This window comes from Aethalodelphis obliquidens, unplaced genomic scaffold, assembly GCF_003676395.1.
Source record: "Aethalodelphis obliquidens isolate GAN/ISIS:26980383/991018 unplaced genomic scaffold, ASM367639v1 scaffold20, whole genome shotgun sequence".
NCBI lineage: Eukaryota > Metazoa > Chordata > Mammalia > Artiodactyla > Delphinidae > Aethalodelphis > Aethalodelphis obliquidens.
In genome coordinates, this window is record NW_020837964.1 from 26,620,273 (window position 1) to 26,760,225 (window position 139,953).

At 42.8% G+C, this 139,953-nt stretch overlaps 3 protein-coding genes, 1 long non-coding RNA gene and 1 other non-coding gene across 7 annotated transcripts; 2 read left to right on the forward strand and 3 right to left on the reverse strand.

Annotated features, from left to right (window-relative positions):
* Positions 1-6,169: 6,169 nt before the first annotated feature.
* On the reverse strand, positions 6,170-15,143 carry GINS3 (GINS complex subunit 3). Its single transcript, XM_027119738.1, has 3 exons — positions 14,715-15,143; positions 7,432-7,665; positions 6,170-7,062 (listed from the first exon to the last, which is right to left on the reverse strand). The coding sequence occupies exons 1-3, from the start codon at positions 14,898-14,900 to the stop codon at positions 6,832-6,834; spliced, it is 651 nt and encodes a 216-aa protein (XP_026975539.1). The 5' UTR covers positions 14,901-15,143; the 3' UTR covers positions 6,170-6,831.
* A 7,676-nt stretch (positions 15,144-22,819) lies between these two features.
* LOC113627413 (U6 spliceosomal RNA) lies at positions 22,820-22,921 on the forward strand. The gene has a single exon (XR_003435534.1). It is a non-coding gene; the product is annotated as a U6 spliceosomal RNA (small nuclear RNA).
* A 32,431-nt stretch (positions 22,922-55,352) lies between these two features.
* Positions 55,353-61,792, reverse strand: LOC113627263 (uncharacterized). Its single transcript, XR_003435492.1, has 3 exons — positions 61,694-61,792; positions 60,243-60,307; positions 55,353-57,183 (listed from the first exon to the last, which is right to left on the reverse strand). It is a non-coding gene; the product is annotated as an uncharacterized LOC113627263 (long non-coding RNA).
* On the forward strand, positions 58,830-71,208 carry PRSS54 (serine protease 54). The gene is given in 6 exon segments (XM_027119742.1): positions 58,830-59,179; positions 59,181-59,229; positions 61,587-61,758; positions 66,157-66,415; positions 67,008-67,139; positions 70,508-71,208. Coding segments are annotated over 6 exon segments (1,227 nt in total). The 5' UTR covers positions 58,830-59,110; the 3' UTR covers positions 71,054-71,208.
* CFAP263 (cilia and flagella associated protein 263) lies at positions 67,514-101,715 on the reverse strand. Of its 3 annotated transcripts, none has more exons than XM_027119739.1 (9): positions 101,511-101,694; positions 99,222-99,348; positions 98,078-98,239; positions 95,327-95,482; positions 94,274-94,354; positions 91,741-91,896; positions 87,193-87,300; positions 72,916-73,071; positions 67,518-68,878 (listed from the first exon to the last, which is right to left on the reverse strand). In XM_027119739.1, exons 1-9 carry the CDS (start codon positions 101,609-101,611, stop codon positions 68,738-68,740), a joined length of 1,188 nt encoding a protein of 395 aa, XP_026975540.1. In that variant the 5' UTR covers positions 101,612-101,694; the 3' UTR covers positions 67,518-68,737. The 3 variants fall into 3 exon arrangements, with proteins under 3 accessions (XP_026975542.1, XP_026975540.1, XP_026975541.1); XM_027119740.1 differs by lacking the exon at positions 67,518-68,878 and adding an exon at positions 71,420-71,584 and having other exon boundaries at positions 101,511-101,715; XM_027119741.1 differs by lacking the exon at positions 91,741-91,896 and having other exon boundaries at positions 67,514-68,878.
* Positions 101,716-139,953: the final 38,238 nt, after the last annotated feature.

The window sequence follows — 139,953 nt, forward strand, 5'->3', positions numbered from 1 at the left end:
AAATGTAACATGATAAAGAGTTATTTTACCAGCCTGGAAAACAGTTAATTCTTACGGGCCCTTTCAGCTCTAAGCTACTGGGTAGCAGCTACCAATTGAGGGAGATTTGATAAGAAACTCTCCACTCCTCTACCATCTGTTTATTTTGGGAAGAATTTGGAAGGGGCAGGCGTGGCACTGCCTTTGAGGCCTCCAAAACAAATTCTGGGCACAAAACCCAGAGTAGAGGCTGGAGGTTTGTGAGAAGAGGCACAAAGAACGATCCTGTGGACAGGAGGGAGCGAGCTGGGTGAACTGGGGCTGACCCGGCTCCCAGGCCATCCTCAAACTGGGAAAACCGTTTGGCTTGCACCTTCCGACACTGTGGCCCAAATCTGACAGGGAATGAGTGGGCCATCAGGCAGACACCTACCGTCCATTACACTTCTAGAAGGGAACAGGTGTGGAATCACTGAACAAAGGGGTCCCACAGAGAATATTACTAAGAAGTCACCCCTACACTATTTCTCTGTCTTTGGCTTCCCTGGGTTAAAGGCCATCTTGGGGGCCTGAAGACATAAGCTCTTTCCTGAGAGATTTATTTCACAGTGTGGGTCCCCAAGGGAACTTGCCACATGGTGTGGATGACATGGAAGGAGGTGGGTATGCTTGAGCCGTAATTAAGCAAGGCAATCCGTCCACCTCCGTGTAACTCAGCTAAGCAAACGCTATTCTCTCGACAGGTGCATCTACAATAAGCCAAGATATTTTTTCCTATGGTTTCTTTGTTTCACTTGCAGCAGCAGAAAAGCCTTTTTAAATCACAATAGTCTATGGATATAACAGTCTTTCGAAATGGAGTGAGGTTTTTCAAATTTTATTGATTTCTTTTAAAAATGCCTTAAAAAGTAGAGAGCTTGATTATCACTGCTGACTACACACAAACATGATGTATCATGTTATATGGTGAGCTCTCCCTAAAAATCTTTAAAACGATCTAGAAATTCAGCCAGTAGAATCCTCTGAAATGTTGATCAAGGGCTGAGCTGCCTCAAAACCTGAGAAAACACCTCCTGGACTGCTCAGTGACAGGAAGAGAAGTACTTTACTTAATTCTTATCTGGTCTCTTGGATGAAGAAATGCGTGAACATAAAATGCTAAATTAGAAAATGACAGTGTCTTTTGCAAAGTTTTTTAAATGTTTTCCTCTTGAACCTAAGAGATAGCCAAGCGCCAAGGCCTCTTGTTCCCATTAAGATAAAGCCACTCTCCCGGAACACCCTTTGTCATCTCTCCCTCCAGTGACCCCGCCAATGGTGGCTTTTAACACTGGTTTCTGTCTTTCTTCAAGCATCAAAATGCCTCCTCACCACACCTGAATCTATTCATTGCCCCTGAATCTATACTTTTTAGCTCCTCATCTGCTTTCCTGCATCCAAAGAAACTGTCTTCAGGGAAGAATTTTAGTTGCCAAAAGGGAGCCACGCAAATCATGTGAGAATCCAAGAAACTTCTCTCTCAAGGGTGATACAGGAGCAGAGAATGTCATAAAGATACAAACCTCTGGGCTTTTTTCTTTTTTTTTAATTGGCCATAGGTGGGAGACGTTTGCAAAGATTAGCTGGTTCTCTGTGCTCCCTTTATGGATTCTGAAACAGTAGCAGTTCCCAGGCACTATTTTCAGAGCTGCGCTGACATTTGTTAATAATGTTAGGGTAGAAAGCCCTGCTCATTTTAAACTCATTTAGATACAGAGAAAATTAGCTAGTATGTGCCAGAAGTGAAAGGGGAGAATATCAAGTTACCGCCCTCAGGGAGAGAAAGGAGAAGTTTTAAGTAAAATGAAAGAGGCCTTTTCCCATCAGATGCAAGTACTGGGGAAAAAGTGAAAATTTCAGGTGAAAAGCAAATACTCTGTCCCTTCTTAACTAGCTCACCAGCAGCTTGCTCCTGTGCAAGCCCTACTAGGCCCCTAGTTGGCCCCAGTTATGCAGCCCAATGCAACGACGCCTTTCCAATAAGCCTACCTTCTGAAACGAATATAGGGAAGAATCTAATACTGTTTTGCTTCCCCAAATTGCTCTAAAAAATTATTGCTCCCTAAATGCAACGTAGAACTTTGGATTGGATTCTGGAACAATAAAAGGACATTAGTGGAAAATCTGGTGAAATCTGACTAAAGCCTGTGGCTCAGTTAGTAATACTTGATAAACGTACCATGATTACGTAAGACATCAGGGAAAGCTGGGTGAAGGATATAGGGGAACTCTGTACTATCTTTACAACTATTCTATAAATCTGAAATTATTTCCAAATAAAAAAGTTTAACGAAATGATGCCCCTTGAGTGGACTTCACTCTGATCTCTGACAGATAGGAGGCCTCTGGCTTCTGGGCGTGGCCTCCTCGCTTTGACCAGGGGTCCCCAACCCCTGGGCAGACCGGTACTGGTCCTGTTAGGAAGCGGGCCGCACAGCAGGAGGTGAGCGGTGGGCAAGAGAGCGAAGCTTCATCTGTATTTACAGCTGCTACCCATCGCTCGCATTACCGCCTGCAACCCTACCTCCACCCCGTCTGTGGAAAAATGGTCTTCCGTGAAACCGGTCCCTGGTGCCAAAAAGGTTGAGGACCGCTGCTTTAGACCACAACGCAGGCAACAGGAGAGCACACCCAGGAAGGAGAATGCTTGTCTCGTGTCCTAGAGGAAGGCTGCTTGGAAAGCAAGCCGCGTCTGACTGTGTCTGATTGTACTGTGTCTCCTTTGATTAGCGAGGCAGAAAGGCAGAAGCCTGGAAAAATCAACAAAACGATCTCAAACAAAAGCACGCTGGGCCTGTCACATGTGTTAATCATTTGCTCTCGGAAGAGGGTAACTTTGTATTTTCTCAGACTTGCCCTTGATTCACTATACATTTTATTCACTATTCATTAATGACGGGAGATTTATTGTTCATTCAAAATGCCACTATCAAGAGTCAGCAAGAGAATTCCAAATTTTAGGCACTTTTCTTTAGGTTCAGGGCATTTAGTTGTCTTTTAAAAATTGTTTCTATGGTAAGACAGAAATAAAGAAACAGATCTACTAGAGAATGGACTTGAGGATATGGGGAGGGGGAAGGGTAAGCTGTGACGAGGCGAGAGAGTGGCATGGACATATATACACTACCAAGCGTAAGACAGATAGCTAGTGGGAAGCAGCCGCATAGCACAGGGAGGGCAGCTCAGTGCTTTGTGACCACCTAGAGGGGTGGGATAGGGAGGGTGGGAGGGAGGGAGACGCAAGAGGGACGGGATTTGGGAACATATGTATATGTATAACTGATTCACTTTGTTATAAAGCAGAAACTAACACACCATTGTAAAGCAATTATACTCCAATAAAGATGTAAAAATAAATAAATGTTTCTATGTGTAATCAATATTAAGATTTTCATTTTACCTATATTAGATAAGGACTGTTGAAATTAAGGTTCTTGGAGTAATTCTTATAGTTTAAGCATCTATCCTATATTTTGTGCCACAAGTTACTTCAAGTATAGATTTTTCTCTTGAACACAAAGATACCTACTTTCAGAAATGTACGTACAGCCTCTGCAATTATTTTCTTTTGCCAAGATCAGTGTAAAATATTATATTTTCACTTAAACACCATTGTCCCAGATGGTGTAAAGATGAAAAGCTCTCCTGGAATTTCTTGAAGGCTGGTGGAACAGAAAGACTCAGAACAGGACTTGACTTCTGTATGAACCTGAGTGAGCTGCTCAATAATTCTGCATTCCAATTTCACTACCTCAGACACAGTAGTCCAGAAACTTCTCAGGTCCAGTGGTGCTCAGAGATTAACAAGCTCTATAAAATGTTCAGAAATCTCTTAGGCAGAAGGTGAAATTTTTGCTTAAAATAGGAACAAATTACTTCTGCTGTGGAAGCAGTAAGAAAATTCAATGCCAAATCACTGGGGTAAGGATGGACTTTTTAACAAATGGTGCTGGTATGGCAGAGGGGCCTTTTTCTGACAAGGGAGGGTTTTAAGCAGAGAAGTAATAAGATCTGATTTATTTTTGAACAAGACCACTGTGGCCGCTCTGGCGAGAAGAGTCTAAAGGCGGGGAAGGGTGAATGAATGCAGGGAAGGAGTTGGGAGGTGACCTCAACCATCCCGGCAGGAGTGGAGGTGGGCAAGAGGCAGGCAGGTTCTGCCAATGACTTGAAGGTTGACCCAAAAGATATGAGAAAGACAGCCAAGGAGGACTCCTACGTTTCTGTCCTGAGCAGTAGGGAAGGATGTAGTTGTCAAAAACAGAGATGAGAAAGATGATAGGAGGAGACTGTGAGAGTAAGATTAGGGCCTCAGTTTCAGCCCTGTGGGGTCAGATGTTGAAGTGGAATGTCAAGCAGGTGGCTGGCTGCAAGTCTGGAGTTGAAGGGAGGTCTGGCTGGAGATGGAATTTGGGAGTCATCAACGTATAGATGGTGGTATTTAAAACTTGACACTGGAGGGAGTCAGAATGGCTAGAAGAGATCCAAGGACTGACCATGGAGCCATCCAAAACGCAGAGGTCAGGAGAGCGGGAGGAAATGACTTGGGAAGGCAAAGCCTTGGCCCTTCCTCTCGGCAGCCCAACTTGTACCACAGGGAAAAAGCCTGAAGACAGTGAGGTCTTTTGTATGTAATTAAGACCAGAGTTACCTGGGAACAGAGCCTTTAAGGGGAAAGAGCACACATTCCCCCTTGTTTTTAAGACTGATATGGTAGCTGAGCCAATTTGTTGACTTATTTTGAAAAATTCACTTCTTTGAAGGGACCAAGAGACTGATTTGGGGGAAGGTTGCTGGGGAAAGGGTTAGTAACAGACAGCCTTGAAGGCAAATCTGTAATTGGAGATGGGCTTCGGAAGCTCCCTGTAATATAATTTGTTCAAAATTTAAAATGAAATAAATTCTACACGTGCATACCCACATATTCTTGGTATGTGCCTCTGAGCCAAATTTTTTTTAATAAGAAAAAAAACCGGCAGCAGCCTTAGGATTGACTTTAAAAACAAAGCTGTCTGTGAATCCAAAAATTAAAAAATATGTTTTTCTCACTGACTATGAATTATCTCTGGGCCCCTGACTATATGTTAATGCTGTGACAGCAATGGAAGTCCCTCTTTTCAAGGACACAGCTCATCCCTATGGAGAATGTCCCCCATATTTATGAGTATTGTGCAAACAAAAGAGCAGTTGCTAAAACATGGATTTATTGGGGCATTATTGTCAAATACTATCAAAGACAAAATTTTCTGTTAGCTTTGCCTGATCATCTGTAGTACTCGAGTTACAGAAATAGTACATGTACAGAACGTATTCATGTGCAAAGTGGATCATTTATTTAGCACCAAAATCAAATTATAAAAACATCAGTTCCATCTTAAAACAGGCATTTAAAAAATATTTCTGACATTCTAAGTTTGCATCAAGACGTCTGTACAATCTGGAGACCCAAATCCCACTGTAATTTCCAGTGACAAAGGCAATTTTCACTAGTTGTGGGAAGTTGGAAGGGGACCCATGGTGTGGTGATAACTGCCCTTCAAAAAGTCCAGTGGGTCCCAGGGATGCTGTTTCCTACTCTGCCTGAGGTTTCCTCCTTGATCTCCAGGGAAAGAGTTTTGTGGTTGCTTAAACAGAGTCTCAGTAACTGGTCAGGAATCTGTTATATAATAATATTGCAAAACTTACTGAAGAGTAAAAAACCATGACCGAGGTCTCTTGCCCACTCACATCTGCCATGCTAAGCTTCTCAAACAGGGCTCTTCATAACCAGCAACGCTGAAGCCCTGATTTCAATGTAATAAGGGCTTTAACAACTGCTTTGCGATTCCAAACAACTCCCTGACAGCTTTCCTAGGGAGAGCATGGAATAACTGTGCGGGGGCAATAAAGATCTAGAGGCAAAAACAAGCTCAGTTTAACCATTTCCGCCTAGGCGTGAAGTCCAGTTCATGAAGCCCTCCTCACAGAAGAGGAAAGCAATGTCTTCTCTTTAGTAAAAGCCTTGCCACTCACGGGGCTTTCCATTTTCCTTCCTTATTCTTTTTTTTTTTTTTTGCGGTATGCGGGCCTCTCACTGTTGTGGCCTCTCCCGCTGCAGAGCACAGGCTCCGGACGCGCAGGCTCAGCGGCCATGGCTCACAGGCCTAGCCGCTCCGGGGCTTGTGGGATCTTCCCGGACTGGGGCACGAACCTGCGTCCCCTGCATCAGCAGGCGGACTCTCAGCCACTGTGCCACCAGGGAAGCCCTCCTTCCTTATTCTTGGCAACTGTTTTTTGAAACTGGGTAACTCCCCATAGGCAGGTGGCAGGAGATATTTACAAGTAGAGCCAGCATCCTGGGGTTACTGTCCTTTGTGCAACCATGAGGAAGATGAGGCAATTAAGCTCAAGAGGACATTTTGTGAACAGGTTAGGAAGGCCCATTTGTACCCGTCCTTTGGAGCTAGTGAAACTGGATATCTAAGGCTGTCCAAACTCCCAGGCACGAGGAATCCCAGTTCCAACTCTACTGCGATATATGCATTCATGATCCTTATTTATGAAGGACTTTGGTTTCTCCTTGGCTGTGGGTTCCTGGGCTAAGTAGGTCTGGTCTGTGGGTCAGCAGGTGGGACAGTCCTGGAAGACTTATAGGGCCAGGGACATCCTCCAGCATGTTGTTTCCCCACCAGATGGTAGCACTCCTGACAGTGCTGCTGGGAATAAGTCACAAGATGGGACATGATTCTGGCCCTATACAAGGTCAACTAGGCTCCTATCAAGGACACACAGAGGGATAAGTCTACAGGGAGCAATTCCGTGTTCTTCTGGCCTTCAGTATTCCATGTCAGTGAATTTTCTCTTCGTGTAGTTCTGAACCAGGTTGGAAGCTGTGATCTGAGAGGCCTGCCCCTTCTCCCAATACTGAAAGTCATTCAGTCCTTTCTGCCCTGTTTGAAACAAGCCTCTCTCCATCTCATCTAGCCTGGCTACCAGCGCCGAAGTGTCTTCGTTGTAAGCATTCTGGGAGGAGTCCATGATGCGGCGGAAACGTCCAACAAACGTCTGAAGAAGCGAGAGACAGAAATCAGATACATTTTAATCCCTGAACATTTAAATGGCACGAAAGGCAAGAATATGGTTTAGGACTTAGAAGGAGGTCTGCGTCTCCTCTGCCACCTGTAATCAAGTATCTTATTTCCAGGACTTCCTGTTGGTCCCAACTCTTAGCAAGCAAATATGAAGAGCGACAGACAAGCCATATTTACATGTGTATATAATCAGCAAACACAGTCTAATTGTAGGCTGACCCGGAATAACAAGAAACTGATTGTATAAATCATACACTCTCTGGGTAAGAGTAACATCTGGTGGCTGCCACGGCTGGCTCCTGAGACATGTGCAATGCCATAGGTTTTCACGTCAATAACTTGCCTGCAGGAGAGACTGGGAGATGTCTGTGTTCTCTGGACTGTCAAAATGCAGGAGTTGGGAGCCGAACCCGTAGAAATGTGGTCCCATTTTGTGGAGGTCCACCACGTTGGCATCTGCACTGAACACGGTCCTCCAACCCTCCTGGTAGATTTTGGGAAGTTCCACAGAAAGGATCCGGCGCTTGTTGTCAAAAAGTCCTTTTGCCAGCCACAAGGGGAGTTCAAGCTTTGAGCCCTGTATCGCACAGGATTGTAGGTTTTAAAAACAAGTAACATAGTAGGAAATGTGTGTGACAAAAAGGAAATGCACGTGGCCTGAGGGAATATCAATACCGCCTGTTCTCTTTAGGGGCATAACTGTCAAATACAGAAGCTATAGCTGTGAGTTGAAATGAACTGTGTGGGCTGAAGTTTTATGTCATGATGGAATGGAGAGAGAAAAAGGATTTATATACCAAAAACAAAGTCGAGAACAAAAATGTGGCACAAAGGGAAAGTTTTCTAACTAACATAAATAAAAACTGTCCAATTGCAGATAATTCAGAGATATAGTAAACATTTCTACTTTCTTTGAAGATTCAACATCTATTCCACATATGCACTGTCTGACTACCTACTGTGTGCCAAGCACCTCTCTAGGTGCTGGGGAATATAAAGAAAAATAGAGTCAGCCTGAGCTCAGGCTACAGCCCCTCCCCAGCCCAATACGCAGCTTTAAAGATGACAGAAAAGGTAAATGTCTCTATTTTTTAAAGCCTTAACAGAATTAGTAAATAGATGAGGTGGCCACGATGCAAGCAGTTTCTGCAGTCCAAGCTGCAGAAACATTAAAATGAACAGACAAGAATAGCATATGCAAGGGCCTGTTTTTACCTCAAAGGTCTGCAAAAAAGTAACATTTATACTCCTAAAAACAGGCAGTTAAAAATTTGCAGAAGCTACAAATTGAAGCAATCAGCTCTATATAAAACAGCTAGAGATTCAGCCAGCATTTTAATATCCCAATGAGAATCTGAAAAACGTTCTCCATTAAGATCATATGGACTCCACTTTTTAAAAAAAAAACACTTTATCCCTGTGCCTCATTTATTCTGTAATTAAGTTTGTACCTTTTAATCTCCCTCACCTATTTCACTCCTCCTGCCCCTCCCTCCCCTCTAACAACCATCTACTGGTTTGTTCTCTGTATCTGCGAGGCTGTTTCCATTTTGTTATGTTTGTTCACCTGTTTTGTTTTTTAGACTCCACATATAAGTAAAATCATACAGTATTTGCCTTTCTCTGACATTTTTTTTTAGAGGTTTTCTTTTTATATATACAAGACACATTAATCCATTAAATTTGAGGACACAGTACAAAAAAAAAAACTTCAACTAACTCATCTGACAGTGTTGTTCACACTCATGATGACACTTTTTGTTGGTGTTGTTTTGTTTCCTAATAATAAAGGAGGAGACTTAGGGCTGTTGGGCTGATATATATTTGTGGGTCCCCCCTCGCACCTCACCCACACACCACCAGGGTGAACAGGAGGAGGAGAAGGGAGGGCAGGGCCCACAGCAAAGTTTCATAATCTTGAATGCAAGAAGTTAAAGAGAAACATCCAAAAATAAAAGGCAAGCGTAACTGGGTTAAGGAGGCAACAAAGGCACAAACTCTCACAGAGGAGAATTGCTGTTAAAGGTGGGGGTGGCTTTGAGGGGTGGGTGAGCAGAGCTTTTGGTAAACCTCACAGGACTGGGGAGAAAAATATTTGGTTCAAAGTTGCCCAAGCAGCCAGGACATGAGGGGTCAAGATCCAAGAAAGAAGAGAAAAAAGCAAAGTCCAATATTTGGCACTAAATATCAACAGTAATTAGGCTCTGACTTTAAAATAAATAAAAAATCAAATGGAAATTCCAGAGCTGAAAAATGCAATCATTGAGCTTAAGAACTCACTAGATTAAGTCAAATTTAACAGTTTTACCAGATATAACATAGACGAAGTGAGGATCATGAATTGGAAAAAAAAACAGTAGAAAATAACCAGACTAAAGCATGGAGAGAAAATACAGAAAAGAGCCTAAGAGGCATATGGAATATGGTTAAAAAAAAAAAAAAGTCTAACATACGTGTAATTTGAATCCCAGAAGGAGAGGAGGGATAGATTGAAGCAAAAGAAATAGCTGGAGATAATGGCCACGAATTTTCCAAAATTAAAAGGAATATAAAATCACAGATTCAAGGAACATTATGAATACCAAGAAGAATAAATATTAATAAGACTTCAACGAGGCACATCTTACTCAAACTGCTGAAAAACAAAGACAGAGACAAAAGCAGCTATTAGTGGAGGTGAGGAATATATTGCCTTTAAAGAAGAAACAATAAGAGTTAAAGCCGACTACAAAGTGCTGGCAGAAAATAACTGCTTACTAAAATTCTATACCGAGTGAAAATATCCTTTAAAAGCAAAGGTGAAAAAAAGGCATTTCCAGACAGAAAGTATGCACTAAAAAGTTAACACAGCAGCCTGAGGCTGCTCTCCTTAGAAAGGCCTGCTTGTAAGGATGACCTTGGTTGGTATCTGGGAATTTGGGTTTCAGGAGAGTTCCCACCATTCCTGGGACTGATAAGAGTGCCTCAATAGGCCTACACTGCTTTTGTTTTTTGTTTGTTTGTTTTTGTTTTTGCAGTACGTGGGCCTCTCACTGTTGTGGCCTCTCCCGTTGTGGAGCACAGGCTCTGGACGCGCAGGCTCAGCGGCCATGGCTCACGGGCCCAGCCGCTCCGTGGCACATGGGATCTTCCCGGACCGGGGCACGAATCCGTGTCCCCTGCATCGGCAGGTGGACTCTCAACCACTGCGCCACTAGGGAAGCCCGCACCTACACTGTTTGTACAAACAATGTGGCTTATGCTGAACCCCTGCTTTCCTTCTTGGAGTCTGGAATCTTGGTATGTGCTAGGTAGAGAGTGCCTATGTTAAACTTCCCCCAGTAAAAACTTGGGTACTGAGTCTCTAATGAGCTTCCCTGGTAGACAATATTTCACACATGTTGTCACAGTTCAATTTTGGAATTAAGTGTGTCCTACATGACTCCACTGGGACAGGACTCTTGGAAACCCGTGTCTAGTTTCCTGCAAACTTCATCTCATGCACCTTTTCCCTTTGCTGATTTTGCTCTTATCTTTTTACTGTATTAAAATTTAAACACAAGCATAACTATCTGATGAGTCCTGTGGGTCCTCTTAGTGAATCATCGAACCCAACGTTGGTCTTTAGGACCCCTTGTACAGACAGAAATGGAGAATCTATCACTAGAAGACCCAGAGTAAAGAAATCAAGAAGGGAGAATGAAAATGACCCCAGCAAGAAATATGGAAATGTAGGAAGAAAAAAAAAAAAGAGTAATGGAAAGAGTAAATAAGTGTGTAAATATAAAAATAACAATAAATGACAATAATGTTTTATAGGATTTAAAACGAGTCAAATTACAATATAACAATAACATAAAAGAAAGGAGGGAGAAAATGGAGTTAAAATGTTCTTAGGGCTTCCCTGGTGGCACAGTGGTTGAGAGTCTGCCTGCCGATGCAGGGACATGGGTTCATGCCCTGGTCTGGGAGGATCCCACATGCCGCGGAGCAGCTAGGCCTGTGAGCCATGGTCGCCGAGCCTGTGTATCCGGAGCCTGTGCTCCGCAACGGGAGAGGCCACAACAGTGAGAGGCCCGCGTACTGAAAAAAAAATGTTCTTAGATTCTAGCACTGACTGTGAAGTGATGAAAGTAGTAATTCATATAACATTTTTGGTAGTCAGAAATGATTGTGTAATATTTAAGGTAGCCACTAAAATAACAGAAGAATAAATAATAAAAAGGAAAATGGATAACAAAAATTTGATTAATACACAAGAAGTCAAAAAAGAAAAAGGAAACTAAAACAGATGGAACACAAAGAAAATAGTAGGAAGGTAAAAATAAACACAAATAAATCAATAATTAAATAAATGTAAATACATTAAATATACCAATAAAAAAATTGTCAAACCAAACCAAAAAACCCCAACTATATGCCGCTTAAAAGAGTCATACCGTAAATATAAAGACATATAGAGGTTGAAAATAGAAGGATGGAAAAAAGTTATGCAAACAGTAATCAAAAGAAAGAAGCATTACTAGAGATAGAGGGACATGTGACAATAATAAAAGGGTCATTAAACCCACAAGAAGAATATAAATACTATTTAATTAACAGAATTAAAAAGAGCAACTGACAAACCTATAATCATTGTGGGAGACATTAACATTTCTCTTTAGATAAATGAGAAGTAGCAAACACAAAAAAACTGTAAGAATATAGACGATCTCAACAAAACAAATAACAAACTTGACCTAATTTACAGATATAAATTATGTATTGCAGACCATTACTTCACAATATAGAGCTTTTCAAGCATATATAGAAGGGTTAAATTGATCTTATGCTGGGGTTTAAAGCAAGCATTAACCTTCAAAAAACTGAAATCATTCAGACTATATTCTCTGCCACTGTGTAACTAAGCCAGAAATCAAAACCCAAAAGTGTACATAGTAAAATCCCCAAATGTTTGCACCTAAGCACCAGTCTTACAAATAATCCATGAGTCAAAGAAGAATTCACAATGGAAATCAGAAAATCAAATTAGAACTTGTGAAATCTAGTTAAAGCTAGAGGAAATGCACAGCTAAAAATGTAAGAAGGAAAGCTGAAAAATCAGTGACCTAGGTTCCCACCTCAGAATGTGACTGGGTGGAAGAGAACAAAGAAAACCAAGTCTGAAGAAAGTAGAAGGAAAGAACCAATTAAGATAAGAATTTAACGACCTAAAAATAAAAGTACAAATGAGAAAGTTGACAGAGCCATTACTTAGTTCTTTGAAAAGACTAACACAAGTGATAAACTCCTAGTAAGACTAATTAAGAAAGACATCATAATTTCTCCATATCAAGAATAAAAATCAGGGGACTTCCCTGGTGGCACAGTGGTTAAGAATCTGCCTGCCAATGCAGGGGGACATCGGATCGAGTCCTGGTCCGGTAAGATCCCACATGCCGCGAAGCAGCTAAACCCGTATGCCACAATTACGGAGCCTGCACACCACAACCACTGAAGCCTACGCACCTAGAGCCTGTGCTCCTCAACAAGAGAAGCCACCGCAATAAGAAGCCCACGCACCGCAATGAAGAGTAGCCTCCACACGCCACAACTAGAGAAAGCTGGCGCGCAGCAACAAAAACCCGACACTGCCAAAATAAATAAATAAATTTATTTTTTTTAAAAAGAATAAAAATCAGGACACAGCTATAATTGCACAGATGTTTAAAAGATAGTAAAAGGATATTTGAACATTATAACACTATATTTGAAAATTTAGATGAAATAGTCAAATTCCTAGGGGAAAAAAACAAGGTACCAAGAGTAAAACAAGAAAAGAAAATCTGATAGTCCTGTGTCTATGAATGATATTAAATGTCATTAAAAACTTTCCGACACAAGTCTCCCATGCAGAAGAATCCCAAATAATTTATGCAGACACTGTGCCCTCAAAGAAGTGGGGCACAACTCACCACTCCTTAAGTATGGCTGCACATAATGACTTCCTTCCAGAGAGAAAAAAGGTGGGAAAAAAGAGTAACTTTACAGAGAAGAATCCTGACAAACCCCACCTCGATCAAGTGATCAAGGTATCTATCAACATAAGTCATGCTGATGGCATGTACCCTTGATACGATGTGGTAAAAACGGCACTTTTACCTCTGTGGTCTTCCTCCTCCAAACACAGTCTAATCATAAAGAAAACCATCAGACAAATCCCAAATGAGGAACATTCTCAACAAAATACCTGGCCAGCACTCCACAAAATTCATGGCCATTAAAAACAAGGAAAGTCTGATAAACTGTCAAAGCCAAGAGGAGCCTAAGGACACATGATTACTAAATGCAATGTGGTGTCCTGGATGGGATCCTGGAACAGAAAAAGGACATTAAGTAAAAACGAAGGAAATATGAATAAAATATGGACGATAGATCTGTATATCAGTGTGTAAGAGAACTAAATCCTTAACTACTATAATGGAAAGTCAATAAATAATGTCTAAATTTTTTTTAAAAATCAAGATAAATTTAAGGGACTTCCCTGGTGGCGCAGTGGTTGGGGGTCCGCCTGCCGATGCAGGGGACACGGGTTCGTGCCCATGTCCGGGAGGATCCCACATGCCGCGGAGCGGCTGGGCCCGTGAGCCATGGCCGCTGAGCCTGCGCGTCCGGAGCCTGTGCTCCGCGGCGGGAGAGGCCACAGTGGTGAGAGGCCCGCGTACCGCAAAAAAAAAAAAAAAAAAATCCAAAAGAATGTAAGAACATTACTTAGAAATACGGAGGTGAATTTTGAAGAAACTGTGAAAAAAGTAGACAGATCCTGTGGAAATAGAAAGGGGCATGAGGGAAGCAAGGCAGAACCTGCTACTTTTTGTTATAAATCTTTCGGTACCATTTAACTTTTTAAACTCTGCATATGCCTTACTTTGATAAAAATTAACTCAAAACAGACCAAACAAAAGCACCCTTCTAAACAAAACTTAGGTTAAATAGGAAATCAAAAATAACCATTACAAGCCATGTTCCTGGGACAAACTCGAATTTGAAGTCCTGCAGTCCTAGGTTCGAATCCCTTACAATGAGACCCTGGCCCAAACTTTATGGGCTTCAATTTCCTTATATGTAACAACACCTAACTATAGGGTTGTTGAAGGACTAAAGGGGTAATAGATGGAAAAGTATACTCCCCCCACCCCATCCATGCCTACACTAAAGCCCTCAGGAAATGGTTGCTGATACCGTCTTCATTACGCAGGAATGAATCTAGCAATCTGCGGTTCCCAGACATCATCTACTCTATACAACCCCAAACTGTTGTGTTCTAAGGCAAAAGTGATCAGAACCCTGGTCCTCAAGTATTCCGTAGGCGCCAATCCTTAAGCATCAACACACGTAGGGGTGTAAAGACATTGCTGAATATGGATAGTTTCAAAAATGAAATCCGTGTTGCAGGGAGCCTGACGACGCAGTATAAATTTAGTTTCCGTAGGGGTGTTGAAGGCTAGGTCGGCGGGGGACCAGCGGACAAGACTCCTTAACTCACGGCCCTGCCTCCCCGTAAAACTACAGATCCCAGAGGCAGCGCGCCCAGCGACGCGGGCCGCCCCCCCCCCAAGCTCGCAAGGCCTATCGGGAGTTGTAGTCTTTCCAGGCTGGATCGCTTACCTGAGGGATTGCGTTGTCAGCCTCGGACCCTCCGCTCCGGTCTAGGAAGAAAGTGCCGAGGCGCGGCATAAGGATCTCTGTGCGCACCGGGAGCTTCTCGTGGGACATCAGGATGTCGTCCAAGGAAAGAAAGTTCTCCTCAGGCCCCAGCGCACCCGACTCCACCCGGAAATAAGCCTCGGACATGGCGGCGGCTTGAGCTTCTCCGTTTCCACTCTTGGTGATTCGGGAGAGTCAGGGATGTAAAAGAAAGAGGAGGCGGCTGAGGCCGGTCAGGACTGTGAGGGTTGAGGATGTCGCTGCGGCCACCAGGCTGGATTCAAACGCTTTTACCGCGCCCGGGGACGGGCCAGACAAGAGCAGTTGATCCAGGCGGATCTGCCCAGGCAGAAGCAATCGACAAAGTCTGCGGATTTGGTTCAGCGCTACCCAAGGGAGGGGGAGCAGTAGGTGGATCCGCCTGGAGATTTTTTGCAGCTCTGTAGCCCAGTGTGAGAACTTTAAAAAGCAGCTGGAAATGCCTTTGAAACTGCAAGATGCATTTGCACTGGATTGTCTTTATGTGGTCCTTTAAACGTTTATATGAAATTTAAAACACTTTGCAACACGTTTGGGGGCTTAAAAAAGGATATCATTGCACCCTCTCTCCCAGGCTTGATCCGTTCTGACCTGTTTACTACAGTTTGTCAATCTCTGTGAATATCTGTTAATCTTGGTACTTGAAAGAAACATTCAAAACAAAACAAAACTCTAGCACTAGCTCCAGATAGTTATTATGGACTATTTGTAGTATTTTGGAGGAGGTGTAGAGTGGCAGGAAGGGTGGAGCACAGCACACGTGGCTTGCAAAGGCCCTGAGTCTACTTCAGGGCCCCCCCGGTTCACCTTAACATCAAGTGGCCATCTCCTTTTGTGGCTTTTATTTTAAATCCTTAAGAGAGGAAATCTGATCGGCCCAGTTCATCTCTTTGAGGCAGGCACATTGGTCATAGGTGGCCAGCCACTCTGTAGATTGGGTGCCTGTGTCAGTGCCACAGGGACAGGGAAGGGGTCATGTTACAGGTACCAGACTTGGGGGCTCAGGGGCATGGGTGGTGGCAGAGTGTTGAGAGAGGCACTACAGAACTTATTTCATAAAGAAGGACATTTTCTGGGGCGACTAGAGCTGTGAGCAGAGGGTTCCTAGGAAAGGAATGTGTGTTAACCATGTTTTTTATGTTGTGTATTTTATGATGCTTTGACATCTTGGGGCCTTGCAGCCCCGAGGGAACTGTTCCTCCCAGGGTGAGCTAATTCCTAGAGTAACAAACAACTTGCCTATGAACCTGCCTGCCATGTACAAAGCAACTGATCCAAAGCCCACATCCCAACCACTTCCTTTATCTAACTCCCACATGCCAAGCCAATATTTCCCCTGCCCTAAATCACCCCAGGGCCAAGAACTGGACAACTAAGAGACCAACCTTATTCAAACTATGCACTCCTAGGTTTGTTCAGACTTGCCTACTCTGCCTCACCCATTTCTTCCCACAGAAACCGCAGTAAAGGTTCTGGGCCATATTCTCCCCTTGCTCCTTGTGCCTCCTGACTGACCCTGGTACTTCCCTGTGTGGCCCTGCATGGCATGATGTGCCCCCTTCCCTTGGGAGTAATAAAACTACTTTCAGTGGCACTGACCACTCTGTGTCATCACTCAGTGACCAATATAAGTTAAATCCTGGGCATCGTCAAAACCAGAAGCGGTGGGGTAGTGGGCCACATTATGGAAAGCCTTGGGTGCTATCCTAGGGAGTTAGACTATTCCATAGGAAATGGGAGAAAAAGTGTAAGGTTCTTGAGCAAGTAGTAACATATATCTGAGCTTTAAGAAGAGAATTCTGGCAGTGGGGTGAAGAAGGGAGAGATTAGATGCAGGTAAGTCGGTCTGGAAGCTGTTCCGTGGGCAGTACCTGGCAAGCAGTCGGGTATAGGAAGGAACGGACAGAGAAGGTCAGAGATGACTCAGGTTTTTAACTTGGTTGACTAGGTGGATGGAGGTGTCACTAATTGCTGTACAGAGCACGGGAATATGGGCGGTTTGAGGAAAATACATGTTTGATTTGGCACTCATGGAGTCCAGGAGCCACTGAACAGGCAGGTGTGCAGCCCAGTGGAGAAACCAGCGTTGAACTTTCAGTTATCTATTTTGTGGTAGTTACATGAGAGTCTTTTTCTTTATCTTTTTTTTTCCCTGCGATGCTCGACTGGCGGGATCTTAGTTCCCCGACCAGAAATTGAACCCTCACCCTCGTAGTGAAAGCACAGAGTCCTCAGCACTGGATCGCCAGGGTTATCTATTTGTGGTAGTTACATGGGAGTCCTTTTTCTTTATCATATTTTAAATGCTCAGTTTGCTACACAATCCAATACAAAAATAAACATAATTCATATCCAAAACTTATGATTTCTAGGATGAATGGATGTAGGGTACTGGATATAGTTTAGGATAGAAATATAAGTTAATTTGTCTAATTGAAGGCAATGTAGGTTATTTGCTGACAAAGAGAGTAAGCTATTTTTTATGTTGAAACTGTTGAGATGGATGCTTAATGATCTATCAGTGCCAAAGAAAGGCATTACTTTTGTACAGAGACTAGAACATTGGCTCTAAACTCAAATACCACAGTTATTTTGATACTAAGGTAACAGGCCAGTGTTTAAGATGAAATCAGAGTACCTTGGTTTTCTTATTTAACGTCCTGGCTCATCCATGAAACTATTATTCATTTCGTGTATGTTTTTTCTCTATTTAGTCTGTTTTCTCCTTGAACTAATAAGTGAATAAGCCAGAAAAAGTGAAATGAGTGAAAGTTTGAGCTTATGATGCTAAACAATTACATTAATTCATTGACAAAAGGGGCACATTGTTTATCAAGTATAGATCTGTTTATAGCCTAAAGAGCCAGCCATGCTTCTTTTTTTTAAGAAAGCTTGTGTCTGTTAGTCCCCAGCCAACCAATCTACATACCAGAATTACACTGAACAGAATTTCAGTATATTTATAATATTCAAAGTATATTCAATATATTTACAATATATGGAATTTCTGTCTTCTGAAAGGTATCTGCTGGATCCCTGAAAAATAAAATAATTTTCCCACTGTAATCATTTCAAGATTGCAGAATTGTAGAACTGTGTAGCATATACAGACTTTAGATAAAGCAAAACTACAAGCAGCATTAAATCTGTGTTTTTTTGAATACCCGTGCTTTCTAAATTTCTTCCATTGAGTGGGGAGGCTGTGATGCAAGTGACAGAAATCCAAATCCAGGGGTGGGGGCAGGGGAAGACCTACGGGGGGGCGGGGTAAGGAAAGAAACAAAGAAATATATTGGACACCATCCTTCAAGTTGCTTGCTCAGCCAGAAGTTTTAGGGTGTTCCTTGATCCCTCTTCCCTTACACCCTTAACTGGTCCATCAGCAAATGTTGGCTCTGCCTTCATACTATTTCCAGAATCTGACCATTGCTCATCACTCTGGTCCAGGCCACCATCATCCCTTGCCTGGGTTTTCAGTAGCTTCCTGTTTAGTCTTGCTTCTGCCTATGACCTCCTTATTGTTCCTTGAAAACCCCAGGCACACTCATTCCTCAGGGCTTGGCACTGTCTGTTCCTGCTCCCTAGATTGCCTTTCTATTGGATTTCCACATGGCTGGTCCTGTTTCGTGTTTCCTCCAAAGTCACCTTGAGTAAATGAAGCTTTCTCAATGAGACCTTCCCTAGCCCTTCTATCTACAGTTTTAACTCTCCCCCACTGGCACCAAGTATGCCCTCCCCTTTCCCCCTCAGCCCTGACTATTCTCTAATGTCCTATGTATCTTACTTATTTATCTTGCTGATTATCACCCCTACTGGAACATTAGCTCCGTGAGGGCAGGGATTCTTTTTGGTGTATCTTTCACTGCTGTATCCCCACGGCTTAGTGCATGGTAGGCACTTCATAAATATTTATTGAATGAATTTGTGGTTCTTTATTTATAGTAATTATATTATTTTCCTTTAAAACATGAAGTAAAAACAATGAATCAGTTTTAAGTAAATAATAGTACAAGTGATGTACAGATATTACAACAGGAGCAAAGGGTAGCAGTGAAACATTGAAAACACTGGACTTAAGTGATCAAAAATACTTTGCCAAGGTACAGGTTCCAGTCACATCTAACTTTCTACATCCATAAGCTCCAGTCAATAATAATGCCGTGATGAAAGCTCATCGACTGGACCCTGCTCAGTTAAATGTGTTAAAGTTTGGTGCAACAGTATTGAATTTGACTTTTATACCAACTGTGAAAATGGAATGCTTAAGAGTCGACAAGATTTAAAATGGCTTAGTCTCCTATCTATGAAACATTTCCAGCAGTCATTTATACTCAATTGCCGTGTTACTTCTGGGATCTGACAGGCCTGGGTAGAGTCCAACTTCCAACACTTCAAGTGGCTCTGAGAGCTCGGGTGAGTTATTGATTGGAAACTTCTTTTCTTTTCTTTTTTTAAGTTTGTTTTTGGCTACGTTGGGTCTTCGTTGCTGCATGTGGGCTTTCTCTAGTTGCAGCGAGCGGGGTCTACTCTTTGTTGCGGTGCGTGGGCTTCTCGTTGCGGTGGCTTCTCTTATTGCAGAGCACCGGCTCTAGGCGCACAGGCTTCAGTAGTTGTGGCACACAGGCTCAGTAGTTGTGGCTCACGGGCTTTAGAGCGCAGGCTCAGTAGTTGTGGCACACGGGCTTAGTTGCTCCGTGGCATGTGGGATCTTCGCAGACCAGGGCTTGAACCCGTGTCCCCTGCATTGGCAGGTGGATTCTTAACCAGTGTGCCACCAGGGAAGTCCCAGGAAGCTTATTTTCTGCGTCTGTAAAATGGGAATTATATGATAGTAGCTCAAGAGTTTTGGTGAAAGTGGAATGAATGAACCAGTCTACGCAGAGCGCTTAGCTCAGGGCCTGGCCTATAGTAAGGGCTCAGTAAACATCCTCAGTATCATCAATATTCATACGCATTTGTTCACTGCTGTATCCTTAGCGTTCCAAATGATACTTGGCACGTAGCAAGCACTCAATAAACATTTGTTAAGTAACTATCGTCATTCATTACTGTCATCATTGATAAAGGCTTGGCTACACTTGCCCGCCCCCCCATTCAAGTTTCTAAATGTACTCGAAGATGATAAATGATTATTCTTCAACTTTTCCCTGAAAACATTGTTAGGATTTATCTCTTATGAGTTCAAACTCTTAAAATTTTTTAATTTTGAAATTACAGTACTATGTTTGAAAAGTTATTATGTAAGGTTAATGGATTTAAATCACTGGAGTTCATTTTTACATAATTTAAATGTTCTTTTGGTTGAGCTATTTCTTGAGCACTGCTTCAAAACGCCTTCAATGAGATCAAAATAAACGGATGGGCATAATGCAACCTTATGTGTGGGTACTGCCGATTTTAGATCCTTCCCACAATCTTCAGCAGAAATTGTAAATCCATCTTATATATTCAGAGACTTTGTGTGTCACCCTCATAACTTGGCAAAGGAGCAGATATCGCATCAGTATAACAGAGGTAACTCATTTAATCCAACTTTTCTTTTTCTGTGTTCCCAGCTCCATAAAAATACCCTTTCCTCCCATTCTTATATTTTTATCTTTTTCTGGTAATTTATTATATAATTGAATCCATGTTCTGAGAGCCAGAGTTTTTCTCAGTCCGAAGGAAGAGGAGTGGCAAGTAAATCCATTAGTTTAAGGAGAATATGGGGGAAGAACAAGCTGTCGTTTATTTATCAAGTTATTCAGATGCCTTAGACTTCCCTGGCAGTCCAGGGGTTAAGACTCCATGCTTCCACTGCAGGGGGCACGGGTTCAATCCCTGGTCAGGGAACTAAGATCCCACATGCTACATGGTGTGGCCAAAAAAAAAAAGATGTTCAGACGCCTATTAGACACCCTGGGGCTGCTGATGTGAACGCGTAGAACAATGTGACGTGTTCTGGGCTGTTAAGGATATTGGTGCCCAGTGAAGGAAACAGTAACATGAGCCGTGTCCAAAATGTTGTGGAAGTTCAGGAAGAGTGGGGACTTCTGACCTGGACAGCAGAGGGGTTTACAAGGTCTTTACAGAGGAAGGGGCATCAGAATGGGGCCTTCAAGGGTGAGTAGGACTTTTCCAGCAGGCCCACGAATGCGAGGAGGGGTCATCCCAGACCCAAGGATCAACTTCAAGCAAAGATGTGGGATCATGGAAGTTCAGAACCAAACTTCTTACCTTTCACACCAGTCCCTCCTTTTGCCTTGCATCTGCTGGTTAATGGCTTCACCATCTGCCTGATTACCTGTATCTTCATATGGCAAGTAACAGGAGAATCCAGCTCAAACCAGCTTAAGTGACAAGGGATTCTAGACTCCAAAACCTGAGTCCAAGACTTCATGGTTGGTTAGTGCAACAGCCACCCAAGACTGTCACTAGGAATCTAATCTTTGCTTTGCTCTGTACATAGTCATGTCCAGTTATGGCTCATTCCCCTGGGGGTCACAAGATGTTTGCCAATTAAGTCAGGTCTACAAGCATCTTTATTCTTGTCCAAACAAGGAGATCATCCGGTCCCAATAGAGAGTTCTGACATTCATGCTCACTGACAGGTTTAGTTCACATGCTCACTCCTGAACCCAAAGCTAGAGCCAGAGCAATGGAATGAGCTAATTAGTGTAAGTCACTCAAGGCCCACCTTGAAAGCTGGGATGGGGTCAGTTTCCCTAAAGCACATGGGCTGCACAACAGGGGAGACTGGAAGCCAATTCCTGCGTGACAACCTAGGTGCTTTTAGGAAAGCAGAAGCTGGGTAGAAAAGAAATAAATGTCTACTGCAATCACTATCCAATTCAGGACCCTGGGAAGAATTCAATATTACTTCCTCTCTCACCTCCCCATATCCAACCTTTCAATAGGTTCTGCTAATTCTACCTTTTTTTCATTCTTTTGTCCATAATATTGCCTTTGTTCAAGCCCTCATCACTTCTCACCTGTACTCTCAAAATGCCTCCTGACCGGTTTTTCTCTGCCTCTGCTCTCTCCATCTTCCAAAGCTCCCTTGCACTATTCCCATAGTGATCTTTCTGCCCCAAAGATCTGATCTTATTACTACCCTGCTCACAACCCAAGTGGCTCCCCATGGGTTACAGAATAAATTCTAAACTCCTCGGTAAGTCATACATGTCTTCCATGATCTGTGTATTAGTTTGCTAAGGCCACCATAACAAAATACCACAGACTGGGTGACTTAAACAACAGAAAAGTTCTCACAGTTCTGGAGGCTGAAAGTCCAAGATCAAGGTGTCAGCAGGGGTGGTTTCTCCTGAGGCCTCTCTCCTTGGTTGCAGATGGCGCCTTCTTGCTGTGTTGTCACATGGCCTTTCCTCTGTGCGTGCACATCTCTGGTATTTCTTTCTTATAAGGACACCAGTCATATTGGAGTAGGGTCTCGCCCTTATGAACTCATTTTACCTTACTTACCTTTTTAAAGGCGCTAATTGCAAATATAGTCATGTTGGAGGTTAGGGTTTCAATATATGAATTAGCGGGGGGGGGGCACAATCCAGTCTGTAATAATCTGGTTTCTATCTTCAGCCTCTGATAGTTACTCATTGTTACCCAACAATACGGTTTCCCAAGAGCAAAGATTAGCTAGAGATATCTGATTGAACACAACCACACACACCGCACTTCCTACTTCCTGCCTCACATGTCCTGAAACGAAACCTTCTGTCTCTCTGTAGGTATTTTTGTCTATACGTGAAACCCATAAAAACACAGGAAAGCAATAAAGAGTGCCACCAGAAGAGCAGATTATTCATGAATTCCTGTAAGATAGAAAGCAGGTGGGATCAGATTGACAGAAAAACTGGAGCAAAGAAAAACACAGCTTAAACATGGATAGAAAAAAAAACCAAAAACAAAACTACTACCTAGGAAACTAGAACAGTTCAGGGATATTCTAAGCTCAGCCAACAGACACCTAGAGCAGGAGGAGGTGCTGGGGCAAGAGACGGGATATCTGTACACGTGAGAGCCAGGTCAGGGCTTGCTTCCATAGCACAGGGTAAAACTGGAAGAATGTCAGAAAAATTAGCATGGCCCCTGGCTCAAGGATGATGTGAACTTGTAAAGCATTCCGTATTTTTGATAGTATCGCCCCACAGATTACATGCTAATCACAAAGAAGAAAGTGTACTTTTACAATGCAAGGATCTGATGGTCACCACCCAAAAGAAGTGATCCAACCTAACATATCAATGACGGGAAAACTTGATATTATGTGTCTATAGATGTCAGGCAGTATAATGTATGCTGAATCACCTATGAAGAATTCTTGCCAAAATAGTTAACCTGATTCCAATCAAGCCTCTTGACTCAACTCTATAAGAAATGTGGGAGTGAGTGAGGGGGTTTTAAGAAAACGTTAAACGACACCAAGAAGAAACAAGTAGAAGAAATCAGAACGTGGAGCTTCCTAAGAGGGCACCTAGTAAAATACTCTCTCAGGGAATCTGGTGTGTTGACTGTAAGACAGAAGTTTCTGACCTCAGAATGGCTTAACATGATGCGTCACAACCCTCTCGGGTATACAAAAATCTCTCTAAGAATCAAGGGCCTGCCTCACTGCTCCTCTCAGCTAGGCAGTAATGCTTCTAAGACTTCTAAGGGAGTGGTCTGATAGCAGCATCACAGGGAACTCAAGATAAAAAAAAAGACATCAGCCTGATCCTGATGTCATGAGACTTTGGAGGACTCCTGGAAATGGTGTGTGTATTTTGCATGTGAGAGAAAGGCGAATGCAGACGGTCTTCAACTTGTGATGGTTCTACTTACAACTTTTCAGCTTTACAATGGTGCAAAAGTGATAAGCATTCAACAGAAACCACACTTCAAATTTCGAATTTTGACCTTCTCCTGGGCTGGTGGTATGTGGTACGATACTCTCTTGTGATGCTGGCCAGTGGCAGCAAGCCCGCGGCTCTGATCAGCCAGGTGGTCATGAGGGTAAACCATCAGTACACTTACAAACACCCTGTACCCAGACAACCACTCTGTTTTTCACTTTCAGTACAGTATTCAATAAATTACATGAGACATTCAACACTTTGTTATAAAATAGGCTTTGTGTTAGACCATTGTGTCCAACTGTAGGCTAACGTTAAGTGTCCTGAGCATGTTTAAGGCAGGCAAGGGTAAGCTATGATGTTGGGTAGGTTCGGTGTATTTAATGCATCTTAAACTTGTGATATTTTCACTTTATGATGGTTTATCAGGATGTACCCTCATCATCAATTGAGGAAGATCTGTAATTTGTGGCCAGAATGCAGACCACGGCAGTTTTTAAAACATAGCTTCAAGTTCTCTGAAACTGGGTGGGCTTTGTGACTACTTCAAACAATAGTGTATGATGGAAGGGATGCAGTGTGACTTCTGAGGCTAGGTCATAAAAGGAATGCAAGTCCTATTCACCAAAACATTCATTCTCAGGGCCATGAGCCATTATATAAGAAAACTGACTACTCTGAGGCCACCATGCTAGAGAAGCTACATGGATATGCCCTGGTGGGCATTCCTGGCTGAGCCAGCCTTTCAGCCATCACAACCAAGGTGTCAGACATGAGAGCAAAGCCATCTTGGATGCTTCAGCCAGTCCATCTGCCAACTGAATATCACCACTGACTTTTTTCAACGTCATGTGAAACAAAGAATCACTTGAATTTGTGGTCCACAAAATTGTGAGATATAAGATAGTTGTTTTAAGCCACTGAAGTTAAAATGTTCTTTATATAGACAACCAGGGCATAATTTGGCTCTTCAGAAAGTCAGTGTCATGGGGGTGGGGGAAGATGGTGTGTCAGTTTAAAGGGCTATGGCAACCAAATACAGTAAGTCAGCCTTGATTGGCTCCTGGTTCAAAAAACTAGATAACAAATACTTTGGGGACAAGTAGAGAGACTTGAACACAGACTAGTGGATAATTTTCAGGAAATTATTGTAAATTTTGTTAGATATGAACATAGTATTATGGTTGTACAGAAAAATGTCTATTTCTAGGAGATGCTTCCTGAAGTAATTATAGAGCAAGTGTCATTGTGATCACAACTTACTTTACAATGGATCAGCAAAACGATCTCACACACACATGTGCACACAAAGTAAATATAGCAAAAGGTTACAATTGTTTGAATCTGGGTACTAGGTATATGAGTGTCCATTATACAATTCTTTTAACTTTTCTGAATGTGAACATTTTTGTAATAAAGAGTTGAGGGGAAAAAAAGATCAGGGAAAATTATGAAAACGTTCCCAACTTCATTAGTCATCAAGGAAATGCAAATTAAAACCAAAATGCGATACCACCCACCAGAACGGCTAAAATGAAAAGGACAGAAAGTGTTGGCAAGACTGTGAAGCAAGTAGAATTCTTTCATAGACCACTGGTGGAAGCATAAATGGTACAACCATTTTGGAACACTGTTGGCAGTATCTACTAAAGCCCACGTATATCTACCCTATGATTCAGCAACGCCTCTCCCAAAAGAAATCCATATTCATGTTCATCAAGAGATATGTACAAACACTATTGATAGAGGTCTCAAACTGAAAACTACCCAAATATACATCAACAGGAGCATGAGTAGATAAATATACATTCATAAACTGGAATGCTATACACCCACAAGAATGAAGAAACCACAACCACACATGATACTGTGGACAAATCACACAAACGTGCTAAGTAAAAGAAGACAGACACCAAAGAGTACACACTATATGATTCCATTGCTTTCATAAAGATTGATTCGAACATTTTAATAAAGATAACACAAATCTACAGCAGTAGAAGTCAGGATAGTTACCCTTGGAGGTGTAGTGACTGGAAGGGGACACAAGGGTCCAGGATGTTGGTAACGTTCTCTTTCTTGATCTGGGTGCTGATTATAAGGGTGTGCTAACTTTGAGCAATTTCCTGTGTCCTCTGCCTGTCTCTCTAGAAATGCTGGGTTTCTGGTATGCTCCTCACTCTTCAAGTTCACTCATGCCTCAATGTCTTTGCCATGCTGTTCCCTCTGCTTTGCACTGCCTTTTCCACCTGTCTTCGCCTGGCTAGTCTCTACTCCTCCTTTACTTCTCAGATCAGAAGTTCTCTCCTCCACAAAGCCTTCTCTAACCTCCAGATTCAGCTAAATTCCTTTTTTCCATCTGTCCTATACAGTAGCATCCACTCTAGACAGTTATACTAATACTGTATTACACTGAAATTCTTTGGACTCCTCTGCTAGACCACAAGCTCTTTGAAGGCAATAGTTTCATTCACTGACATAAACCAGTATTTGGTGAGTTTGCTAAAGTGCCTCAACTAAATCTCCCTCAATATACGTGAACGAAATGTGTCATGAGCCCTATATTGTTCTTACTTATTTATTTATAATAAATTTATTTATTTTTGGCCGCGTTGGGTCTTCGTCACTGCACGCGGGCTTTCTCTAGTTCCTGCGAGCAGGGGCTAGTCTTCGTCGCGGTGCGTGGGTTTCTCACTGTGGTGGCTTCTCTTGTTGCGGAGCACAGGCTCTAGGTGTGCGGGCTTCAGTAGTTGTGGCACGTGGGCTCCGTAGTTGTGGCTCACGGGCTCTGGAGTGCAGGCTCAGTAGTTGCGGTGCATGGGCTTAGTTGCTCCGCGTCATGTGGGATCTTCCCGGACCAGGGCTTGAACCCATGTCCCCAGCACTGGCAGGTGGATTCTTAAACACTGCGCCACCAGAGAAGTCCCCCTGTATTGTTTTCAAAATACAGCCTGGAGACCCAGATTGAATAAAAAATAGTGATATTATCTAACTTTGATATATGAAAAGATAATGCAATACTTTTCTAATTTTTAGAGAGTCACTTTTTAGTTTTATAAATTTGATTTCATTTTAAGCAAAGTTTAAACTCCTCATCTTAAAACCAGCAACTATAACAAAAAGATACCCTTTTTTTCACTTATCAGATTGGCAAAGATTTTAAAAAATTGAGAAGACACTGTGTTAGACAGGGCTGTATATTGGTTTGACCTCTTTGGAGGGCAATTCAGCTACTATCAAAATATAAAGTGAACATATTTTTTATGTAGTAATTCTATTTCTAGAATTTTTCTATAATATCCTACACATGTGTGAAAAGATACATACAAGGACATTCACTGAAGCATTGTTCCTCAGAGCAAAAGATTAGAACCAACTAAAGGCCTATCAATAGGATGCTGGTAAAACAAGGCCATTTTACTATGGAACACTACAAACCCATTAAAACGAAGGAGGCTGGACTTCCCTGGAGGCACAGTGGTTGAGAATCTGCCTGCCAATGCAGGGAACACCAGTTCCAGCCCTAATCTGGGAAGATCCCACATGCTGCAGAGCAACTAAGGCAGTGCACCACAACTACTGAGCGTGCGATCTAAAGCCCATGAGCCACAACTACTGAGCCCGCATGCTGCAACTACTGAAGCCCATGCACGCAGAGCCTGTGCTCTGCAACAAGAGAAGCCACCGCAATGAGAAGTCCGCGCACAGCAAAGAAGACTAGCCCCTGCTTGCTGCAACTAGAGAAAGCCTGCGTGCAGCAACGGAGACCCAACACAGCCAAAAATAAATAGATAAATATATTTTTTTTAAAAAAGAAAAGAGGCTGATTCATATTACTGATCTGATCTGATATCCGAGTTATATTCTTTTTTTAAAAAACTGTTGATTTTATTGATAAAGATAATTGATAAAGAATGCAAGTCAAAGGTACACATCTGAAAACATCAACTTTAAACTCTGATTTACTCAGTATTAATTTTAGGTGATAGATTAAGTAAAATTAATGATACAAGCCAAATGATGCCTGCATCAAATTCAGTGTGCATAATGCTCTTGACAGCATCAAAGGAATTAAATTGTTTGAGGAAAACCAGTGATTATGTTTATCAAACATCTGTCACTGATGCTAAACAGATTGCAGAATCTCGTGATTTTGACACCAATTTTTTCACCCTTAAAAAGAAACATGAAAAAGAGGAAAAGATCTTCATTTGAAAATCTTATGATCAGAAGCTTACATTCTTTTTTTTTCAACATCTTTATTGGAGTATAATTGCTCTACAATGGTGTGTTAGCTTCTGCTGTATAACAAAGTGAATCAGCTATACATATACATATATCCCCATAGCCCCTCCCTCTTGTATCTCCCTCCCACCCTCCCCATCCCACCTCTCTAGGTGGTCACAAAGCACCGAGCTGATCTCCCTGTGCTATGCGGCTGCTTCCCACTAGCTATCAGTTTTACATTTGGTAGTGTATATATGTCCATGCCACTCTCTCACTTCGTCCCAGCTTACCCTTTCCCCTCCCCGTGTCCTCAAGTCCATTCTCTACATCTGCGTCTTTATTCCTGTCCTGCCCCTACGTTCTTCAGAACCTTTTTTTTTTTTTTTAGATTCCATATATATGTGTTAGCATACAGTAGTTGTTTTTCTCTTTCTGACTTACTTCACTCTGTATGACAGACTCTAGGTCCATCTATCTCTCTACAAATAACTCAATTTCGTTCCTTTTTATGGCTGAGTGATATTCCATTGCATATATGTACCACATCTTCTTTATCCATTCATCTGCTGATGGACACTTAGGTTGCTTCCATGTTCTGGCTATTGTAAATAGAGCTGCAATGAACATTGTGGTACATGACTCTTTCTGAATTATGGTTTTCTCAGGGTATACACCCCCCCAGTAGTGGGATTGCTGAGTCATATGGTAGTTCTAATTTTAGCTTTTTAAGGAACCTCCATACTGTTTTCCATAGTGGTTGTATCAATTTACATTCCCACCAACAGTGCGAGAGGGTTCCCTTTTCTCCACACCGTCTCCAGCATTTATTGTTTGTAGATTTTTTGATGATGGCCATTCTGACTGGTGTGAGGTGATACCTCACTGTAGTTTTGATTTGCATTTCTCTAATGATTAGTGATGTTAAGCATCCTTTCATGGGTTTGTTGGCAGTCTGTGTATCTTCTTTGGAGAAATGTCTGTTTAGGTCTTCTGGCCATTTTTGGATTCGGTTGTTTGATTTTTTGATATTGAGCTGCATGAACTGCTTGTAAATTTTAGAGATTAATCCTTTGTCAGTTGCTTCATTTGCAAATATTTTCTCCCATTCTGAGGGTTGTCGTTTTGTCTTGTTTATGGTTTCCTTTGCTGTGCAAAAGCTTTTAAATTTCATTAGGTCCCATTTGTTTATTTTTGTTTTTATTTCCATTTCTCTAGGAGGTGGGTCAGAAAAGATCTTGCTGTGATTTATGTCATAGAGTGTTTTGCCTATGTTTTCCTCTAAGGGTTTTATAGTGTCTGGGCTTACATTTAGGTCTTTAATCCATTTTGAGTTTATTTTTGTGTATAGTGTTAGGAAGTGTTCTAATTTCATTCTTTTACATGTAGTTGTCCAGTTTTCCCAGCACCACTTATTGAAGACACTGTCTTTTCTCCATTGTATATTCTTGCCTCCTTTATCAAAGATTAGGTGACCATGTGTACGTGGGTTTATCTCTGGGCTTTCTATCCTGTTCCATTGATTTATATTTCTGTTTTTGTGCCAGTACCATACTGTCTTGATTACTGTAGCTTGGTAATATAGTCTGAAGTCAGGGAGCCTGATTCCTCCAGCTCTGTTTTTCTTTCTCAGTATTCCTTTGGCTATTCGAGGTCTTTTGTGTTTCCATACAAATTCAGAAAGTTACATTCTTAAGTGGAAAAAAAAAAAACCCACTGCAACAGGCAAATAAATAAATAAAAGGAAATACAAGACATACAGCATGGAAAGGAAGGAATAAAATTCTTTCTATTTGCAGGAAAAAAATAATGACAACACCCGATGCTGGAGAAAATGCAAAGAAACTGGATTGCTGGTAGGAATGTAAAATGGTAATTTTAAAAGACGCTTGGCAATTGCTTATAAAATTAAATTTAAGAGAGAAGAAAAATATTTCAGGAAGCCTGGTCTAAGGGGGAAAAAAGGCCTAAAAATGAGAAGTTTGAAAATCTTGACATTGCTGTGAATTTATGAATTGACATCTTCACTTTGGAACCATCTCTATTCAATCAAGCAAAAAATACTTATTAAACACCAACTTTGAATAAAAGAGGGGATTGCAGAATTTATTTTTATTTCATTTATTTATTTAGTTATGGCTGTGTTGGGTCTTCGTTGCTGCGTGTGGGCTTTCTCTAGTTGTGGTGAGTGGGGGCTACTTTTCCTTGTGGAGTACAGGCTCTAGGTGCGTGGGCTTCAGTAGTTGCGGCATGTGGGCTCAGTAGCTGTGGCGCACAGGCTTAGTTGCTCCGCGGCATGTGGGATCTTTCCAGACCAGGGATCCAACCCGTGTCCCCTGCATTGGCAGGCAGATTGTTAACCACTGCGCCACCATGGAAGTCCAGAATTTATTTTTTTAAAAGCTCTTTTAATAAAAAAAAAAAAAAAAAACAGAATCTTCTGAAAACTCACCATTCCTTTGGTTTTCACATCATAGGAACTAAGTTCTATCCGTGGCCAAAAGAGAACTCTCTAGGGACTTGGTCATGAGACATTCCAAGGCAATTTCCGATGTGCACAGTCCCACGGAGTTGGTCTGAGTCATTTGGGATGCAATGGAAAAAACTCCTAACCGAACATCAGATCTGCTGCCTCTAGACCAGCTGTGCTACCCAAGGTGACTCAGGCAAGTCGCCAACTCCCGCTTCTGTAAATTGAGGGAGCTGGCAATCTGAGTTCTGTCCTTTCCAACTCCAGCATTACCCATCATGGTCCTTTACCATTTATCTATTTGTCTATCATCAGGGATAGAACGAAGAGTTTGACTGTGGATTTCCTTGAGGCAACAACATGGAGCTCAATCAATGACTGAGGAAGACAGGGCAGGAGAGGAGGAGGCCCCCAGCAGTGGGGAGTTGCCCCACCCTGCCAGCCAGGTGAGAACAGACTCTCTCCCAGGAGAGAGGTCTGAATGAGACAAGCAGACCCTCCATCCACGAGTTTCCTCTTGCCCCTAACCTCATGGATGTTATACAATCCCATTTTCAGGTGTGCTCCTGGAAAATCTCCTCTGTGCTCTATGCAGGGATGCCCATTTCCATCTTCCCAAACAAAAGAGTTTAGAATACTTCTAACTTGTGCAAATCCAAAGGGATTATGTATTAGTCATCTTTAAAAAAATAATTTTGATTATAGCTTTCTGAAGCTTGAGTTTCTTGAACTTTCATTTACAATTCAAGCATATAAACACTGATTTTTGAGAATCTGTTCAAACTGACCATAACAGAGTTTAAACATCATTTCTGTAGGGGGTTTTGTCTTTGCCAACCTCATTTATTTATTGAGTCAAGAGAGTCAGAATGTAATCCCCAGCTGTCTCCCCATGCCACTTGACACCCCTGGGCCTTTGGGAAATGGTGGGTTTTGAGGGTGTTTTGTTGGTTGGTTTGTTTTGACAGCAACAGGGAATTTCATCAAATGGAGTCTTACCTTTTATCTCCAACTCAAAAACAGGCGCTCCCATGAAGAGGTCTCTTCTCAGCTTCCTGGTTCATGGCGTGTCCCTAAGATGCTGCAAGGAAAACTGAGGAGCAAATGGAACCCCAAGTTTCTTTTTTTAAAATTTATTTTATTTTTGGCTGCGTTGGGTCTTTGTTGCTGCACACGGGCTTTTCTCTGGTTGCGGTGAGCGGGAGCTACTCTTCGTTGTGGTGTGCAGTCTTCTCATTGCGGTGGCTTCTCTTGTTGTGGAGCACGGGCTCTAGGCACGCAGGCTTCAGTAGTTGTGGCACACGGGCTCAGTAGGTATGGTTCATGAGCTCTAGAGTGCAGGCTCAGTAGTTGTGGTGCACAGACTTAGCTGTTCTGCCGCACATGGGATCTTCCCGGACCAGGGCTCGAACCCGTGTCTCCTGCATTGGCAGGCGGATTCTTAACCACTGCGCCAGCAGGGAAGCCCCCTAAGTTTCTTTTGCTGCAGAAATAGCACTCTAACCGCTGCCACCCAGGGCTGCAGACACTTTCCTGCAGCGCCAGTCAGCCTGGTCAGCCTCTGCTTTGAGTTCGTTTAAAACAAAGTCCAGGTGCTAAGCAGCCTTGGAAAATGAGGCAAATGAAAAAGCCACCTGACACCAATGAAGAAAAAGAAAACACCAAAATTTAATTACAGTTTTAACACTTTCAATAAGTTGACAAAAGTAGGCAGCTTGCTTCCTTCCTTCCTTCCTTCCTCCCTCCCTCCCTCCCTCCCTTCCTCCCTCCCTCCCTTTTATTTTTCTTTTTAAAGCATCCTTCTAAGACGAGCGATTAGACACCAGGTTTCCCGGTTTGCTTTTGAGCACTTTTCTTTTGACGCTTGCAAAGAGCAGCTTCGCTGCCAAAGAATCCTCAGCATAGAAACCTTTTTACTCGTTAATTTTACTCGTTAATTTTCTTCCGTGCCACGTCTGGCTGCCCTTTTGAGAAACGTGAATGTATAATGTTGTGAGCAAGATCGCCCCCTGTGGGCCGGAATGATCATCGCCCGTAAGCGCGGGTGTGGCAATTGGTTGGCGGCGCGACTTGGGGAATGAACACGAGTTCGCTGGCCGGCCTTTCTTGGACAACGGATGGATATAATGTTTATGTGAAAATAAATGTGAGCTCAAAACTTACCCAGTTGAGGAAAAAAAATGTTCCCATTTTTGTTGCAACTCTCCTGGAATCCACTAAGCCTCTGGAACAATTTGTGTTTCCCAAAACGAATAATGTTTTACAAACTCATTTTGTCAAAGAGAAGCTAAAAATATGGAATTTTATTGATTTATGAATTATTACATTTTCAAGATCGATCTAACCCATAAGTTCTTTACAAAATACGTTTGCTTTGACGTCCATAGGAATAACTAGAACCCTCATTATAAGTGGGGGGGGGTAAGCAGTGACCAGTTTTTACCCATCACTGCTGACACCCAGTACCGAAAAAGAATGTTCACCAGGTCCCTTGCCTCAGACTGCACAGCCTCGCAGCTTGCATCATGTTCTGTTTTTCGAACATGCCCAGTGAATATCCTTTTAGGTCCCCCTTGTCACTCTGAGCACAGGCAGCATCTGTGCAGATCAGTAGGTCATTCCTTTTCTGAAATGCGTTTTTCAAGCAAATATTTGTAATTTAGAGGACACACGTTGAAGTCAAACAGATCTGGGTTTGCATCCCAGCTCCACTACTTATACTGGCTGTGTGACCTTGGGCAAGTTGTGTAGCCTCTCTGGGCCTCACCTTTAAAATGTGGCTAAGAAATCATACCTCATATCGTTGTTGTAAAGATAAAATGAGATAATATGTGCTAACACCTTGAGGAGAGAGTTTGGCCTGTAGCAAAAATAAATGTTATCGGTATTTCTGTATGTAGATTAAATGTATTAAACTGGCTTTGCTCCCTGACTTCTGGAGGCAAGAATATTTCCAAAAGTTTTGCCTTTTACTGATTCAGCTTTTTAGAGCCACTTCGACCCCTTGTACTGAGGCCAACAAGCCTTATGCTTCCCTGGTTTTCCAGTTCTCAGGTGAGGAAAGAGGCTGCTGCACCCCTGAAAGAGGTCACACCACGGTGTCCTTGAATTTGACACTGGCACCAGAATCTATACAATTTTGGTTTATCTAAATAACTAGTGTTCATGAACTTGAATTGTTTTGCAACTGAAGAAGTGCCATTTGAAAATTGTTCGTGGTTTTCTATCTCTGGGGTTGAGTGATCACTTTTGGAACAGTTTCCTTCGCTGGGGGAAAATCACCAGGAGGGGCCTTTTAGTCACACAAATATAAAAAGTTCGTGGTGGCAACCATGTGGTCGTTTGTAACTGAAATACCAATGCTTTAGACCAGGACGTGCTGTGGAGCCATGTGAATGGTGAAGGCAGCTACAGCCCGACTATGCGCTTACAGAGTTAGAGAGCGTTGGGCCTTAAAGATCGATTCACACTGCACCATCTCAACATGATTTGTTCTTGAGGGATATGAGAGCCTGAGAATCACCCACAGGAGATGGGGAGCAAAAGCCGGCCCAGGCAGGAAGATATCAGGAACATGTTGGCCTCCCCTAGGGGGCACTCATAACGTCAGGTTATGAGGGGGAGGACCCTGAGCTGGGGGAGTAAGGGACCTCTCTCGAGGGGAAGGGGCTGTTCCTGGACTTGATGAGGGGTACACTGTCAGAGGCTCCTGAGGCTGACAGGTAGGCTGACCTGCCAACACAAAGGAAGCAGGCACCGAGACAGAGAGGAGGCCATGTAGAGAGAGATTCCTCGAGCCACTAAATTAGATTGTCCAGAACCAAGGCCCGAAAATCTATTAAGCCAGAACCACAGTTTGGGGACCACTGTTCCAGTTCAGTGGTTGGCAACCTTGGCTGCACGTTAGAATCACTGGGGGAGCTTTTAAAAATATATATAGATGTCTAGTACATACCCAAAATAATTGAAAGCAGATGTTAAACAGACTACTAGTACTACTGTGACTATTGTACTAGTCATAGTAACCAAAAGGTGGAAACAACCCACATGTCTATTGATGGATGATGAATAAACAAATTGAGGTATATCCATGTCATGGAGTATCATTCAGCCTTAAAAAGGAATGCAGTACTGATACAGGCTCCAACATGGATGGACCTTGAAAACATTATGCTAAGGGAAAGAAGGCAGACACAAAAGGTCTCATCTTGTGTGATTCCTTTTTATATGAAATATCCTTTTAAATGAAATATCTAGTTAAATCTATAGAGATAGAAAGTAGATTTGTGGTTGCCAGGGGCTGGGGTAAGGGGAGACTGGGAGTGACTGCTTAATGCACACCGGCTTTTACTCTAGGGCGATGACGATGTTTTGGAACAAGAGGTGGTGGCTGCAAGACACTGTGAATGTACTAAGTGCCACTTAATTGCTCACCTTAACATGGTTAATTTTATGTGATGTGCATTTCACCACAATAAAAAATAATGATATTTTAAAATATATATTATGTAAATGCCCAGGTCCTATCGAAGACTAATTAAACCAGAGCCTCTGGCGTGTGACCAGACACGGACATGTTTAGACGCTCCCAGGCCATTCCAGGGTGCTGCCCAGGCTGAGAACCATATCCACAGGGTACTCACTGCTGATTTTTCAAGAGTGCAGCACTTACCTCACACCTAGTCCTGCTCCAGATCTCAAGCAGGTGTCCTCGCCTTAGGAAGATGTCTTCAAAGGTGCTTCCTCCTCCTGTCCCTTCCCCTGAATGCTCCAGGACACACAGGATGCGCTTCTTCCCAAGAACTTCCTGCTCTCAGCTGCTGACCGCGAGCTTCCTGGGGGCAGGCACCAGGCCTTCCTTCCTGTGCACTTTCCCCAGGGCCCAGCCCAGGGTCTGGCATGGAGGGGAGCCTCAGAAATGTTGAGTGAATGAGTGAGGGAGTGAGCAAAGGGAGGTGGGTGGGTGAGTGAATGAACCATGGTTCACCTGTCCCTTGTGTGTCTTCCGTCCGCTCAGTTTGCCCCGAGCTTTCAGCAGCGAACCTCTGAAGGCTCCTTTGGGAGCGGGACTTTCATTCCTCCTACAGGCTTATTCCAGCAAAGTTGAGTAGCTTCAGTGCTGGCAGCTGGAAGGCGTTTCAAACTTCTTAACTGTCAAGCTTCTGAGGCCATTACATCCAGCCTCCTCTGCAGGCTGTAATCACCTGGACAGCATTAAAGCACTGCTCGCTGGAGTCCCACACCCAGCATCTGATTCAATTGGTGTGGGGGTGGGAGCAGGGTCTAGAGGTTTTTAAAAGGCTCCAGGTGATTCTAATGTGCCAATATCACAAACTACTGGGTGCAGTATTCTTGACTCATCTGGTTTCTAAAAGTCCCTAAGCATTCAGAAACTGACCTGAGTTTCCCTCACATGGAAGCAAAAGGACGTTTAGCACAAACATGGTAGATGCTTTGAATATGCTCTAGAATTTGATGCCACTTCTTTGAGTGTGATCACCAGCTTGAGGATCAGACAGCCTCTGGGGGAGACGATCTGCTCCCCTGTCCACAGGCCGAACCAGGCAGTCCCGAGGGGAGAGGGAAAGGCTTGCGCAGCAGTCAATGAGGAAATAGTCTGGGGCCTTCCCTGGTGGTCCAGTGGTTAAGACTCCACGCTTCCACTGCAGGGGGCACGGGTTCGATCCCTGGTTGGGGAACTGAGATCCTGCGTGCTGTGTGGCGCAGCCCCCCAAAAAGAAAAAAAGTTCTGTGGATGTAGCCTAATGCTGTTCAAGAGAGAAATCTTTAGGGACTTGAAAAAGCTGGAGGGTTATATCTTTCTTTCCTGTAAATAAAGAGAAAGAGCAAGGTGAAGCCAGCCTCACCCTGACCCTCCAAGGCTTTCACATTTACATGTATCATATTATCTATTAAAATGTAGCAACAGAGCATTTCATATTTTCAGTTAAAATGAAAGTCCATATATTTGTTTTGTTAAAATTATTATACCTTGCTGTTGAAGAAGCAAAATGCCTACACCCCTTGTTTTAATTAAATAAGCTTAAATATTGGTTGTGTTGGGTGATATCTCACCGGTAATGTTTGTTGTTTTTCTTAATACAATGTGACAAAAATATTCACTTAAATGTTCATGACTAATTCTTAAGTTAGATATGATCCTGTCCAATGACTTCACAAATACTGGCTTCCCTTAGTTTGGATTTTTAAAAATTATTATGGTAAAGTACACCTAATACAAAAATGACCATTTTAAAGTGTACACTGGCATTCAGTAGATTTACAAGGCTGTCAACCATCTAGTTCCAGAATTTCTTCATCACTGCCAAATCCATTAAGCAGTCATTCTCTGTTCCCTCTCTCCCCATATATTTATTGTATGATTCCATTTTAATGTAATATCCACAGAGACAGAAAGCAGATTATTGGTTGCCTGGGGCTAGAGAGGAGTTGTTGGGGAGAAATAGGGAGCGATTGTCAATGGGTATGGATTTTTTTTTTTTAGTGGTCATGAAAATGTTCTAAAATTGATTACAGTGGTGAGTGCATGAATTTGTGACTATACTAAAAGCCACTGAATTTTAAACTTCAGGTGGGTGAGTTGTATGGTATGTGAATTATATCTCAATATATGTTTTTAAATAAACAACAAAACACTTAATATCTGAGCTCAGAATAAGCCTCAGAGTTGTGATAGTTACTGTTTAGAATTTTTTTAATTAAAAAAACTTTTTTAGCGATATGCAATTGACATATAACGTTGTGTAAGTTTGAAGTGTTCAACATGTTGGTTTGACCCTTGAACAACTCGGGGGTCAGTGGCTCCGATCCCGGCCCCACCACTCCCCACTTGCAATTGAAAATGCACAAATCCAAGTATAACTTTACGGTTGGCCCTTTGTATCCATGATTCTGTCCTTGGATTCAACCAACCTCGGATCATGTGGTAAGTATTTATTGAAAAAAATCTGCATATAAGTGGACCTGCGCAGTTCAAACTCGTGTTGTTCAAGGGTCACCTGTACTAAGTTTATTCTTACGCTAACAGTGGGGAGTGGATACAGCGTAGATACACTGGACAAAGGGATTATTCACGCCCCGGGTGGGACGAGATTTCATCATGCTGCTCAGAATGGCGTCCAATTAAAAACTTATGAATTGTTTATTTCCAGAATTTTCCATTTTCCAACCACGGTTGACCAAGGGTAACTGAAACCGTGGAAAGCAAAACTGCAGATAAAGGGGGGCAACTGTATTGTTTTCTTATTTAATCATTATTTTTATGATTAGGAAGAAAACAATTGTGTTTTTTTTTAAAGATAATTCAAATGCCCAAGTAATCGCCTTCTTATGCTACCTTAGATCTCCAACTTTAGACCCATACATGAATGAAAAGCAATTGATTTGGGGGTGATCCTCTTCTTGCACAAGGCCCCAGAGGAGGCTGGGGCAGGTGACCTGACTTCAGTAACCAGCAGTTTTAACAGCAGGTTCTATTGCTTGTTTTCTCAGTAAATGGCTGAAATATCCCAAAGGGATGTGTAAAATTCACCTACTTTCTTGAATATTTATTTGGGGCTGTTGCTGGGACTAATGCAGTAGTTCTAGTTTGATGTTTAATCACAGCTCAGAAATTCCGTTGCCACAGATACAGAGGGCCAGGATGATGTCATTGTTGCCATGTGCCTCATGAGCAGGTTAAAACTGACCTTTAAAACTTAAGCTTAATTATCTTCACTGTCAGAACAGGCCTGTAGGGAATATGCCTTAATGATTTCATATTTTGACAATCATTTCCTTCTTTCCTCATCATTAAAACTGATTTTCTGGGTCTGCCTCTGAATCCACATGGGGCCTCTCTGACTTGCACATTTTCCAAATCCACATTAAGGTAAAAATGCTTCTGTGCACCTGCCTTCTCCCTGGAGAGGAAGGACTGAAAGGAGATCCCAGGAAGAAGGTGACCTAATTCCTTCTCTTGGTCCCTCCATTCTCTCCTTCAGTGGGATCACCCTTCAGGAGCAAAAGAATGGGGTGGGGTGGAGAGTGTGATGATCCAAGGCACACCCCCCTTCTTCCCGTCTCCCTCACTCAACACAGTGATATCTTGTTTTATAAATGCTCTGGAAAATCAATTCTATATTGAAACTCACTGTGATTTGATTTAAAGAAAAGTATCCTCACAAATCGTGTGAAGCATCAGCCGTGCTCCCACGCTGCATGTCCATGTGCATGGCTGCAAAGCCCACAGCCCACGGCTTCAGCTGGTCCCATGCAGATGAACACACAGACGTCTTCATTCATTCGTTCTTTGAACAAATGTCCTAGAAATTGAGGAACCAGCAGTGAACAAAAGAGACAAGGAAACAGCCTCATGGAGCTACTTTAGGTGGGGAAGACTGAAATGAAACAAATACTCTCAGAAGGCACCCTAAAATCCCCTGGTGTCAGGTGCTGGGAGGGTGCTATGAGTGCCCATTTCTGATCTATGGGGTGGGGTGGGAGAGGGGAGGTTCAGGCAGAGTGTCCCTGAGGAAGTGACATTTAAACTAAGACCTAAACAACGGCACTCCAGATTTTCTGTATAGGGGATGATTCAGGACAGTATTCAGCTTAGTGAAAACGACAACTGCTCATGTCAGAGAAGGGGAGGTGATGGATAAGTCTCCTCTAAACACCCCTTTATCACCAACACTGGACATGATGAATGAGGGAGTCAGAGGGAGAAAGTGCAAAGGCCCTGAGGTCAGTCTCCTCATGGGATAATCAGGTAAAAGATCTAAATACAAATTGTCATTGTAAACAAGTGGTTCTCAAACTTTTTGGTCTCAGAAACCCTTTACTCTATAAAAATTATTGGAGAGTCCAAAGAGCTTTTGTTTATGCAGAGTATAGCTACCAAAATAAATTATTAGAAATTAAAAACATTTAAAACTATTATTCAATTTTTAATTCTTAAAAAAATAATAAACCAATTACATGTTGACACAATACATTTTTTGTGAAAAATAACTATATTTTTCAGGACAAAAGACAATTAGAAGAAGAGTTGCATTATTGTACATATTTGTAAATATCTTCCCTCTCTGTCTTAACAGAAGGTAGCTGAATTCTCATGTCTGCTTCTGCATTCAATCTGTTGCAATATTATTTTAGTTGAAGTATATGAAGAAAACTTGGCCTCCTACAGATAGGTAGTTGAAAAAGTTAGGCTATTTTAATGGCCTTTTTAGATAGTTGTAGGTATCCTTCTTTGATACCATGCCAAAACTTGACAATTGATAGTTTTCCCTTAAAGGTTAGTTACAGTGTGGAATCTGAAACCATAGCAATAAATTTTTTGTATTCTGTTATATTGAAATTCATTGGTCTGCCTTTGAACGGATCTCTTACCCATGCATAGATTTTTTAACATCATGTTTTGGTCATTTGGAAAATATTGGTTCATTGAGTTGTGTAGATTTTCCACATGTTTTCATTATGTAAACTTTTAAAATCATGTTTGTTAATATCACCACCAATCCCATCAGAAAAATATGTAAGTGTTGGAAAGCTCTCAAGTTCACAGTGGTCAATACAATTTTTCCAAATGCTAATTTTCACTTGAAAGCTCAAATTTCATCATTGCCAACAAATATTTCAGTTGTTTTCATTGAAATGACAGTTTCACTTCATTTATTTTCGAGAAAATGCCTGCCAAATACTCAAGTGTGAATGACCATAGTTTGTAAGTCATACTTTCAAGTAAAAACGATGTTCCACAATAAATGGGGCTAGTTTGGCTGGCAACTCAATCACAAAGTGCTTTTCCTTGAGATAACCATTGTCCTTCAGTTTGCAGAAGAAATGTTTCATGCTTACTTCCTATTTCATTGTGCAGAATATTTTAAAAGTATGTACTCAAAGGTCATGGTTTAATATAATTACTGATTTTAATGGCTTCATCAAAGACATTATTAAGCGAAAATGTTTTTTTTCCCCCTATGAGTGTCTGATAGTGAGGAACCAAGTCAAGTTCATTGATAGAACTGTAAAGGCAAATGACACATACTCTCTCCCTTTGGAAATCTCACGTTTCCATGCAGATGACACATATGTCCACAAACAATTCTCATGTGGCTCAATGGATAAGAGCCCAGGACTTGGAGTGACAGAGACCTGGGTTCAGAGCCTCAGTCTTAAGCTTTCTGAGCCTCAGTTTCCTCACCTGTAAAATGGCAATAATATTACCTACCCTCAAGTTTGTTGTGAGAATTAAATGAGCTAATAATACAATAATATGTCTCACATATTAATAGTAGCTGTTTTAAGTGGGGAAGGTGGACTTGAGTCTTAAGGACTATATGTATATAAAATGCAGAATTTATCAGAGTCAGGGACAGGGGTTGGGGGCAGGGGGGAGGGAGACCTTCCAGGAGGAGGGTAGATGGGCCATGCCTGGGGCACTGCTGACGTGGTGAGGTCTGGTGAGCTGGGTGCTCGACAAGAGGAGGTGAAGAGGTGAGGCTCAGGGGTTGGCAGTAGCCAGATGGCAAGGGGTTTGTGGCCATGCTGGGGCTTCTTGTCTGTGGGAGAAGAGATCTAGGCAAAGCTGCCTGGAGTAAGGTGATTGGCAACAGGATGGGGTGGTGGACTAGAGGAGGCAGGAAGGGGGCAGGACTCATAGGAGGCAGGGGTCGGGGGGAGCAGCGGTGAGGAGCAGAGAAGGAGCCTGGGGAAAAGCCTGCCCTGTAGAGGACATCAAGGGCCATGCTGAGGACGTGGGCTACAGTCATGACACTCTTCTCGCTTTTTTTCCCATCTCACGCAACTGTCAGTGGAGGTATTTTTTGCCCCAAATTTCCTGTCCCTCCTCTCTGTCTCAGTAAGCTCATGTGGATGAATCTAGGCTGTCTATTTCTGCAATGAGGCTGAATATCTTAACTGCCAGTCTGACAGACGGATCACCAGTCTCTTCAATTGTTATTTTATAGCGAGGGACACCTGGAATCCTTTCCTATGATTAGCTGGCTGATCTTATTTATTCACATTTTATTCTAAAAAAAGAACTTCTCATTTTAACTCTTGCTCAGCAAGTGCTTGTTGGCCAATAAATGTTAAAGATACGATGTATTTTTTGAAGTACAATAATCTTTGTTAATAATTATTTATAACACAATGTTTTAAAGATTAACTCTGCACCTTTGAGCTCCACAGGAGCGCCAGGACTGCAGCCTGCATCTGGTAGATGTTCCTTCCTACGTAACAGTGACAGGTGCTTATTCAAGAGGAGGCATACAGAAGCCCAAAGCAAAAGACGCCCACCACTCCCCACCCCCCTCACACTCTTAATCTATTCCTCCAGGGTGTGGATATGGTCTGTCACATGCTTTCTATGTCTATCTTTTCATAATGTACTTCAAACAAAAACAAAAACAAAAAACAAAGCCAGAGATGAACTCACAGTCCGTTTTATAGCTTGCTTTCTCCTTCAATAATAGACCACCAAGGCCTTTTGGAGGTCCCGGCATTGAGTGGCACCCCCTTCTATGCACAGGCTGAAGAGTCCTGTCCATGCAGGATTTGTTCTTAAAGGCATCGGTAGCCTTGAGCACGGCCTTCTTTACCAGAAAAAGCAGACTTCGAAGCCTCCGATGCAATCTGCAAGGGGATCCTTGGAAAAAGGGCAGCTTTTGTCCTTGAATGGTGCCAGCCTGTGGCTGGATGCCATGGCCTCAGAAACTCCAAACCTCCCAGACAGCAAGCGGGTCTTGGGTGGAACCGGGCAACGGCCAGACCTACAGAGAGCAGAAGGCAGAGGCAGGTTTGCTGCTAGAGCAGATTCTTGCTTTAAGGGATCCCAGAGCCCCAACAAAACATGTTTAGGTCACATTTTCCATTTCCTTCAAGACTTTGGTCACTGACATTGAGAAATACAATGAAAAGTTGATCTGTTCTATGTCTAGGAAAAGTTCCTCCCAGGAAAACTAATTGTTGCATTGACTCAGCACAGTCAAGCAATGATGTTTCTTTAGTGCAATGGGTTACACAAAAAATCCTTTATGCTTCCATATGGAGACCTGTACAAAAACACTTTCTGCAGGATTATTAATAATTTTAAAAATTGGAAACAATTCAAACGCCCATCAGCATGAGAATGAATAAACAGAGACATTCATAGATGAAATACTTGACAGCAATTAAACTGAATGGAGTAGATCTTAAAGTTGAGTGAAAAAGCAAGCAGCAGAATATTATATGTGAGACTGTTTTAAAAACACACAAAATGCTGTGTTTTGTTTATGGATATGTGTGTGATTTGTAGTAACATGGTAGTGATGACCTTGGGAAGGAGGGGAAGAGACTGCCCAGTTGGGCCACATCAGGGACTTCCCTGGCCCCTGTAATGTTAATTTCTTTCTTTTTTATTGTAAAAAACATAACAAAGTTTACCATCTTAACCACTTCTAAGTGTACAGCTCAGTAGTGTTGTGTTAACATATTCACAATGTTGTGAGATAGACCTCCAGAACTTTTTCCTTGTGCAAAACTGAAACTCCCCATCCCCTCTCCCCAGCTCCTGGCAGCCACCCACTTTCTGCTTAGATGAATGTGACTACTCCAGACACCTCATACAAGTGGAGTCACACAGTAATTATTATTTTTTTGTGACTGGCTTATTTCACTTAACATAATGTACTCAAGTTTCATCCATGTTGTACCATGGGACAGGATTTCTTTTTAAGGTTGAATAATATTCCATTGTGTGGGGCTTCCCTGGTGGTGCAGTGGTTAAGAATCCACCTGCCAATGCAGGGGACACGGGTTCAAGCCCTGGTCCGGGAAGATCCCACATGCCGCAGAGCAACTAAGCCCGTGCGCCACAACTACTGACCCTGTGTGCCACAACTACTGAAGCCCGCACCCCTACAGCCCGTGCTCCGCAACAACAGAAGCCACTGCAATGAGAAGCCCGCGCGCTGCAACGAAGAGTAGCCCCTGCTCGCCGCAACTAAAGAAAGCCCGTGCGCAGCAACGAAGACCCAACGCAACAAAAAATAAATTAATAAATTTTAAAAAATACTTAAAAAAAATAAAGCTTACTGTTTAAAAAAAAAAAAGGTAGTGGGAGGCTTGAAAGTCAGACAGGTCTGGGTTAAAGTCTGGGCTCAAGGTACTTATCTCCTGAGTCTGTTTCCTCATTTATAAAATGGAGATAATAAAACTCACCTGGCAGGAGTGTTTCAAGAATTAAAATAATACAGGTAACCCCCAGAAAATACGTATAGCCCTGCTGTCCAATAAATGGTGATCATGATTTCATCAGTCATGATGATGGTTGGCAGACAGAGGAAGTCTTCTTAAGTCACTTGCTACCCTCCTGTAAGACTGAAGCATCCATCCTACCTTACTCTTCTTTTCCTCTCTTCTCCTATTCCTCTTCTGCTTCCAGCCTCTGCCCCCATCTTCTCTTCCTGTTCCCCTTTGCTCCAAGGTCTTCCCACGGGCCTACCATAACATGGCAGGCTGGTGTAAGGTAATAGGGAGTGGTGGGGCCTGTGGCAGTCTGAGAGCACAGCTGGTATGGAGGGGGCAGCCACCTCTGAGCTCTAAGTTGCCATGCTGGAATGTGGGCCCAATGTTACCAGATATTTTGGGTTGGTTTTTTTTCTTTTGAGGGAAGTCAGAAATCCAATATTTTAAGGGAAATCTTTGGATTTTTTTAATTGTTGGAAATAATTCCAGTTTTATTCACTACTACGGGGTCCAAACTGAATTCTCAGATGGGCCAGTTCCAATCTGCAGAGTGGCAGCCAGTCACCTCTGAGTGACAAAAGGGCCGTGTGCATGGTGGGAGGTGGTAGGAATGGGAGCTCTTCACGTGTGTACAGATGTGCAGGCCTGCATGTATGTGTGTGCATGTGCATTTTACGGTTGTCTCCAGTCCTAAGCAATGAGAGAAGAGTGGGTTTCCCTGGAACATTTGGTTTTCATCCTTCTCCTCCTCAGTGGCTGCTGAGGCATTGGTTGTATGGGATCTGGGCCACTAAAGATGTGTCACATGGGGTCACTGCCTCTGCTTTTGGATGCTCAAAGCTGCATCGGAGACCCTGGTCTGGGAGGTCTCTAGGTCCAAAATTCCAAGATGACGTCCAAACCTCCTAGTTCCCTCTGCCCTACAAATCTTTAATGCCTGTGTGCACACAAACTCATGCCTCCCTTGGACTTTTCTGTCCTTCTAAAGAGTAGGCAAGATTTTCTTTCTCATACAGACTGCAAACTGGTGGCTGCTGATGGAATCTGGCCATGGCTACCCCCTTAAAATAGGGTCCCTGTTCTCCAGCCCCACAGTTCCCACTGCTCCCGATTCAACTCCACAACTACAACGCTGACAAATACCAGTGGTGTTTTAGCATCACACCTGTCTTGTTGTTTTCTCACAGTTGTATAGGAGGAACATGAAATAGTTTTTGTACCTAAGTCTCTATCAAAAATTAGGAAATGCAGGATCAATGGACAAGGTTGCATGTTTCATGAAAAGTGTGAGGGTGTATTTCTTTGTGGAAGTGGTGAATATTCCTTTCTGTTTAATATGCAAATAAAATGTGTTTGTATCAGAAAAATGCAACTTATGATTGCATTACAAAGTAGGCCATAGTAAGAACTACGATTGGCATCTATAGAAGATCAGTGATGAAGAATTGATGAAAATAAAAGGGACTAAAATTTCAAAAAGGTTTGATGTTGAATGGAATGTGATACTGAATGGAAGGGAAGTGATGCTGCGGTGCAACTGTTTTATAATGTGTGTCACCCAGTTATGGACTGCAGTGGGAGAATATCACTGCTTGTCAGTGACTGCTGTTGTTCTTATTGGGGTTTTTGTTTGTTGTTTTGGCTGCGCTATGCAGCATGTGGGATCTAGTTCCCCGACCAGGGATCTAATCTGCGCCCTGCATTGGAAGCACAGAGTCTTAACCACTGGACCACCAGGGAACTCCTCTGTTGTTCTATTGTTAAAGAGACCTTGGGCGTCCCTGGTGGCGCAGTGGTTAAGAATCTGCCTGTCATTGCAGGGGACACAGGTTCGAGCCCTGGTCTGGGAAGATCCCACATGCCGCGGAGCAACTACTGAGCCTGCGTGCCTGAAGCCCGTGCTCTGCAACAAGAGAAGCCACTGCAAGGAGAAGCCCATGAACCGCAACGAAGAGTAGCCCTCGCTCACCGCAACTAGAGAAAGCCCGCACACAGCAACAAAGATCCAACAAAGCCAAATAAATAAATTTATAAAAAAAAGAAAAAGGACTTCCCTGGTGGTGCAGTGGTTAAGAATCCACCTGCCAATGCAGGGGACACGGGTTCGAGCCCTGGTCTGGGAAGATCCCACATGCTGCGGAGCAACTAAGCTCATGTGCCACAACTACTGAGCCTGTGCTCTAAGAGAGCCCATGAGCCACAACTACTGAATCCCACACGCCTAGAGCCCGTGCTCCGCAACAAGAGAAGCCACCACAGTGAGAAGCCCGCACACCACAACGAAGAGTAGCCCCCGCTCGCCACAACTAGAGGAAGCCCGCACACAGCAACGAAGACCCAACGCAGCCAATTAATTAATTAATTAAAAAAAAAAGAGAGAGCTTATTAGGTAATAGTCATTTACCAGACATGTAATAAAAATTCTTAGGCATAAAAGATACTCCAAGCACAAGACCAGTGGATCAGTCAAGTTTTCTTTGGTCAGAAGCAACAGAAACTGCCTCTGATTCTTACTCAGTAAAGAAGATTGCTGGTGGGATCTGAGTTAGTTTACAGAAGATCCGGATGTCCGGGATGAACCCTCAGTGTGGCAGCCGAGCCAGCAGGGCCTGCCTTTGGCCTGGCCCAGTGGCTCCAACTGTTTTGGTCTTCCTGCCCTTTGGCTCAAGACTTGAGTTCCAGGGAGGGGAGGATCTGATGGGCCTGCGTGGGGTCACAGATCCACCCCGGGCCTGTGAGGATACCAGGCCTGTGCGGTGTTATAGCCCTAATTCACAAAAATGAGGGGATGGCTAAAAGAGGTTCTGTGAAGTATAAAAACAGTGATGAAAAATAGAAGTGTAAATACTGTAATTCAGAAAAGGAGTGGCTGGGACCCAAGTGTGATTCACTTCTGCTGGGATAAATGAATCTGAGAACATGATGAGTTTGAGAAAGCAGACAAAAATCAAAGTGAAGAAAACCAAACAACAGCAACGAAGAAATCCAAACGCGAAATAGGAAGTACCACGATGACTACCTGGAAGTTACATTTTGCTCTACTAGGAGTCCATGGGTCCAGTTTCTAACGTGTGGTCTGCGGTAAAGCTCAGGCCTTTTCGGTTTTGAGCATCACTGCAGATTGGTTGGTCTGAGGAGCCTCTCATTGCAAAACAGCACAGAGGACACACCCTGTGACTGATCTTTGCTCCTACAAGCTTTAGGAGAAGATTTCAAGAGAAGTGAGCTGAGGCCTGAGCTGTTAACGCGGTTGCTTTAGAGGCAGGTGCTCTCAGCAGCACAGCTGTTAAAATACTTAACTGGCAGAGAGGGTGGGAAGCCAAGCCACAGTCCCTGGTAGTGGCGCCCTCTGGTGGCCAGAGGCAGAAACAAACTCTCTGGAAGAAAGTGTCTCCAGTTTAGATACAGAGGACACCCATAGATGATGAAGAAACTAACTCTCATCATTAGGAAGGCACTGGGAAGGCAAGCCACTTTGTCCAAGAGTTAACAGATAACACAGAAAACATATTTAGAGTTTCTCCACCTCTCAAATAGCAGATCCTGGAATTGTCAGATACCAAATATAGAACAGATATATAAGAAATGATTAAAGAAATAAAGGATGCAAATGACAAAGATGAGGACCAACAAGGTACAATGAGAAAACGAGACCTTAAAAATGGGTATGCACAGAACTAGAACAAAAAATTTCACAATTTGTATGGAAACACAAAAGACCCCGAAAAGCCAAAGCAATCTTGAGAAAGAAAAACGGAGCTGGAGGAATCAGGCTCCCTGACTTCAGACTATACTACAAAGCTACAGTAATCAAGACAGTATGGTACTGGCACAAAAACAGAAATATAGATCAATGGAACAGGAAAGCCCAGAGATAAACCCACGCACATATGGTCACCTTACCTTTGATAAAGGAGGCAAGAATATACAATGGAGAAAAGACAGCCTCTTCAATAAGTGGTGCTGGGGAAACTGGACAGGTACGTGTAAAAGTATGAAATTAGAACACTCCCTAACACCATACACAAAAATAAACTCAAAATGGATTAAAGACCTAAATGTAAGGCCACACACTATCAAACTCTTAGACATAGGCAGAACACTCTGACATAAATCACAGCAAGATCCTTTTTGACCCGCCTCCTAGAGAAATGGAAATAAAAACAAAAATAAACAAATGGGACCTAATGAAACTTAAAAGCTTTTGCACAGCAAAGGAAACCATGAACAAGACCAAAAGACAACCCTCAGAATGGGAGAAAATATTTGCAAATGAAAGCAACTGACAAAGGGTTAATCTTCAAAATTTACAAGCAGCTCATGCAGCTCAATATCAAAAAATCAAACAACCCAATCCAAAAATGGGCAGAAGACCTAAATAGACATTTCTCCAAAGAAGATATAGATTGCCAACAAACACATGAAAGAATGCTCAACATCATTAATCATTAGAAAAATGCAAATCAAAACTACAATGAGATATCATCTCACAGCAGTCAGAATGGCCATCATTAAAAAACCTACAAACAATAAATGCTGGAGAGGGTGTGGAGAAAAGGGAACCATCTTGCACTGTTGGTGGGAATGCAAACTGATACAGCCACTATGGAGAACAGTATGGAGGTTCCTTAAAAAACTAAAAATAGAGCTACCATATGACCCAGCAATCCCACTGCTGGGCATATGCCCTGAGAAAACCATAATTCAGAAAGAGTCATGTATCAAAATGTTCATTGCTGCTCTATTTACAATAGCCGGGACATGGAAGCAGCCTAAGTGTCCATCAACTGATGAATGGATAAAGAAGATGTGGCACATATATACAATGGAATATTACTCAGCCATAAAAGGAAATGAAACTGAGTTATTTGTAGTGAGGTGGATGGACCTAGAGTCTGTCATACAGAGTGAAGTAAGTCAGAAAGAGAAAAACAAATACCGTATGCTAACACATATATGGAATCTAAGAAAAAAAAAGGTCATGAAGAACCTAGGGGTAAGATGGGAATAAAGACACAGACCTACTAGAGAATGGACTTGAGGATAAGGGGAGGAGGAAGGGTAAGCTGTGACAAAGTGAGAGAGTGGCATGGACATATATACACTACCAAACGTAAAATAGATAGCTAGTGGGAAGCAGCCGCATAGCACAGGGAGATCAGCTCGGTGCTTTGTGACCACCTAGAGGGGTGGGATAGGGAGGGTGGGAGGGAGGGAGACGCAAGAGGGAAGAGATATGGGAACATATGTATATGTATAACTGATTCACTTTATTATAAAGCAGAAACTAACACACCATTGTAAAGCAATTATACTCCAATAAAGATGTTTAAAAAAAATGGGTATTCAAAAAATAAAAATGTTTCTTTGTTGAACTGCAAAAACCTCAGGAGGATGGTTGAATAGTAAATTAGACACAGGTGAAGAGGGAATTAGTAACAAGGATGTGTATCCACAGTAGTCACCCAGAATGCAGCACAGTGACCAAAAGATACAAATATAAACAAAGTGATAATAAGAGATGTGAAGCACAGAATAAGAAAGTCTAACATATGTCTGTTTGGAGTCCCAGAAGTAAAGAACAGAGAGCCTGAAGAAGAGGTAATATTTGCAAATATAATAGCTGAGCTCATTCCAGAATCTATAAGAAAACATAAAAACACAAAGCCAGGAAGTACAACATACGTCAAAAAGCATAAATAAAAAGAAATTCATGCTTCAACTCACCTTAGTGAAAGCATAGTACACTCAAAACAAGAAGGTCTTAAAAAGGGCCAGAGAGAAAGGACAGATAATTTATAAAGAAACAACAATTAGGTTGAGGGGACCCTTCTCAAAGCAATGGAATCTAGAAAACAGGGAAAAAAACACCTTCTGAGGATCGAGGGAAATAACTCTCAACCTAGAATTGTGTGCCACCAAAACTGTTTTTCAAGAAAACATGTTTTCCTGAAATGCGCATTAAGAGACATTTACAGACCAGCAAAACCTGGTAAATTTTTGTCATTAAGAAATCTGTACTAAAGAAACTTCTAAAAGATGTTCTTTGGGGAAGAGATACAAGATGTAGATATAAAGTCTAAGATAGAAAAAGGAATAGTGAGCAAATAATATAATAAATATTACTTAAATGCAAACAATCATTGAATAAAATCACAATCATAATCATAATAATTTAAAAAGTATAATGTATGGGTTAAAGAAAAAACTAAAATATAGAATGAGGATAGCATGTAAATCATAAGGGGGAGATTAAAATGGAAGCATTTTAAGGTGGTAGTATTATCATGGGGGAGCTAATATAAAAATTGTCAGAGGTGATGAAGGTAAATGTGCATGGTGAGGTAACTTGAGTGGTACCCTCTACAAGAATAGAAATAGAGTGTAAAAATTTCAAACCAGTAGCAAGGAAATGTGGAATAGACAAAACAAAACATAAGCCAAAAAGGCAAGAAAGAAGGGGGGAAAGTACAGAAAAAGCAGAACAAAAAAATTTTTTAAAAAATGAAGATAGAAGATAGTAAAAAAAATCCAAATATATCAATAATCCCAATCAATATAAAAGGAGTATACATGCCAGTTAAAAAGACAGAGATTAGGGCTTCCCTGGTGGCGCATTGGTTGAGAGTCCGCCTGCCGATGCAGGGGACACAGGCTCGTGCCCCGGTCCGGGAGGATCCCACATGCCACAGAGCGGCTGGGCCTGTGAGCCATGGCCGCTGGGCCTGCGTGTCCAGAGCCTGTGCTCTGGAGAGGCCACAGCAGTGAGAGGCCTGCGTACTGCATAAAAAAAAAAAAGATAGAGATTGCCAGATTGGATTCTTTTTTAAAAAATTCCAACAATGTACTATTTATAAGGGATATATCTGAAGCATAAGGTTACAGAAAGTTTGAAACTAAAAAAGTAAAAGCATGGAAAAAGAAACATCAACAGATAAAAAGCAGGCAGTTATACTCATGTCAGATAAAATAAACTTTAAGATTAAAGGTATTATTAGCGATAGAGATCATAAATATAGTCAAACGTATTATTCATGAATTCTATATTTGCAAATGTACCTACTCATTGATCTTTATTTTAACCCTAAAATAAATACTTGCAGCGCTTTGCAGTCATTTTCAGGCAGGCACAGAGTGACAAAAAATTTGAGTCACTCAACACACACTTCCCAGCTGAGGTTGAACAAGGTCATGCTCTGCCCTCCTGTTTTAGCTCACACTGTAAACAAGTATCCTTTTCGTTGTCTATTTAGTGCCGTGGTTTTTGTATTTTTGTGCTTTTTGTTGGTGATTTTGCTGTTTAAAATGGTCCCCAAGCATATGCTGGTGTCTAGTGTTCCTCTGTGCAAGAAGGCTGTGGTGTGCCTTATTGAGAAAATGCATGGATTAGATAAGCTTCATTCAGGCATGAGTTATAGTGCTGTTGGCCACAAGTTCAATGTGGCCACAAGTTCAATGTTAATGAATAAACAATATATATTAAATAAGGTGCCTTTAGACAGAAGCACACATAAAACAAGATTACATATTGATTAGTTGATGAAAATGTTATAAGGAGAGGTTCGCAGGAACCTAGCCTTATATTTCCCCTAAGAGCAATTGTTCAATATTCATTAATTCAGTGTTTACCGCAACTTTACAGACTATAGCTACAGAGAATAATGATAGAGAACTGTAGTTCAGTTCACCAGGAAAATATGAAAATTCTAAATGTGTATATCTAATAAATAGCCTCAAAACGTATAAAGCAAAAACTGCTATAACTATAGGAAGAAATTGATAAAGTCACCATAACAGGAGGCACCTTTCTTAATTATTGATAGGTCAAGCAGACAGAAAATCAGAGATACAAGGATTTGAAGAGAACAGTCAACAAGCTGAAGGTGAATTGATGGGTATAGATAGTTTACATTTTCCTCAAACAAACATGGAACAGTTAAAAAGTTTCTTACTATATGCTAGGCCACAGAGCAAGCCTCAGAGATTTTGAAGAATTGTTATTACACAGATATTCTCCAACCAATTGGGTTAGAAGTGGATAGTAAAAGTTAAATAAAACTAGAAAATTTTAATTTTTTAATTATTATAAAAAATTTTAATTTTTTATAAAATTATATTTTTATAAATTTTATTAAAAATTTAATTTTTAAATTTTTAATTTTTAAAAAATTTTTTAAATTTGGAAATTTAAAAACACACTTGGGTTTCCCTGGTGGTGCAGTGGTTAAGAATCTGCCTGCCAATGCAGGGGACACAGGTTCGAGCCCTGGTCCGGGAAGATCCCACATGCTGTGGAGCAACTGAGCCTGTGCGCCACAGCTACTGAGCCTGCGCTCTAGGGCCCGTGCTCTAGAGCCCGCGAGTCACAACTACTGAAGCCCGCGCACCTAGAGCCCATGCTCTAGCAACAAGAGAAGCCACCACAATGAGAAGTCCATGCACCGCAACAAGGAGTAGCCCCCGCTCACTGCAACTAGAGAAAGCCCACAAGCAGCAACGAAGACCCAACACAGCCAAAAATATATAAATAAAATACATTTTAAAAAAACCCAAAAAATCCCCACATTTCTAAGTAGTTCAAGAGTCAAAAAAGAATCATAATGGAAATGTAAAAATACTTAGAGATGAATGATAAGGAAAGCACAAGGTATAAAACTTTAAACTTAAGAAATGCTAAGAAAGTAGAACTTAAAGGGAAACATGAAGTCTTAAGTGCTTATTTTAGAGAAGAGGGCAAAAAATTCATGAGCTGAATGTCCAGCCTGAAATTGTAGAAAAAGAAAACAAAATAAACCTAAAGAAGGTAGAAGAAAACAAATAATAAGTCTAAGGGTAGAGAATAATAAGCTAGAAAACAAAGATACAAAGTAATAAACCAGTGCTAGTACTAAAAAAAGATGTTAGCAATAAGCTAAAAAACAAAGATACCAAAAAAAAAACCTAAAAAAAATCCAAAAACAAAAGACAAAGAGATCAACAAAGACAAAAATTTAGTCTGAAAACACAGGCAAACTGGAACTCTGGAGAGACTGATAAAGAATAGACAGAGGCATGAATAAACAATATTAGGAATGAAAAAAGAATGTTAACTTTTACAATAGAGATTTTAAAAGACAGTGAGTACTATAGTCCTTATGCCAATAATTTGAAAACTAACAAAATGGAAAAGTTCCTAGAAAAATATAACTTACCAAAGCACGTCAAGATGTATAGTCCTAGGAGCACTAAAAAAATTAATCAGCTTTAAAAATTTCCCTGCAAACACCAGACTGGGGTAGTTTTCAAACGAGTTCTGCAAAATTTCAGAGAACAGACCATTTCTATCTCCCAACTAATTCCACAGGGCCTTAAAACTGATACAACAACAAGAAAGGAAAATTATAAGCCAATCTAACTCTCAAACACAGATGCCAAAAGTCCTATATAAAACACTGGCAAATAGTAGTGTATAAAAAGATAACATTAATCCTTGAAATTCAAGAGTGGTTTAATTTGAGAAATTCTGTATGCTTTATTAATCACACTAACCAATTCAAGAAGAAAAACCATATGATTATCTTAACTGACACCAAAAAATTATTTGACAAAATTCAATCCCAGATTTTGATTAAAACAAAACAAAACCTAGAAATAAAAGGGGAGCTCCTTAACCTAATTAAGTAAATCTATTTAACGATCTATTATCATATATTATTCTAAATGAGGAAGTGTTAGAAACCTTCCCTTTGACGAAGACAAGGATGCCCACTATTACTGATTCTATTCAGTTTTGTACTGGAGGTCTTAGGCTGTAAGACAAGAAATGAAAGGCATAACAACTGTAAAGGGAGAAACAAAACTGTCATTATTTGCAGGTGATATAATTCTTTACATGGAAAATCCGAAAGAATCTAAAGGTAAATTATTAGAAATAGTGATGGTTTAGAGGGAAATGGTTAAAAAGAATAATAAAAGAAGACATCATTTAATTGCAACCAAAAAGTGTAAGATACCTAGGAATAAATTCTATCAAAAGATGTGCAAGACCTTTTTGCAGAAAATCATAAAACTGTGCCTAAAAATCTTAAAGGAGATCTAATTAGATTGAGTGATACATTGTGCTCATGGATAAGACTCAATATTGTAAAGATGTTATATTAGCCACAGATTGATCTATTGATGGAATGCAATTCTAATCCAAATCTTAGAAGGTGTTTTTTGTTTTCGTTTTTGCTTTTTTGTGTGTGTGGAAGTTGCCAAGTTGATTCTAAAAAGTACATTTGAACATTTACAGTTAGGGCTCTTTGTCTTGTTTAAGAAACCCTTCTGTAGGTCAGCATCAGAGATCTGTTCTACTATATCATCTTCTCAAATCTTACAAGTTTTGTCCTTCACACGTAAGTCCTCAGTCTGTCTGGAATTTTTTTGTGCATGGTATAGATTCACTTTTTCTCACATGGATACTCAGTTGTGCCAGCATTAGAGTCAAGAAAAAAAAAAAAGCCAAGAATAGTCAGGGCATTCCTAAAGGAAAAGAATTAGGTGAGAGCACTTGCCTTACTAGATATAGGGCTTGTACAAAGCTATATGTATAGCTTTGTACAAAAATATATAATATATATTTTTTGGCCACGCCGCGAGGCTTGCAGGATCTTAGTTCCCTGACCAGTGATCGAACCCAGGTCCTCGGCAGTGAGAGCTCAGAGTCCCAACCACTGAACCGTCAGGGAATTTCCTATAATATTTCAATACTATAATACTATAATAAAATTGTGTGGAATTGACACAGGGATATAGACAAAATGACCAGTGTAACAAAAGAGAGAGCTCAGAAACAGACCCAGGCACAAATGAAACGCTGATATATGTCTGAGGTCACATTGGAGACCTGTGGAGAAATAATGCTGGCACAACTGAGTATCCACGTGAGAAAAAGTGAATCTATACCATGCACAAAAAAATTCCAGACAGACTGAGGACTTATGTGTGAAGAACAAAACTCGAAAGATTTGAGAAGATGATATAGTAGAATAGATCTCTGATGTTGACCTACGGAAGGGTTTCTTAAACAAGCCAAAAGAGCCCTAGCTGTAAATGTTCATACATTTGACTTTATTAAAACTAAAATTGAGACCTCTGTTTTTTCAAAACACCATAAAGAAATCAAAAGTGAAAACAAAGGCCACAACTGGTAGAAGATATTTACCATACCTACAGTGAACAATATTCAGAATGTATTAAGAATTCTTACATAGCAATAAGAACCCAACAGAAAAAAAAGGGCAGAAGACACAAGCATTAACTTGTAGAGGTAATAAACATGTGGGAAAGTATCCTCAACATTATAATTAGGGAAGTGCAAATTAGGAATGAGATATCATTCATACCTATTGGATTGGCCAAAAATTAAGGCTGACGGTGGCAACTGTTGGAAAGGACATGGATCAGCAGGGACCCATATACGCTGCTTGTATGAGTATAAATTGGTACAACCACCCTGGAAAATAGTCTAGCATTGTCTTCTAAAAACAGGTATATCCTAACATATCCTTTGACCTAGCAACCCTATGTCCAGTATACACAGCCTAGAGAAACTCTTGCCCATGTACTCAATATATAGTTTAAGCATATATACACATGGATAAACTTATTATAAAACAAAGAGCAAGAGAATGAGAGAGAGGGCAAATACAAGATAATGGTAATGTCCTAGCTCTTGTGTTGTGTGGTAAGTTTGACTTAAAGAAATATATCTGTTAAATGTTCCTTTTAAATTAAATGACTTAAAATTGAAGGTTTTCATTAGGGAAATTTACACTGACACAGCTACACGTGGTACAAATGTTCATTATCAGCCTGTTTCAAAGATTGTTGATTGGGTAATTTGATTTTCAGGGGCCAGTGGCTAATGAAATGCGTTTCATTTTGATAAGAATTGAAAAAGTCTTGCATACAAGTTCTTTATTTAGGGGTTAAGGACATGGTAAACCTGATATTCTATTTTAAACCTTTCTAGGAAGATTTGAAACATTCTATGGATGATCTCTTTCATGAAAAACTTGCAAATCCAATACAGATATCTGAAAATAAAATTTCCAAATCATGGCATGACACCATTAAAATATTTTTGTCATTTTCAAACAAGCACAATGACCTCTTTGGTATATAAGTAATAGATTTTTTTTTTTCTGGAATGAGGGCATTATAATGCTTCTTGAATTTAAAATTCTTGCTTTTTTTTTTTTCCTAAGCAGAAAAGATATCTAAATGGCAAAAGCCAGATTCAAAGTTATGCTCTTCATAGCAGACATCATACCATGATTGGGAAGCCTTCAGTGAGCGACATTAATGAAAAATAACTCAAAAAGAAGGCATCATGAGCTAGTGACACAATTGCTGTTCAAGAGACTTTGTAGGATGTTGTCTCAGTATAGTAGAAAAGTCACCCCAAGCAGGTGAGCAATGACTATGACATATTTGGGTGAGTAGATATTTTGCTTAACAATTCAACAAACCAGGGATGAGTAGGAAGCAATGCTTGGAAAATAGGTGGTACATAAATGAAGCAATGCTTGATATTTTTTGTCCTGTTAATTTCACAAGAGATTTCTGAAGTGTGGTAAAGCTCTTATTGGCATGTTGAAAAAACATCTTCCAAAGCTGCAATGGGACATGAAGAAATATTTTCCAGAGGGAAAAGAAACCAAACGGACTAGAAATCCAACCATCACTATCTCTCAGAATCAAACTTTCAACTTTCCAGAAGACAATTTCAACTCCCCAGGTTTTGAGCATGGTGGGCAGGCCCCTGAGCATCAGAGAACAGTCAGCAGTGAAAAAACTCTCTCCGTGACTTCAGAGTCCACGTTCAATCTGAATACACTGAACTGAATATCTGATGGAGCCCCCAGAACATGCTGCGATTTCAGACGTCCTCTGAGAGTTAGGATTTTCTAACTTAATGTAAATAAAGAGTAAAAATAGAAAGTGACAGGTTGAAAAACTACATATGTTTCATGCTGTCACTGTCCTGGATATGGAGCCCTTGGTGTAAGATGGAAAATGAATTTCCTCTCAAAGATATAAAATAAAAATTTTATTATTATTAACCTTAAAGAATTAATTATTTAAAACATTGTGATGAATTTTTTTTTAATTTACCTAAAGTTGGCAGTCTGTAATAAGTGGCCCAGAGAGGATGAAGATTTGAGGCCCACTGTCTATAAGGTCTGCTGGGCCCCTGCAGGATTCTGAGCCTTTCTTATCGTGGGTTATGCTAGATCCTTCCTGTGAGGAGACAGAGTGTTTCTGGTGGTTTGCGCATGACCTCTTTTCATGAAGAAATTTAAAGAGGAATCTGGAGAGAGTCAGGGTCTTGGGCACTAACCTCAGCATCTCCATTCTTAAAGAGCAGACTTTGACTTTGCCCAATCACTGTTGCTACTTCCGTCCCCTATAAAGGTAGCATGTGGTCCAGGCTGAGAAATGCAGACTTGGAGATCGTTGACCCTGGAGTTGGAAGGATCTGGGTTGGAATCCTGCCCACGTTTTCCAGGTGTTCGGCTTTAGGGAAGTGACTTTCCCACCCTGAGGCACTCTGTTTCCATCTGGAAACTTGGGTAATTCCCTCATCCTGGCACAGTGATTGTGAATCCTGAATGAGAAAATGTGAAAGCTCTCTGAGACCTGCAATGTGGAGCATACTGAAGTATCAACAGCTCCCATCTCTCCCACTGCCAAAAATCTTACCGATTCCATTCTCCCAGCAGAAGCCAAGCCCTGCTCGGTGCTGGAGGTGATAGAGGCTGGCGAGGCACACATGGGATGGGTGTCAGGGAAACCGTGAGGGGAAGGAGATAGTGGCTCCTCTCTAGTCAGGATTTGCTCTCTATCCAGCCATCCTTTCCCCATCAGCCATTCATCTGTCTGTCCAATGAGTGCCATTTACGCACCTGCGCCAGCAGCCTGCGAGCCCTCTGGTTCCGTGGAGTTACATCTCACCACAACGTTCTTGACATTTTCCTAAGGTCCTGGCATTTGTGCTGAAGCCAGAGCTGTTCGTAGCGGCCAGAGTGCAGATCCATCTGGCCTGGTGGTCTGGCAGGGCCCTTCTGGTAGCTCCACGTGGACCCACAAGCTGTGGGAGCTAAAGAAAACTGGGCTGAGCCTCCAGGAAACCACAGAGAGAGTGAAAGAAATGTTGTCAGGGATTGGAAAAACCAAACCCACCCAAGTCGTGGGCTTCCTCCATCCAGTCAGACAGACTCATGTAGACACAGGGCAGGTTCTGAGGAGGCAGACAGACCACGGCCACGACTGGACCGGACTCTGTGATCCAGCGAAAGGGATGCCATCTCAGCCAGACTTGGGGAGAGGCAGGCTTCCAGAATAGCCCTGCCAAGTTTAGGAAACAGGCAGGCTTTTCATCCCGGCTCCTCCTGCGTCCCCATGTCCAGACGTTTGCTTGGTGACACCATGGTAACTATGATGCCACAATGGAACATTCTTCCCAATGTGGTAGCAGGAATCCCTCTGTTGAGCTCTGCGGTGTAAGGTCAGGGTGAGTTCATTTCTCCTTTAGCAGGAGCAGTTCACGGAAGAACTCTGAGAACCATTCTGACGACAAGAAACACTTGGTATGAGCAGAACATGGTGACTGAGGACGGCATGCATGGGTTCCTTGGGCTTTTGTGCATTGTCTGAGGTGAGGGTAGGCCTGGTGGTGGGGCTGATGGAGGAGCACGCCTGGGCTTTGAATTCCAGCTCCACCACTTGGCAGCTGTGTGACCTTGGGTGGGATTCTCAATGTCTCTGAGTATCAGTTTCTGAATCTGTAAAATGGGAATGATGATAGTGTCCACCTCACAGGGTGATTGTGTGAATGAACTGAGTGACATGCTGGGGCAGTTACTATGTAAAAGGATGAGCTGTCACCAATTAGAAGAAATTCCAGTAGAGTTTAGTAGGAGGGGCAAAATCAGGGTAGGCTTTCACGGAACACCTGCTTTTTGCTTTCAGCAGCATTTTACAGCTACAGAGTTAAGGCTAGGGTTGAATTCCACGCGTCAAAAGATGACCCTGGGCTTCCCTGGTGGCGCAGTGGTTGAGAGTCTGCCTGCCAATGCAGGGGACACGGGTTCATGCCCTGGTCTGGGAGGATCCCACCTGCCGCGGAGCGGCTGGGCCCGTGAGCCATGGCCGCTGAGCCTGCGCGTCTGGAGCCTGTGATCTGCAACGGGAGAGGCCGCGGCAGTGAGAGGCCCGCGTACCGCAAAACAAAAAAAAAAAAGAAAAAAGAAAGATGACCCTTTTCTGAGACCCAGCTCTGTGGGAAAGCCGGAGGCCCTGGATTGTGGATTGTGGAGAAAACTGACCGGCATGGCCACCTTCTCTTGCTGGGCTGTCTTACGCGTCGCCGGCTGAAGAGCGGGGCTGGGCAGCTGGTTCCTGCCTCTTTACGGCACGGACCCAAAAAATAGGATGTTTCCCATGTCTTGGAAGTTTTGTCAGTGGAAAGGAGTAGAGGCAGGGACTCTGACGCTGGGGGAAAATCACCACCTTGGGGAGGAGAGGAAAAGCCCATGCGTTTGGCTGTTCTGTGTTCACAGCTGCCCATGGTGTCTGCTGCGGCTCTCTCTGGGGATGGAAGTGATGAGACGGACGCTCTTGGTGCTGTTCTATGTCTCCCATGCTTCTGCCAGTGAGTGTGCTCCTCTCTTCCTTCCCAACTTTAGCTGATTGTGTGACATGGCAGGGGAATCATCCCGGAAGAGAAAATGGTCCTTAATGTCCAGAGAGGGACTCAGGGGGTAGGTGATTCATGGCATTTTGCTCTGGGCAGCTTGCATTGGTGGTGGGAACCAGGGACAGAGTGGGGCGTGTGGCGTGGATGTAGGAAACTGGCTTCAGCAGCCTGATGTCAGGCCTAGTCCTTGGTGAGAGTACGGTTAGGGAGACAAGCCTTAGGCTATGGAGAGGCCCCCTGCGCAGAAGGGGTTGGCGTGAGGCCTGCCTCCCCACTCACAGCCCTGCCCTGCTCTTCCGGAGGCACGTTCCCTGCGCTCCGTCAGGTGGCAGACATCCTTCCTGAGCCGGGGTGGGGGCCCGAGGTGCGTCTTATGCACTTGGCAACCGGGCCTTCCCTGTGTTTCTACTTCAGTATTGTTCCGATGAAACCCTTTATCCTTAAACCTTATTGTTACCTCTAAATTGACCCCCAATTGCAGGGCCCGGCCCGGGAATAGGGAGGTGCCTGAGAGGCTGCCTGGCCTTAGTTGGCAGAAGTGGCAGCTGCAGTCCCCTCCCTGACCCCCAGGTTGTCCAGGACTAAAATTCCGGCCTGGAAAGGGGAGATGGAGTAGGGCACCTGGCTAAAGCAGGCTCTGCCCCACCTTCTGCCACCCCAGCTGGCTCTCTCCTGTCTTCCTGGAGTTAGATGGGGGACAGGAGAGGCTTCCCGTGCATGCACACACACGCATACACACGCCAAGAGGACTGTCCCACCTTCCAGGCCTCCTCCGTCTCCTTGCAGCCCAAGGAGACAAAACACAGACAGGGCCTCTCTCCTCTCTTAAAAAGCCTCAGGCAAGGGACCCGGGGCAAACATTTCATCTCTGAGGCAGATTTCCTCATTATATCCTGGCTGTTCAAGAGTTTTATAAGGACAAATGAATCAGCCAGCTAGAGCTTTGAAAAAGCAAAGTCATCACAAACCTGTAGGTTCTTCGTGCGTTAGGAAGAGTTGGTTAGTGCCTCGTTCACTACAGATTGCCAATGTCCTGTGGAAAAAAAACGGAATTCTTGTCTCTGGTGATCCTGAAGCACTTGGTGGCCTTACAGACATCATCTTGCTAACAACCAGCTCTTGTCACTGTTTCAGCAAAGACTCCAAGTGTCAACTCATAGAGATGTTTGATCACATGACGCCCTAGAATGGAGGTCTGCTGTGGTCTTTTAATGACTATACTGAATGTTCAGTCAACTTCAGCGTCATGGTTTGGAAACTCTCTGTCATTGATGTTCACCTCAGAGGTCACCTCCTGGGGGAAGCCCTCCCAGACTTCATGTTCTGGGCAGAATCCATGCCCCCTCCTCTGTATACTCCGGGCACTGTCCCTTGTGTCACAAGTCTCTCTGAATGCTGCCACTCTCCAATGTGTCTGTCTCCCTTGTGCACTGTGACCTCCCCTGGGGTGGGGACAGGATCCCGAAATCCTTCCCTGCCAGCCCAGCCCCTAACTCAGCAGGGCTGAGTGTGCGTTTGGATGAATGGCTGAAAAAGAAGCCACCAATGACCTGACTTTTTCAGCTGGTGCTACCCACCATGTGACACACAGAACCCAGGGCCACCGATTTAGAAAAAAAGCACTGGGTACTCATGCAGTGGCTACCAGAGCAGTGGTTTACATGGGGAAAAGATGGAATTGTCCCCTGGGGTTAGCATTATCAGTCATGGGGACACAACTCTCCTCTTGTGAGAGGCGTGTGTTACCCCACCTCTCATAAAAGGAAACTGAGGCCCAGACAGAGGAGTGGCTCTCCCCAGGTCTCAACACATAGGGGCCAACTGCACTTGGGACACTGTGTCCAGGGACTTGCTGAAACACTAGTGGTTCTCAACCCCAAGTACACATTCGAATATACCCTGGGGAGCTTTTGGAAAACATTAATGCCCAGGCCTCATCTCCAGGGGTCCGGGAGGGGCCGGGCAGCAGGCGGATGAAATGTTCAGTCAGCTTGAGAATCCTTATACTCCACTCTGCATAGGCGAGGATGAGATGGGCACCCCTGGTCCACTAAGGAGGCCAGGCATGGGGACTCATCGGGACAGGGCACATGGACTAGGGAGGGAGACCCACCAAGGGCCTTTTATGGGGAAGAAGACCCACTAGGAAAATAAATGTGGGTGGTAGAGTTAGTGGTGACCAGGACAGAGAGCCAGAAAAAGTGGGGAACCAGCGGAAGTGCGAGCGGGTCCTGGGGTCTGGTGCGGTGGCGGCAGCCCCAGGCCTCCAGCTCTTTGCCCCAGCAGTGAGGCCCCTGCACAACCCCCTGCAGCTTGCGGCATCCAGAAAAGCAACACTGTGGAAACTTCCGAGGAGGGTTTGGTCGAAGACGAGGAGTTCCCATGGGTGGTGTCGCTGCAGGATGTCCAGTACACCCACCTGGCTTTCGGCAGCATCCTCAGTGAGTTCTGGATCCTCAGCATCGCATCCGCCTTTCAAAACAGGCCAGTACCCCTCCTTTGGAGTCTACACAGCCCACCGAGGCGGAGTGGGGGGGCTCTGTTTCCTGCTCAGCTTGGGGAGGCCTGGAAGGTGGATGCCCAGTGACAGGGCAACAGGGCTTTTTACCAGCGCAGTGCTCACTGTGAGTTTGGGGCTCCTGAAGTCACCAGTTGCCAAGGTTGGCACAGTCTGTGTCTCCTCTGCTGTGAGGACTGCCAGCTGCACAACTGCAAAGTGAAACGATTGTTTCTCCATATTCTACAGGAAGGATATTTGTTCCCATTTTATTACAATCACAAAGGCACTGACTCTTTTATTTTTAGACACCTTAAAAAATAATTTTTTAAACATCTTTATTGGAGAGGCACTGACTCTTGCTACTAGAGGTTCCTATTGCTTATCTTGTTTAACTGAATTGATAGGAGCCCTTACCTTAACACACTTACCTCAGGCCTTAACAATGTGACTGCCACAAACACATGCACGTAGAGAAAAGACTTGAAGGAAATATGCAAACACTTGAAGAGTGCCCATCTCTGGGTGCTCAGAATGCATGTGATTTGTTTTCTTCTTTGAACTTCTCTGTATTCTCCAAATTGTTTACAGTAAATGGGCATTCTCTTAAACCAGAAAAAGAAAAAAAGCCTATACATGCTATTAAAGGAATAACTTTTTTTGATAAAACGTCTCACTTTCTGACCCAATGATTTCACTTTTGGGTATCAACATTAAGGAAATAATTTCAACCGCTGGAAAAGTTTTATGCACAAGTTGTTCATAGGATGATTAATTACACACAAAACACTGGAAGTGTAATGTCTGATTATCATGGATAAGTAAATTATGATATAGTTACTATTTTATAGTTTATAATATATTATATATGATACATAGTATATAACTTCTATATATAATTACATATAGATCCATCTATTCAATATATTATATAGATATATATTATATGTGATATATACTATATATAGTATATATTATACAGTACATAATATAGTATACATACTATATTATAATTTATAAATATATAGTATATTATATAATTTATAATATATATACTATATATTATATACTATTTATACATTATATATTATATATACACATATAGAGTGTGGGGAGAGAGAATATAATTACTATAACTGGCCAAATACATTATAGTGTAAACCCTTGATGAGATATTGTACAATTGCTGAATTTTTTAACATATGATTTGTATTTTTTAATTAAAAATACATGTATTTAAATGAAAATACATGTAATACTGTGATGTTCATGAGGAATCAAAGGGTGTATAATGAAAATCAGCTCCTCCCCTTCCCTGCCCTTCAGTCATCATTTCCCTCCCTTGAGCCATTTCTGTCACCAGTTTCTTGGGTGTTCTTCCTGAAACACTCCATGCACTCATGGATATCTACATACCTATAGGTCTATCTATATTGACTCATATCTATTGACAGAGAGAGAATTTTCTTTCTCCCCTGTATTAATCTGCTGGGGCTGCCACAATGAAATACTACAGACAGGGTGGCTTAGACAATAGAAATTTATTTCTTACCGTTCCAGAGGCCTGGAAGTCCAAGATCAAGGTGTCAGCAGGGTTGGTTTCTCCCAAGGACACTCCTTGGCGTGTGGACGGCCACCTTCTCCTTGTGTTCTCCTATGGCCTTTCCTCTGTGTGCACACATTCTTGCTGTCTCTTCTTCTTATAAGGACACCAGTCCTGTTGGATTAGGGCCCCACCCTATGGACTCATTTAACCTTAATTACCTCCTTAAAGGCCCTATCTCCCAACACATTCACACTGGGGGTTAGGGCTTCACCTATGAATATGGGGGGACACAATTCAGTCCATAACACCCACCAACACAATTAGTAACACACCATATACATTATTCCACTCTTAGCTTTTTTCACTCTGTCATGAATGTTGGGTGATCCTTTCTTATCGATACATAGAAAGTTACCTCATTATATGCATCAGTTAGCTGCCCAGTATCCCATATGGATGTACCATAACTACACAGTCCTCTAATAATGGAAATTTGGGTTGTTTCCAATCTTTCACTAGTAGCAAAAAATGCTGCAGTAGATATACTTGTACACACATTATTTCACATACATGGAAGTATACTGTTGCACGAATAACCTAAGAGTGGAAAAACTGGACTAAATCTTGATAGCTGTTGCCAACCAGCCCTCCAGAGAGGTTCTGTTTTCTATGTAGTGTTTTCATTACTGCTATTTTCTATCTGGTCTGCTGTTTTGGTTTTGATTTCCTCTCTGACTCTGGGTTTTATTAAAGACCATTTAAAAATATCCAGGTAATAGGGTGTTTTGTTTTGTATTTTAACATGATTTAAGTTTGAGTTAGACTGCATGGTGATCTATTAAGGAATTTGTTGATGTTATCTTTGGGGTCTACTATGTGGTCCGTATGAATATTTTCCACAGGTAAATTAAAGAGCTCATTTTCTGTCCTTGGAGTACAATTTAATATATAAAATTAGGGCAGGGAGTCTACTTGATCTATCCTAGGCTGACTGAGGTGAATTACAAATTTCTGGCTTTTCCTCCTCCTATTTCCTGGAATTTAATTCATGAACATTGTATCACTTGCTGCAGATATTTATAAGTGAACTCTTCACTGCAGACTGAATTCCTTATCATCATGAAAGGCCTTTCTTTGTCTTGTTGCATGCTCTTCTGCTCTGGTGTTCAGAATGAAGCTCCTGCTTTTTGTTTTTATTTTGGACTCTTCTGTTTTTATTGCTTGCTGTTTTTCTCTTCATTATATGGCTTTGTTTTGTATGTCTCTTCTGACAAATTTGGAAAGTTTGAAGTTGTGTTCTCCTGGTCATCTTAGAATTATAATTTCATGGAAGACACACAAATCTTGTTTCTCTCTGGATAGTCCTCTATAGATTCTACTGTGGCTGATGCCAGAAGTCCTGTCTTTTCACTTCTTCCCTCATTCTTCATGACCACACAATTTTAATAGCTTATTTATGTACTTTAATGTTTACCTTGATTCATATATATATATATTTGTACACCCCTGTTATTTCATATATTAGCTATAAATAAATAATAGTTTAGACTTCCATAAAAGATGAGAAAATTGGTGTATATACCTACCTCTGCTGGTTTACATCACTACTCCTATCTATAACTTTAAAAGTTTCTCTTTTGTTTTAATTTTAGACCCATATTATAATGAATTTCACACTTACTGACCATCACTTTGCTGGATTTTTTCCATTCAACACTAGAATTGGTTAAAATTTGTCTTCAAGTAGTTTTTTTTTTTTTTGGCCACGTTGCACAGCATGTGGGATCTTAGTTCCCTGACCAGGAATTGAACGTGTGCCCCCTGCAGTGGAAGTGCAGAGTCCTAACTACTGGACTGCCAGGGAAGTCCCTCCAAGTAGTTTCTTAAAGGGCTCCCAAGAACCATATTTCCTCGAGCTTTACATATTCAGAAATGTTGTGCTGCCCTGCTTCCGTTTGAAGACTTAACAGGCATTCTCACCCCCACCGCACCTCAGCTTCTGGTATTAAATCTTGCTGTGGAGAAGTCTGAAGCCATTCTGATTTTTTCCTCTGTAGGTGGGAGATCACACATCCCAGTATTCCCCGGGAGAGGCCTGGTTTACACCTGTTATCCTATTGTTAGCATCCCCTTTCACTCCCACAAGTCCCCCAGCTTAGACAATAAATCAGAGGACAAACTTAAGATGACTTAATCTGTTTTGTGTGGATGCCCAAGGATTCCTTCTTTGTCACTGAAGTCCAGCAACTTTACTAGCCATGCTGGATCTCTCCCATTTGCCCCTCCAGACCCACTCTCTACTCTTTTCCATTCTGCTGGGTGCCAGGAGGCTAACCTGTGTGGGTTACACCAATGGGCGCTCTTGCCTTCTGGGCTCCAGTTGGGTTTGGCCAAAGGGAGCACTGGGAAGAGATCAGAGGGAGGAAGGAAGTGAGGTCAGGTATTCCCCTGACAGGTACTGCAGACTGGATGCCTCCTCCAGCCAAGGGACCCACTCCCCATGGCTCTGTCTGACCACTCCCTCCCACCAACACCCTGTTGTTACCTCAGCAGAAGGCTGCATATGCCACCCGGAACCCAGCATACTGCACTAGTCTCTGTGATTTCCCTACGTCCTGCGAGACCTTTGTAAAGAGTCCCTTTATTAAACTTTCCTCAGTTTACCTTATTTGAGTGTGCCATCTGTTTCCGGCTGGGAGCTGACAAGGGTATGTCTCAGTGTTGAGCATTCTGTATTGAGTTTTCCCTAGGATATGGAGTACGCTTCCACACTGTAGACACAAGTCTTATTTCTGGAAAACTTTCTTGGCTTCTCAAGATTACCTTGCTCTCTCCCCAGGAAGGACGCTGTTGCTATAGTTGGTATAGCTAAGATGGATGCAAAACTGATCGCTCACAAAGAATATCCAGTGAACACCATCATCGTCCATGAGGACTTTGATAATAAAACAATGAAAAATAACATAGCCCTCCTGAAGACAGACACGGCGATGCAGTTCAACAACCTGGTCCAGCCCATCTGCTTCCTCGGCAGAAAGTTGCATATGCTACCAGCCTTGCAGAACTGCTGGGTGGCAGGATGGAATCCCACATCTGCAGTTAATGCCTTTCTTCTCCTAGAGGAGGCTGTGTGTGTGCTAGCAGTGGGGGTGACTGGGATGAACCATTCTAGGGCTTAGCTCAATAACTCAGGTGGCCTGAGGTTCTAGAGTTGGGCTGGAACCCTCAGTTAATCCGTCAAGATTCCCAGCGCTTGCCCTCTTGAGGCCATTCTTACGTCTGGTCCTTTTTCTTCTATTCCTACACCAAAATTGGAAGTACTTGGGCAGCAAGCAGCCTGAAATGAGTGCAAGGTTACCGAAGGGCCAGGGGACATTATTCCCTGAACCAGAGCTGACAGTCCTCTTGTATGAGCCATCCTTGTTTTCTTTTATTTTTGGGAAACAAACAAGGAAATGCATTCATTCTCTGTAGATGTAGATGTGAACATTTTCTCTGCCTATTTTCACATTCAAGTTCAAAGCAAAGGTAGTTTTCAGTAAAAACTGAGACACAGGTTCGGATTTCTGTGAGGAAAAGGGGGTTTATCAGAACATTTCCTACTCACTCCCATCTGGATATGTGAGTTGTAGTTGCGTTGACTCGGGGGACGTCTTCTTGTGAATAATTCTCGGGCTCTCTGTTGTCCAGACAGGAAATCACATGACGATGAGTATCCTGAGGAAAATCTCCGTGAAGGACATCGACTTGTGTCCCTTAAACAAAATCGAGAAAACAGGATGTGGCAATCACATAGAGATGGAAACTGATGCCGTCTGCTTGGTAAGAACGTGGTGGAACAGAAGCTACAGGCTGAGAGTAAGCAGTGGTCACTTCATGGGGAGCCTCAGGACTCCCCCTCGCTGGATTGTGAGCTCCGTGAGGGCAGGGACTGTCACCTGGGATTCATGGACGTCTCCAGGGCGAACAGCACTTGGCAGGTAGCAAGTGTTCAATAACAATCTGCCGAATGGATTAACCAGTCACTGTTTTCAGTGTGACATGACAAAGCATGGCTAAGTCACATGTTTTTTCATTAGCTAAAAGTTTGAAAGAGTGAGTCCAAACCACACGTGCAGATATACGCTGAGCACGCCTACAGCGCGGGCTCGCTGTATTCGGCTTCTTTGGAACCCAGCCTGATGCTATTGTTCATCAATTACTGGGTTTCTTTTTCCCTGTAAGAAGCCCTGCCCTCTAGCTGAATGTGGGCTGTCCAGGTGTGGCTGTCCTACTGCCTCAGGAAACTGTGCAGAATTCACAAACACCTGTCCAGGCCCCCTCATATCTGTATCTGGAAAAAGTGTGGCTTACCAGGGCCACAGAGTTAATAAATCTTAAAGGCGAGAACTCAGGTCTGCCAGATTTCCAGGCAGAGTTTCCCTCCTCTACTCTAAAATTGTCCAAGACACTGATCAACCACTTTTCTCGAAGTAACCTTCAGGATTCCCTGATGGGGAAATTTTTTTTCCAGAGGATCTAGGGAAAGTTTTTTAGAGAAAAAGGAAAAAATACATATGTGCGGACAATTCTTTCTCAAAGTCATTTTATTGCAAAAGCATGAGGGACTGCCTTTCATCAGGAAATAAGTTTGCCCTTCTAAAGTTGGCTCAACATTTATCAAGTGCCTACATTGTCCTGGGCTCTCTTCCAGGCGGAGGATTGTAGAAGCTTCTTAAATTAGAGAATGTGTTAAAATACAGTAGAAGACGTAGCTACTTAACAAAATCCTGCCATCAGCCACTCCATCAACCTAGTACCACACTTCATCAAATCCAGGATGCTGTCAGGTGCAGAATGCACCATTATTTTATGTAACACTGAGAAAGTAAAAACGCTGCCACTGAAACTCTGGAATCTACTGATTAAAAGACACATCCCATTTCAAAGATGCTAAATTTTAAGAGCATCTTAAATTCACTGGAATATGGTAAGCTGCTTACCCTCTAAATGATCACCTCTTTAAACCACCCACAAAGGTCAGATTGGTTTTTAACTGTAGCATACCTGTAGACAGTCCTTTGTTTTTTAAGAGAATTGTGCTTGCAAAAAAAAAAAAAAAAGTTGCCTTGTCTACCTAGGATCCTTCCTAGGAAATGTGTTCTAGTGTCCAGAGGTCCTCAAAGCCACACTTCTCACATGTAGAATAAGTTACCCAGGTTCAGTGTCTGCCCTAACGGGTCCTCAGAAACCCAGCAAAAGTAGAATAGCTCTGAACTCACCCCTCCTTTGTTCCCACGACTGTTAGGGCTTTTGCTGGATGTCAAGGTTGAGGATCACGCAATGAAAGGGGGTCGCTCCCCTGGGAGATGAGGTGGGGCTGGAGCGCCTGGTGCTTTTTGTCTCCGTTGCTTGAGCTTCAGAAGTCTCGGCCTTACACGTCACGGGGAATAGAAACAGCAGCTTATTCTACACCCGAGTGGAACAGCAACTTGCAAAACCACACAATAGCCAGGGATGTTGACCGCACAGTCATTTGTCAAAACTATTTGTCCTGAATGGCATTCTTTTTCTTCCTCAAGCTGTAAAAGCACAGTTAAAGCAAATTGGGAGTGGGACTGGTGAACGGCGGGGAGACCACTCCATCCTTGGCCAGAGAGCCTCTGGGCCCCAGGAAGACACAATGAGGGGCAGATGAGAGCCAGTTCACCAGTCCTAGGAGGACCAGCCAGAGCTCAGGGATGAAATCTCCGCCCTCTGCTGTTTGGCAGCATGGGATGCAAACAGTAGAATGTGAGAAACTGAAAAAATCAAAGAGTTCCACACTCAAGCACCCCCTTCCATCTAATGAGAAGCACAGAGCGAAGTCTGGAATGTCATCCTCGTGTGTGTGCAGCTGTGGGACAACCAGGGCATTATGGCAGCCTTGCAGAGCATGCCTCCCATGGCCCTGCTTGCAGAAGTGTTCTTTGCTTCTCCCATTTGCCTGCATTTCTGTTCTGGTGTGGCCTCCTCAGAAAAAGGAGGGTTTAGTGAAAGAGGCTGCATGTGTGTAGGAACCCAAGAAAGCTCCAACACCCAGGCCTGGGAATGGGCAGGGGCTGAGGTGACCACTGTTTTGCCTGTTGAATTCTCACTGTTGAGTCTGTTCAGATTGTTTCCCATTGTCAGCTGCAAGCCCCCTCCCTCCGTGCCTCAGTCCACACAGTGAGAGCAAACTGTGATCACCCAGCCTGTCTCGCCTGGCAGGTCACATAGGTCAAAGGTGGCTGGCCAGCCTTTGATGATAAACTCCCTCTTGGATCAAGATGGACCACAGGCTGGTGCTGGGGGGCAGGTATTCCTTTAAGAGGAGGCCTGGGGGCGGGGGGTAGAGTGGAGGACAGGTAAGGTAAATTATACCTAGTAGCTGTCCTGTTGCTTTTCCCACATTTCTCAGTTTTTCACATTAAAAATGATGGCCTTTTCTGCACAGCAGGGTAATAGCAGCTAATTGTTAACTGAGTGCATCCCGTACGTCAGGCACTGTGCCAGGAGCTCTGCCGGTGTTACAGGCACTAACTGTGTCCCCACTTTAGCTCAGAGAATTAGCTAACCTGTTAGGGTCACATGTCCAGCCAAGTGTGCTGGGCTTCTACCCACTCACCTGAAGGGAGATAAGGTCTGTGTGGCAGAACTCCCGGGGCCCAGAGGACTGCTCCTGAGAGGTGCACTGGCAGGCAGCTGCCAGGTTGGAAAAGCTGTGAACCCAGCCCGGCAGCGTGTGCTTCCTGCAAGTCTGACTGACCCTAGCAGGACTGTGGGTAGGTGCAAGCAGCTTAAACGAAGGATGGAAACAAAATAGGGAAGAGAAGGAAAAACGGGAGCATTCCAGGCCAGAAAGGAACAAAATAACATTTGAGGAGTGAGAAACCAAAAGAGAGGGAGGATTTATTCAAAGTACTGGAAAGGGGCAAGAAAATGAAATGGGATCCAGGAAGCTACAGGCAAACTGCAGGAGCCTACAGATAATTTGTATAATGAAAGGAAAGGTCATCTTGTTGGAATTTGTGGTGGAGGTGGCCTAGATTGGAAATATTATCCTATAACTTACCCCATTTCCAGTGAGAACCAGTGTAAAACTTTTCTAGAAGATAGTAAATTGCACAGGGACATATTAAAAAAGAAAACAAGTTTTTCTAAGACCTGAAGCTTTCTGTCCTTTGTCACAGGGGGACCCAGGAAACCCAATGATGTGTGAGCTGAAGGAATTGAATCTGTGGGTGCTGAGAGGAATCCTGTCTCAAGGTGGTGAGAAATGCCCTGGCCTGTTCCTGTACATCAAGGTGGAAGACTACAGCAACTGGATCACATCCAAGACCAAGAAGACCAGCCCTCCCCTGTCTTCCTTCCACCACTGGAAAAACCTGATTCCTTTCCCCAGCCACTCATCATGTGATGCTGTGACACAGAAAAAACATGCTGGGCTGAGCCAGGTTGGACAGTCCCAACCACACTTCCAAGGACAAAAAAGGGCCACCATGCATTCATGGTCACAAATGGCAAATGGCACTCCAGTGAGTCTAGACTTTAGGGAAAAGGGTCTGAGGGAGTCAGACAAGTCTGAGGTGGTCATCCAACCCACGTACTATGATGACAACGGTGGGGAGGTTGGGGAGGGCAGGTCTCTATTGGGCCAGAACAGGTTACATCAGCCCCAAGAAATTATCTTATTTTTCTTTGTGCTTGTTTTCTTTGGTAATGGTATCTTAGTCTAGGAGCTAACCTTCCAAATGGAAGAGTAAGCTCAGAATGCTGAGTGCCAGGCATTCACCACGTTGCTTTGGTGTCTCTTTTTGAGAGTTGCACAGCTGGGCTGCCACGGACAGGCCCACAGTACAGACTGGGGGGGGGGGTCTCCCTCCTCTGTCCCACTCTCACATGCAGGAAGGTCATTTTCATGTGTGCTTGTGAACTAAACGTGGGCTAACAAGTGTCAAACCATTAGAGTGCCCTGTGGTTCTTTCAGTGTTTATGGTTCCCGGAGTCAGGCTGTGAAAACACTCCCCGGGGACCGATGTGGCCTGGGAGGTGACCAGCAGCCTGGCTGGAGAATTGGGGACACCAGCCAGCACAGGGAACAGTGAGAGGACCCCATGACTAGAGAGGAGCTGATTACTTTAATGGATCACTTTTTGGTCGGCAGCCGTCGCCTCCCTCTGGCTATTTCCCAGGGGGCAAATTGCCTGCAACTGCTCATTGGTGATTTTCATTTTATTCCAAGCCTTGCGGTAGCCTTTTAAGGACATCTGCAAAAGGGAGAAAGGGGGAGGAGGAACAAGGTCATTTGGGACAAACGGATTGTGCCTATTCTACCGCATCTAGCCCTGTGATGGTATGGATGACCTCATATATGGGGCAGTGTCTGCATGCGTGCGGCGGACGCAGGCCACCTTGGGGCATCCAGAAGACTCTTCTAGAGCTTGTCTCTGTTCCATAAAGTGAGAAGTTGCAGGTTCCTTCTGTACTTCTTTGCTACTTCTTAGCCCCAGATGTGATGGGCCCAAGTATGGATCCTAATTTACTTTCCTGCTGCCAAGTGACCACTGGAAGGGCAGGTAAACGCACTGTGGAAAATGGAGCTGGGGTCTAGATGTGAGAATGCCAAGTTTCCCAAGTGACCTGACTGGGTTTTTAAGCTACCCTAAGGATGTCTTAAGTGCCCTCAGTGTGCAACCTGGTCTGTGGCAGTCTTGGTGCTTTCCTTTTTTTTTGATGCCAGCCTATCATTTGCACTTTTCCTTTTTCTCTTCCATGGCTTACAAGGGGCAAGGGTGCTTCTGTGCACACTGTACCATATGAAAAGGCTATGGGGTTAGTCAACATCAAAAACCCATGGCAAATATGTAAATGCATGGAATCGGGTTCTGAGTGATATTAAAATCCATTATTGGGCTTCCCTGGTGGCGCAGTGGTTGAGAATCTGCCTGCTCATGCAGGGGACACGGGTTCGAGCCCTGGTCTGGGAGGATCCCACATGCCATGGAGCAACTAAGGCCCATGAGCCACAACTACTGAGCCTGCGCGTCCGGAGCCTGTGCTCCGCAACAAGAGAGGCCGCGATAGTGAGAGGCCCGTGCACCGCGATGAAGAGTGGCCCCTGCTTGCCACAACTAGAGAAAGCCCTCGCACAGAAACCAAGACCCAACACAGCAAAAATAAATTAATTAATTAATAAACTCCTACCCCCAACATCTTAAAAAAAATCCATTATTATCTCAATTTTTAAAAACTGGCTTCTCCGTGTATAAAATAGCAATCACTAAATTATCAATGGTTGGGAGAGGGATTCAGAAGCTTCCAGAGATCAATAAGAAAACAAGCAACTAAAAACACACCATTACTAGAGTCTCTTCCTGATAACCTGAAAAGACTGTCCCTAACAAGAAAAAGGAACTTTAAGGAAGAAAAAAAAAAAAGAAGCCGTCTTTATTTTGGTGTAAGAGTCGAAGCAACGGCTGAGATTTCTCACAGGTATTACGTGTCTAAAATCCTGTATTCTTACCCCAGCAAACAAAATCCTAAACAAAAATGTGAGGGCCATAAGATATCGTGGGTCTTGGGACTTCCTGTAACTCACCTCTGCAATCTCCACTTTCCTCTCCCACATCCCGATGGCCTTCTCCAGGTCACTGTTTCGGATCTTCTCCCGGACGTACATCATCACCTGTGGCACTCGGAACTCAGACAGCTGCTTCCGGAGCTGTTTGTTCAGAGCCATGGCCTTGGCCTGGTCCTGGGTTGGGAAGGACCAATTAAACGTGGGGCTCCCTGGCAGTTCTAGCCTCCTGGGACTTACTGGCCCTGGCATCTCTCCCCAGTTTCAATGTAGTTCTAAAAATAATGTTTACATTTTCAAAGGAGTGGGTGAAATCACAAGATTCTTTTTCTTTACAGATCGTGACATTTTCGTCCAGTTTAGAAACATTAAGTAAAGTCTAAAACAGTCTTTTACCCTCCCTTCCTTCCTTTCTTCCTTCCTCCCTTCCTTCCTCTATTAAGGAATATGCTTTACTTTTGATTGTTTAGGGGCTTTTTTTGCTTTGGAAAAATTATATATTTAAGTATACTTTGATTAGATCAATTTCAATTCATTTTCCTGCCTTTTTTTTTTGGCAGAATACACATAACATAAATTTTCCCATTTTAACCGTTTTTAAGTGTACAGTTCTGTGGCATTCACAGAACAATTCACATTGTTTTGCAACCTTTATCACCAGCCATCTCCAGAATTTTTTCATCTGCCCCAACTGAACCTCTGTACCCATTAAACACTAACTCCCCAAACCCCCTCCCCATAGGCCCTGGCAACTACCATTCTATTTTCTGCCTCCATGAATGTGACTACTCTAGTTACCTCATGTAAGTGGAATCATACAATATTTGTCCTTTTGTGACTGGCTAATTTCACTTAGCATAAATGTCTTCAGGGTTCATCCATGTTGTAGCATGTCAAAATTTCTTTCCTTTTTAAGGATGAATAATATTCATCCTTAAAATAATATAAATAAAACAATATATTCTATTATATGCATATACAACTCACTTTGGTTATTCACTCATCTGGCGATGGACACTTGAGTTGCTTCTACATTTTGGCTATTGTAAATAATGCTGCTACAAACATGGGTATACAAATACCTGTTGTTCAAGTTCATGCTTTCAATTATTTTGGGTATATACCTGGAAGACAACTTGCTGGATCATATGATTATTCAATTTTTTGAGGACTCTGTCTTTTTACATTTCATTTTCAAAAATCATTATACAGTAAAATTAACTAGTCTTTTTCTTCTGAGTGGCTTTTTGAATTAGCATTGTCCTTTTAACAATTGTTTTGAATAGGCAATACATTCAATTCAAATGGTATAGAAGTACACAGTGACAAGCTCCCAACCCACCCCTGTCCCCAGCCACACAGGTCCCCTTCCAAGAAGCATACACTATTTTTAGGTTTCATGCATCCTTCTAGAAATCTATATCCATACAAACATATATGTTTACCTTTCTGACCCAAAGAGTAGCCAATTCTATTCACTTTCATTCATCCAACTTTTTCTTTCCACTCAATACATATTGAAGATTCTTCTGTATCAACACATAAAGAATTTATTCATTCTTTTTAACAGCTTCATAATTTTCCATTGTATGGATGTACTATACTTTAACAGGTCCCCACCAACAGTCACTGAGCTTCTCCATCTCTTGCTATTACAACAAGCAGTGCTGTGCTTACAAATTTTCTGGGTATACATCATTTTGTAAAAATGCAAGTACAATATATCAGTAGGATAAGCTACTGAAAGTGAAATTGCTTATTCTAAGGCAGTGGTTCTCAACCAGAAGCTATTTTGCCCCCAGGAGACATCTGGCAATGTCTGGAGACATTTTTGTGTGTCACAATTAGGGGAGTGCTACTGGCATAGGGTAGGTGGAGGCCAGGGATGCTGCTAAACACCCTGCAAAGCACAGGATGGCCCCCACAACGAAGAATTATCTGACCCGAAACGTCAGTAGGGTCTAGGTTGAGAAACCCTGCCCTAAGCATATGTGTATGTACGGTAAATGGTGCTAACTTGCCTTCTCTTATAATGATGAAGCCCATTATACTTCTGCAGCAATGTTTGAGACTGCCTGTTTTCTCCATTCTCGCAACACAATCTTACATTTTCATCTTTGTCAATCTAACAGAGGGAAAATGGTACCTCATTATAGCTTTTATTTTCTGTTCCTTATGAGCAAAGAGGAACATTTTTCATATGTTTGAGATTTTTTAGCTTTTCTGTTTAAATCTTTGGCCCAGTTTTTTCCTATTTTTTGTTAGATTTTTCTTGTTAATTTATAAGACATTTATCTTTTAAGAAAATTAGCTCCTTTTGATATTAAATACAATATTTTTCCAGTTACTTATCTTTGGGCTTCGCTTATGATGGTTTTTGCCATGCAGAAAATTTTTTATTTTTATATAGCTGACTTTATTGATTTCATGGTTTATAGCTTTCACATTTTAAAAGTCTTCCATATTCCAAGATTACAATAAAAATGTTCCCACTATATAAGTTCAGGACTTTAATGGTTTTATTGTTAACATTTAAATCTCTGATACGCCTGGATTAATTTTGCTATTACATATAGTTCCAAATTAATTTTTTCCTAAATGGCTACCCAGTCATTGCAAATCATTTATTGAATAATCTGTTGTCTCTCATTGCAATGCCACCTTTATCACAAACTAAATGTATCAATATCAAAACTATCAGAAACTTGATCATATACATATCATATATGGTCTGTATTAGAGTTCATCATATGGCTTACGTTTTTTTCTTTTATCTTCCCATCTATTCATGGACTTGTTTTAAATACTGTAACTTCATAACACGTTTCAGTATCTAGTAAGGCTAGTCTCCTCCTTATTAAGAATTTTGTAGATATTCTTATTTATTCTTCCAAAAGAATTTTTGAGTCAGTTTACTTAAGCCTTTAAAAAAATCTCCTTGTGGGACTTCCCTGTTGGTCCAGTGGGTAGGACTCCACGCTCCCAATGCAGGAGGCCTGGGTTCAATCCCTGGTCAGGGAACTAGATCCTGTGTGCATTCTGCAACTAGGTGTTTGCGTGCCGCAACTGAGAGTCCACGTGCCGCAACCAAGAAGTCTGCATGCCGCAGCTAAGAAGCCCGTGTGCCGTGACTTAAAAAGATCCCGCATGCCATGACTGAGGATCTGGAATGCTGCAATTAAGACCCAGTGCAGCCAAAATAAATAAATAAAATTTTAAAAAAATCTCCTTGTTATTTTAATTGGAATACTATTATTTCACAGATCAACTTAAACAGAACTAACTTTTTTATGATGTTGAATCTTCCTAATCTAGTATTGTATTTTGATTCCTTGCTGTGACACTGGCATCACCTGGGAATTGGGTGAACATGCAAAGCCTCAGGCCACCCATACCTATCCAATCAGAATCTGCTTTTAACAAGATCCCCAGGTGACTGGTTGTCACCTTCTGGTTTGAGAAATGCTGTTTTAACCCAATAAAATTATTTTTTTATCAACTTGTTTTCAGAATGCAACAAAAATTTGTCAGGAAGTGTTCAGTGCGTATCTATTATCGGTCTAGCATGACATACAACAGTGGGGAGACCTAAAAATGTACCCAGAACCATCAGTGGACACTCTTGTGAGAATGATGATTACAGAATACCTAAGATAAAATATAATGAAGTAGCAAGAATTAAAGCATTAAAAAATAGGTACTAGCTATGAGGGATATGCTGAGAAGACCCAGGACTGCAGTTCCTATGCAGCACCCCACTTGTAGAGCAGGGGTGAAACTACAGGAAAGACAGGCCACTGTTCCCACACCCAGCTCCAGTGCAATGGTGCAGAAATTTCGCCCAAGGAGAGAGGCTGTAAAATATAAAGCTCTGGAATGCTGCCTAAGAAGGTGAACCTTATTTGGATCAGAGTGTGGGGAGTTCATGCTAAAGACTTTGTGGAAAACAATGGAGATCTCTGGGGTGAGCAATTAAGATCAATCTGATAGTTCCATATTAGTAGCAACAAGCAAAAAGCAGATTAGCTAGATGTTTAACTTAACGAGAGAAAGAGACAATTAAGAGCCTTATGGGGTTAGAGCAAGCCTCAATGACTGGCAACACTTTGCCCCTGTGACAGGGTCTGACTGTAATTAGATCAGAATGTGGAACAATTCACGTCTCAGGGTGTTAAAGCAATAGAGCAATTAGCTAGTAATTAATAGAGGCTAACAGCTAGGTGTGACACCAATAGAGGTAGACTGGCAAGAAGTTTAGCTGGAAGATGGAGGAGTCAAAGAGAACTAAGCTGAAATCACCCTGGTTGTCAGGGAGATTGTATCCATGATCAAGGCTGTACCCTCTGGGAAGCCACATCAGAGGCTACTAACAGCAGGAGAAATAGACTTTACTGAATTAGTCCAGCCAAACTAGTACACAACAAGCAAAAACAATGACAAGACCAAGATCAGTATCTGGTGATGCTAAAGTACATTATCTAAAAAGTCCAGTATTCAACAAAAATTATGAAATAGGAAAGAAACAAGGAAGTGTGACCCACACAGGGAAAAAAGCAGGCAACATAAACTGCCTTTTGGAGAATCCAGATGGCGGACTTAGCAAAGTCTTCAAAGCAACTATTATAAAGATGTTCAAAAAACGAAAGGAAACCATGTTTAAAGAATTAAAAGAATATATGATGATAGTGTCTTATCAGAGAATATCAATAAAGAGGTAGAAATTATTTAAATTATTTAAAAAATAAAAAGAAGAACCAAATAGAAAATCTGGAGTCTTTCCAAATGGAATGAAAAATTCACTAGAGGGGATCAACGGTACATTTAAGCCAAGAGAAGAAATAATTAGTTAACTTAAGGTAAGTTGATAGAGATTATGCAATATGAAGAACACAGAGAAAAAAGAAGAAAGAAGTCTTGGAGAAATGTGGAACACCCCTAAGTGCACCAACACACATGAAAACTTCCCACATCCACAAACTTCAACAAACTCCAAGTAGGATTAGTGCAAAGAAATCCATGCCCAGATACTTTGTACCCAAAATGTTGACTGACAAGGCAAAGAGAATATATTGAAAGCAGCAAGAGAAAACAATTCATCACATACAAGGGAAGCCCAATAAGATTAATAGCTGACTTCTCATCAGAAACAAAATGGAGGCCCAAAGGCAGTGGGATGACATATTCTAAGCGCTGAAAGGAAAAAAAAAAAACCTGTCAACAAAGAATCTTACATCCAACAAAACTATCTTTCAAAAATGCAAGAAAGCAATGAGCAAGCACACCCAGATCTTGGTTTCCAATATTAATCAAATAAAAAGACCCAAGACTCCTTGGAGAAATGGCTAATTCTAGGACTGGGGCAGGAAATATACAAGAAGAGCCTGGAGCATCTTCTAGTTCCAGAAAGGAAAGAGGTGCTCAAAACAAAACACATACAACAACAATAACCACCCACAAAAATGGGGATATACCAGAGGAACACAGAACCTGACTGAAAGAGCTCTCAATAGCCAACTGGAACAATGGGAGCAACAAAATAAATAACGTTAGATTATAAACCAATATATAAAATTAATATTCATGAATTGATGCTGATATAAATAAATAATTTTTAAAATAAACAAATGGGGTAGAATTGACAAATCTCTCACAGAGAAGAATTCCAAAAAATTTATAACCCCGACTTCTTAAGCGTGGCCTGCACATAGGACCTTCCTTCTAACGAGTAAAGTCTGAAAAGTGGGAAAGAGTAACTTTGCAGTGGAGAAACCTGTGGAACACCATCTCAGCCAGGTGATCAAAGTTAACATCAGCTATGAAAAGTCTTGTTGACAGGATGCTCCCTTGATATGATGTGATGAAAATAGCACTTTACTTCTGTAGAACAAGGCTACATCCAAGAAAACAAATAGCACAAACACAGGTAATTATGTAGATAATTATAAAAAAACAGCATAATTGTATATTTTCCTTCTTTTAACTGATTTAAAAAGCATTTTCATAAAACAATATGTATATAATTTTATATTGGACCTATAACATATAAAATGTAATATATTTGACAATAATAGCACAAAAGCAGGCTGAAATGAATCTGTATTTGAGTAGGAAAATAACACCAGATGGTAACTCAAATCTACAGGAAGAAGTGAAGAGAACCACACAAGTGGTAAAGGAAGGTTAATGTAACAAATTCTATGAACATACTGCATCTCCTTTCTTCTTTCAGCTTTTGGATCCCTTCCTCACACCATTTACAAAGTAACTCACAATGGATCGTAACCTAAATTTAAGACCTATAAAAGTCTTAAGAAAAGACATAGGAGGGACTTCCCTGGTGGCACAGTGGTTAAGAATCCACCTGCCAATGGAGGGGACACGGGTTTGAGCTCTGGGCTGGGAAGATCCCACATGCTGTGGAGCAACTAAGCCCGTGTGCCACAGCTACTGAGCCTGTGCTCTACAGCCTGTGAGTCACAACTACTAAGCCTGTGCGCGACAATACTGAAGCCTGTGTACCTAGAGCCTGTGCTCCTCAACAAGGGAAGCCACTGCAACAAGAAGCCCGCACACCACAACGAACAGTATCCCCCGCTTGCCACAACTAGAGAAAACCCTCACGCAGCAACAAAAACCCAACTCAGCCAAAAATAAATAAATAAAATAAATAAATTTATTAAAAAAAAAAACTGGGCAAAGGCCTTGAATAGACATTTCTGCAAAAAAGATAGACATGTGGCCAAAAAGCATATGAAAAGATGCTTCATGTCATCAGTAATTAAGGAAATTCAAATCAAAACCACAATGAAATACCACTTCACACCCACTAGGACAGCATTAAAAAAAACACCTGAAAATAACAAGTGTTGGTGAACGTGAACAGAAATTGGAACACTCACACGTACATTTTCTTTTTCCTTTTTTTTTTTTTTTGCAGTACGCAGGCCTCTCATTGTTCTGGACTCTCCCGTTGCGGAGCACAGGCTCCGGACGCGCAGGCTCAGTGGCCATGGCTCACGGGCCCAGCCGCTCCGCGGCATGTGGTATCTTCCCGGACCAGGGCACGAACCCGTGTTCCCTGCATCGGCAGGCGGACTCTCAACCACTGTGCTACCAGGGAAGCCCTATTTTCTTTTTTTAAGTTCTAGGAATTTTCTTTATATTTCCACTCAGCTTTCATGTATTTCTTTTTCTTATTAGTCATCCATTTTCTACACATCAGTGTATACATGTCAATCCCAATTGCCCAATTCATCACACCACAACCCCCAACCCCTGCCACTTTCCCACCTTGGTGTCCATACATTTGTCCTCTACTTCTGTGTCTCAATTTCTGCTCTGCAAACCAGTTCATCTGTACCATTTTCTATGCTCCACATATATGCGTAAACATACGATATTTGTTTTTCTCTTTCTGACTTACTTCACTCTGTATGACAGTCTCTAGATCCAACCACGTCTCAACAAATGACCCAATTTTGTTCCTTTTTATGGCTGAGTAATATTCCATTGTATCTATGTACCACATCTTCTTTATCCATTCGTCTGTCGATGGGCATTTAGGTTGATTCCATGACCTGGCTATTGTAAATACTGCTGCAATGAACATTGGGGTGCATGCGTCTTTTTGAATTATGGTTTTCTCTGGGTATATGCCCAATAGTGGGATTGCTGGGTCATATGGTAATTCTATGTTTAGTTCTTTAAGGAACCTCCATACTGTTCTCCATAGTGGCTGTATCAATTTACACTCCCACCAACAGTGCAAGACACTTCCCTTTTCTCCACACCCTCTCCAGCATTTGTTGTTTGTAGATTTTCTAATGCCCATTCTGACTGGTGTGAGGTGATACCTTACTGTGGTTTTGATTTGCATTTCTCTAATGATTAGTGATGTTGAGCATCCTTTCATGTGTTTGCTGGCAATCTATATATCTTCTTTAGAGAAATGTCTATTTAGGTCTTCTGCCCATTTTTGGATTGGGTTGTTTGATTTTTTGATATTGAGCTGCATGAGCTGCTTGTATATTTTGGAGATTAATCCTTTGTCAGTTGCCTCATTTGCAAATATTTTCTCCCATTCTGAGGGTTGTCTTTTCGCCTAGTTTATGGTTTCCTTTGCTGTACAAAAGCTCTTAAGTTTCATTAGGTCCCATTTGTTTATTTTTGGTTTTATTTCCATTACTCTAGGAGGTGGATCAAAAATATCTTGCTGTGATTTATGTCAAAGACTGTTCTTCCTATGTTTTCCTCTAAGAGTTTTATAGTGCCCAGTCTTACATATACGTCTCTAATCCATTTTGAGTTTATTTCTGTGTATGGTGTTAGAGTGTTCTAATTTCAATCTTTTACATGGAGCTAACCAGTTTTCCCAGCACCACTTATTGAAGAGACTGTCTTTTCTCCATTGTATATCCTTGCCTCCTTTGTCATAGATTAGTTGACCATAGATGCGTGGGTTTATCTCTGGGCTTTCTATCGTGTTCCATTGATCTATATTTTTGTTTTTGTGCCAGTACCATATTCTCTTGATTACTGTAGCTTTGTAGTATAGTCTGAAGTCAGGGAGCCTGATTCCTCCAGCTCCGTTTTTTTCCCTCAAGACTGCTTTGGCTATTCAGGGTCTTTTTTGTCTCCATATAAATTTTAAGATTTTTTGTTCTAGCTCTGTAAAAAATGCCATTGGTAATTTGATAGGGATTGCATTGAATTTGTAGATTGCTTTGGGTAGTACAGTCATTTGCACAATACTGATTCTTCCAATCCAAGAATATGGTATATCTCTCCATCTGTTGGTATCATCTTTAATTTCTTTCATCAGTGTCTTATAGTTGTCTGCATACAGGTCTTTTGTCTCCCTAGGTAGGTTTATTCCTAGGTATTTTATTCTTTTTGTTGCAATGGTAAATGGGAGTGTTTTGTTAATTTCTCTTTCAGATTTTTCATCATTAGTGTATAGGAATGCAAGAGATTTCTATGCATTAATTTTGTATCCTGCAACTTTACCAAATTCATTGATCAGCTCTAGTAGTTTTCTGGTGGCATTTTTAGGATTCTCTATGTATAGTGCCATGTCATCTGCAAACAGGGAGAGTTTTACTTCTTCTTTTCCAATTTGGTTTCCTTTTATTTCTTTTTCTTCTCTGATCGCCGTGGCTAGGACTTCCAAATCTATGTTGAATAATAGTGGTGAGAGTGGACATCCTTGTCTTGTTCGTGATCTTAGAGGAAATACTTTCAGTTTTTCACCATTGAGAATGATGTTTGCTGTGGGTTTGTTGTATATGGACTTTATTATGTTGAGGTAGGTTCCCTCTATGCCCACTTTCTGGAGAGTTTTTATCAAAAATGGGTGTTGAATTTTGTCAAATGCTTTTTCTGCACCCATTGAGATGACCATATAGTTTTTCTTTTTCAATCTGTTAATAAGGTGTATCACATTGATTGATTTGCATATATTGAAGAATTCTTGCATCCCTAGGATAAATCCCACTTGATCATGGTGTATGATCCTTTTAATGTGTTCTTGGTTTCTGTTTGCTAGTATTTTGTTGAGGATTTTTGCATCTATATTCATCAGTGATATTGGTCTCTAATTTTCTTTTTTGTAGTATCTTTGTCTGGTTTTGGTATCAGGGTGATGGTGGCCTCATAGAATGAGTTTGGGAGTTTTCCTTCCTCTGCAATTTTTTGGAGGAGTTTGAGAAGGATGGGTGTTAGCTCTTTAAATGTTTGATAGAATTCACCCGTGAAGCCATCTGGCCCTGGACTTTTGTTTGTTGGAAGATTTTTAATCACAGTTTCAATTTATTACTTCTGATTCATCTGTTCATATTTTCTATTTCTTCCTGGTTCAGTCTTGGAAGGTTATACCTTTCTAAGAATTTGTCCATTTCTTCCAGGTTGTCCATTTTATTGGCACAGAGTTGCTTGTAGTAGTCTCTTAGGATGCTTTGTATTTCTGCAGTGTCTGTTGTAACTTCTCCTTTTTCATTTCTAATTTTATTGATTTGAGTCCTCTCCCTCTTTTTCTTGATGAGTCTGGCTAATGGTTTATCAATTTTGTTTATCTTCTCAAAGAACCAGCTCTTAGTTTTATTGATCTTTGCTATTGTTTTCTTTGTTTCTATTCCATTTATTTCTGCTCTGATCTTTATGATTTCTTTCCTTCTGCTAACTTTGGGTTTTGTTTGTTCTTCTTTCTCTAGTTCCTTTAGGTGTAAGGTTAGATTGTTTATTTGAGATTTTTCTTGTTTCTTGAGGTAGGCTCGTATAGCTATAAACTTCCCTCTTAGAACTGCTTTTGCTGCATCCCATAGGTTTTGGATCATCATGTTTCATTGTCATTTGTGTCTAGGTATTTTTTGATTTCCTCTTGATTTCTTTGTGATATCTTGGTTATTTAGTAATGTATTGTTTAGCCTCCATGCGTTTGTGTTTTTTACGTTTTTTCCCCGTAATTGATTTCTAATCTATAGCGTTTTGGTCAGAAAGGATGCTTGATATGATTTCAATTTTCTTAAATTTACTGAGGCTTGATTTGTGACCCAAGATGTGATCTATCCTGGAGAAAGTTCCATGCACACTTGATAAGAAAGTGTAATCTATCTGGTTTTGGATGGAATGTCCTATAAATATCAATTAAATCTATCTGGTCTATTGTGTCATTTAAAGCTTCTGTTTCCTTATTAATTTTCTGTTTGGATGATCTGTCCATTGGTGTAAGTGAGGTGTTAAAGTCCCCCACTATTATTGTGTTACTGTCGATTTCCTCTTTTAGAGCTGTTAGCAGTTGCCTTATGTATTGAGGTTCTCCTATGTTGGGTGCATATATATTTATAATTGTTATATCTTTTTCTTGGATTGATCCCTTGATCATTATGTAGTGTCCTTCCTTTTCTCTTGTAACATTCTTTATTTTAAAGTCTATTTTATCTGATATGAGTATTGCTACTCCAGCTTTCTTTTGATTTCATTTGCATAGAATATCTTTTTCCATCCCCTCACTTTCAGTCTGTATGTGTCCCTAGGTCTGAAGTGGGTCTCTTGTAGACAGCATATATATGGGCCTTGTTTTTGTATCCATTCAGCAAGCCTGTGTCTTTTGGTTGGAGCATTTAATCCATTCACATTTAGGGTAATTATCAATATGTATGTTCCTATGACCATTTTCTTAATTGTTTTGGGTTTGTTTTTTTAGGTCCTTTTCTTCTCTTGTGTTTCCCACTTAGAGAAGTTCCTTTAGTATTTGTTGTAGAGCTGGTTTGGTGGGGATGAATTCTCTTAGCTTTTGCTTGTCTGTAAAGCTTTTGATTTCTCCATCGAATCTGAATGAGATCCTTGCCAGGTAGAGTAATCTGATTTGTACGTTCTTCCCTTTCCTCTCTTTGAGTATATCATGCCACTCCCTTCTGGCTTGTAGAGTTTCTGCTGAGAAATCAGCTGTTAACCTTATGGGAGGTCCCTTGTATGTTACTTGTCATTTTTCCCTTACTGCTTTCAATAATTTTTCTTTGTCTTTAATTTTTGCCAATTTGATTACTGTGTGTCTCGGCGTGTTTCTCCTTGGGTTTATCCTGTATGGGACTCTCTTCTTCCTGGACTTGGGTGGCTATTTCCTTTCTGATGTTAGGGAAGTTTCCAACTATAATCTCTTCAAATATTTTCTAGGGTCCTTTCTCTCTCTCTTCTCCTTCTGGGACCCCTATAATGCGAATGTTGTTGCGTTTAATGTTGTCCCAGAGGTCTCTTAGCCTGTCTTCATTTCTTTTCATTCTTTTTTCTTTATTCTGTTCTGCAGCAGTGAATTCCACCACTCTGTCTTCCAGGTCACTTATCCATTCTCCTGCCTCAGTTATTCTGCTACTGATTCCTTCTAGTGTATTTTTCATTTCAGTTATTGTATTGTTCATCTCTGTTTGTTTGTTCTTTAATTCTTCTAGATCTTTGTTAAACATTTCTTGCATCTTCTCTTTCTTTGCCTCTGTTCTTTTTCCAAGGTCCTGGATCATCTTCACTATCATTATTCTGAGTTCTTTTTCTGGAAGATTGCCTATCTCCATTTCATTTAGTTGTTTTTCTGGGGTTCTGTCTTGTTCCTTCATCTGGTATGTAACCTTCTGCCTTTTCATCTTGTCTATCTTTCTGTGAATGTCACATGCATACATTTTTTTTAATCTTAATCATTTTATTCAGAGCAATTCTTGGCACATAAGTATTGTTGAAGGGATGCATGTATGACTACAGGATAGCAGATTCATGGCTGTGAATAAATCAAGTGATTAAGATCTAAGAGTCTGAGCCTGGGTTTGAATTGCTGATCTGCACATAATAGAGGTGAGACTTGGAACAAGTAAAGTAAACTTAAGATTTCTGTGTCTGAAGTTATATATACAATGAAATGGGGATAAAAATGTTACTTGCCTCAAGTTTATTATAAGGATTAAATAAAATAAATAACTTTGTGACACATGTACATTTTTGATGGGAATGTAAAATGGTGTGGCCACTTTGCAAAAGAGTTTGGCAGTTCTGTAAATGTTAAACCTAGAGGTACCATATATATAACCCACAGTTCCACTGTTAGCTATATGTCCAAGAGAAAAGAAAACATATAATCACACAAAAACTTGTACATGAATGTTCACAGCAGCATTATTCAAAATAGCCAAAAAACAAAAACAACACAACTATCGATCAAACTGATGAATGGATTAAACAAAACGTGGTACATGCAAGGAAACATTATTCAGCCATATAAAGAAACAAGTACTGATACATTCTATAACATGAATCTTGAAAATATTATTAAAGTTAAAGGGTCACACTGTATGATTCCTTTTATATGAAAGGTTGACAAATAGCAAATTCACAGAGACAGAAAGCTGATTAGTAGTCACCTATGGCTGGAGGGTGGGAATGAGGTGAGGTGAAATGGAGGATTTCTAATTGGTCCGGGGTTTCTTTCTGAGGTGACGAAAATGTTCTAAAATAATTATGCTGATTGTTACACAACTCTGAATATACTATAAACCACTCAAATGTACACTTTAAATTGGTAAATTATTTCATATATGAATTATATCCCAACAGAGCTGTTTTTTAAAAAGTTAAGAAAATGAAAATATACTAAGTAGTGAATGCTGGGCTTTTAAAAATTGATTTCATGTTTTACTTGTAATCTAATAAATATCATCCCAAACAAAGAAATACCACAGGAATTCTGCATGGAGAGAGCACACAGACTTTTGCTTCACCTTTGTTACCGGCCACTCTGCAGCGAGACCGACTTTTTTGCAAAGGGTACTGGTTCTCCTTCAAAGATATGATGTGGATGCCATGGCAAAACTGAGTCAGATGTAGTAATCCTGCGGCTTTTTGGCCATTGTAGGCAGGTTTGGGGCCACACATGCTGCTGGGGACACTTCAGGCTCATTCAAGGCAATGATAGTAATAACTGAAATAATGGCTTTAAGAGGTTGACAAAGCATCGTCCTATCTGATTACTGCAACAAGGGCTGTGATGTCTTTTTCACAGACGTGGAAACAGTTCTGTCTAATTCAAAGGCTTGCTCAAGGCTAGAGACTGGCAACACAAACCTGATACCAGGCCTTCTGAATACAAGTCCAGGGTTCATTTTCCGTCACCTTGCCCCCAAAGTCTCCTTTAAGTCATATCCTAGGTGCGTGTAACTGGTGGAAATTCAACTCTATGTGTTCAACAAAATAATGAGAGCACTCAATCCCAATGCAGATATCGGGAGCTCAGATGACACCACACATTTTCACATGGTGACCACAGGCCCTGGAGTGGGCCTGGGACAGAGGTCACAGGTCTGCCATCTGAGCATCTGCCGTACCGAGTGAGAGCTCCATGTTTAAAGAGCTTTCTCTCCTTTACACAGAAAGTTATATTTTGCCATGTGTTCTTTTTCTCATATCAGTTACATTATTACATGCATCATACATTTTTTTTGCCAGATTGAATACACTACACTTTGAATGTGGTACCTTATGGGTCACTTAAGGAATACTACAGAGTCATCTGGACTCTGTAGTTTCTAGATGATTTCATGATTTCTGACACTAGATTCTAACCCGGCAGTAAAATGCAACACCATGGACTGGAGCCTCCAGGGGCCACTTTCTCATTTGATGGCCCAGAGCTATTTTGGTTTTTATTATCTAGGCTTTTCTACACAAAAACCAAGGTGGCCTAGATCGTGGTGAACGCTGACCCGAGCCCTTGCAGACAGAAGGAGAAAAACACCAGAAACAGTATGTTTTACCCTCTCCTACCTCCTCTACTTGCAGGGTTTCTTTTTCAACTTTTTCGAGTAACTCTTTTCTCAACAAGAACTCTTTGTCCAGATCGACGGACACTTCCATGGCTCGGTGTAGCTTGCTCTGAAATATAACAACACAGCAAGTCTTGAGCAAAGATGATTGCTTAGAACTATAGGAAGGATAGACATACAAACAGCTCTTTATTAAGCAGGAGACTAGAAGGACCAACCAGGAACTTGGGCCTGCCCTTCTCATGGCTGCCCAGATTTTCAGAATCCTGGTGTCTAAGTGGCAGGGGAGGAGAGGACCTCGGGAGGCTTGTCCTCACCTGCAAAGTAGCCAGATACACCTGGGCCCAAATCCCACCCCACCACTTACTAAGAGAACCTCTCTTAACTAGGGCTAGTTGCCTTGTAGGGTTGTAGAAAGGCTTAAGGGAGACAAACCTGGTAAAGTGTTGAGCACAGTGCCTGACACACGGAGAACCCACGGCAGACGGCCGCCATCACTACCTCACTTGGATGAAGAGGTGGATGCTACTGTGAGCCCACTGTACAGGTGAGGGAGCTGACTTTTAGGGAGGTGAAACAACTTCCCCAGGGTCACAGAGACGAGGGGGAGCCAGGTTTGATCCCAGGCAGCGTGACTTCACAGCCCATGGACTCCACCACTGTCTCCAAAGCCTATGAGGACTGGGCATGCTGGTGCTGGAGAGTTTCTGCAGGAGCTGCTCCACAGCTTCCTGTTGCATCTTTTGCTGCTGCCCCTCACCAGCTCCTCCCTGGCCCCTGCTTCTTAGGTTTGCCCCCTTTGGACCTCCATCTACTAATGGTGAAGAGTCAACCTGGGGGAGTTGGGATGTGCTCTGCTTGGCTGAGGAGGAGGGGGCTGAGGGACAGAAGCCAGTGACTCCAGGGGGCTGGCCAACAAACCCTGAGAACCTACCCAGGCACTGGTCGGCAAAACAACCTAGGCCTGGCCACCAAGAGGCCGGCTCACAGCCCTGACGGAGGTACAAGAAGAAATGCCAAAATGCAACTGTGCCAAGCACCAAGAGTGCATGGGCACTGGTCCCGAAGGTTTCCCTGTGGGAAGGGATGCTGGAAAAAGAGAGGTGAAGTCAACTATGTCTAGGTAAGAGGGGTGGGAAGAACGTTTCAAGCTAAGGAAAGAGCCTTGGGAGAGGAGGGTCCAAAAGGAGCCGGGGAAAGGAGGGTACTGGGGCAATGCCCGAAGGTATCAAATCTTAGACCCGGCAGAGAAGCCTGGAGCCACCTGCCTGGGGGAACTTAGAGCACCTGGGGCCACCTCCCTCCCCATTCCTCTCCTCTCCAATCCCTTCTTTAAGGCTCATTTCCTGTTCCACATCTTGCATGAAGTTGCTCTTCTGAGGAAAGCAAAAGTGGATAAGAGGCCAGGCAGAGGGGGTCAGCTGTGGGGAAGGGAAGGCAGGACAGGTCTTCACTGCACACCAGCCAGTCAGGTGGGAGAAAAGGAGAGCAGAGGGAAAACAGTCATTCACCCAACAACTTAGAGAGACAGAGACACAGGGCAGGAAAGAATGGAAGCTCGAGGCAGCCCCTGGCTCTGCTGGGGCGGGGCCTTCAAGGAGGTGTAATGGAGTAATTTGGGATCCTGAGCCGGATGATGGTCATTGAGGCAGCTACTTCTGAAAAGGCATGTTAGCTTTCTGTTGCTGTGGAACGAATTATCACAAATTTTGTGGCTTAAGGTAACACACATTTATTATCTCACAGTTTCTATAGATCAGAAGTCGAAGCACAGTGTGGCTGGATTCTCTGCCCAGGGAGCGACCCACCGTGTGGGCCAGGGCTGGGTCTTATCTGGACCTGGGGTCCTTGCCAAGCTCACAGGTTGTTGGTGGGAAGCATTTCCTTGAAGTTGTAAGACCGAGCTCTCCATTTTCTTTCTGGCTGTCAGCAGGAGGTGGCCCTCGGCTCCTGCAGGCCGCCCTCAGACCCCTTCCATGTGGTCCCTCTATCTTCGAGCCGGCAATGGAGAAGTTTTCATCCAGAGAATTCCCTTCATACTTCAAATCTCTGCCTTCCTCATCCAGAGAAAACTGTCTACTTTCAAAGGGCTCATGTGATTAGGTCAGACCCACTGGGATAATATCCTCATCTCAAGGTCAAGGGTGCCCTCTAATCTAATCTAATCATAGAGCAGAATGGAACCTAATAACAGAATCCGTCGTATCCAGAGCCCTGGGCATTGTGCAGGGGGAATACACCAGGGGGCGGGGAGTCTTGGGGGACATCTTGGAATTCTATCTAACACAAGGCATCACTAGTTTATACACGGATCACTAGTTTACAGTCAGTTAAGAGCGACACCTCAAGGCTGTAGTCACGTGCTTATATTCTATCAGCCTCCATCAGGCAGGGCTTGAAGGCATAGCAGAGAAAAAGGATTGACTGAGACCCACTCATAAAACTCATAGAAGAGAAGAGACCATGTCTGTCTCCTTCACAGCTGTACCCTCAGCACTTAGCCGTGTGCCTGGCATACCGTAAGTACTCAGTACATTTGGCAATAGAGGAAAATTATTCTATATATTTTTAATGAGGTCTTATACTTGGGTGTTTGACATTTATATGAAAGTGATCCCTCCTGCCACCCTTCCATCCCCTAAACATACACCTGAATTTTTAGCAGTTTTTGACAATACATGCTGAGCACCTGCTTTGGCCAGGCCCTGTCCTCAGCGCCAGGGACACATCACAGACCAGCCAGAGGTCTGTCCTGGTGGTAAGTCACAAAAACTTGCTTCTGAGAGGCGACGCATCGGCCCATAGTCCCCAGTAGAGTCCCCATTCAAACCCAGGTGAGGCCGGACTCTACAACCCACAGTTGTTGGGCCCCGTTTCCCCCAGGAGGCCTGAGAACTGAGACACGGAAAAGTGAGCCTGCTTCTCTCTCAGCCCCTCGCTGTGTCACCTTAGGACTCCAGCAGGCATCTCGTCCCAGCTCCACCATCTGCTTGCTATTATTCTAAACAGGCCTACAGGCATGCTGGCCCCTGGGATTCTGACCGGAATGGCTCCCATTCTGCCCACCGTGGCCTGTGTTGCCGCTGCTTGGGTGTCACAATCAACAGGCACTGTGCATTTAGATGTCCTAAGCAGCGCAAGCCCTGGACCTAGCTGTTGCATTTTATAAACCAGTAGCTCCACTCCAAAGCCCTAGCTTTCCCCCACAAGACCAGACTGGCCCTGTGCCACTCAGTTGATTTCTCAGAATAAGATCAAGGTCCAATGTACCTCGAGGTACATACCACGTACCTCGAGGCTCTCCAGTTGGACACATGAATTTCAGAATGTGAGCACGGCCTTGTGTACACACGTTATGCCAGGGGAAGGCAGTTGGGTGAGGTGGGACACGCACTGGACTAGGAGTCCAAGCTCTGTCACGAACATGTTGCTTGAATCCGGCAATTACTCTGCCTCTTTCGGCCTTCGGTTTTTCATTTGTAAAAGGAAAATGCTGGACAAACATAAACCTAGTCTAAACACATTCGAATTCACATTTTTAAATGACACTGTGTGGGCCAAATGAAGCTTACCTATGAGCTACCTAAGCCCGTGGCCGCTCTTGCCACCTAGACACTAGGCCAGGGGTCAGCAACCTTGCTCTGTAAAAGGCCAGATAGTAAATATTTTAGGCTTTGCAGGCCAAGGGGCAAAATTGAGCATGTTGTGTAATTACCTACACTAACAAGAGAGAAAACAAATTTCCACAAATGTTTTATTGATAAAATTCAAAATAAAATAATCAAGTATAATATTTTGGAATGCAGGTCTACTATTGAGGAGAATGAAATTTCTCAGGGAGAAATCAATTTTGCTTAATTGGGTTTCAAAGGGAGTGTCCTCTATCAAATCAGTTGCAAATGTTCTTCTGTAAAAACCATCCTTAGCTCCCAGACCAGTGGGCAGGATACACGGGCCCACAGTTAGCTATTGCATCAGACAGCTGCCAGCAGGGTCTCCAGGCAGCCTGGTCTGCCGAGGACAGGCCATGCTCATACCCACAGTTTCTGCTTAATTATCAATAGTGCCTCTTTCTCTACAAAAACGGTTCTGTGTGGATGAGGAATTATTTAGTAGATTTCTGCTTTATAGCTAAGATGATTTCCTTTGCAGGGTTTTAAGCAAGGAAGTGCTTTCACACACTAAATTAAATAGGGCCCTAAATGTGGCTGGTTATCAAAACTCACTGTGCATAAAAATCATCTGGGAGTTAAGGAAAAAAAAAAAGATGCATGGCCCTCACCCCCTAATTCAATTGGTCAGGGTTGGACTAGAGAGTCTGTCTAACCTTTAAAAAAACAAAAGGCTCCTTGGATGGTTCTAATGCGCAGCCAGGATTGTGGGGACATCCGGAGTATTTTAGGAGACATGGCTTCGTCGGGAGAAATCAGAGAGCAACAGGGGAATGAAGGACGCCTAGGCTCTCAGTGAAACAACAGTGGTGCCCTAATACCTCTCTGTGGCTGGAAAGGTAGGCACAGGAAGCCCGGAGGACCAGCGCGGACCTTACTTTGTACGCGTTAAGGATCCGCAGGGTGTTTCTGGATACCAGCTTCAGCTGGATCAGTTCTTGATTCCTTGCTTCAATTGTCTTTAAAAACTGAGCATTCTCGATCTTCAGCTGCTGAAAGTCAACATCGTGGAGGGCCTCTCCCACCTCTTCCTTCTACAGCTCAGAGAGAGGAAACGATGTGAGGTTGTGACTTCTGAATGTATGGCTCGCACCTTGCAATTCCTAGTGAGCTTTTGGAAGTCAGTCATCATTCAGTCATTCAACAAACTTGGATTGGGGATCTGCTTGGTGCCAGGCATGGTGTTAGGTCCAGGGATAGAGATCTGAGTAAATATGATACTCCCATACTCAATGACAGTTCACAGACAGGTCATAGCGTGGTGTAGTGGGACACACAGGGGCAGAGGGCAAACAGAAGCCCCTCAGCCAGCCCAGAAGAGAATGGAAGGCTGGGTCAGGGAGGCTTTCCCCAGGAAGTGGTGCCTAAACAGGGCTGTGTAGGAAGAAAGGCCATTTAAAAGTTGTTTTTAACCTGGAAAACCCAGGACAAGCAGCCCATAAACGTCCTTCCTTTGATCCCATGACACTTCTGCACGGGGGGTGTATCAGTGCACCGGGTTCACTCCCCAGCCCTGGTCCCACCTTACCTGCCCCACCAGGTCTGTGCCATCTTACATTTGTGGTACACAAGAGCCAAACTCAGGTCTGTTCCCCATCCCCATGTGCTACTCATGCTGTACTACCTCCTAGAAGGCATCTTCTTCCCTTTTCCCCGAAACAACAGAACAATTTCCTTAAGCCCCAACTGACCCACCCTCTAGCTCAAATGCTCCCAGCCCATCTTCCACACCAGAGGGCAACCCCTCCCTCCACGCAGCCTCCTGAGGCTGTGGCTCCTGGTCCCTGCCACTGTTTCCTCTGTATGGCAGTTATGCATCCATGCCTTTTCTCACCATCACCACTCCCTGCTAGCCTGCGAGCCTGCGAGGGCAGGACCACATCAGTGTCATCTCTGTGTAGCAATGGCTTTCAGGTTAAAGGTCATCCATCTGCTTCCCCTCTCACGCTTCAGGATGCCTGAGCTTGCATGAAGTCCAGAGAACTAGGAACTCAGTATCAGGAGGCAGCTCAGCTGGGGCCACGTTCTTTCTTACGCTGAACTCAACTCTCCTTGGCTGACACTTTCACCCCAACCCAGCTCCACCCTGGGGGCCCTCCCAAGCAGTATGTTCTCTTCCCCGCAGCGACCAGAGCACTCGGAGACAGCAGCCATGGCTCTTGTGGGCTCCTCCTCCTTGGCCCCATCAGTTGCAGGTCCTCTGACGTGCTTTCTCTCCCCTTGCTCTCCATTCCCTCTCCTACGTGGACTCTAGTTTACAGATTCTTTCACGTGTGGCACTCTCCCTGAGACACAGTGCTCCAGGTGGGCTACTCAGAACAGAGTGCAGTGAGACCACTCTTTCCTGGAGGGCACCGTGGAGTGCAGCCTAGGCTGCAGCACTGCCCCCAGCTGAGCGGACTTTATCAGCTTCTCCATGACTAAGTCACCCAGCACCTGTGCAGATATTTGGGAGGATCAAAGTGGAGGACCTTACGTTTGTCCTTAGTCACCTCGTGTGTTAAAGTTGTCCCAGCCTGTTGAGCCTTTGGGATCCCAAGTCAATCAAGCAGTAACTCCCAGACATCTTAATTCTCCTGCCCAACTCTGTGTCACTGACAGTGGCCACCTCTGATGCACATGCCATCAGCACCCATATAATGAATTAATAACAAAAATATTGAGCTAAAAGAGGATGGAGCTATGTAACCACTTTCTAGAGGCCCTGTGCCATGTCTGCCTTACCGCCTTTAATCAGGAGCCTTTAAGGTCAGCTGTTCAAAGACTTACCAAGGCATACTACTAACTGTGCCACCCGGCCACATTCCCCAAAAGGGTCAATAAGTATGTCATGAGGGTCTTTTAAATTCAAGCCAACTCCATCTACAGATTTGCCAGCACAGAAACTGTATTAGTTTCCTGTTGCTGCTGTAACAAATGACCACAAATTCAAGGGTTTAAAACAACATAAATGTATTATCTTATAGCTCATGAGGTCAGAAGTCTGAAATGGTTCTTTGGACTAAGATCAAGGTGTTGGCAGGGCTGCATTTCTTCTGGAGGCTCAAGAGGAGAATCTGTTTCCTTGCCCTTTCCAGCTTCTGCAGGTAGCCTGCATCCTTTGTTCACAATCCCTTCCTCTGTCTTAAAAGTGCATCACTCTGACCTCTGCTTCCATTACCAAATCTTCTCTGACTCTCATTCTCCTGCCTCCCTCTCATCAGGACCCTTGTGATTACATTGGACCCACTCAGATAATCTACAATAAACTCCCCATCTCAAGATCCTTGACTTAATCACACCTGCACCATCTTTATGCCACGTAAGGTAACATACTCACAGACTCCAGGAATTAGGACGTGGACATCTTTGGGAAGACGTTGTTCTACCCACCACAGTAACCTTAAAAAAAAGAAAGACAAAGCCACATACCTGCCTCAATTGTAAAAGCATCTTTTTCCTCTGGACTTTGAGAGAGGCATTTTTCAAACATAATTTATCCTTCATATTATCCTGAAAAATAAAAGCAAATTTTAATCCATTGCTCTTCTTCTTCCCTGTTGGCTTGAAAAGTTGGCAGGTCTGGGGCTGCAAAACTAAACCTTGAGCCCTAACATTCAGTCACCTTTTTTTAAGTCTTTTATGGCTACTCAAGCTGGTGTTGCTATGGTATTTTACTCATGACCAAAAAGCAGAGGAAACTGGGTCTGCTCCATACAAATTTTCTATTGATTTTAAATTCAAGATAACTTGGGTATATCTTTAGGTATAGGGGCCTTTACTGACAAAATGATTTATGATTCTTTGGTCTATTATTCTCTTGGTAATTTACATAATTTTTATTACATATAGCATGTTACAGTTAGTGACTCTACCTATCTCCAGGATCCAAAGTTTGATATGCTACAAAACCTTTGGAAAAGAAGGAGCATTTTATGTCTCATTCTTACAATAATGGAACTCAAAGAAATTAAGATTTACTTGTCGCATGCCATGTAGTCACCTGACTAGATAGACTCACACCTTTCTCAAGATAACATCAGATCTTGAAACAAACAGCAAAATACAGTAAGTCGCCTACATACGAACGAGTTCCATTCCGAGAGCGTGGTCGTAAGTCCAATCTGGTTGTACGTCCAACAAAGTTAGCCTAGGTACCCAACCAACACAATCAGCTGTATAGTACTGTACTGTAGGTTTATAACGCACGTTCACATCTTTGACAGTTCGCAACTTGAAGGTTCCTATGTAGGGGACTTACATACGGTCTGAGATACTATGAATATTCATCCTGCCTGACTGATTTTAGACTTGATAAACTTGCATTTTAAGACACACATGCTGTGAGGGACACAAAAAATCCGCATATGTGGGCAGCGTTTACAGTGGACCAAATGGAGTGGGGCTGCCTCACGTGGGCCACTTCTGTGTCATCGTTCTATGAATCTATTTCCCCTTCTAAGCTCTAACCTCCTGCCCACTCACCCTCCGGCGGTTCATGTCCTCAATGTACTTCATCACTTTCTGAGTGGCCAAAATACTCCCTTTCTTCTTGGATATGGTCTTTAGAATATCTTTTTCAAACTCATGCACTTCTCTCTGAACTTCGGTCCACCGAATTTCAGCTTCCTCAACGATAGCCTGGGGGAGCCAGCACAAAGAGAGAACAGTTTACAAAATTTCTCAAGGATATAGCCGTCTAAGGAAACCTACACATATTGGGTGACCTATTTGTGTCCCAATGCATAACGTTTCTTCTTAGTCTTAGAAATATATCCTTAAGATACAAATTGGACAATACGAATATTATTATTTAAAAGCATGCCTCAAAAAAGTTATAGTCTCGATATAAAGGGGAAGAAAAAACAAAAACAGGGCCTTGGGACTTCCCTGCTGGTGCAGTGGTTAAGAATCTGCCTGACAATGCAGGGGACACGGGTTCGAGCCCTGGCTCGGGAAGATCCCACATGCCGCGGAGCGACTAAGCCCATGTGCCACAACTACTGAGCCTGGGCTCTAGAGCCTGCGAGCCACAACTACTGAGCCCTCGTGCCACAACTACTGAAGCCCGCACACCTAGAGCCCATGCTCTGCAACAGGAGAAGCCACCGCAATGAGAAGCCCGCGCACCACAACGAAGAGTAGCTCCCGCTCACCGCAACTAGAGAAAGCCCACGAGCAGCAACGAAGACCCAACGCAGCCAAACATAAATAAATTAAAAAAAAAAAAAAAAGAGGTGATGAGGGTAGATTTAAAAAAACAAAAAACAAAAAAAACAGGGCCTTGAGTATCTCCAGAAATATGTATTTCCATATCTGAAACATTATTTATCCATTAAAAATTATAACATTAATATAATATCACATATATATAAAATATCTGGAAGGCTATATGCCAAAACATTAACCACAGTCATATCTGGAAAGATGGATTAGTGGGGAGGCAAAGAAGCACTCTGTAATTTTAAAAAAGATGCTATAAATGAATCTATGTATTGATATGGAAAGATATTATTAAGTGAAAAGTATGGTTTATAAAATAATATGATACCTTTTTATAAAGAAATTCATACACACATAGAAAATAATATAAATTCTAGGAGAAAAATACAAGAGCCAAATACAAGTCTTAGGTGGTAAGACTGTGGATGTTTTCAAATGTTCCTCTTTTAGCTTACCTGTATGTTTAAATTTTGCTACAACAGAGATAGTCTTTAAATAAGAAAACACAAACACACATACATTATTTTAAAGAATGAAATGAGTAGCTGCAGAGCAAATCATCTTTGTTCAGGCTTTTTCACTGGGCACCAAGAAGCAAAAGCATCTTCCTTCTCCGGCTGGCGTCTGGCCCCAGCCTCCTCCCTTCCCATCATCTTCACAGGCCAGAACATCCATCCACATTAAATGCTACTTCCTATGCATCGCTCTTCTGCTCAGTTATCCTCACTGGGGTCCTGATTTCTAAGACATCAGAGAGAAGCCCCTCTGCTTGGCTTTCAAGGTCTCACAGCCCTACTCGACCTGATTTCCTACCATAGCCCCCAAAGCACCCTCTTCTCTAATCACACCAGCCTCCTCAAGGTCCTAACTTGCCATGTTCATTCCTACCTCCACTTCCTTGTTCATGTCATTCACCTTACCTAGGGTGCCCTTGTCTTCCTATTCCTTAAACAAATGCCACCATTCTTCAAGGCCATGCCAAGTCCTATGTCCAGCCCCACCTCCTCAACACAGTCTTCTCTGACCACTCTAGCCCACATCGTGATGTTTAATCACACGGTCTAGCATGGCAGGACAAAGCTACCACATCCTGACCTCCTTTAACATGTTAGAATTCAACGATGCATGTTTGGAAAGAGAAAGAAGAAGAGAGGGGAAAGGGCAGGAGGGAGGGAGAGAGGGAGAGAGGGAAAGAAGGATAGGTTTATGCAGTACAGATGATTCTATCAATGGAGACATGAGTCCACTGATCCATCTCTTTCAAGGAAATGAGTGTGATTCTGTGCGTGCCTCCATTTAGAAATGGAAAAAGTTAGAAATAGAACAGAAATATCTATTTTTCATACAACATGGCTACCAAATGCAAGCCAACAACTTCATCCCATGGGCAATGAAGTTAACAGCGATGTTTCTTCTCTGGAGGAAAACTGATTGCAGTGGCCTCCAACAAGACATGAACCATGGTCATGGATGCTGCATATGGAGGGTGACAAGGGATTTTTCACCCAACTCACTGACTTAAACCTCCAGCCCATTTTATTATTAAGAAATTATTATAAATTTTAAGGGCATTTATGGTAATTATGGTTATGGGTTTTTTTTTAAAAGAATCCATATCTTAGAGACATATATTGAAATATTTACAGATAAATATATGTTTAAGATTCACTTCATAATAGCCCAGTGGCCTATTACGAGGGGGAAGTTGGTAGGGATACGGAGGGAACAAGAGTGGCCATGCATTTATGACTGTTACGTGTGGGTGTTGAATACATAAGGGTTCGCTGTGCTAGCTTCTCTACATTTGTGTATTTTGAAATTTTTCATCTTAAAGAGTTTAAAATTTGATATCTCCTCAAGCAGGTGGTAAGTTCCTTAAAGGTAGGTCCTCAATTTATCTTACCCTACTTGTGTTTCTCTCAAAGCACCAACAGTTGTATGAACATACTATAGGTACTTCTTGCTGAGGCGGAAACGGGGAGCCCAGGGAGGACAGCCTATAGGAAGGTATACCTCGTGATGCTGCAGGTCCCTCTCGGCATTTGCCCTTATGTGCCTTATTTCACTCTTTGTGTCGTCCAGCTCTTTTTGCACAAGCTTCAATTTTTGGTCCACGCTGAGGCCTGTTACACGTTCCATACTTACGCGGGATTTGGATCTACGCCTGCCTCGTAACTGTAACACAAGAAAAACAAAGCCATTGTCAAATAGGAATTGGCAATAAAGCAGCCTAAGGTGGGCATCGAAACGACCACTCAGGCCTGCTAGAAATCGCTCTGAATGACATCCAGAGAGAACCAATTCAATGTGAAAGGATTCTAGATATTAGGCCTGAGGTGATGTTCATTTCACAAGTCAACCTAAGGCACCGTGCCAAATACTTCAAAGGCCTATGCTTGACAATGAACTGAAAATAAATAAGGGAAAGTGTCTTGAGGGTGGGAAAACCATGAACCTGCTATAGACTAGCACTCAAGTCAGTGTCAGAGAAAACCTGGAGCTCAGTGCTGCCCAAACTGAACACAGAAGAGAAACTGCATCGGGGGCCACGGTGTTCAGCAAAAACCAAAAAGACAAAAATTTTGGATTTCCTAGGCATTGAAGCCAAAGGGCAAAAGCAGGTGGCCCAGGGAATGTGTGGACCTGAAGATGACATTGTTTGGCCCTCAAAAAAATAGACCTATACACAGTTTTAAATTAAAAAGAAATTAATTACCCACATTTGAAAATCAGAGGTTTCTACCAAAATAATCCAGATTTCCAGCTTCTCTTGAAAAATCAGCTGCTCTGGCAATACCAGGTTGTCTGGCTGGCCCTTTTAGATGAGGGAGGAACTCTCCAGTGCCCACACCAGGCCCATCTTCACTCCTGTATGTGGCTGGCCAGGCCTTGTACACGTTTGGGTCCCCAGAATGAAGGGAGTTATTTCAAATTAACTAAGATATTCTGTGAGGGTCAATCCACTGTGAGTTGAATCTGATTCCCTTCATACTCATTTGAAAGAGAAACCTTGAAGGGGAAGGAAGAATCAAAAGTAGAACAGTGAGAAAGTCGTATGCCACTTGGCCAAGAGGGAACACCAAAAATGGACAACAAACACCACTTGCATCTAAAGGGACAAACAGAATAAAAGAATTCTTAGATCTCTCTTGTGTACCTGTGCAATTTCTGCTCCTGACATTCTAATTTCTGATAATTGTGAAGGTCGCTGGTCCCTGGGCTCCAATTTATTGTAATATTTTTCAAACATCTCTGTCTCAGTTTTGAGAGCAGAGTTTCCGTGGCTGCAAGACAGAAGGTGCCTAAGTAAGTTCCACCAATAGGAGTTTAAACCCCAGATAACTAGTATTTAACACTTACTAGCTTTGTATGACCTTTTGCAAGATATTTAACCTCTTGGTGCCTCACTTTCCTCATCTGTAAAATGGGAATAATAACAGCACCTATCATCGAGGGTTGTGATAAGAAATGCAAAGACTTTGGGTCAGTGTCTGGCACACAGTAAATGCAATTTAAGTATTCTATATATTTTTAAAATACATCTAATGAGCCACAAAATTCAGAGCACTGGGATTACAGGCATACTTTAGGGATATTCCAGGTTCAGTTCCAGACCACCTCAACAAAGCACATATTGCAATAAAGTGAGTCATATAAATTTTTTGGTTTTCCAGTGCATATAAAGTTATGTTTATATTATACTGTAGTCTACCAAGTGTGCAATAGCATTATGTCTAAAAATATATATATACCTTACTTTGAGAACTTTATTGCTAAGAAAATGCTAACCATCATCTGAGCCTTCAGTGAGTCATAATCGTTTTGCAATGGTAACATCAAAAATCACTGATCACAAATCACCATAGCAAATATAATAATAATGAAAAAGTTTGAAATATTGCAAGAATTACCAAAATGTGACAGAGACACGAAGTGAGCAAATGCTGTTGGAAAAAGCGGCATCAATAGACTTGCTCAATGCAGGGATGCCACAAACCTTCATTTTGTAAAAAACACAATATCTGCAAAGTGCAGTAAAGCAAAATGCAATAAAGTGAGACATGCCTATATATTTTAAATTGCTACAAGTTTCTTCTTCAAGTATCTTCTAACCCATTTGTGAGTTTCCTTCTGAATTACTGCTGAATTCTTGAAATTACACACATCCACAATCTTCAGAGGTTTTTCCTTTAGTTTATATTTCTTGCCTCTTTCATTTCCAGCACGCAATGGATGAAGCATCCACTAGAAGTCTATTATAAATGGTGGAAAAGCTTTGAATAGATGGTTTTTAAACAACTAGAGATAATAAACCTAGCTTATTCTGTATATGCCAAGATTATGACCCTTTTAATTTATGTAACGTACATGTATGCTCTAATATGAGTGTGTATAATACACACATATGTATGTAAATGTATATATGAGAGAGAACAGCTCTGATATTTGCATACATTATTGAGCTGAATATCTGTTTATTGAGCTGAAAACTCTGTTTGGCTGAATTTTAAGATTAGTGGGAAAGGATCAACAGAAAAGCCCAATATATCAAAGCATCTTTCTTTTTCAGCATATGTCATGTTCCCAATGTAGGCTGGGGAGTTACACCCGAGTCTTAATCTTAGCACTACCACTGACTAGTTGTGTGACTGTAGGAAAGTGACTTAACTTTTGTGTCTGTTTCCTCACCAACTTTCTAGGGTTATGGGCCATTCTATAAGGTAATATATGCAAAATACTTGGCACATAATAAGCACTCAAAAGATTGTAGCTATTTTAGCAATAATACCTCAATTCTGACCTAAACTATTTATAAATATATTGAAGTAACACCTATTCAGCTGCCAGGCCAGGATATTCTGTGTGAGACCAGTAAGTTGTACAATTAACCTCAACTACATCATGGAATCTTGACATCCAATTTACTTGCTATAGTAGATACTAAAACAGACTGCTAAAAATACAGAATATTGAGCTAGTCCTTCTTTGCTGTCCACCTCCATGCTTATACTCAGGTTCAGATATAAGTTGTTTCATACTAAAAACATCTCAATAGCCTCCTTTCTATCTGCTGCCACATTAATTTTAGCATAGAATCTTAGCATTGGAAAGGGGCTTAGAGGTCACCTGGTCCAAGCTGCCGCCGCACAGTAGAGGAGCGGCTAAGCACACAGTGTGGCACCAGACAGACCCACCAGGCTGAAGCTCTGGCTTCACCAATTACCCTCTGGGCTTCGCACCACCTTCTTTTTTTGGCTCCATCAGTGGCTTGATAGCGCCATGGCAGTGGAAACACGGGAATAAAGAGCAAAGGTAAGCGCCTTCCCCACTTTGGGGGTCTCAGTTTCCTCAATGTTCAATGCGGGCTAGGAGCATTCGGTGCTGGACCACGCTCCGGGCCCACACGCTGAGGAGGGACCGCCCCCAGAAGCCGACAGGCTGGTACCTGAGCTCTTCCACCAGCCCACACAGCTGGGTAACAGGCAGCTCGCTCTCATCCTGGGCTTGCGCCTCGCTGGCAGTAGTCTGAGAGTCCTCGTCCGTCATCACTGCCGAAGCCACCCTCGTCAAAGCCCCTTGTTAATGCCGAGTGTGGCCGAGAGCGCCGTGGAGCGAGCGGCCACGCGTCACTCTGGCTGCGACCTAGCAGTGCGTTGCCACGGCGACCCGACGCGTGCGTGGAGGGGCGGGGCTTCGGAGGCCCCGCCCAGCGCTCCCGCCCAGCGCTCCCGCCCAGCGCTCCCGCCCAGCGCTCCCGCCCAGCGCCGCGCTGACCAGCGCGAGGTTACCGGCCTTGGCTAGACACGTAAGTGCATTCACTGTTCACTTTTTCAACAATAATTCTTAAAATGATGATAATAACAGCTACTGTTTGCTCAGCACTTACTATGCCCTTGGCACCGTGTTAAGCATGGTTTATGAAAATCCTTGCAGCAACCTTGTAATAGTATCTATTCTTCTCTTTTTCCAAACTGGGAAACTAAGACCCAGAAAGTTCATTTGATTTGTCGGAGTGTCCTGCTTCTTGCACCTCACTGTGAGGTCTCTACTCTGTTCGCCACCTGGCACCTCATACATATTCACTGTAGTTTCTCTCGGATACTAATAACCTGCATTCCTGGAAGGAAAAAACTTGGCTGATTATTAAATGGGTATAAATTCAAGAGACATTTCTAAGTAGTGATAATGTATTATGTCCTGAGTATCCTGGGGTAATGTATGGAGCAGACCATTCTGACCCTCAAGGGGCTTCTAGTTAAATGAGGAGATAGCCCCTAAACCAGCTGTTGCAACCTGGAGTAATGATGGTGGCAAGCGTTGTGCCTCACACCGTTTTATAGTCATTAACTCATTTAATTCTCAAAACAGTCTTATGAAATCGGTACCGTTGTCTTCCTCTTACAGATCAGGAAACTGAGGAATATAGTAGCTTAGATGAGTGGCCACCCAGGAATGGAGTCACCCTCCAGCTAAACTCAAGTCCATGCTGTTGACTCCTACACCCATGTGCCTCCAGACAAGGATCTGCCAGGCAGCAGGGTTGCAGTCTGTCTGCTCCCAACAGGATGGAAGAGGACAGAGGGTAGGATGGGCAGACTTCTTTGAGGGAGGGTGGGCCTGGATGTGATTAGAAAGCAAGCTGTGATAAAATGCTTAGAATGAGGGTCAGCCACTCCCTGACCCCCACCACCCCACAAGAGATGTGTGTTAGCATCAACACATAGTCACTGAAGTCCAAAGAAGGACTTTCATTTTGCTGCTTAGGACGCACAATTTTAGGGCCAGAGTGGACTTACTAGGGAGGATAGCAGAGAGACTGAGCCCTGCCACCACCTTCTCTCTGCTGGTAGGCCTCTTGGGATGGGCTTAGGGAGCAATGCTTAATATGCTCATATACCACGTGGTACAAATGGGTGCCGGCCCCAAGAGGGCTCAGAGCAAGAAACGGCTCTGCAGCAGGTCTGGCTATGGGGCCAACAGCCCTGTCAGTTGGGCTATGTGATACAGCAGGCCTTACGGTGTTGGAGCTATTAGTGGTGGGAAAAGCGTGAAGCTTCAAGCAGGATCCAGTGGGAGAATAACTGTGCAGGACCTGAGATTTTGAAACAAGACCGACCATGCAATCCACGGCAGGAATTTTCACACCTTCTAAGAAACAGCTTCTGGCCTGTTACTAGACCCTGGTAGAGACAGAATACTTGACTATGTATCCAGTCCTGCCCACCATGAGCTGGGTTCTGTTGAAACTACCAAGTCATAAAATTGGATAGGCCCAGGGAGGTAGTGCCAGGTATCTAAAAGAAGTGGGGGAAAGGGTGCCTTAGAGGTGGGAGAGCAAGGAGCAGAGTGTTTTAGTGGCCCAGAGTTCCAGCCCTGACTTGGCTACTGGCCTCTTGACTTGGATAAGTCACTCAATGCTTTTGCCCCTCAATTTCTACCTCTGTGAAATGAGGATGACACATCTTAAGTGACTGCCCTGTGCATCTTGCACGCTTCCTCTCGGGCTCAAGTGGGGTAGAGTAAGAGAAAGAAGGAGTTTGGAAACTAGGATGCCAAGTTGGGAAACCCAGCACCTCCTCCACCTTTAAGAGCCACTGCCTGGGTTTCTCATCAGTCCATAGTAGATTTTGTTGAGAAAAACTGACTCAGCTTGCAAATGGTAAATAATAATGATAATGATCACTGCCATTGCTATTTCTTAATATATTTATTACCCATTAGGTAATATTAGTATTGCTTAATAAAAACACAACAATTACTCTTTCAGTCACTGTTTATTGAGCGTTCGCTAAGGGCTGGACGCTGTGCTAAGCACGTTCGACATATTCCCTCATTGCCTCAGCGTGACCCCGTGCCCCCTGCAGTGGAAGCAAGGAGCCCTAAACACTGAACCACCAGGGAATTCCCGAGAGAAGGGAAATTAAATAAAGCAGCTATCACGATTATAAAGCAACAAGAGAATGCTTTGAAAAATGAAAAAAATGAAAACTAGCCACTGGACCGCCAAGGAAGTCCCCCAAGTACCTTTTTAACTCCCATTTTACTCATGCGGAGACTGAGGTTCAGACATGTTTAGCAACTTTCACAAGGTCACGTAGCTCTTCTGGGTGGGGCTGAAATTTAAACCCAGGTTCATCCCACTTTGCTCAGTCCTCTCATCATTTTTGCCCCATTAGAACAGTGGTTCTCAACAAGGGGTAGAGAGGGGACTATTTTGTTCCCTCAACCAGGCGACATTCTGCAATGTCTGGAGACATTTTTGTTTGTTATAACTGAGCAGGGTACTCTTGACTTCTAGAGGATAGAAGCCAGAGACAGTGCTTGTATGCAATATTAGTTTCCCAAGGCTGCCATAACAAGACACCACAAACAAATGGCTTAAGACAACAGCAATTTGTTGTCTCACAATTTTGGAAGCTAGAAGTCAAAAATCAAGGTGTTGGCAAGGCTACACTCCCTCCAAAGGCTCTAGGGAAGAATCCTTCCTAGCTTCTGATGGCTCCCAGCAATCCTTGGCATTCCTTGCCATGTAGCTCTATCACGCCAATCTCCTTCTCCATCTTCACATGACCTTCTTCCCTGGGTCTTGTGTGACCTCTCCTCTTTCTATAAGGACACTAGTCATTAGATTCAGGGTCAACCCTAAATCGAAGATGATTTCATCACAAGATCCTTAACTATTTACATCTACAAAGATCCTTATTTCAAACAAGGTCACATTCTGAGGTTCCAGATGGACCTGAATTTTCAGGGATGCTTTTCAACCCACTACACTGTTAAACACCCTTCAAGGCACAGGACAATTTCCCACAACAAATATTTATGTCAAAATATCAATAGTGGTGAGGTTGGGAAACCCTGCTTCTGAGGGAGGCATTTCTTCTCTGGGAAGCAAGGAGAATGTGTCTCTGCTAATCCAGACAGCTACAAACAAAAAGGGTCTCAGAGCAGCTTAAAGTCCAGAGGCCACCCTCACCCTCCATTCTTCTGGGACCACTTCTTCTGACAGCCTCCAGTATCTCCATGTGGATGCTGCCCCCTGACTGGCATTTTTGTAGCACTCTGCATTTTGACTTAAGAATCACATGATCAGATCCACCCAAAGTATAAGCTTCAACCATAAATGAAAAGTGTCTGGCCTCTTCTTCCCCAAAAAGAAAGCGGCTCAAAAAGCAAACAAAGGAACTCGGGCTCACAGGCAAGTGATATTTGCACGTTATGGGAAAGGGACCAGCCCTTCAAGGTGGACCATCATCCGATGACTGCCAGAGCACTTTCTCCATTCTTTCAACAAATATTTGTCAAGCGCCGACTGTGAGCTTGGCCCTGGGGATGCAGCAGCAAGCAGCAAGGCTGGTGTGTCTGATCATGTGGAGCTGCCAGTCTGATGTAAACAATTACAGTCCAGTGGGGGAGTGCTATAACAGGGAAGTACAAGGTGCCCAGGTTGCAAGGGGTCATGGAAGGCTTCCTGGAACAAGGGAGGCTTAATCTGAGATTTGAAGACTGAGTAGGATTCAAATCCAGGTGAGTCAGACTCGTAAGTCCGAACTCAAGCACAACTTTAGCCCCTAAGCGAAGACCAAAAGCAGAGTTGTTTTGGGAGAATCGAAAGCTTGTGCAAAGGCCCAAAGAGGAGAGCGAGCACATTTGGGGAATTGAAAGATGGTCATCTATGCTTCACCCCTTTAGAAGAAAGCAGGGAAGATTATTACTAACATCCACCTTCTGGTTTTCCTTCAGAAAATCAGAATCAGAGGTGTAGTTAAGGGCTAGGAGCCATAGTCAACATCACTTGTGTCTCCTGCTTCCTCTGGATCATAGAGGAGCAAAGGGGTTAAGATCCTGGGCTCTGGGGCCAACACAACCTGAGTTCCAATCTTGCCCCAACCAGTTACTAGTTGTGTGGCTTGGAGCAGGTCAGCTCACTGAGCCTCGTTCCTCATAACCATAGTGCTACCCCCTAGAGGTGTGTGTGTGTGCGCGCACGTGCGCAACTGAGGGGGCCGTGAGACCACTCCTGTAAGAGCTTAGCACATGGCTTGGCACCCAAAAAGACCCCAGGCCTTGGGGCTTATTTCTTTCTCATCTTTGGCTGTGAACCCAGGCCCAGCATCCTCCTGCATCCAGTTGCCAGGGAAGCTCTGTGGACTGAGATGAGGGATGCAGGAAGTGGGATAAGTAAACAGGCCCTCTCTTAGGGTATTCTTTTTTTTTAAGGTAAACATAATTAAAGAATAACATAGAAAAATGTGTACAAATCATAAATGTATAGCTTAACAAAATTTCAAAGACTGAGCACACTCATGTAACCAGCACGTGGCTGAAGAAACAGAACGTTACCCAGAAGCCCCCTCCCAAATACTCCTTTACTGTCACCATCACCACCAAGGGCGATCACGACTCTGACTTCTGAAGCAGACATTAGTATTGCTTGTTTTTCTATTTATACAAATGGAATCGTGCAGCACATACTCCTTTGTGTCTGGCTTCCTTCCCTTGCCATCCTGTTGACAAGAGTCATCCACGTTGATGTGGGTAGTTATAGATCACTCATTACTGTGGCTGTACAGTATTCCATTGTGTTTATCCATTTCACTGTTGATGAGCTTTTGGGGAGTTTCCAGTCTGAGGTTATTGTAATAAGCACCACTACAAACATTCTAGTAAATGTCTTCTGGTGAACATATGTACATCTTTACGTTAGGTACACGCTTAGGAGTGCAATTGCTAGGTCGTAGTGTGTTCAACATTAGTGAATATTACCAGTTTTCCAGAGTGATTATACCAGGTGTTCACTTTTTAAAACAATCAGTGACATAGGGCACTGTGCCTTCCTGCCCCAGCGGTCAGTCATTTGTTCACACATGTTTATGAAGCCTGGGTCTGTGCCAGGCACTGGATGAGCTATTGGAATGCCAAGGTGGAAAGGCCACGGGCTACTTTTAGCCCCTGTGCCCTGAGATCTATTCCTTCCCCTTCTTCATCCATGTGTGTGTGGGGGGGGGTAGGGGGTGGCAATGAGCCTTTCAGGCTGCACCCCCCAGGCTCCTGGGTCAGCTGGAAGGCACTGGCTGGAGCCCAGGGGGCAGGTGAAAGGAAGAAGCTTGTGGCATCGGAGGAGGGCATGGGGGTGGGAGGATGGGGTTCTCCTCTCTCTCTGCCTTGGGCAACACCTCTGGTTGTGGCCGCATCTTTTCCACGGCTCCCAGAGGACAGGCCAGTCATGGTTACAGCTTCTGCAGGTGACCCTGGCCCCGGGCTCCAGTGACATCATCTGCCCCCTTGCCCCTCCAGCTGAGGGGTGGCAGTAACTTTCTCAGTGGCTCTTTGGCTTCCCCACTCTTCTACCACATGTGTATCTAATTCTCTGCAATCAGGCCCTCTTCAGATGCTTGGAGTGGTTTCTCTTTTACTGATTGGATCCTGACTGATCCTGACAGGGACCTCCAGGGCCAGTGGGGAGATCTCCAGGCAAAAGGACAAGTCTCATTCACCCAGACCTTGTACTGATGGTGACAGATGAGACCTCTTGTGGGTTGGGGGGTTCTGTTAGACATATGCTAACTTGCCTGGGGAGTCACCACGAGGACTACTGCCAAGTAAAGGCAGTTGCTTCTCCCAGACCAAGTAGCGATGTTGGGAGGCCTATCTCAGTGTCCTGCTGGCCGAGCCTGCTCCCTCCAAGGCATCCGTCTGTCTGGTTCTCTGGACCAGAGATCCACAGGTTGGTCCTCAACGTGAGTTGCCTGCAATGGCTGTTTATCTTTGTGGAGAGCAGCCCGGAGTGGAGAATAGCATCTTAGATCTCATGGTGATCTCAGTGCCTTAATGCACAGTAGGTAATAATAACAATTCACACATGAGCATTTACTGTGTGTAGGAATTGTTCTGAGCACTTGACGTGTCTTAACTCGATAAACATGTTACTATGATCCCATTTTACAGATGAGGAAACTGAGGCGTGGGGAGCTAAAGTAGCTGGTACTCAATTGATGTTTGTTGATGACAATAGCATCAATAATTTCTGTATCAGAGTGCTTAAAAACACTGGCTTTGGAATTCAAAAGACAGTGCTTTGAATCTGGATCCTGCCCCTTGCTAGTGTGTGACCTTCCTCAGTTTCCTTCTCTGTAAACTGAAGGTAATGATGCCCACCTGGCCAGGGTCCTGAGAGGATTAAATAATGGGTGAGCATCAGTGGTAGTAGAACGTGCAAAATTTACATGTATATGTAAAATGTAAAATTGTACCTAACTGCATGTATACTACATCTCAATTTTTTTGATCATGTACTTCTTTATTTATGATTATTAATGGCCTGAAAATAAATTATAACCTTCAGGTTTAACAAACCAACAATTATTTTATTTAATAAAATAATATTTTTGATGAATTTGCCTATGTTATCCCAGACACTAGCCTCAAATCACGTTACCCATTTGGGGATCACATTAAGAATCCCACTCTATGAGGTATATTTTTAACACTGCACTATTTTTAATTTTTAATTTTGAAATAATTTCAGTTGCAATATATAATAAAAAATTGTCATATAACTTTTACCCAGAGTTTCCACATTACCCAAATATTAACTTTTTACATTTTCTTTACCATTCTCGCTCTCTCTCCATATATATATATATATATATATATATATATATATATGACAAAGTAGATGTTCATCTATATTTTCCTTACCCAAACATTTCTTTTTCTTGAAACATTTGAGAGTGGTTGCAGACCTGATGTGCCCCTTCATCCCTAAATATTTCAGTGTGTGTTTCCTAAAAGCAAGGACATTATCTTATAAGATAATGTTAATCAAGACATTAACATTGATTTCATATTGTTATCTAATATATAGATCTTATTTAAATCTTGTCAATTTTCTCACTAATGTTTTTTTTATTTATTTATTTATTTATTTATTTATTTATTTTTGGCTGTGTTGCTGTGTGTGGGCTTTCATTGTTGTGCCTGGGCTTTCTCTAGTTGCAGTGAGCGGAGGCTACTCTTTGATGCAGTGCGAGGGCTTCTCATTGCAGTGGCTTCTCTTGTTGCAGAGCACGGACTCTACGTTGCACGGGCTTCAGTAGTTGTAGCACTCAGGCTCAGTAATTGTGGCTCATGGGCCCTAGAGCGCAGCCTCAGTAGTTGTGGCACACGGGCTTAGTTGCTCTGCGGCATGTGGGATCTTCCCGGACCAGGGCTCGAACCCGTGTCCCCTGCATTGGCAGGCAGATTCTTAACCACTGCGCCACCAGGGAAGCCCCACTAATGTCTTTTTTAGTAAAATAAATACATGAATTCTTCTGGTCCAGCACTGCATTTAGTGGTCATGTGCCTTCAGTTTCCTTTGATCTGAAACAGTTCCTTCGTGTTTGTGTTTGGGACCTTGACATTTGTAAAGAGTCAAGGCCAGTTGTTTTGAACTGTGCTCCTCAATTTGGGCTTGTCTGCTGTTTCCCCATGATTAGATTCAGGTTCTATATCTTGGGCAGGAAAACCACAGAAATGATATGTCATTCTCAGTGCAACGTGTCCGGAGGCGTTTGATATCATGTGATTTTAACTTTGATCACTTGGTTAAGGTGGTGCCTGCCAGGTTTCTCTGCTGTAAGGTTACTGGTTTTCTCTTTGCCCTTTATGAGTATCTTGTGGAGAGATACTTTAAGTCTGTAAATATTCTGTTTCTCATCATACTCTCACCCACCATCACTGGTGATTCTTGCTTGAATAAATTATTATGGGGACAGCTACCAAATGGTGATTTTTCTAATTTCAGGATTCCTTTTACATTTGTTAGTCGAGATTCTACTTTGTTTATATGTGTATGGACTCATGAATTCTTAGTTTATTCTATGATTTGTAATCCCTAACTATCATTATTTAATTTAATGCTCAAATTATCCCAAATTTGGCCAGTGGGAGCCCCTTCAAGCTGGTTCCTTCACCCTTTTGACGTGTCCCCGCCGTTTGCTGTGTGTGCTTGCTTCTGTGTGTGCATCTAGTTTCTGGCAAACTAGATGTTCATCTACATTTCCCTTACCCAAATCTAGAATTAGCCATTTCTCCAAACAGCCCTAGTTTCCTTTAGAAGAGAATTTATCCTTCAGTTTTTAAAAGGAGGAAGGAGAAGAACAAGGAAAAGGGGGAGGAGGGGAAATGCCCAAGAAGTGGGGGATAGGGGCTTGCACATATTGTAGTATGTGTTTGTTTACATTTAACAAATCAATAGTTTTTCAAAAAAAGATATGATACAAATATAATTGTACTCCACATAAGACGGTTACACCAAAAGTCTACATTTGAGGTCCTTCCTGAATATGGGTCCAAATCTGCTCCCCAGTGCACTCCCTCATAGCCCTCTACAGTGGTGCTCAAATGAGAAGGAAAAGGGAATTCCACAGTGCGATGATGAATCTCAGAGAGCTCAGCTCTGGCTTCTCTGAACCCTGACCTTGACCCCCACCCTCAGAGCAGCTCTGCTAATATCTGTTTATATCTTGATTTTACTCAGTTTTATTTGAGGAAGTTTTAGGAAAGTGGAGGGGGGAAGGTGGTTAAGAAGAGCCAGAAGAGCCAGACTGGACCAGTGGTTAGGACTCTGTGCTCCCAGTGCAGGGGGCATGGGTTTGAGATCTGATCAGGGAACTAAGATCCCAGATGCCACACCAGCACAGCCAAAAAAAAAGAAAAAAGAAAAAAGAGCCAGACTACCTGATTTCAAATCCTGGCTCTGCAAGTCACTTGATAGCTCTATGCCTCAGTTTCCTCATCTGTAAAATGGGCGTGTACCACCCCCAGAAGATTTTGGAGAGGGTGGCACCATTTGATGTATGTCAAGCACAGGGAGATGCAGCTGGCAGATGAGAGTATTATTACACATGATGTTGGTGGTTGTCATGACTTCACACAGAGGCTTCTGCCTTTAGAGACACCTTCCCATTTTTATACTCCCTGCCCTCAAGGATTGGTGCTCACAAACTATCCCTCATGGCCCAGGACTGGAAGATCTCCACTCTGACCTATCTTCATCCCTGGACACCTGCAGGCAGCTGTGCATCAGTCTGGACCCTTTCCGGTGCAAGTGACAGAATCCCAGCTCCTACCAGGTTACACTAAACAAAATCCATTGGCTCTGAGGGTGTTTCCTCAACCTTCAGGCATGGCTGGATCCAGGGACACAATTATGCCATCAGGATACCAACCCCCTCCATCTCTTCTGGCCTCACTTTTTCTCTATGTTGGCTTTACTCTGAAGCTTCACTCTTCTTATGTGCAGCAAGATGATCAGTGGCATCAGGTTCATGTCCTACCAGCTGAGCCATCCCAGCAGAGAGAGCGAGAGCCTTTACCCAGTAGCTCCATCTAAGGTAGTCAGGCTGATGGCTATTGATCCGTTTGCATCACATGCTGTGCTAGATCTTTTCTATTTGCCCCTCCACAGCTACTCCCCACCCTTTCCATCCCGCTCTGTGCCTCGGGGGGCTGACCCATGTAGCCTGTAGAATCAGGCTCCCCTGCCTTCTGGGTTTGGGTTGGGCTCAGCAAATCGAAAGCACAGGCAGGAGACTGGAGGGCATGGAGAGGGTACAGTCGGGGTGTGTATTTTCCAGCTCCTTCCCTTCCAGATCAGCATGGGCTGTCTGTGTGTCTCCACTGAAGGTCCCAGCTCCTGCTGGGGTGCCCTCTTCATAGGACCACCAGAAGCACCATTCCTTCTGGGTCCAGTAATCACTCCCTCTCCTTGCCCCTCAAGCTAGGGGAGATGATGGCTCCCTGCCGATGCAGGTCCGGCACTAGGTCTTGTTGGTTTCCTTACATCCTGACTTCACCTTTATAAAGAACTTTGATTACATTCTCCTCAGTGACCCAGTTGAAAGTGTCACCTGTGTTCTGCTGATGCACACGTGAAGTCTGTCCTAATCAACCATAAAAGAAGGGACAGACAGTGTAACAAAGATGTGAGTGTCATAATGCTTTGTAAACCTCACAGCCTCAGGCCACGTTGGGGGTGTCAATCTGTAAGTCAGGACCCTCTTAGTCTTGGTTTCACCCTCCATCTTCTGAGTTCCACTGAGCAATGGGATGAGGAGGGGAACTGAATTTGGAGTCCAAAGCCAACCACCCCTCTCCCTCTTATATCTCCCACTAGCTGTGTGACCTGAACCATTTACTCAGTTTCTCTGAGCTTCACTTGAAGTGAAGAGACATTGCCTGCCTCCCCCAAGCGTTGCTAGTAGAACTGTTGGCTGTGGGAAGGGATGGCTGACGTCTGGAGTTCTCCACTCTGTGTGTTGTGACACCTCAGGACTTCTGGGGTACCCACAGCAGCCTCCTTCCTTCTCGCTTGTGGTTCTATTTGTTTCCATTTTGGCCACAGAGGATCTCAGTCCTCTGCCAGCTACTCTCTGCATGACCTCAGAGGTAACCTCCTGTACCATTCGTCCCCTCCCCTACCCTGTGGCCAGGATGCTATGAGGATCAAAGTGATAACATCCTTTTATGGTCTCTCTGTGCCACTCCCACCACAGGAGACCATAAGCTTCTTGAGGGCAGGGATATCATCTCTTCTGTCCACTGTTGTATGCTCGTGTCTATGAGAGACGAGCACAGACCAAGTGCTCAACAAACATGCGTTCCATGAACAGAGGCAAACAGGAATCGAGGATGTGTTAAAAAACAAAATGAAGAATTGTAACACAACGTTACCCAAATTGCCCACATGGCCAGCCTGGTGATAATAATGTCTCCTACATTATAGGCTTGTTGTGAGACTGACATGAGATCATGTATGTGAAGCACTCAGCACAGTGCCCGGCCAGGAGCAAGTACCCCGTCAACGTTGGGTGGATTCATGAGCAACAACCTGCTCAGAGACCAGCATTGTCTGATGGTCCCTCTGCTCCTGCCAGCCTGGCATCATTGGATTCCAAGGAGGTGGACCATTGTCTTGGGGACAGAGATGTCTTTCTGTTTCCTTCTCAAGGAGGGACACAGTGGCAGATAAAAAGGCAAAGAGAAGCTATGGGCCAGGCTGAGAGGACACTGCACTCAGCTATTAACCTGCCCCTCAGATAAGTGGTCTAATCTCTCCAGGCCTCAGTCTCCTCATCTGGAAAATGGGCATATTTCCACCAGTTCCTTCTACCTCACAGGTGGTCCTGAAGGCCAAATAAGAAAATGACCGTACTTAAAAGCTCTTTTAAATTAAAAGTCACTAATGAAGCTCAGTGGATGACAAAAACCTTTCACTATCCCAAACTCACCTCTCACAGCCCCAAGGTGTCCCCAGATCCCCATTCTAAGGCTCTTTCCCAGCTCCCCCCCATCCTTTGCTCTAATCAATGAACCTTGGACTCTTCATCCTTTGCTCTAATCAATGAACCTTGGACAACCCCTACCCGCCCTCCCCAGGCTGGCTCCAAAAGAGCTTTGTGCAAAGGCCCAGATTGAAATGGTCCCTTGTTTCTATTGATTTGGAAAGGACTCCTCCTTTAGGATGGCTGAAACAGGGAGCTCTGTAGGCTCTAGCCCTGGGGGAAGCTCACAGGGAAGGAGAGGAGGGAGTCATCTCCACTCCTCCTGAAAAGTGAGTCACTCTGTCAACATCCCCGTCTGATGTCACAGCTGGTTCTACCAGACATCCCAGGAGCTGGGCCCCGCCCTTGCCAAGCCGAACCCTCACCCTCCTCCTGGGTCCAAAGCCAGAGACACACGCCAGCCAGAACTACCAGGACCCCAGAACCCCGTTCTACTCAAAAGCCTTTCAGACTATCACAGTCAAACTATTAATGCTGAATAACATGGAGGAAAAGGAGAAAGTTTTCTCTCCCTCCCTGCCCTCCACCTTCATCCACACCCCAAAGGAAACCACTATTAATAGCTTGGTATAGAACATCCAAGATGCTATATAAGGCATATTCAATTTTATTCATTAGGATTTTTTAAAAATTTTACAATGCTGTGTTAGTTGCTGCTGTAGAGCAAAGTGATTCAGTTATACATATATATTCTTTTTCATATTCTTTTCCATTATAGTTTATTACAAGATATTGAATATAGTTCCGTGTGCTAGATAGTAGGACCTTATTGTTTATCTATTTTATATCATTAGGACTTTATTTTTTGGAGCAGTTTTAGGTTCACAGCAAAATTGAGGGGAAGGTATAGAGATTTCCCACACGCCCCCGGCCCTTACATGTGCATATCCTCACCCCCTACCAACATCCCCTACCTGATGGTACATTTGTTACAATGGACGAACTTACACTGACGCATCATAATCACTCAAAGTCTGTAGTTTACGTTATGGTTTACTTTTGGTGCTGTACGTTCTATGAGTTTGGACAAAATGTACAATGACATGTATCCATCATGATAGTATCATACAGAGTCTTTTCACAGCCCTAAAAGTCCTCTGTGCTCTGCTTATTCACCCATCTCTCCACCTCCAACCCCTGGCAACCACTCCTTTTCCTGTCTCCATAGTTTTGCCTCTTCCAGAACGTCTTATAGGTGGAATCCTATCATATGCAGCCTTTTCAGATTGGTTTCTTTCACTTAGTAACCTACATTTGTAGTTCCTACATATCTTTTCATGGCTTGATTGCTCACTTCTTTTTAACACTGAATAATATTCCATTGTCTAGATGTACCACAGTTTATTTCTCCATTCACCCACTGAAGGACATCTTGGTTGCTTCCAAGTTTTGTTAATTATGGATAAAGCTGCTAGAAACATCTGCGTGCGGGTTTTGGTGTGTGATTGCTGGATCATACGGTAAGAGTATGTTCAGTTTTGTAAGAAACCACCAAACTGTATTCCAAAGTGGCTGGATCAGTTTGCAATCCCATCAGCAATGAATGAGAGTTTCCTATTGCCCCACATTTTCTCCAGCATTTGGTGTTGTCAGTGTTCCCAATTTGGGCCATTCCAATAGGTGTGTAATGGTATCTAAGTGTTGTTTTAATTTGCATTTCCCTGATGACATATGATGTGGAGCAGCTTTTCATATGTTTGCTTGTCATCTGTATGTCTCCTTTGGTGAGATTCCTGTTAAGGTCTTTGGCCCATTTTTCAATTGCATTGTTTGTTTTCTTATTGTTGAGTTTTAAGAGTTCTTTGCAGATTTTGGATAACAGTGCTTTATCAGATGTGTCGTTTGTAAATATTTTCTCCCAATCTGTGGCTTGTCTTCTCAGTCTCTCGGTGTATATTCAACTTTTAAGATTTAATTTAATTTTAAAGGTAATACAAAAATCTTACCTTCTTTGGGGGAAAAAAAAAGACACAGAACAAAATCTGCCTTGACTTTTACCCCCCATCTGAGTCCACGCTCGCCATGACCCATGTGTTACGCCTGTTACCTCTCCCAAGTGTATTCTTCCCCACTTTTCTCTTTGTGCTTTTATTTGTACATATTTCTATTCCTATGGGAAATATATAGCTCTATTTTGTGTGCATGTGGTTTACATAAATGCTGGCATATCATACTTATTCTTTGCCCGTCACAGCCATGCTGTGTCTTGAAGATCCAGCCATGTCAGGACCTACACAGCTATCTTGTTCTAAGCATAGCATTGTACTCCGTTAAAAGGTATATCACAATTCATTTAGCCTTTTCTTGTTGATGGATACTTGGGTTGCTCCCAATTTTTTCTTTCGTCCCTTTATAAAAATTATTTTTTAAAATTTTGATCAAATTCATGTACATTCATGATATTAAAAATTAAATAATATTATGATGTTTATAGCAAAAGTCAGTGATGCATTGCCCCACCCCACTCCCTCACATGCATATATACATACACCCATCCCTCCAGAGTCCTGCTCCTTCAAGAAAATGACTTACTACTCTTTCAGGTGTTTCTTCTGATATTTACCTCCATATTTCTGAATAAGATGCTTATGTGCTATTTCTTGAATTATCAACCTGAGGCATGATCTGCTGCCTTCCTCTTGTAGTAGATGCAAATTTCTTGCCACCCACTTACTTGCCTCCTCTCTTTTTTCCTTCTTATATAGTTACATGACAACTTTCTGGTTAAATCATATTCTCTGTTTACATTATTGTGACTGTGGAAGTATTTTTTTCCTGCCGAGCTGTGGTTCTCAATGCTAACTGTACTCAGGGAGCTTTAAAATCACCCAGGGAGATTTAAATAATCCTGAAGCCCAACCTGCACCCCAGATCGATTAAGTCAGGCTACCTTCAGCTTTTTCCTTCTCAACCTTCCATCAAATGTTTTATTTCTGCGCTTATGTTTTCGTTTTTTAAATTTATTTATTTATTTATGGCTGCATTGTGTCTTTGTTGCTGCACGTGGGCTTTCTCTAGTTGCAGCGAGCGGGGGCTACTCTTCGTTGCGGTGCGTGGGGTTTCTCATTGAGCCTGGAGCACAGGCTCTAGGTACACAGGCTTCAGTAGTTGTGGCACACCGGCTCAGTAGTTGTGGCTCACGGGCTCTAGAGTGCAGGCTCAGTAGTTGTAGCGCATGGGCTTAGTTGCCCCCCGGCATGTGGGATCTTCCCGGACCAGGGCTCGAATCCCTGTCCCCTGCACTGGCAGGAGGATTCTTAACCACTGCACCACCAGGGAAGTCCTGCTCTCATGCTTTTAATTTTCAAGAACTCTTTCTTGTTTTCTGATTGCTTCTTGTAGCAGAGACTGCTGCCATAAGCCCTTGGCATTCAACCCTATATGCTGCCCAAAGCTGTTTGCTGCAAATATCTATGACGCCTGCCCAAGGGCTGTTTTTTCTTCCAAGTAGCATCCTCAGCCTGAGTGCAGGACAAGTTAGAAGTAATGAAGATCACTTCCCTCGGAAGCAGTGTGTTCTTATGCACTTGTTGGGTTATTTCTGAGGGATGTTCTACACCATCTCCAATAGGTCCCCAGCAAGATAGATGCCCACAGTAGTAACTGGCTGGAATAACACACCTTTTATTGTCTTCCTTTCTCCTCCTGTCTCACTTCCCAACTCCTCAACCAGTTTTTCTGGGATTACCTGCCAAAAATCACTTGCATTGGAATCATTGTCTCAGATTCTGCTTCTAGGGAAATCCAACCAAGACACTCCTTCTTCTCAATTTAATAGAATCTTATTCATGTTTCATGGATGCAATACCTTATTGTCTCTCTGAGGATATTAATTATAAGTGAGATATAACATTTGTTTAAAAAATTTCACTCTTGCTGCTACATAGAGACTTAGCTTGGCCCGTAATATCTGCAGGTTGATTTTCTTGGGTTTCTCCAGAGATAACACTCCCACTGTGATGAGGATATGTGCCCTGCTAGCAGCATCATTAGAGCCAAGTGGAAGGAGGGACCAGGGTTCTTCCTAGTCAGCATCTGGACTTTCCTATTACATTCCTGTTTGTAGTATAGTGATTCTGCCTACCTTCCGCTGCGTCTGGTGTCCTTAGGTCTGGAGCCTCCCTGGTTCCATTTTTCTGTAGAATGAACTTCTGTCAAGGATGGGAAGGGGTAGTTGCCTGGCTGTATCAGATCTGAAAGGGGCCCTAGGTGGTTATTATTCTAGTTACAATTGCTAAGTAAAAAGTCACCCAAAACTAATCAAAACAATAGGTATTTTAACCTCTGTCATAGTTTCTGTGACTAAAGAATTTGGGAAAGGCCTTCTGGCTTGAGATCTCTCACGAGGTTACAACCAGAAGGTGATTGAGGCTGGAATAGCAGGGGGCCAGGCATATCTCTCTCTCTGTCTCTCTCTGTCTCTGTCTCTGTCTGTTTTTCCTTCTCTCTCTCCTTAATCTCAGGTCCACTCCATGGGGTTTGGAGGCTACTTTGAGCTTCCTCACAGCATGGTGGTCTCAGGACAGTCACAGTGCTTACATGGGGGCTTAGGATTCCAGCACCAGAGTTCCAGCTTCGGAAATTACACAGCATCACTTCCACTCCATTCTGCTGTTACAAGCCTGTCCCAATTCAAGGCGAGGGGACAGACCTTGGTCACATTGCGGAATCCATGTGGAATGAGAGATACCACTGTGACCATCTTTGGAAAATACAATGTGCCACTGTGGTCTCACTGCTTCTCATACGCGGTTCCGAGCCATGCTTCTGTTGGTAATCCCTCTCCACCTCTGACACATTGTTCTGACTCAATTCCTGGCATTTTTGGATTTAGTCCGTAAATCTTCCTGCTTCTCATGGGGGGGGCCCCCATGTACAGATTTGCAAGCTGGGCAGCACACAGTGGAACCACACCTTAGGGGTGCCATTCACCTTGTAAACATTGCCACTTTGTCCATTAAGATCATTTTCCAGGAGATGGCAGTAAAGGGGGGTGGGGGTAGGAAAGAGCATATTCTGTTAATTTCCCTCCAGATGGAAGTCAAGTATCTAGCGCTACTTCCTCTTCACACAAAGAGGCTGTAAGGCTAGCAGGTAGCCTGGCTGCTTGTTGACACCCCCTTCTGCAGGTACTTTCCGCTTTAACTCACCTGCTCTCCACCTCCTCAAAATGTAGCCCCTTTCATCTGCTACTGTCCTCTCACCTGTTCTTTTTTGGGTTGATATCTTTCGGTTAGATACTCTGATTTTGGTAGGGTTTGGGAGTGGGCAAATACATGTCCTCAATCTATTATTTTAACTGAAACGTTTCCAACTTTTCCCTAATATAAATTGCTGCAATAACACCTCATTGTGCACATAGCAAATGTTAATATCTCTTTGTATCATTTACTTTTACAAAAATGGATCATGCTACACACGTTGTTGGGCAATTTGCTGTTTTCACTTAATATATTCTGGGCATCATTCAAGGTCAGTTTATGTAGTTCAACATTTTTCATTATGTTAGCCATGTAATGTTCCATGGTAGGGACAGGAACTTCATTTCAGAGGAGAGCAAAGGAAGGAAAAACACCTTTTCATCACTCCTTATCCCCCAGGTGGAGGGACGAGTCCCCAGAGGAGTGCCCCCAGGTCAGGCAGAGGGTCTGGTCAGGGGGGATGGGGTGTACATAGTTTTAACTATATCCTTGACTCTATGTACATAATCATAACCATAGTGTGGACACTTGAGATCCTGTTTTTTCCTCCCCTGGCTTTTTGTTAAAAACCAGAATTTCTCAACTTCGGCACAATTCACATTGTGACCAGAGAATTCTTTGTTGTGGGCTGGTCTGTGCATTGGAGGATGTGTCACAGCATCCTTGGCCTCCACCCACTAGATGCCAGTAGCATTTCTCCACCACCCCCCCACCCAGTTGTGACAAATAAAAATGTCTCCAGGCTTTGCCTAATGTTCTCTGTGGCAAAATCACCCTCAGTTGAAAACTGATCTGAGGTTCTGTTAGCAACAAGTGACCCAGGTAGCTGTTTTTGCTTCCTTTGTTTCTGGTAAAACTAGGTATTTATGATTTTCTAGGAGAGGACGTATATTCCCCCCATGCCATTCCCCTGTGTGCCAAATAGGGTGTGAATTTCTCTTAATTTACTCTCAGATTTTTTATCAAGTGCATCTGCTGGTTTTCTTTTAAATAACTTTGAGGAACTTTCAAATGTAATGCATATTTCTGGTTAAAAGTTGAAAAATACAAAAAAAGCACAGGAAAGAAAATTTAAATTTTCCCTTTAGGCTCCCTCCAGATAATCACTGATAATACAATTTTGGTGATTACTCTTATAGCCTTCCAGTCTTTTTTCTCTCTCTACCTCTGCGTAGAATGTGTGTATGTATATACACACATACATGTATATATACATGTAGGTATAACATTTTGGGCAAACCCCTCTTTTTCATATAACATTGTAATATCTCTTCTTGCTTTAAGCCCCAGAGTCCTTTGCAATCACTCTCTTGCATCTGGAGAGCTACTCCTTACTGTTCAAGTTCTGATTGTTTATACTGATTAAGGTGATCACTTGTCCATACCATTTTTGAAATACAGCAAATGACCTCTGTTCCCTGTTAAAGTACAACTTTAAAAACATTAAAAACATGACTGGGACGGGAACCAAGATGGCAGAGTAGAAGGACGTGCTCTCATTCCCTCTCGCGAGAACACCAGAATCTCAACTAGCTGCTGGACAATCATCAACAGGAAGACACTGGAACTCACCAAAAAAGATACCCCACATCCAAAGACAAAGGAGAAGCCACAATGAGACGTTACGAGGGGCACAATCACAGTAAAGTCAAATCCCATAACTGCTGGGTGGATGACTCACAGACTGGAGAACACTTATACCACAGAAGTCACCCACTGGAGTGAAGGTTCTGAGCCCCACATCAGGCTTCCCAACCTGGGGGTCTGGCAACGGAAGGAGGAATTCCTAGAGAATCAGACTTTGAAGCCTAGTGGGATTTGATTACAGGACTTTGACAGGACTGGGGGAAACAGAGACTCCACTCTTGGAGGGCACACACAAAGTAGTGTGCGCATCGGGACCCAGGGGAAGGAGCAGTGACCCCAGGGGAGACTGAACCAGACCTACCTGCTAGTGCTGGAGGGTCTCCTGCAGAGGCAGGGGGTGGCTGTGGCTCCCGTGGGGACAAGAACACTGGCAGCAGAAGTTCTGGGAAGTACTCCTTGGCATGAGCCCTCCCAGAGTCTGTCATTAGCCCCACCAAAGAGCCCAGGTAGGCTCCAGTGTTGGGCTGCCTCAGGCCAAACAACCAACAGGGAGGGAACCCAGCCCCACCCATCAGCAGTCAAGCAGATTAAAGTTTTACTGAGCTCTGCCCACTACCAGTCCCTCCCATCAGGAAACCTGCACAAGCCTCTCAGATAGCCTCATCCACCAGAGGGCAGACAGCAGAAACAAGAAGAACTACAATCCTGCAGCCTGTGGAAAAAAAACCACATTCACAGAAAGATAGACAAGATGAAAAGGCAGAGGGCTATGTACCAGATGAAAGAACAAGATAAAACCCCAGAAAAACAACTAAATGAAGTGGAGATAGATAGGCAACCTTCCAGAAAAAGAATTCAGAATAATGATAGAGAAGATGATCCAGGACCTCGGAAAAACAATGGAGGCAAAGATCGAGAAGATGCAAGAAATGTTTAACAAAGACCTAGAAGAATTAAAGAACAGACAAACAGAGATGAGTAATACAATAACTGAAATGAAAACTACACTAGAAGGAATAAATAGCAGAATAACTGAGGCAGAAGAATGGATAAGTGACCTGGAAGACAGATGGGTGGAATTCACTGCTGCAGAACAGAATAAAGAAAAAAGAATGAAAAGAAATGAAGACAGCCTAAGGTCCCAGAAGGAGAAGAGAGAGAGAAAGGATCCAAGAAAATATTTGAAGAGATTATAGTCGAAAACTTCCCTAGCTTGGGAAAGGAAATAGCCACCCAAGTCCAGGAAGCACAGAGGGCTTCCCTGGTAGCGCAGTGGTTGAGAGTCCGCCTGCCAATGCAGGGGACACGGGTTCGTGCCCTGGTCTGGGAGGATCCCACATGCCGTGGAGCAGCTAGGCCCGTGAACCATGGCCATGGAGCCTGCACGTCCAGAGCCTGTGCTCTGCAACGGGAGAGGCCACAGCAGTGAGAGGCCCGCGTACCGCAAAAAAAAAATAAAAAACGAAAGCTGGAGTAGCAATACTCATATCAGATAAAATGGACTGTAAAATAAAGAATGTTACAAGAGACAAGGAAGGACACTACATAATGATCAAGGGATCAATCCAAGAAGAAGATGTAACAATTATAAATATATATGCGCCCAACATAGGCGAACCTCAATTCATAAGGCAACTGCTAACAGCTCTAAAAGAGGAAATCGACAGTAACAGTAACACAATAATAGTGGGGGACTTTAACACCTCACTTACACCAATGGACAGATCATCCATAATGAAAATAAATAAGGAAACAGAAGCTTTAAATGACACTATACCAGATAGATTTAATTGATATTTATAGGACATTCCATCCAAAACCAGCAGATTACACTTTCTTCTCAAGTGCACACAGAACATTCTCCAGAATAGATCACATCTTGGGTCACAAATCAAGCCTCAGTAAATTTAAGAAAATTGAAATCATATCAAGCATCTTTTCTGACCACAATGCTATGAGATTAGAAGTCAATTACAGGAGGAAAAAACTTAAAAAACACAAACACATGGAGGCTAAACAATACGTTACTAAATAACCAAGAGATCACTGAAGAAATCAAAGAGGAAATCAAAAAATACCTAGACACAAATGACAATGAAAACACGATGATCCAAAACCTATGGGATGCAGCAAAAGCAGTTCTAAGAGGGAAGTTTATAGCTATACGAGCCTACCTCAATAAACAAGAAAAATCTCAAATAAACAATCTAACCTAATCTACACCTAAAGGAACTAGAGAAAGAAGAACAAACAAAACTCAGTTGGCAGAAGGAAAGAAATCATAAAGATCAGATCAGAAATAAATGAAAAAGAAATGAAGGAAATGATAGCAAAGATCAATAAAACTAAAAGCTGGTTCTTTGAGACGATAAACAAAATTGATAAACCATTAGCCAGACTCATCAAGAAAAAAAGGGAGAAGACTCAAATCAATAGAATTAGAATTGAAAAAGGAGAAGTAACAACTGACACTACAGAAATACAAAGGATCATGAGAGATTACTACAAGCAACTCTGTGCCAATAAAATGGACAACCTGGAAGAAATGGACAAATTCTTAGAAATGCACAACCTGCTGAGACTGAACCAGGAAGAAATATAAAATATGAACAGACCAATCACAAGCCCTGAAATTGAAACGGTGATTAAAAATCTTCCAACAAACAAAAGTCCAGGATGAGATGGCTTCACAGGCGAATTCTATCAAACATTGTTTGTTCTATCAAACATTTAGAGAAGAGCTAACACCTATCCTTCTCAAACTCTTCCAAAATATAGCAGAGGCCTCATTCTACGAGGCCACCATCACCGTGATACCAAAACCAGACAAAGATGTCACAAAGAAAGAAAACTACAGGCCAATATCACTGATGAACATAGATGCAAAAATCCTCAACAAAATACTAGCAAACAGAATCTAACAGCACATTAAAAGGATCATACACCATGATCAAGTGGGATTTATTCCAGGAATGCAAGGATTCTTCAATATACGCAAATCAATCAACGTGATACACCATATTAAAAAATTGAAGGAGAAAAACCATATGATCATCTCAACAGATGAAGAGAAAGCTTTCGACAAAATTCAACACCCATTTATGATAAAAACTGCAGAAAGTAGGCATAGAGGGAACTTTCCTCAACATAATAAAGGCCATATATGACAAACCCACAGCCAACATCGTCCTCAATGGTGAAAAACTGAAACCATTCCCACTAAGATCAGGAACAAGACAAGGTTGCCCACTCTCATCACTCTTATTCAACATAGTTTTGGAAGTTTTAGCCACAGCAATCAGAGAAGAAAAAGAAATAAAAGGAATCCAAATCGGAAAAAAAGAAGTAAAGCTGTCACTGTTTGCAGATGACATGATACTATACATAGAGAATCCTAAAGATGCTACCAGAAAACTACTAGAGCTAATCAATGAATTTGGTAAAGTAGCAGGATATAAAATTAATGCACAGAAATCTCTGGCATTCTTATACACTAGTGATGAAAAATCTGAAACTGAAATTAAGAAAACACTCCCATTTACCATTGCAACAAAAAGCATAAAATATCTAGGAATAAACCTACCTAAGGAGACAAAAGACCTGTATGCAGAAAATTATAAGATACTGATGAAAGAAATTAAAGATGATACAAATAGATGGAGAGATATACCATGTTCTAGGATTGGAAGAATCAACATTGTGAAAATGACTCTACTACCCAAAGCAATCTACAGATTCAATGCAATCCCTATCAAACTACCACTGGCATTTTTGACAGAACTAGAACAAAAAATTTCACAATTTGTATGGAAACACAAAAGACCCCAAATACCAAAGGCATCTTGAGAACGAAAAATGGAGCTGGAGGAATCAGGCTCCCTGACTTCAGACTATACTACAAAGCTACAGTAATCAAGCCAGTATGGTACTGGCACAAAAACAGAAATATAGATCAATGGAACAGGATAGAAAGCCCAGAGATAAACCCATGCACATATGGTCACCTTATCTTTGATAAAGAAGGCAAGAATATACAGGGGAGAAAAGACAGCCTCTTCAATAAGTGGTGCTGGGAAAACTGGACAGGTACATATAAAAGTATGAAATTAGAACACTCCCTAACACCATACACAAAAATAAACTCAAAATGGATTAAAGACCTAAATGTAAGGCCACACACTATCAAACTCTTAGACATAGGCAGAACACTCTGACATAAATCACAGCAAGATCCTTTTTGACCCGCCTCCTAGAGAAATGGAATTAAAAACATAAATAAACAAATGGGACCTAATGAGACTTAAAAGCTTTTGCACAGCAAAGGAAACCATAAACAAGACGAAAAGACAGCCCTCAGAATGGGAGAAAATATTTGCAAATGAAGCAACTGACAAAGGATTAATCTCCAAAATTTACAAGCAGCTCATGCAGCTCAATAACAAAAAAACAAACAACCCAATCCAAAAATGGGCAGAAGACCTAAATAGACATTTCTCCAAAGAAGATATACAGACTGCCAACAAACACATGAAAGAATGCTCAACATCATTAATCATTAGAAAAATGCAAATCAAAACTACAATGAGATATCATCTCACACCGGTCAGAATGTCCATCATCAAAAAATCTAGAAACACTAAATGCTGGAGAGGGTGTGGAGAAAAGGGAACACTCTTGCACTGTTGGTGGGAATGTAAATTGATACAGCCACTATGGAGAACAGTATGGAGGTTCCTTAAAAACTACAAATAGGACTACCATATGACCCAGCAATCCCACTACTGGGCATATACCCTGAGAAAACCATAATTCAAAATGAGTCATGTACCAAAATGTTCATTGCAGCTCTATTTACAATAGCCAGGACATGGAAGCAACCTAAGTGTCCATCAACAGATGAATGGATAAAGAAGATGTGGCACATATATACAATGGAATATTACTCAGCCATTAAAAGAAATGAAATTGAGTTATTTGTAGTGAGGTGGATGGACCTAGAGTCTATCATACAGAGTGAAGTAAGTCAAAAAAAAAAACAAACCAATACCATATGCTAACACATATATATGGAATCTAGGGGAAAAAAAAGTCATGAAGAACCTAGGCGTACGATGAGAATAAAGACACAGACCTAGTAGAGCATGGACTTGAGGATATGGGGAGGGGGAAGAGTAAGCTGGGACAAAGTGAGAGAGTGGCATGGACATATATACACTACCAAACATAAAACAGATAGCTAGTGGGAAACAGCCGCATAGCACAGGGAGATCAGCTCGGTGCTTTGTGACCACCTAGAGGGGTGGGATAGGGAGGGTGTGAGGGAGGGAGACACAAGAGGGAAGAGATATGGGAACATATGTATATATATAACTGATTCACTTTGTTATAAAGCAGAAACTAACACACCATTGTAAAGCAATTGTACTCCAATAAGGATGTTAAAAAAAAAAGTCACATGCACCCCAATGTTCATTGCAGCACTATTTACAATAGCCAGGTCATGGAAGCATCCTAAATGCCCATCTACAGATGAATGGATAAAGAAGATGTGGTACATATATACAATGGAATATTACTCAGCCATAAAAAGGAACGAAATTGGGTCATTTGTTGAGACGTGGATGGATCTAGAGACTGTCATACAGAGTGAAGTAAGTCAGAAAGAGAAAAACAAATATCATATATTAACACATGTACGTGGAAACTAGAAAAATGGTACAGATGAACCAGTATGTAGGGCAGAAGTTGAGACACAAATGTAGAGAACAAATGTATGGACACCAAAGGGGGAAAGCCGCGGGGTCGTGGAGATGGTGGTGTGATGAATTGGGCGATTGGGACTGACATGTATACACTGATGTGTATAAAATTGATGACTAATAAGAACCTGCTGTATAAAATAAATTAAATTAAATTTTTTAAAAAAACATGACTCTCATACAAATGAGAATGCACCCAAGATATATTTAATTTGTTAATGAGGGAACCAGCAGGACAGTGAAAGATGGTGCAAAGGAGAATTAGAGGAAAAGGGATTATATAGTCCATCAGAAAAGACATGCTTAAATCAGTTTGCTTCTTTAGAGACAACACTAATTACTATTCTGCAGGGCAATAAAACTGTAACCTTTGGTGTTATCTTTTCTACCAGACAAAAATCATTTGCATCTATACCAAGCAAAGTTCTACAAGCTAACACACAACTTTACAGAATCTGGGACCCAAGCAATAGGAAAGTTTAAGTCGAACAAAGGTACATCCCCCAGATAATGAAATAATAATTCAGAGGTGGTCTGTTAGACAATGCTCCAGCATAAGCTGAAAGGAGGTGCATTCCTCCTTTTGCTTTATTTCCAAGTTTGGGATAATTTTTCTTAATATCCCTATTCTTTACTCTGGTTCCCCAAGAAAGTTCTGCACAGTATTTCTCTAAGGGAAAGTGGCCATGGTTTCTGTGGTCCCCTTGGAATCTCTCATCTTCTCATCTTCCTTCCCTCTACCCACATTCTAGGAAGGTGAGATCAGTCCCCAGGGACCTGGTATTTCCAATGAGCTGCTATACCTGGCAAGGTCTCCTATTCAATATGGCCCTGCTCCTTCCTTTCTCTCTCTCTCTCTCCCCTTCCTTTCTTTTTTTAAAAACGTATCATCCTATACTTTGATTTAATATGCTGCTTTTATTTTTTTGGGGCTGTGCTGCATGGCATATGGGATCTTAGTTCCCCAAACAGGGATCGAACCCAGGCTCCAGCAGTGAAAGCGTGGAGTCCTAACCACTGGTCCACCAAGGAATTCCCTCTTCTTCCTTTCTTACTTACTTTCATTTTAAAAAATATATAACTGCTTTACTGAGATCTAACTCACTTACCATACACTCATTTAAAGTGTACAATTCCATGTTTTTTGGTTTGTTCACAGAGTTGTGAACTAAGTTTTAAAACATTTTCATCACCCCAAAAAGAAACCCTATTCCCATTAGGAGTCACTCTCTATTACCTCCCAGCTCCTGGCAAACAGTAACCTACATTCTATCTCTATGTATTTGCCTGTTCTGGACATTTTCTATAAATGGAATCATACAACATGTGAATCTTTTGTGTCTGGTTTCTTTCATTTAGCATAATATTTTCAAGGTCCATCCATGTTGTACCATGTATCAGAACTTCATTCCTTTTTATTGCCAAATTGCATTTCCTTGGGTAGACATATCATATTTTAATCAGTTGATGAACATATGAGTTGTTTCCACTTTTTGGATCTTATGAAAAATGCTGCTATAAACATTAGTTACAAGTTTTGTGTGGACATATGTTTCGGTTTCTCTTGGGTATATGCCTGGAAGTGGAATTTCTGGAGCATATGGTAACTTTATATCTGACTTCTTAGGAGCTGCCAAGCTGTTTTCTAAAGTGCCTGCACCATTTTACATTCCCATCAGCAGGGTAGGAGGTTCTGATTTCTCCACATCCTTGTCAACACTTGTTATTATCCGTCTTTTTGATTAAAGCCATCCTAGTATTACCTAACCAAGTTCATTTAAAGCCATCCTAATATTACCTAACCAAGTTCATTTGCCTGACGTGCAAAACACTGAGACGCCGAGTTTTGCAACAAAGAAAGGGTTTATTTAAGAGGCAGCCAAGTGAGGAGATGGGAGAACAAGTCTCAAATCTGCCTCCTCGAAGGCGAGGGGCTTGGGATATTTATAGGATTAGGAAGTAGGTTGGTCTTAGGAATGGGGAAAGGAGGTAGGGAAAAGGTGAGGTAATCGGTATGCTGCTCAGGCATATCTGAGTTACATGCCTCTTCACGGGATGCATGTTCAAAAATGGAGGCGCTTAGAGGGGGTGGAAGAGGATTGGATCCGGAGTTTGGGATTAGCAGATGCAAGCTATTATATATAGGATGGATAAACAACAAGATCCTATTGTATAGCACAGGCAACTATATTCGACATCCTGTAATAAGCCATAATGGAAAAGAAAAAGAAAAAATGGAGCCATTTAACATGACCTGAGGGTGGAGTTTTCGGCCCTCTCATATCAAAAGGTCACCAAGCGGACACTCGCGCATGCCCAGTTGGAGGGTCAGTGGTCCTATCCAGTCTTAACCTGCTCAGCTCTAATTAGACATAGCTGACTCCGAGTTCCTGGGAAACAAGCTCTGGCAAGCTTCCTGTTGTTTAGGCTATGTGCAACTTGAAGGACATGCAAGGTATTTTGTAGCAACAGTTAAAACTACCTTGATTAGTGAAGGCAGGTTACAGGTGTAATGGATTTAACTCCTGATTACCCACAGTTTCACCAGTGGGTGTGAAACGGTATCTCATTGTACTTTTGTGGCTTTGCGTCTTAAACCAGTCTTGCACAGAAATGAATTTTGCACACAGTCAAGGTCCTCAGTCCAGTGGCCTCAAGGTTTAAGTCTCTCTTGGTGAGTTGAGCCTGATGGATGAGTGAAGACTGCCCTGCTGAGCCATCCCACAGATGGGGGCCCCCAGAGGGGCAGAGCGGCTAAACCAAGCCCTGCCCATCTTGGGGAAAGCATCTAGAATGCATGCTCTTCTGGCCAAGTGTGGATCATGTAAATACCCAGGTTGTGTGAGGCAAGGGAGGGGAGGAATGCAGCCTGGCCCTCAGCTGGACCGCTTCCAGGAGGTCCCAGACTTCTGTAAGCTGTCTTTTGACTACTGGCCAGAACAAAATGACCTCCTTCAACACCCTGCTGCACCATCAGAGATTCCACCACTTTCCCAGAGCTAAGTAAATAAGTTGCTGCCTTTTCAAAAATGTGAATGCTTCTGGGACGAGTAGGCATCTTGCAAGAAGTCAATACCTTATTGTGAATTAGCTTATCAGATGGTCACCCACATCCTGCAGAGACAGGGCAGAGACAGAGGAAGTGGGAGTTTTGACTCACTGGGAAGGATGGGGGAGGGATGGATTGAAAAGGGGTAGCTCTGCTCAAGGGGTAACATTGCAGGAGGCTAGGACAGGGCCAGAGTTGGGATAAGGAGGCTGCTGGGAAAGGTTTCACCTCCATTCATCAACTGATAAACAGTGATCATGATTAGTGTATTATATGCCCCATGTCGTGCACGACATAAGTATTCTTTTTTATTTATTTTTATTTTTTTATAAGTATTCTATTTTTTTTATTTATTCATTTATTAACAAACACTTATGTAGCACTGTGTGCCACCACGGATCTCTCACACTTCACCCGCTACATCTAATTTATTACAGATTCCATTGGCTCTCCCTGAAAAATGATTCTGGAATCTGACCCTTTCTCACCACCTTCCTAGCCAGGGTGCTCACCTACTGGTTTACTGTAAGTCTCTCCCTCTGGTCTCCCAGCTTCCATACTTGCAGTCAGAGCAACCCTTTTAAAACGATGTCTCTCCTGTATTCGAAATGCTCCAGTGGCTTCCTATCTCGGTCACTATAAAAACCGAAGTCTTTACAATGCAAGGCGCTACCTGAACTAGCCCCTCTTACCTGGCTGACGCCATCTGCTTACTGGCTGAGCCACAGGACTCCTGCTGTTCCTCAGACACACCTGCATGCCTCTGCTGGGGCCAATTCAAGGACTGCAGCGTTCTGTCTAGAACACTCTTCTCCCAGAATCTGCATGGCTTATGCCCTCACTTGCTTCAAGTCTCAGCTTAAAGGTCACCTCCTCAGAGAGGCCTTTCTGACCACTCCCTCCACCACCTAAAAGAGCCTGCGTGTGCCAGATTTCCACTGTCAGAAAAGAGGGTTACAAATATAGAGAGGGAGAAAACTAGAATGAATTCTATGGTGTTAGATTGGAATTGGAGATATGCAGTGAACTCATGGTTTCCAATAAACACAGATAGAGAAATAAATATAGAAGGAAAATAAAGTGTGTGTGTGTGTGTGTGTGTGTGTGTGTGTCTGTACGTACATATATACATATTCTCTAGCTCAGTCGACTGGAGAAGGCTTGGGAACAGCAATAAGAAATAAGAAAGAGTGAGCATATCTTGTGTTCAGATCTTGGTTTCTAAATACTCTTCTCCACTAAAAGGAATCAGGACACTTTGGAGAAATGGTTGATTCCAGGACTGGGGAAGCGAAAGTACAAGACGAACTAGGAACTTTTTTTTGTGCCAAAAAATAAGAAAGTGCTCGAAGGATGATGGAACATTGAGAGGATACAGGAGCCAGCTTGAAGGAGTTCCCGCTAGCCACATAAGGGACAGTTTGAACATCAAAATAACTAATGACAAGAATTGATTATAACTCATTGAATAAAATAGTAATCTATGAGTTCATACCAACATAAAGAAATAAATAGAGAATTTGATGAAGACCGGGATGAGTACACAGTTTTCAGAACACTTCTCCATAAAATATATATTCCTTAAAAAGGTAAAAAGAGTGACTTTACAGTGGAGAAATCTGGCAGACACTACCTTGATAATCAAGTGATTGAAGTTAATATCAAAACTTTGGGTAACAGGATGATAGAAATTGTATGTCACCTGACAGGACGCTATGAGAACATGGAATTATTTCTGTAATATTTCTGCCAAGGATACATAATCTGAATCAAATCATGAAGAGATATGAGATAACCTCAAACTGAGGATCAGGCTACAAAAGTACTGGCCTATAATTTTCTAAAAGAAACTGAGGACCTGTTCTAAACAGAGAGAGAGTAAAGAGCTACAACTAACTCTGTGTGGCGATGGATGTTACCACGACTCAGTGTGGTGATCACTTCACAACATATACATGTATGGAATCATTATGTTGTACACCTGAAACTAATATATGTCAATTCTATCTCAATTTAAAAAAATGAAACATGACAACTAAATGCCACTTGTGGTTCTGGAAGGGATCCTTTTGCTCTAAAGGACATTACTGGGCAAATGGCAAAATTAGAACAGGGTCTAAGGATTACGAGGTCGGCAGAATGACATGATTCTTGCACTAATTAGGGCGAGTCCAGCAATGCCACTGGTGTCTACTGTGCTTGCCACCAGGGCTATCTTCTCCCAACCATCTCTTTCACTGTGGTCTATGTCTCCCCCTCCATTTTTGCAGTGAAGGGATTGGTCCCCGCTTAGGGTTGTGGAGTTTTCATTTTCTTCTTGGGCTTAGATTGTGCTTTCTGGGGCTGGCAGATCATCCACAGGAAATTCTGTTGTACTTTGTGCTCTTGTGAGCAGCGGAGCTGGCAGGCCCCTGCAGTCATAGGGCTGGCCCATCGCTGGCACTTGGGCTTTCCATGTCATCTTCCAGTCAAACAGGAAGTCTTCTGCAAGCATCCAGAAATGATGCACTTCCTAAAACAAAAAGAGCTTGCAAGTGCAACATCTTTTAGTTTAGTTGGTTCTTTGTTGTTATTTTGTATGGTTTTTTTGTTATTCCTCAGGGTATATCCCCTAGTATCTGTTGGGGGAAATAAAAAGTATCAAATGTCAGCCTCACAGCCTTTTAAACAGATGCCTTAGGGTCCGGAGGAGGGACAGTCCCACTGTATCCTCCGGAGGAGGGACAGTCCCACTGTTTTCGTTTTGCCTCCGGCAATCAGAGCAGCTGGTCCTTCTGGACAGCAATGGCTTTTAGTATAGTACGGAACATGTTTCCTTTTGTGCATTGGCATCCTTCTGATGTATTGAGATGATCTCCAAAGTTCTGACGAAAACTGAGACCTCCAGGAAAATCTACAGACAAGGTTTGGAACTATCTTATGAATCAGTTGGATCTTTGCTGGTCAACCATCATCTATCACGAGCCTAACTAACTAGAAAGCTCATCAGAAGTGACCCAAAGAAGCAGATCTAAAACAACATCTCTTTTTTTTTTTTTTTTTTTTTTTGCGGTACGCGGGCCTCTTACTGTTGTGGCCTCTCCCGTTGTGGAGCACAGGCTCCGGACGCGCAGGCTCAGCGGCCATGGCTCACGGGCCCAGCCGCTCCGCGGCACGTGGGATCCTCCCGGACCGGGACACGAACCTGCGTCCCCTGCATCGGCAGGCGGACTCCCAACCACTGCGCCACCAGGGAAGCCCTAAAACAACATCTTAATATTTGGGTTTGTGCTGAAATTCTTCTGGATCACTAACAATAAGAACTAACATTAATTGAATATTTATCATGTGCCAGGAATATATTGAGGTAAAGTGAGATTAAGCAATTTATAATCAGAAACACAGCTAGTAAGTTTGAACAAGGGTTTAACCTGGCTGGGAAATGGACCAAGCAGAAAGATCCAGCTGCCAAGCTTTCACACTTGACCACATGCTCCAGTCTACAGCCTCATGAACTGAATGACCAGCACCAAATGCCACCTTATGCTTCTATCAACCATTTTCTTCAATTCTGAGAGGATCCATTACAATCTAGTTAAGGATTAAATCTTACTTGTCAAGACTGCAGTGATGATATTTTTCCCTTTTAAATGTTTATGAAGATATGGCAATAAAACATGAGAATCTGAAAACAAAACAAAACAAAACACCAGGGACTTCCCTGGCGGTCCAGTGGTTAAGACTTCACCTGCCAATGCAGGGGGTGCAGGTTCGATCCCTGGTCAGGGAGCTAAGATCCCACATGCCTCGGGGCCATAAAACCAAAACATAAAACAGAAACACTATTGTAACAAATTCAGTAAAGACTTTAAAAAAAATGGTCCATATCAAAAAAACAAAAAAATCTTAAAAAAATAAATAATAATACCAACTGTAAAGTGACAAGCAAATATCTGGGATTTCTACTAGTGACATACTCGCAGGGGGCACTAATACTACTGGGCTTTGTTTCTTTTCATTTTTTTAATTTATTTATTTACTACATCCATAATGGAAGGAAATGCTCAATTTTATTTAGAGGTTAGTGAATAAAGATGTAATTTTCTTTCACCCAAGGTTATGAACCCAATGAGTTCTAGCCACTGACCCAGCCAGGTTAAGGACCCCTGGGTTAGTAGGTGGTGAGTCTGACAGCCCAGAAATGGCTGCAGAAAAGGACCTGCAGAAAAGCCAAGGAGGAAATGATTCAGGCTTAAGTCAGGGCCAACTCTATAGGCATCAAGACAGGAAGGTGGAAGTGAGCTGCCAGCTGGACAGAAAACCAGCTGGACTTGGTGATGGATGGGAGGTGGGAGTTGATGGTGATTGTGGACAATTTGGAAGAGCAATTGGTCTGCCCGGAAGAGGATAAATGTTTGCGAAGTACAGTGGCCTTGCCAGGGGCTGTGGTGCCTGTTACTGTAGAGTTCAGCCCACGCCCCTCCAAATGCCCACCTCAGTCTCTCGGGGTGGGTGCAGCTCTCAGGGAGGTACTGCCTGCCCTTCAAAATAACCCCTCCACCTACCACTCACAACTGCGTGATGAAGGATCCATTCTGCAGGACTTCTGAGTCCAGACCCTCCTTCAAATGCAAATCCCCTTTAGAGAGATGTTATTGACATTTTAGTCTGAATGAGTTTATCTCTTTCCCTGTGAATAATAGGAGAGTTTGAGTTCACTAAGCTTCTCAGAAAGGATGGGTGATGGGGGACAGGGGTGAAAAGTGTGCCCCCTTTTGCAGTCAAACAAGGCTGAATAGGGCTTCCCCGGTGGTGCAGTGGTTAAGAGTCCGCCTGCAAATGCAGGGGACACAGGTTCGAGCCTTGGTCCAGGAAGATCCCACATGCCGCGGAGCAACTAAGCCTGTGCGCCACAACTACTGAGCCTGCGCTGTGGAGCCCACGAGCCACAACTACTGAGTCCGTGTGCCACAACTACTGAGGCCTGTGCGCCTAGAGCCCGTGCTCCGCAACAAGAGAAGCCACCGCAGTGAGAGGCCTGTGCGCTGCAACGAAGAGTAGCCCCCGCTCGCCGCAACTAGAGAAAGCCTGCATGCAGCAACGAAAACCCAACGCAGCCAAAAATAAAAAATAAATAAAATAAAATAAATTAATTTTTTTTAAAAAAAGGCTGAATAAAGAAGGACCCCACTGGAGCACCAGCAGAAAATTTCTGTTTCTAGTCTGGGCAGGCTGTGCCACATCTGCTCCTGCCCCTCTGTGGGGACACCTGCTGGGTGGAGGGTGGAGTGGGTCACACTTTAAGGATGATTAAAAAAAAAAGAATCAAAGTGTGTTATCCCTAAGCAAGTTGTGGGAATGGAACCAGGTGGAGTGCTGCCAGTGCGGCCCTAATGAACACACTTTATTCACCTGTCTGGAGCCTCAAAGACACACAGAAATGAGAGTCCAGCATTCCCTGTGGATTCCTCTGATTACAGAGAGGATTTAAGACCTTACTCCCCAACCCTCTACAACCTCCCAACTGGTGAAAAGCCCCCACTAACTCATAGGTTGTTGGGAGAAGGGCCAACATAGTAAACAGCATGTAAACATTGGTTTTTTTTTTCTGACTACAAAAGAAAAATCAAGTGATTCCCAGACTCAAAGGCACTTGTATCTCCTTGCAGTTCTTTTTCTATACATTTGTTACAAGCCTGAGAACTTATCTACTAAGTATGTATATACACTTTGGTACAAAGCAAAGCAAAGCAAAAGAACATACATTGTATTGTATGTTATTGTATTATATGTTCTTATTGCAGAGGAAAAGGCCTGGAAGGATACACACCAAACTGTGGGAATGTCGAAGGGAAAGAAGAACACTCTTCACTTTTAACCTCACTGACCGAGTTTCTTGAAGAATGTTTAGTAACTATATTCTACTGTATGAGTTTCTTGTTGCTGTTATAACAAATTACCACAAACTTGGTGGCTTAAAACAACACAGGTTTATTATCTTATAGTTCAAGACGTCAGAAGTTCGAAATGGGTGTCATTGGACTAAAATCAAGGTGTGGGCAGGGCTGCATTCCTCTGGAGTTGCTAGGTGAGAATGTGTCCTTGCCTTTTCCAGTTTCTGGAGGCTGACTACAATTCTTGGCTCACGGCCCCCTTCCACCTGTAGAGCCAGCAATTGCATCACGCTGACCTCTGCTTCCGTCTTCACATCTACTTCATTGGCTCTCCTGCCTCTCTTTCCTTTATCAGGACCCTTGTGATTACATTAAGCCCACTTGGCTAATCCTGGATAATCTCCCCAACTCAAAATCCTTAACTTAATTGCATCTGCAAAGCCTCTTTTTCCATGTAAAGTAATATATTCACAGGTCACAGAGGTTAGAAAGTAGAGATCTCTGGGGAACAAGGTGGAGACTGCGGCATTATTCTGCTTACCACAATTACTTGTGTAATTTTTTAAAAACCTAATAAGAAACCTCATATAATAAAATTTTTCTCATCACTAAAAATTCCTGATAATCATAATTTCTAATGATGCCTAATATTTCACTGTAGGGATACACGATTTATTTAACTCGTCCCTCAATTGGGGATATTTAGGTTGTTTTACATTTTCATGATTTTAAAGATGGTGATTTTCATGATGAACATCTTTAGGTCTTTGGGGGGATATACTGAATCAGAAATGGACTTGGTGGTCAGAAAGACCAGAGTTCAAATCCAGGCTCTGCTTCAGTTATTGGAGTCTTGGTTTCCACAACTGCAAAAAGGAGATCCTTACAATAGCTCCAACCTCACTGGAGTTTTAAACAGCTTTCTTGAGATATAATTCACATACTATACAATCCACCCAGTTAAGGGGTAAATTCAATGGTTTTTAGCCTCAGGGTTTTTGCAGGATTCAATGATATTGAACACACAAATTGTCACTACCATTAATAATTCTTTGATCATAATTGTCATCATTTTCTTGGGCTAGGTTCTAAGAATCAGCAATATAGCATAAAAGCCTGTAAACCTCTCAAATGTTTTGGAAATAGGCCTTGGAAAGATAGAAGGTGTTCTTGTGAGGGTTTTTTAATTTTGGAGGGGGGTTGGGGATTATTTTTTAGTATTTGGATAGAATTTGGGGGCATAGGAGGAGCTGGCATTAAATTCTTGAGCCAGTTGACTCAAGATGCCCTCTTTCATTCTCCCTTGTGTAACCCTGAATTATGCTCATCCTGAAACACACACACACAGAGTAATTAGAGGAGGTTGATTCTGGTTCACTGAATGTCCCTACCCTGTCTGCCATCCCTGCCGAGCCACTGGCCTGTCCTTCTCCATATCCAAGTGAATCTTACTCCTTCAGTGAAAGCTGCATTGGTACCATCTCCAATCGCCCATCTTAATTCACACCAAGCACACTGCATGGCAAACTGGCAGGAAGGAGAGGAGGTGGGTATCTACCAAGTCCATGGAGTGCCTAACCTACCTACCAAGAAACCACAAAAGCATACTCCATTTGGCCGTGGGAGGACTGACTGCAGGTTTCAGGGCTGAGTTAGCCAAGTGTCAGCCAAATCCAACGGCATTTTTCACCAGAGTGTGTGGGCAAATCCTCAGGCATCCCGGCAGGTGTGGGAGCAGGTTACGTGAGATGGGTGCGGGTTAGGTGGTGAGGGATGAGAGAAAGGTGCAGGGAGGGTAGGTGGGGTCAGAGGTGGGTGAGGGTGGAGGTAAGGAGTGGAACCCCAGCTGGGACTGGACCTAGTAGTTAGACCAGTAGTTTGGAACCCTTTTTGGGCCATGGGCTCCTTTGAGAATCTGATGGATGCTAAGGACAGAATGCACACACACCCATATGCATACACACACACACACACACACACACACACACACTGACCCACAAATTTGCACAGTGTCAAGGTTTCCTTGAACCTAGGAAGCTCATCCGGGGCTCAGAATTGAAAACCTCCAGTCTAGACTAGTTCACAGGGACTTGTCAGAAAGAAATCCTAAGGCTGCATTAAGAATTTGAGAATGTTTGTGTCTTCTCATGCAACAGAGATTTAGGGAGGTTTGCAGGTTTGGGAATTAAATTCCAAAGCCCACTTATTCCATAAATGCTTTATTTATTTTTTTCCAGTTTTTATTTTGAAAATTTTCAAAGTACCAAAAAATTGCGAGCTCATGTAGTCCAATCACATTCTGCAACTGTCAACATTTCTCTCTAATCTCTCCCCTCTTCCTTGCATGCTTGTGCTTTCAGGAACCCCCGTTTTTCTGGGGAACCATTTGAGAGTAAGTTGCAGATATTATGATACTTCATCCCTAAACACTTGGCATATAACTCCTAAGATCAAGAGAGTCTCCTGCCTAACCACAACATAATCCTCACACTCATAAAATTTAACATTGATACAATACTTTTATGTAATATACATCCTATATTCAAATTTCCTCAGTAGTCCCAATACGTAGTGTCCTTTTAGCTGTATTCTTTCCCCTTCCCTTCCTCCCTCTGTCTCTCTTTCCTTTCCTTCCTACCTTTTTCATTCAGGATCGAATCCAGAATGATACACTTCATTTAGTTATATCTCTCAGGCTCTTTAATCAAGAGCACTACTCCAGAGTTTTGGTTTTTTGTTTTGTTTTCTCTTGTGACACATCTTTTTGAAGAGTCCAGGCTAGTTGTTTTGCAGAATGCTCCCCAGTTTGGATTTGTCTGATTAAAGTTAAAATCTGGGGGCAAATGTTGTGTCCCTTCTTGATGCATCACATCAGAGGGTCAGTTAGTTCCTTACTGATGATGTTAAGTTTGATTCATGATTAGCGTGATGACCTCCAGGTTGCCCTTTGTAATTAATACATGCTCTGTAGGGTAACACTGTATTCACTGAAAGCCTTGAGCTGTGGCAGATGCTGGGTGAGACAGTGGTGAGCAACCAGAGTCAGTTTTTGTTCTCACGCTGTTTCTACAGTAGAGGAAACAGACAAAAACCTAGGAAACAAATAATTAGAAAATATGCAGTTTTCTGAAGAATGTGGATGGGTGCTGGGATAGAGCAGTATCAACTCTAACATTTAAAGTGAACTTAAAGGTGAGACTTGAAGAGGAAAAAGGAGTCAGGCATAGGAAGATGGGAGTGGAGGGGGTGGAGGTGGCCCTGGCCAAGCTTGGAGGGTAGAAAAGAACTGAAAGATGGGCATGTGGTGATCTCAAGGACAGAAAAGTGATAGGAGGAAGGTCCTGGTCTGATAATAATAATATTGAGCATGTAGTATCTGCTAGACACTGTTCTAAGTGTATTACATGGCTTACCTTGTCTAATTTTCCCCATAGCCCTGTGAAGTAGGTGCCACTACTATTTTTATGCTGTAAAATCTACAACACAGAGAGATTAAGTTATTGACCCAAGGTCACACAGCTTGTAAGTAGCAGGGCTGGGATTCAGACCTGGGATGGATCTGACTCCACAGTCTGTGCCCTTAACTATATCAAAAGGGAGGAAACAGGGTCTCACCTGGAAAACAGAATATGAAAAAGGATTGGAGTCAGAGCAACCTGGGCTGAGTGAGGAAGTTCTGTTGACACACACACACAAAAAAAATGTGGGATGGGAAAGCAAGAGAAAAGAAAGGCCCAGAAGATCAAAGAGAGAAGAGTGGGGCTTCCCTGGTGACGCAGTGGTTGAGAGTCCGCCTGCCGATGCAGGGGATACGGGTTCGTGCCCCGGTCCGGGAAGATCCCACATGCCGCAGAGCGGCTGGGCCCATGAGCCATGGCCGCTGGGCCTGCACGTCCGGAGCCTGTGCTCCGCAACGAGAGAGGCCCCAACAGTGAGAGGCCTGCATACTGAAAAAAAAAAAAGAGTGTTCAGGGCTAGAAGACAACATGGTAAAATAGGCCAAAGTTTGGTTGGCTACCCCACCCTCAGTCCATGCCCCTAGCCTGTCCCTGCCGGCAGGACTCTCACAATTCTCCTCCTGCTCTCTGTGGTCCCAAACAAAACCAGGGTACTTACATGGTCCTAAAGTATCTCCCCACAAATTGCTTATTAATTACAAAGGGAAAAATAGGAACTTTACAGTGAGAAACCCGGCTGACTCCAACTTAACCAAGTGACAGAAGTGAACATACAGAGGGCTCTTAGGGAAGGTTCTGGAAGGAAATTTGGGGGAAAGCGTAAAAGAAGGGTTTCGTGAGGAAGGCTCTGGATGAGGAGAGAAGGGGAAGTCTTGAGGTTCAAGAGTCTCTGGGTGACACGGCAGGGTCCATTGGGGGAAGATGGGGTGTCTCTGGGAGGGATGGGGAACTCTCTTGAGTTGGAGAGGTCCTGAGAGATAAGATCAAGTCATTAGGGAGGGACTTGATGGGAACTTTGTGTGACAAAAAGGTCACAACAGGGTCCGTTTGGGAGGTTGGGATGGGTAAACTCTGGATGACGAGAGAGTAGAGAGCTTCGGGTAGGGGTCTCTAGGAGACTCCTAAAAGGGTATACGAGGGGTAAGCCTCTAGAGCAGTAACCTGTGGGTGGACAAGACTCCGTGATGAGGGCGTTAGGCCAGACCGAGGATGGGGAGACTTGGAAGGTAGCCTTGAAGGGCGGGGCCGGGGGTGGGACCGGGCCGCCGGGCGGGTCCCCCCGCGCAGCAGGGGGCGCTGTGAGCCCGGGAGGCCCCGGGCCGGGCGGCGGCCGCTCCTAGTGAGCGCGGCCCCTTTTCCGGGTGTCCTCCTCCTCCTCCTCCTCCTCCTCCTTCTCCTTCTCCTTCTTCGCCACCGCCGCCGCCGCTACCCTTTCCCCGGCCGGCGGCTGCCGCTGCTGGTGCAGCCATCGCCGCCGCCGCCGCCGCGGGGCCGCGAGCCAAGCGGAGGCCGCCGCGGAACGCGAGAGCCTCCCGCCCCGCCGCCCCGCCGGTCGCTCCAAGGCCGGGCCGGCTCGGCCGGCGCCCCCAGCGCCCCCAGCCCGCCCGCCCCCGCGGGCCCGGCCTGGCGCGG

Excerpts from the sequence above, each read along its gene's own strand:
- GINS3 (XM_027119738.1), bottom strand. The coding sequence starts at position 14,900 with ATGTCCGAGGCTTATTTCCGGGTGGAGTCGGGTGCGCTGGGGCCTGAG. Across the intron at positions 7,666-14,714 it reads CTGACAACGCAATCCCTCAG|GGCTCAAAGCTTGAACTCCC; the intron begins GTAAGCGATCCA and ends TGTGCGATACAG. Across the intron at positions 7,063-7,431 it reads TCTCCCAGTCTCTCCTGCAG|ACGTTTGTTGGACGTTTCCG; the intron begins GCAAGTTATTGA and ends TCGCTTCTTCAG.
- CFAP263 (XM_027119739.1), bottom strand. The coding sequence starts at position 101,611 with ATGACGGACGAGGACTCTCAGACTACTGCCAGCGAGGCGCAAGCCCAG. Across the intron at positions 99,349-101,510 it reads GGGCTGGTGGAAGAGCTCAG|CCACGGAAACTCTGCTCTCA; the intron begins GTACCAGCCTGT and ends TCTGTCTTGCAG. Across the intron at positions 94,355-95,326 it reads AGGACATGAACCGCCGGAGG|GATAATATGAAGGATAAATT; the intron begins GTGAGTGGGCAG and ends TTTATTTTTCAG.